General features: G+C 44.7%; 1 protein-coding gene across 2 annotated transcripts; it reads left to right on the top strand.

Annotated features, from left to right (window-relative positions):
- The first annotated feature begins 43527 nt into the window (after nt 1-43527).
- On the top strand, nt 43528-115898 carry LOC147684809 (actin, cytoplasmic 3). 2 transcript variants are annotated; one of them, XM_086940674.1, is made up of 6 exons: nt 43528-43687; nt 59710-59838; nt 88391-88630; nt 89265-89703; nt 93852-94033; nt 115329-115898. In XM_086940674.1, the coding sequence occupies exons 2-6, from the start codon at nt 59716-59718 to the stop codon at nt 115470-115472; spliced, it is 1128 nt and encodes a 375-aa protein (XP_086796800.1). In that variant the 5' UTR covers nt 43528-43687; nt 59710-59715; the 3' UTR covers nt 115473-115898. The 2 variants fall into 2 exon arrangements, with proteins under 2 accessions (XP_086796800.1, XP_086796799.1); XM_086940673.1 differs by having other exon boundaries at nt 43532-43687; nt 59707-59838.
- Nucleotides 115899-144179: the final 28281 nt, after the last annotated feature.

Raw genomic sequence — 144179 nt, forward strand, 5'->3', positions numbered from 1 at the left:
TTGGAACTCACACTAAGGCCATATAAGCTAAGAGAGCCTGTGCGGCTCTGGTGGAATCTTAAGACGTTTTCCCCTAAAGTCTTAAGTGTTTTTAAAATCAAGAAACTATTTTATTCTTTAAATAAATTATGATTATATTTACATATGGCCATATCATCCCATCAATAGCTGCAAAACCCATTGAAAAGCTTTGAAATCCATCAACTGATATTAGTGAGTCTAATACAATAAACTTTCCAACTCCCTTTTATACTTTGCAGAACCTCATATTACAGTTGGCCCATTGCCTGCCTGAATATTTGTAATGAAAGCAGTGACTTTTCGAATAATGAGACCAAAGGGCTTGGAAAAGGTAAAGCTGCGAGTTGTTTACTGTGGCACTATTCAAGATATAGGAAGTAGATGGCATTTGATTATGCTACAGCATGCTATTGCAATCTATTTGTGTACTTGTCTCTGGAAGTGTAGGTGCTAGGCAATTCTGATATCGCTTGTGCCTAATTGTGTTACAGTTCTAGCTAAGAAACTTTATATTAAAGATGTATCTTTTGCCATATGTTATACCTTGAAACATGCAACACACTAACTCCCAAAGATACGCCTTAACTTCTTGACCACAGCTACCACTCCAGATTCAGGGAACCAAAGCAAATTTTGTCTAATCCCATAGTCCTACTACTGATTACACAAGACCAGTAGCTGCAAGTAATTTTATATCTGACCAGGGGATTGGAGAAGAAGCAAGCAACACCAAACGTACCCAGTGCAAACCAAAAGAACTTAATTCGTCAAACATTCTGGTCCATCACTTTTTACTCACTGTGCCACTGCAGGCAAGTACCAGCCATAGGCGTCCTAATCTTCGTTCTGTTCTAGTAAGAACATTACATTTGGAACTTCTAGGCCGTGTCTTTTATGGATGAGTTCACGAGAAACCCCAAACTAATTTCAGTCTTACTGGCCTTATTTTTGAAGTACGACTTGAGTCAAATTGCACAGTAAACGGCAGAAGCCATGTCTGGGCAAACCACGTGCAAAAGGGCATCTTAGTGAGAAAAACCAAAATGTTATTCACACTAACAGGGTATGTGGTCAAGATGAACTGCTGCGGTTGTAGCAGTACCAAGGTGGATTTGCCTATGGGGGGCCTCTGTGGCAAAACTGTGAGTAAAAATGATGGACTGGAATGTGGCTCACAAGAATTACCAGTGGCTGTAGTTAATGCTGGCCTTTCACACCCCACAAATTTTCCTGGAACAATCGCAACCTACGTTAGAACCTCGGGGTTGGCTTCAGGAGGGAAGACAATCTCACAGCACCCAGCGCTAGCTCATACTCAAAAACATTGCCAAAGATGTCAGAATCTGTGCACACACACCATGAACACAGACTAAGAGGGACACATGCAAATTTCTACCCAGGCTGCAAAACATCCCCAATTGGTCAGATCAACTGCCTACATCACTTTTTACCACCTTTAAAAAATGAATGTAGGCGATTGCTAGTCCACAGCAATATTAATCATTTCGATCTGTTGCTCTTGGACTCTGTGAGGATCCGTATATAGTGTAAAATATTTATGAACGTTCTTAATCAGGAAGCCAATGGATTGGAAAATAATCTTGACAGTTTTGAAAAGTACCATTTGGCTGGGAAATGTTGTCAAAAGAATTGTGAAGCGCTTGGAGCAGAAGGTCGAAACTGACCCGGGCAGGGTAGGGATCGCCTGACCCAGTGACAGAACAGAGTCACACAGGGAAACAATCACCCTGACACATACCAGATCCATTCATGGGCAAGCACCAAAAAGAGCGATACAGCAGATCCAAGCCCTCCAGGAATGATCTTCCCTAAATACAGAGGAACACTTCATGTAGATGGAAATAAAAGGACTGCATGGTGGAAGGGAAGAGTTCTTTGTCAATTTGCGAAGTGGTTTGGGACCCTCTGGGGTTTTGTGAAGGCCACACAATGACGAGATTAGCTAAAGGATGGCGATAGTCCAGTTCTATAGGGGCAAGCAGGAGTGTGCACCCAAAGTCAACCACTAGGCCTACAGTTCTCGGTCCAACAGCGCCAGGGAGTAGCCAGAAATATAAAATACCGCCCACTTTGACTCAAATATAGTAATACATGTTAACGTAAAATGAGTGACACCAACTCTTCCTATGAAGTGCCACGGAAATTGTACCCTTGGAGAAAATGTGTACAAATTGGTGCAAAATGATGCATCTTACAGAAAGATTTTAAAGGAATTTGGCCAAAAACCACATATTAACCAGTACTGTCATATTTCTCATTTATCCATTCCATCTTCTTTCTTTTCTTTCCTTACATTATCTTTCCTTTGTTTTTATGCCTATTTCATTCTTTCCATCTTTATTTTCTTTTGTCTATTCTTCTGTCATCCCATTTGACCTTTTTCTATTTTTTCATCCTTCTCAATATCCCTTTATTCTTATCATGCTCATTTTGTTCCTTCACACCTTCTTTGCATCTTTTGTTTTTGTATTCCTTCCACATTAATTACACTTTTTATCTCTTTTCTTCAGGTGTCCATTCTTTTGTCTTACATTTCTTTTCTATTTCAATATATTTTACTGTCTTCCTTCTATCTCGACTTCCGTTTTCTTATTTATTTCGTTGTATCTTCCTTTTCTTCTTTCCACCCTTCATTTTTTCATTTTTTTGCCCTTTTTATTCCTTTTTCTTCTTTTACATCTTTTTTCTTACGTCCCATGTACTTTTGCACTCTTTCCTGCATAATTGTTTTGCTTTCCTTTGTTCAATATTTGCATTTTACTTTCTTCCCTTTGTGCGGTCTCACTTTATTTGCCTCTATCTTATGTTTTCTTTGCCAGTTTAATATTTTTCTTTCTCTCTGTCACCCTTTCTTCTTCTGACTTATGTTGACCTGTGAGCCCGAGATAAAACTCAAGAAGGGTCATAAAACAATGGGATCTGCTTCTGCAGGACTCCTGCTTAAGCTTATAACTACACCCTTGCAACAGCGTTTCTTCATTCGTCTTCCCTTTCTGTCCGTGGAATGAATTCAACGTCTCTGGATGCCACCTAAATACTTAAGTTAGGGGCATTTACAAGGGAGTGACAGGTAGTGGGCAATGGGCCAATTACCTAGGGTGTCTACACCCTCTATCATGCCCAACTCCTGGTGGGGAGGGACATAGCCCTAGTCCTGATTGAAGAAGTCTCACCATCTTCAAGATGGTGGCTACTGAAGAATGGTTGTTCTTTACCTTGCCTCCAGCACCTGAGAGGTGGAGTTGGCAGAGAGAGCACACCTATTCTTTCTTCGTTTTTTTGCCTACCTTCCATCCAAAAGAGGGTGCGGACAGGAGGGGGCCTTACTCCTTTTAACAGGAGAGGCTGGAGGAGAGAGGGTGTCACATTTCAAAGGCGGCAAGGCCTTTGAAGCTTCCCGCCACAGATGGCTCTTCATGCCTGGGGGAAAGTGTGAACACCTCTACCCAGGGCAGGCTTTGTTCTCGACCTCTGAGCACGCTGGTGCTCAACCCGAGGTCAGAACTCTGTCTGGTGGTGACAGGCTGGCTTGGACCAGTTGGTGGCCACTCTAAGGGTTGGTGGTTTTCAGGGGACCCCTCTAGGAGTCCTCTGTGTGCAATTATTAAGAAATCTGACACTGAAAGTCCAGGTTTATTAAGACGAGATGTTTGGTACCAAATATCCCATAGTACAATTAAGCCATCACGGAGCTGGAGAACTCTTAACCCCTTCGGGGCTGATGACGAGCTGGGCTCGTCATCGCGTAGCCTCCTCGCACGCTGATGCCGAGCCCAGCTCGTCATGTAAAGTGCACTTCATAAAATCTCAGCGTGCGAGCAAAATAACGCTAGAACGCATGAGGTTAAAGATGAGTGTCCACCCCATATACTCCTTATGGCTTCCCAGTTCACTTACAATATCCAAGAATCCACATGGCTATTGTAGGGGCACATCTGCTCAAGCAGATATGTCCTCACATGTGATATAGGGCTATAAGGCTTGCCAGAGGGGTGTCTTACCTATATCACATGCAGTAATTGTGGGCATGGCATGAGTGCTAGATCGACTCTTCGGTTTTATCTGTACCGAGGCAAGCAGTCTGCGATGGCAGAGTACATGGCCATGGTAAGGAGACAGTAGGGTGGCATAATTCATTATGCCCTAGGTCCCAGGGGTACCATTTATTAGGGACTTACACAGGGTACTGAAGGGGTGCCAATGGGAAACAAAATGTAGTTTAGGGCAAGAGCTTCTGGCACAGGGGACCTAGTTGGCAGGGACCCTGTGCACTTCCACTCAAAATGACCTAATTTTTCGGGCAGAGAGTGGGGGCTAACCATGTCCAAAAGAGGCACTTCCCTACATTAATGATGTTGGCAGGACAGCACATTCACAGGTAAAGGAGTAGAAGTGAGGAGTGGCCTCGCGCCAGCACGTGGCGCAGTCGTCCCACAAGGTTAAAGTTTCCCAGGTAGCATCAATGCTGTAAATATAGTCCATTCACCAAGGGGTACTGCAGCAATAAAGGAGATAAGCTGGGGGCCTAAAGGCCGTGCCATAAATGGGGAGCTAATAAAATTGTCATGTTTCTTTAGATTACGACTTCACTGAGACTCATTCCAGGGAATCGGGAACCAGCTCATGTCTCATAACTCCAGAAGCCCCAGCTGACGGCTTGTCACTCTGAGCTCCATCACCAGAAGTGGGCAGTGTCACCCCAGTGCCTGCATCTATCGTCAAACCTCGGCGACCCAACCCAGAGGTAAGCATACTTCCATTGTGCGGTGTTTAGACTTTCTTGGGACATGGTCTATACAGGATATATGACGTTACCACGCATACATTTACAACGCATTTTTTACAACGCAAATACTATTACAACGCATGTTTTTACAACGAATACTATTACAACGCAATATAGCACTATTAATAGAAAAATACTATTACAACAAAAATGTTTACAACGCATACCATTACAACGCAAATAAAATATATATATATTTTTTTTGTACTCTAAATCCTGGAACGGGATGTGAGGAAAATAGGGGTTTTGGGTGGGGAAGTGTATTAAAAAATGTAAAGATAAACTAAAACGTAATAAACAAAAATGCTATCAATTTTATAAATTAATACTCGAGTAATAAAAAAATTCCTCATATTTTCCATATTGTAGAAAATATTACAAACACAACGATTTAACAAACAAATATACTAAACATATATAGGAATGACAGAAAATTATTAATTTATACCCCAAAAAAATCATACATACACGTACTCACAAACAGTCGCCATTTACAATAAGTAACTCATACGTTAGTCCTACTACTATTTCTATGAAATAATACCACAACACTACTTTCAAAATGGATGCCAAAACGGCACGAATAACGCACATTACATATCTTTTAACTAAGTTTTAAAATATATGTTTACACAGAAATAAAACATATATAAAACTACCATACCAACGCTATGTTTTTTTTAAAAAAAAACAGAGACAGTAACCCAAACTTATAAATACGAGACAGACACCATTTTTAAAACAGTTGATTCTCAACTACCAGAGTAACCAGACGCCAAACCTGACCCTCTGACCTCTTCACCTTTTCGAAATCCTTATCGAATCTCTGGAGAATTATTTTTCGGTTTACAAGTGAGTTACTGAAATACTTTTCGAAAAAATAATCTTAATCATTATTTACGCTGCATCTAATATGTTGAAGTTTATTATTTAATGACAATTATAACCCACACACATATTAGTACAATTAATTAAACATATATACATGTTTACGGAACCCGACATTTTTTAAACCGAGAAATACATATAATAAAATGCGTGTAATATTTTCTAATGAAAACAAAAGAATAAAAATAATATTTTTTTCTAACATGTCAACTTGTTCATTTTTTTATCAGTCGAACTTCTCAAAACAACGCTGCAAAAGACCAGTATCCAAAAATTGTACTTTATAACACAGTCAACACTGCTGTTCATAAATAATTTGAAGGTACCTTTAAGTTTTATATTGGACAATTCTAAACACACGAAAAGTGAATAAATTTATTAATAAACATATTTTTTTCCTATTAAACAGAAAACATATTTTAATTTTTTTTAATAATTTCAACTTCGAAAATTGAAACGTCTACAAATTAAATAGGTAATTATATAATTATTTAAGAAAGTGCTGTAAGAAAATTACAGAATAATTTACTGGACAGAATTTCTAAACAAGTTTCCAAATGTGGCAGCAATGTATTAAGTGTAGGATGTTAAAACAGAATTATTTTCAATTCACATTGCCATTTCCTGTATCTTTCTTTAAAAAAATCTTAGTAATCTCCAAATCATGTTTAACACAAAATCCTTAGAACCAACACAACTACAAATCACATTTTTAATTTCCTTCCTTCAGAAACTCAAATCAATCTTTGAGGAAGACCAAGCAAAGACCAGCAATAAAAAGAAAATCAGAAATCTAAACATCAATCTTAAAGGTAAATAAAGAACATTGCACGAAAAACACATTTTTAAAAGTGCTTCATAAATTGCTTGCAGTAGGAAAAATGCTATATAGTGTGCGGGTATCAAATACTATTTTAACTCCAGTTAAGTGCAACAGTAGGGAAAGTGCTGGATAATGTTGGGGTATCAATTAGTATTGTAACTCAAAGTAATTACTGCACTAGGGAAAGTGCTGGATAGAGTTCGGGTATCAATTACTATTCTAAATCCAGGTAAGTGCTGCACTAGAGAAAGTGCAGGATAGTGTGGGGATATCATTAACTATTGTAAATCCAGGTAAGTGCTGCACTAGGGAAAATGCTGGATAGTGTAGGGGTATCAATTACTATTCTAACTCCAGGTAAGTGCAGCAGTAGGGAAAGTCCTGGATAGTGTAGGAATATCAACTACTATTCTAACAGCTGGAAAGTGTTGCAGTAAGGAAAGTGATAAAAACAAAATGAATAATTTTCAATTCACAATCCAACTACATTGAAACGAAAACAAAGTAATCATTTAAATTTCATATTTCATTCCTTTAGAAACTCAAGACAATCTTTTAAAAAATCTAACCAAACACCAACGATCTAAAGAGGACCAGAAATCAAAGCAACAATCTTAAAGGTAAATAAATAACATTGCACGAAAAACACATTTTTTTAAGTGCTTGATAAATTGCTTGCAGTAGGAAAACTGCTGGATAGTGTGGGGGTATCAAATAATATTTTAACTCCAGTAAAGAGCAACAGTAGGGAAAGTGCTGGATAAAGTTGGGGAATCAATTACTATTGTAACTCAAGATAATTACTGCACTAGGAAAAGTGCTGGATAGTGTTGGGGTATCAATTACTATTCTAAATCCAGGTAAGTGCTGCACTAAGGAAAGTGCTGGATAGTGTGGGGATATCAATAACTATTCTAAATCCAGGTAAGTGCTACACTAGGGAAAGTGATGGATAATGTAGGGGTATCAATTACTATTCTAACTCCAGGTAAGTGCTGTAGAAGGGAAAGTGCAGGATAGTGTAGAGATATCAATTACTATTCTAAACCCAGGTTAGTGCTGTAGTAGGGAAAAGTGCTGGATAGTGTTCGAATATCAATTACAATTGTAACTGCTGTAAAGTGTTGCAGTAAGGAAAGTGATAAAAACAAAAAGAATAATTTTCATTTCAAAATTCAACTAGATTGAAACGAAAACAAAATAATCATTCAAATTTCATATTTCAATCCTTTAGAAACTCAAAACAGACTATGAAGAAGACTAACCAAAACACCAACGATCTAAAGAAGACCAGAAATCCAAACAACAATCTAAAAGGTAAATAAATAACATTGCACGAAAAAAAACATTTTTAAAAGTGATAAATAAAATGCTTGCAGTAGGAAAAGTGCTGGATAGTGTGCGGGTATCAAATACTATTTTAACTCCAGTTAAGTGCAACAGTAGGGAAAGTGCTGGATAATATTGGGGTATCAATTAGTATTGTAACTCAAAGTAATTACTGCACTAGGGAAAGTGCTGGATAGAGTTCGGGTATCAATTACTATTCTAAATCCAGGTAAGTGCTGCACTAGAGAAAGTGCAGGATAGTGTGGGGATATCAATAACTATTGTAAATCCAGGTAAGTGCTGCACTAGGGAAATGCTGGATAGTGTAGGGGTATCAATTACTATTCTAACTCCAGGTAAGTGCTGCAGTAGGGAAAGTGCTGGATAGTGTAGGAATATCAATTACTATTCTAACTCCAAGTAAGTGCTGTAGTAGGGAAAAGTGGTGGATAGTGCTCGAATATCAATTACAATTGTAACTGCTGGAAAGTGTAGTAGTAAGGAAAGTGATAAAAACAAAATAAATAATTTTCAATTCACAATCCAACTAGATTTAAATGAAAACAAAATAATCATTCAAATTTCATATTTCAATCCTTTAGAAACTCAAATCAAACTTTGAAGAAGACTAACCAAAACACCAACGACCTAAAGAAGACCAGAAATCAAAACAACAATATTTAAGGTAAATAAATAACATTGCACGAAAAGTGCTGGATTGTGTAGAGGTATCAAATACTATTTTAACTCCAGTTAAGTGCTACAGTAAGGAAAGTGCTAGATAGTGTAGGGGTATCAATTACTATTCTAACTCCAGGTAATGGCTACACTAGGGAAAGTACTGGATAGTGTGCAGGTATCAATTACTATTCTAACTCCAGGTAACTGCTGAAGTAGGGAAAGTGCTGGATAGTGACGAGGTATCACATAATATTTTAACTCCAGTTACTTGCTACAATAGGGAAAGTGCTGGATAATGTTGGGGTATCAATCAGTATTGTAACTCAAGGTAATTACTGCAATAGGGAAAGTGCTGGATAATGTAGGGGTATCAATTACTATTCTAACTCCAGGTAAGTGCTGCACTAGGGAAAGTGCTGGATAGTGTAGAGATATCAATTTCTATTCAAACTCCAGGTAAGTGCTGTAGTAGAGAAAGTGCTGGATAGTATTGGGGTATCAATTACTATTCTAACTCCAGGTGTCGTAATTTGACGATGGCCGGGTTAGCGCTTAGCTTTGCTACACGTTATTCCCCTTAACTTGGCCATATTAGAAAACGCCATTTTGTATGGTATGGCGGCCATTTTGGGGAATGAGCGGCCTCGTGGTCACCATGCCCTTTAGTCCGTTGTCCGTACCACTGACCACTCGACTTTGCCCAGCAACAAGCTAGTTTTAGCAACGGTCAAGCCTGTACATGCGCAGTTCCAACTGACCAGTCACCCCTCAGGAATGTGCCGCCAAATTGACCAGTGGGGTCGTAACCCCTCCCATGAGTTGGCTGTGCTCCAAAAATGACCATATATGTACATAAACTTTGTAACCTTGTACCGCCTATCTTTTTATTACCTGTAAACTGTATAAAAGAACGAATCACACTAACGTTCGGTGTGATACTTCTTGCATTGCCGAAGGGTGCTGTAGGAATGTACCACCACCCCATGGGGTCTTAATAAACTTGTCCTTTGTACTTTTCAGTTTCCGTGCCAACAGTTCTTTCAGTGTAAGTGGGTTATCTACGGAGCATGTAGGCCTTGGGAACCCGATACCACAAATTGGCGACCACGAAGGGACTCATCGGCGACTCGGATGCCCGAAGGAGAGGTCGTGACGAAGGTTTGGAAACTCGCCATGGACGCGTACGCTGCCACCGAGTGACCCGAGTCTTGGCACCCACGGTGTTTCTTCCCTTCCTTCCGATCTGACCTTCCAGGTGGCGCCGGTCTCCGACTGAGTTCTTGATCGTCTGCGTTGCTGGATAAGTGCCATTTGGCTGATTCGATTAAAGACCTTGGCAGTTGGAACCTGGATATTTGATTTGGGTAAAATGTGTGATCGGTAAGGTAGTCTACGGACGCTTACTGAAGTTCTATGATTGTGTCTATGACTTGAGTTAGCTAACATTTGTGACTTTGTGACCTTTGAATCATATGTGTAGTGCACTCCACATAGGCAGGCATGTAGAGATGTTTCTCTAATTTTGTTTTTTTCCTCTGAGCGGCACATTTTGTGTGAAGTACTGTAAGTGCCAGTTTATACGGTATCACGCTTTCGTGATACTTTTTGAACATGCCTGTTTTAAGCACACTCCGAGGGATGTGCTGTCTTGGAAATGGTACCTCAATTAGGTTAGCGGAATCACAGCCGGCTCCTCCAGAAGGAACTCCAAATCGTGAAATGTACATAAAATTTGGCCTTCCCCCTATAATGTATAGCAAATTATGGCATAAATATACCAAAACCGATCCTGAATTGCAATGGCCACTACATGGGTCGTTTGATTTACGAAAGGTTCAGTTTGTGGAGCAATGTTTGTTTCAGCGCCGGTCTAGACAGAATATGTTTGATTGTGTACGAATGTGGGAGAAAGCGGTGCGTGAACATATGAAACGTGAAGTTGCCTTGGCGGACAAAGAGCAGCGCAAGGCTGCTCGAGATAAGGCTTTACAGCTTGAGGAAAAGGAGGCGCAGGAAAAGAAAGAGAGGGAGGAACGGGAACGGAATTTGCAAACGACCGGTCAATTTCCTATTCGGCGACCACTTTATCCTGTCCTTACTAATGAAATTGATGATTTTTCATTACTAGATCGATTACCGCCTCCGTACGTTCCTCCTACGGCTCCGACTGCAGACTCTGATGATGAAGGACAAGATAAGTCGGGAAAAGGGGACAAGTCCAGTGTCAGGTTATCTGCGGAAAAAACAGCGGATCTGCGTAGTTGGGCCCGTAAATTGAATACAAATTTTGTAACTGTGGCTGACGTTATTGTCGAGAGGGGTAAATGGACAGAACGAGAATTGATGTATTTTCTGACTACTTTGGCTAATGAAATTGTCACTACATTTCGTAAATATTCGGATACGTTAGAACCTAAGGCTGTGTCGGTTTATCGTGAGAATCTAGATAAAGGTCTATTTGTTCTTGCAGATGTTGATACACTTTTCAAGCAACTGGTCCAGCTGCGGGATGAGACGTCCAGATTGCGGGACGAGCGGAAAAAGAATAAGGAGTCCGGGCCGGGGTCTACTGAGCAGTCTAAGGAGTGTTCTCTCCGGGGTTCAGATAAGAATTCTAACGTGCATGTTATGCCTATGCGTGAAGCTGCACCTTTGTATGTTCCCCCTAAGGGAGATGGTACAGATGAGGATAAAATGTCGAAGGATGCGAAGGGGTACTTTATATATAATTGGGTGTATACGCCTTGGAATAGAGCAGATGTTATGGCGCTTAAAAATTCTTTGCCTGATCTTCGGAAAAATCCGGCCGCATTTTATGAAGGGGTGGAAGGGGCTATTTCGTCCTGTGTTATGACTCTTGTTGATATAGATCTGTTTTTTGGGTTAATTCTTCCACCTGATATGTGGAGATTGATTCGTAAAAATAATGATGAAACAATACTCGGGGGAACATGGAAAGAAATAAGCCAAGCTGATTTAGACAGGGAACCTGCATGTAAGCCATGTGACTTGATTCTAGACCTCCCGGCGGCTATTTTGATTAAATTAAAAACGCTCGTTCCGTCTAAAAAGATCGATTGGACCATGCTGGCTTCGTGCAAACAAAAGTCAGATGAAACGGTTTCAGATTTCTTTACAAGCTTTGAGGAGGCGTTTCACGATTACAGTGGTCAATCGTTAACAGAAGATACGGGTAGGCATTTGTTTGTAGATAAGTATGTGGCTAATCTCCTACAAGAGATTGCAAAACGATTAAAATCGAGTGAAAGTTCCTGGGCCACGGCGACCCCTGCGTCTTTGTTAACTATGGCTCAGTATTATGAGCGGCAGGAATTGGAGGCTAAAGAAAGTGTTGATAAGAAAGCGAAGGAATTAAAAACGAAGGTGATGTTGGCACAGGTTCGTGGAACGCAATCTAGAGGGAATGATAGAGGTAGACGAGGTGGGAGTAATACGTCGTATGGTCGTACGGATATAGCGGAGGATCAATGTGCTTACTGTAAGGAGTTTGGACATTGGGCTGAAGATTGCCCGGTACTTTGTGAGCAACGTAGTCAGCGTGGTCGAGGAGGTGGAAGGTCGAGGGGAAGTTACTCGGGAGCGAGAGGCAGTGGAGGTGATCGTAGCAGGTTTGAGGAGAGGGGCCGTGGCCAGGATGAGCGTAATGCATTTGATAGACGGAACCAGTATCAGATATCGGAGGGTGAGAATGTGGAGCATCAGGATTATGTACATGCATAGGATTGCGTAGGATGGGGTACGGAATCAGTTGAAGTGCCAGTAGATCAGAGTGGTCCATATGTATCAGCGGGCATTTTGGGTTCTACTGATCAGTTTTTAGTCGACACAGGAGCTACTCGTAGCGCTTTGTCAAAAAACTTGGTTCCGAGGGCTCCCCTGTCTGGCGAAATGATAACATGTGTAGGGTTCGATGGCACACCCTCTCCCAGCCCATTATCAAAACCTCTTGCACTTTGTCTTGATACATTTTTCAGTTTTGGCCAATTTTTGTTGTCGCCCTATACACCAGATAACATCTTGGGCATTGATTTGCTTAAATATTTTCGAGCAACGATACGTTGCGCTCCCGAGGGAGTGCGGGTTATTTTGAATGACAATTATCCCGATACGGACAGGTTTTGTACTGTACAAGAAATTGCAGCATTAGCTTCTCTCCCGCACACGTTATGGGCGACCTCCGACACGGATGTGGGACAGATGCTTATTCCACCAATTCGAATTACTGTAAAGGAGGGAGTACTTTTGCCACGTGTACCACAGTATAAGATCTCTAGAGAAGGTGAAATTGCCCTGACGCACATTGTCCAAGATTTGAGTAGTGGAAGAGGTTCCTTACAATGTTTGCAACAGCCCTATTCTTCCGATTCTTAAGAAGGATACTGACAACAAGGTCTATCGATTTATTATTGATCTGAGAGAAATTAACAAAATTGTCATCCCCCAATACCCGGTGGTGTCTGACATCACGACATTGCTCACATTGGTTCCCCCAACGGCAACGACCTTTAGTGTCATTGACCTTAAAAATGCGTTCTTTTCGATCCCCATCCACCCTGATAGCAGATATTTGTTTGGCTTTACGTTAAATAATAAATCGTATAGATTTTGTCGTGTTCCTCAAGGTTATACTGAGAGTCCTAGTATCTACAGCAAGGCTTTAAAAAGACAGCTCGATTCTTTTGAATTGCAATCCGGAGTTGCCCTTATTCAGTATGTCGATGACCTTTTGTTAGCTGCAGACTCTTATGCACAATGCGAGGAGAGTACACTTGCGTTGCTTTCCTTTTTGGCACAGAACAATCATAAGGTTTCGAAGAAAAAGCTCCAATACTGTAGACCCAAGGTGACCTACCTCGGTCATCTTTTGTCTAAGGAGGGGCATGCATTAACATCGGATCGAATTCAGGCGATTCTAGATACACCAGTCCCCCGCACTCAGAGAGATGTACGCGCCTTTATAGGATTAACGTCCTTTTGTAGACAGTGGATTATGGGGTTTTCGCACATTATAAAACCTTTGTTAGCGTTACTGTCCAAAACTACACCAATGCCCCTTGAATGGACAGATGAATCTCAAAATGCTTTTGATCAACTGAGACAAGCCCTTTGCTCTGCACCCGTGTTAGGTACACCAGATTATACAAAGATTTTCACATTGTACGTGCACGAGAAAGATGGGTGCGCGTTATCAGTGTTAGTGCAAGCACACGGGGATAAGCAGAGGCCATGCGCGTATTTCTCAGCTATTCTTGACCCTGTAGCACGAGGATTACCTGGGTGTTTTCGAGCAGTTGCAGCAACAGCAGTAGCTATACGACAGAGTGAGGGAATAGTATTATCACATAAATTGCTAGTGTTAGTTCCCCACACAGTAGATGCCCTGTTGAATCAAACGAAGACACAGTATCTTACGAGTGCACGTCTGACAGGATAGGAGCTTACACTTTTGGCGCCACATATCACACTGAAAAGATGCGCTACCCTGAACCCTGCCACTTTATTGCCCTATCCGGTCGAGGAGGGTCAGGAAGAAAAACATCATGACTGTGTTTTCCTGACTGAGGAACAGACAAAGGGTTGTGTCGACTTACAGGATATGCCACTTCCAGATGTGGATGGGGAACTGTGGTTTGATGGATCGTGTTTGAAGCTGCCAGATGGTACGACTTCCGCAGCATATGCGATCACGACACTTAAGACAGTGGTAGAAACAGCACGGATACCACAGAAATCGGCTCAGGCAGCAGAGCTGATAGCTTTGACAAGAGCCTGCGAATTGAGTGCTGGCCTATGTGTGAACATATACACAGACAGTCGGTACGCCTTCGGAGTAGCACATGACTTCGGGCTGCTCTGGAGAGAACGTGGGTTTCTAACTTCTCATGGAGTACACATTATGCACGGAGAACTGGTGCGTGATCTCCTAAACGTGTTGCTTTGCCCAAAGAAAGTAGCGATAATTAAATGTAGTGCCCATAAAAAGATTACTGATAAAGTGGGTCAAGGAAATGCTTTTGCAGACAGCATAGCGAGACAAACAGCTATGTCCCGAACTGACTCCCCCATGTACGTAACAAAATCACAAGCTGAGCGATGGTATGATGCTAGAGCAGAGATACTAGATATCCAAAAATCAGCGACTGAAGCAGAACTTGCGGCATGGGCAGCAGATGGGGTACTAGATGATGAGGGTTGTTGGAGAAGCAAAGACTTGGAGAAATGGAAAATGCCTGCAGCTTACTTGCAGGCGATGGTTCAAATGACACACTGATTAGCACATGTGGGAGCTCTTGCGATCACTCGATTGTTATCACGAGTTTGGGAGCATCCCGAGATTGCCAATACTGCCAAGAGAGTAGTGCAGACCTGTCTGATATGTTTACAACACAATCCTGCGAAAGGGACCCATACTCCGAAAGGAGGGTTCGTTCCACCTTCTGCACCATTTGAGGTACTCCAAATGGACTACATCCAGCTTGAGCGCTGCAATAACCTTAAGTATGTCCTAGTGGCGGTGTGCACCTTTAGCAAATGGGTTGAGGCCTTCCCCACGAAGGATAATACAGCTTTGACAACAGCTAAGGTGTTGCTCAAGGAGTACTTCCCTCGCTTTGGAGTTTGCAAATTTTTGTGGAGCGATAATGGGCCTCATTTTGTTGGGAAAATTGTGGAGTATGTGCTGAAGGGGTTAGGGATCCAGCAGAAGTTTCATGCTGTGTTCCACCCTCAGTCAGCAGGTCTTGTCGAGCGGTACAATGCTACGTTGAAGCTGAAACTGGCTAAGATTGTGGCGTCCACGTCATTGAAGTGGCCGGATGCCTTGCCGCTAGCATTACTCTCTCTCAGATAAGTGCCCCACTCTCGAACAGGCCTCACACCGTATGAAGTGGTGTTTGGAAGGCCTATGAACATGGGGGAGTGCCTAAGCCGCGATTGATTCATGATGTGCCTTGTATAATGATGAATGATTATTTGGCACGATTAACAAATGATTTGCTTTCTATTCATCAACAGGTTCGAGAAGCGCTCCCTGACAATTCTACTGGAGAGGCTCACAATCTTCGTCCTGGGGATTTTGTTATGGTCAGATCGTTCGAGAGGGCGAATAGCTTGGAACCGAGGTGGCGTGGCCCCGAGCAGGTCCTCCTGGCTACCCGAACAGCTGTACGAGTGACCAACAGAAAGCGGTGGGTGCATTCAACTCACTGCCGTCGGGTTTCTCCGGATTTGGTGAATCCTGCCGTGCTGACCGACTACAAGGAGATTCTGGATAAAGAAAAGAGCCCAGCTGTGACATCGGCCGAAGTCGAGGGAGCCTTCCCGGACCACACTGTTTCTGGACGACAGCGTTACGATCTGCGGCCACGATAAGCAGAAGATTGTTTTTTTGGTTTTCGAGACTGGTTGGTTACCGCTCTGGGGTTTGTGAAACGGAAGCCGTGAATCTCAAGGGGGGGGGGATCAGTTCTGCCAAGCGTAGCGACACCCGTCTTGACCCCGGAGAAGAAAACAACGGCTACCTCGGAGCTCAGCACCGTATTTTTATTTTTTAGATATATATATTAGAGACATTGTGAACTTTTTGAACTATGGCGTCTACTACATCACAAGACAAAAGAATTCTTGGTGCCATTTTGTTTATTTTGACAATCGTGGTGATAGCAGTGATAGCCTGGGTAGTAGAACTTGTGGTGCCTGTACGTGAACATTTGCTGCCGACTATCCCGGCTCCATCTGAACATTTCCACTTCACTTTGCCTTACCATGAAGAACGGCACCGACAGACTTATTTGAACAATAGCTTTATTCAGATTCTGCATCATACTCATAACATGACAAATACTTCCAATTGTTGGGTGTGTGGGATGTTGCCTGGTCATCAGAAGAAAGGGGGCACTCCACTTATCCCGCTCCCATTTTCACATAATGGTTCCTGTAACGCCTGGTATACTCTTCTTTTCACCTTACGATGGCCAACGAAAGGGGGGGTGCTCTTCCGTTTGAACAAAGTTTGCTACCATGACCGAGATGGGTATCCACGAGCTGAGGGTACTCGATTTGAATGGGAAGAGTACCGCCCCGATAATGTGTCTGCACCTCGTGTTTACAGCAATCAAAGGAACATTAATATGTCCAGTACACATGTTATTAATGTCATCACTACTAAGGCAGACCTTTGCATTCGTAATAAAGGCACAATCCCGGTGGGGAAAAGTGAATGTAACACTACACTTACATTTGACAGTCCAAACGGTATATTATTTGTGGCATCCCGAAATACGTATTTTATTTGTGGCAATAAAGGTTACCATCAACTCCCTTTAGGATGGTTAGGCACATGCTATGTATCGTTTGTGTTGCCCCCTGTATTCATTCCCCCCACCAATGTACCATAATGACTATATTCTCTATCATGATTTTGTACTAAATCGTGTTAAACGTGCCGTGGTCTTGGATGACATCGATCAGACTGATACTGCCTTACAGCAATATGTGGACTTTAATTTGGGATTGTTTTCCTTTGTGGGGGCTGCATTGAATAGCCAGAAAATACGACGGCTGACCCGTGTTGTTGATGCGGTAGCCAATAATACTGCTATTGCATTGGGGAACATAACAGAAGAACTCCAAATTTCTAGGATTGTTACACTCCAAAATCGTATGGTTCTAGATGTGGTTCTAGCTGACCGTGGGGGGGGCATGTAGAATTATCGGAAGTAGTTGCTGAGTGTATGTGCCAGATAATTCGCCTTCTGTTTATGATGCCATTTCAAAATTGCACAAAATAGCCGCTGAAATACACCCGGACAATGGAACTTGGACTTTTTCAGGGTGGTTCTGGTCGATGCTTACCACTTGGGGTTGGAAACTGCTGACGATTTTTTGTATCATTGTTGGGATACTGTTCTTTGTATGTTTATGTATACAATGTGGCCCAGCTTTATGTTCCATGTGTTTATCGGCTTGCATACCATCAAGACGAGCTCTTGCTCAAAACAAAATAATGCTTCATAAAGAAGTAGCTCAAATAATGCTAATTGATATTGAAGATGAACATCCCGATTACGTCCATTATGAGGTAGCTTCAGCTAAACGCTAAAAGGGTCGTCTGTCGTAATTGGACGATGGCCGGGTTAGCGCTTAGCTTTGCTACACGTTATTCCCCTTAACTTGGCCATATTAGAAAACGCCATTTTGTATGGTACGGCGGCCGTTTTGGGGAATGAGCGGCCTCGTGGTCACCATGCCCTTTAGTCCGTTGTCCGTACCACTGACCACTCGACTTTGCCCAGCAACAAGCTATTTTTAGCAACGGTCAAGCCTGTACATGCGCAGTTCCAACTGACCAGTCACCCCTCAGGAATGTGCCGCCAAATTGACCAGTGGGGTTGTAACCCCTCCCATGAGTTGGCTGTGCTCCAAAAATGACCATATATGTACATAAACTTTGTAACCTTGTACCGCCTATCTTTTTATTACCTGTAAACTGTATAAAAGAACGAATCACACCAACGTTCGGTGTGATACTTCTTGCATTGCCGAAGGGTGCTGTAGGAATGTACCACCACCCCATGGGGTCTTAATAAACTTGTCCTTTGTACTTTTCAGTTTCCGTGCCAACAGTTCTTTCAGTGTAAGTGGGTTATCTACGGAGCATGTAGGCCTTGGGAACCCGATACCACACAGGTAAGTGCTATAGTGGGAAAATGCTGGATAGTGTAAGGTATCAATTACTAATCTAACTCCAAATAAGTGCTACAGTAGGGCAAGTTGTGAATAGTGTGAGGGTATTAATGACTATTCTAACTCCAGGAAAGTGCTGCAGTAGGGAAAGTGCTGGATAATGTAGGGGTATCAATTACTATTCTAACTCCAGGAAAGTGCTGCAGTAGGGAAAGTGCTGGATAATGTAGGGGTATCAATTACTATTCTAATTCCAGATAAGTGCTGCAGTAGGGAAAGTGCTGGATAGTGCAAGGGTATCAATTACTATTCTAGCTCTAAATAAGTGCTGCAGTAGGGAAAGTGCTGGATAGTGTGGGGATATTAATGAGTATTCCAAATCCAAGAAAGTGCTGCAGTAAGGAAAGTGCTGGATAATGTAGGGGTATCAATTACTATTCTCACTCCAGGTAAGTGCTGCAGTAGGAAAAATGCTGGATAGTGTAAGGTATCAATTACTAATCTAACTCCAAAAAAGTGTTACAGTAGGGAAAATTGTGAATAGTGTGAGGGTATTAATGAATATTCTAACTCCATGAAAGTGCTGCAGTAGAGAAAGTGTTAGATACTGTAGGAGTATCAATTACCATTCTAACTCCATGAAAGTGCTGCAGTAGGGAAAGTGCTGGACAATGTGGAGGTATCAATAACTATTCTAACTCCTAGTAAGTGCTGCAGCAGGGAAAGTGCTGGATAGTGTAGGGGTATCAATTACTATTCTAACTCCATCAAAGTGCTGCAGTAGGGAAAGTGCTGGATAGTGTGGGGGTATTAATGACTATTCTAACTCCTGGTAAGTGCTCCAGTACGGAAAGTGCTGGATAGTGTAAGGGTATCAATTACTATTGTAACTCCAAATAAGTGCTGCAGTAGGGAAAGTGCTGGATAGTGTGGGGATATTAAATGTCAAATGTAAATGTCAAGGTATTTGTAGAGCGCACTGTCACCAAGCGGTTTCCTGGTGCTATTACTCATACCGCTGAGGAACCCATCCTGGCTTTCTCTGTGAAGTGTCCACTCCTGGGCACCCCCAGGGTGAAGCCAGGCATCCTAGCGCTGTTGGGGCCGATATGGAGGTTAAGCAAGCTATTGCCCAGAGTTGCAGCGTGGGGCCCATGATTAGAGTAGGCACCGAGGCGAGAATTGTCAGGTCCGAGGAAATTTAGCCCAAGACCCGCTGAGGCGGGAATTGAACCCTGGTCCCGGGCCAGACCTCTGCATCAAGGTCTGTCGCTCTAACCATTGAGCCACACTCCTCCACATATTAATGACTATTGTAACACCTGGTAAGTGCTGCAGTAGAGAAAGTGCTGGATAGTGTAAGGGTATCAATTACTATTCTAACTCAAAATAAGTGCTGCAGTAGGGAAAGTGCTGGATAGTGTGAGGGTCTTAAAGACTATTCAAACTCCTGGTAAGTGCTGCAGTAGTGAAAGGGCTGGATAATGTGGAGGTTTCAATTACTAATCTAAATCCTATAAAATCTTGCAGTCAAAAAACTGTTTATTTGGGTTAAAAAATTTAAACTTAAAACATGCACAAACTTAATAACCTAATTTTTTTCTTTGCAGAAAATGTCTACTCATCCAACTGCGAAATACATTAACTCCAGAAAAGGAAACCGACTATTAAATCATGCAGGTTACATTTATTGTAAGGAAAGGATAAGTTTTCCTAGGAATCATTGGAGGTGCGTGCAATACTTTTCAACCCGTTGCAGCGGCAGAGCGGTTATGGTTTAGGATATCATTGTAAAAACAACTGACCATAACCACTCTGCCTCTGCAATGGAGGTTGATGTCAGAGAAACGGTAAACGAAATGAAAGTACTTGCAAGCACCTCCAATGATTCTACAGGATCCATTTTAAGAGAGGTTGCTCAGCATGTCCCTAGTCATGTAGCTAGTAATATGCCTACCATCCATAATTTGCGAAGAATTATTCAACGTCAAAATCAGGCAAGTAATACACAAACAAATACACCTCATACCTTTTCTGACATAGTTATACCTCACGAACTTACTATTTCTTTTGCTGATGAACCTTTCCTTCTGCATGATAATGAAAACCCTCAAAAACGTATATTAACTTTAGTACACCCCGCAACCTTTTAAAACTTGAAAGTAGTGAAATTTGGATGATGGATGGGACGTTTAAAAGTACGCCCCATCCATTCACCCAAATTCATACTATACATGCTAAAATTAACAATAGTGTGATCCCCCTAGTATATAGTTTGCTGCCGGATAAGACTTCTGCAACGTACACTGAACTTTTGTCAGTTATAAAATCAAAAACAAACCAAAACCCTGGGAAAATCATTATTGATTTTGAATTGAGCATGATCAATGTGATCACCAAAACGTACACGGATACCCAAATTCAGGGGTGTTTCTTCCATTTTTCCCAGGCATTCTGGCGTAAGTTACAAAAAACACCCCTAGTTACAGAATACTCCTCAGACAGCAAACCTCAAGTTGAATTAAAAAAACTGACAGCTCTTTGTTTTGTCCCTCCCGAAAGTGTAGACGAGTACTATACTGCCATTACAGAATCAGATTATTACATTGCAAATGAGAAAAAAATTGGCACCCATTCTAAATTATATGGAAGACACATGGATTGGACACCTAAGCAGATCGGGTCGCAGGAGGAAGCCACGTTTCCATGTGGAGTGGTGGAACTGTTATTCGAGTTGCTTACAGGGAGAGGCTAAAACAAATAATGCCATTGAGGGATGGCATAATTCCTTCAACCATATAATTGGAAAACCCCACCCTAATTTCTACTCTTTTTTGGAAACTTTGAAGAAGGAGCAAAGTTTCCAAGAAATGAGAATTTCCCAAACTCTAACAGGTAGTCTAAACTTACGAATTACTCAAAGAACAAAGGAAATGTCGGAGAGACTACTGGCACTATTACAACAGTTTACGTTGTGTGTGGCTCTAGATTACCTGGAAAATCTTGCTAACATTCTTAGTTTTTAATTATCTCCTACACATTACTTTCCTGCTTTGCTCCAAATTGTAATCCTCTCTAAATTTAATTGGCTATTACATTTTTCTAAATTTTAAATTATCCAAAAAATACAGTCGGGTCTCCTTACCTTAAGTTGTCTTAATTTTTTTTTTCTCCTTTATGCAACTTAAAAAAACCCTTAGTTGCAAATCAATCCAAAAATCCAAATAAACCAAGAAATGTCTTCTTTCCATTAAGTAAGAAAAAGAATCTTGTATTTTTCAAAAAAAATTCCAATTTATGAAACATTTAAAAATGCATTTTTGAAAAATAGTAAAACTCTGCTGTTCTTCTCTTTTCACAACAATTGTTAAAAATTAGCTTCTTCAAATGAGTAAGCAAGAATTGTAAAAACAAGTTCTAATCAGAATTTTTTTTTCTAAATTTATTTTCTTTTCAAAAACAAAAAAGCAATCCATCATTTTTCAAATTGGATTTTTAAAAATTCAACCATCTCCATTGACATATTCTAGAATGCCACAACATATTTTGTATTGCAAAATTTTAAAGAAATCCATCATTTTTCAGATTGGATTTTTAAAAATTCAACCATCTCCATTGGCATATTCTAGAAAGTCACAACATATTTTGTATTCCAAAATGTAAAAGAAATCCATAATTTTTCAGATTGGATTTTTTTCAATTCACTCATCTTCATTAGCATATTCTCGAAAGCCACAACATATTTTTTAAACCAAAAAAAAATGTAATACATTTATTTTTACAAAAAATATTTCTAAGCATTTTCATACTCCAAATGTACAAGTTCATTTTTCTCTAAGCACTCCATGTGTAATTAAAAATGTATTTGTTTCTTCTATGAATCTTTTCTCAAAATTCAACGTAATTAAAGAACTGTAATGTAAACAATCTTTACTTCAAGTAATAAAATTTTCAATCTGTACTCTCCTTATACTCTAAAACTTTTTTCAAACAAACACAAAAAGAATAACTCTCCAAAATATGTCCGAAGAAATCCGAAAAGATTTTTTAATGTAACCTAAAATCAAAGAAACCGACAAATCCCTTTCATACTACGTAATCTATGTGTTCTGTGTTCAACAACACAAATCCGAAAAAAAACAATCCATAACCAAAAACAATGAAATATACAACTGTTTACTTCCAAAGAAGCTTTTTTCTGCAATTATATAACCACATTTTTCACTTTCTTTTCTGAACCAAAAGCAATCGATAAAATCAAAAATGCATTTTTAAACATTGCATCCGAAGCGATAACATAAGTCATAAACATAAATAACTTTTCACCATTTTTGAAATAAACACAACTTTTTCAAAACAAGATAAACTTATCGAACTTTTTTTCCCACAGACCCGACATAGGCATACTCTAGATATACGACTAGCGACATGCTTTTTTACGTACATAACATCATTTTCTAATATAGCAACCTCTTCTTATCCTTTCCTTACAATAAATGTATACCTTTAAAAAAATATTTCTATAAAATAAAGTTTAAAATGTTTCCTACCTGGACGCAGATCAGCTTCCAGTTGCTTCCTCCTTCGATACTCTTCAAAATGGACGCTTACGCTCACGTTTACGTCGTTACCTAATGGAATGCTGCAACAATTAAAAAGGGACTACTTTATTTAATAATAATCAAAAATAGTTTTTGAATATTTACACAATGTTTTCCTTATGATAAAAAATTTGAAAAATATGTAATAAAGTAATAAATCGTACAAATTACCTACTATTTTACTATGAATTTTATTTTAATAAATAAATTATAAAAAAGTTATCGTCTTTATTGTGTTCAATTATATATGCATTAATTTATTTTAATAATCTATAATGTCTTAATTGACTTATTTATCTCCTTACTTGTTTTCTGTTTTCTTCGCCCTTCTTTTTATCTTCTTTCTTCTTCTTTTCAACATTCATTTTCTGTTCCGCGGGACTCATCAAATAACCTGAAAATAAAAGAAGGACAATATTACCCATTGAAATCAATGTAAAACCATGGGAACCAAAACTTTCATGAATTTTATCTCTTACATTCTTTTAGATAAAAAAGTAATTTTATTTTTTTAATACTTAAAATAGACATTTACATTATTATAATATTTTTTTATTTTTTAAGACCAAAAATGTCTTTATATTTATTTTTTAATAAATAAAATGTAATAAAAATGTAAGCTATATTTTATTAAAATACATAAATTCCATAAAGGTATAACTGTAATAATTTTAGGAACATTACTAATTAGTAATTAGAATAATAAATACTCTAGTATAAAACAAGATACTCAATTTTTTTTATTTAAAAAAAAGTATTTTAAAATCATCATTATTTATTATAAAATATCACTTTTTTAATAACAGATTGCTTAGCATAACTTAATTTTTCACATTTTATAAAAATATTTTTTTTCATATAATAAAAAAACCATCCTAAAATATGTCATTATTATCTTTAAAAAATATAATTTTATGCAATATTAATGTACAAAAACAGTTAAAATTTATTTTATACTTTAACAAATATTATTTTAGACTTCTAAAAATACTCAAGTAATAATCTACTAAAAATATAATACATTATAATTAAGATAATAAAACTTAAATACTCTAGTAATAATAATATATTAATATAACTAAAAAAATACTCTAGTAATAATAATTCAAAATAAAATGTAATAAAAATTACTTACAAATAAAACTCTAAATACTTTATTAATAATAATAATAATAATACTCTAAATTCCAAAAAAATGCGTTGTAAAGGTACCTGCGTTGTAAAGGTACTTGTGTTGTAGTAGTATACGTTGTAAATGTATGCGCGGTAAAAGTATTTGCGTTGTAAAAGATGCGTGGTCATGGTATTGCGTGGTAAAAAATGCGTTGTAACAGTTGTATACCACATATTTTATTTTCACCATTCCTACTGACCTAACATTATAATCAACCAGTCGCATTATTGTCATGGATAACAAGAGCTCTTCCAACAGACAAAATACCTTGTGCATAGATGAACATTATGCATTTGCATGTTTGGCATATCCATGTATTATGCAATGTCTATCTAGGAAGAACCTTTAATCCTACATTCCAAGATGGCTGATTAAACTTGTCATTTTAATGGGCTAATAATTACCTCATACGGAGCAAATGAAAACTTCCCATGACTCCGTCTATACGTATTGATGCCGCAAAAGCGGCTGTCTTACTGTAGGAGGAGAGAGGAATGGTAACTAAATAAGTTATCTCAAAAGTTCTCAACAACACATACCCTCTTCGACGTTGAATTTCTACTACATACCTTTCTGTAGGGAGTGGTCCTGACTCAACGTTTCTTTTAAAGCCACTCTAGCTTCAGTCTAGCGACAGTCACAAAAAATCTTCATATATTCTATAAATGTAATAATGAGATCATGATATTTCAAATGCATAGATTAGCATAATCCATCTCTCATTTCGAGAAGAGTATACGTTTAAATATATCCATTGCTAATTTATTTATATCACGGTACAGGGAAAGGCTCTGATCGTAGACGTACTACAGGTCTCATTATGTATCATAAGTAACCCCTTGTACCTCTAATGTGACCTTGGGAAACTCACTCATATAATATTTGCGACTTTCTATGGGGCTTCTGCGTATGTCCATCTAATGGTACACGTCAGTCTCGTTAGATATAAAATTCCACTTTAAGGTGCAGGACTGTCACCTAAATGAAGGTGACTCCAGTATTATATATTCAATGGCATATTTCAATCCCGAAGCCATATTGCTTGGCTTTGTCCTTGCAACATTTCACTACTCACGCATAGGGGCATATCCCTCTAGAATACACAACATTTAGACAGTCAGGGTATCAGACATTGGCAAATAACCCAAAACAATATGTATACACAGGCATACCTTTTATATAGCGCAAAAACTTTCAGGTGCTTTAAAGTCTGGTTTCTGTGATATCGGGCTACTTAATAATCCTTCTGTCACAGCCGACACTGTTCTAAAACTAAACGAAATAAAATTGGCTTACAAATTTCGCCAGGTTCCATTGTACTATTTGTCAAGACACGCAATTGCAGTTTCGTCACACGTCTTACCTAAAAGTTCTTAATGCGGGCTCTGCAGTCAAGCACACATCCCAAGGAGTTCCATCAAACCTCCCAGATTCTGCATCCCTGCTTTTATACTTTCTGTAGCAGTTATGAGCCCGTTCGCACACTATGACATCCGGTTGCGCGCTACCTCCACTTCCGTTTTCTCCAAAGACTAGAGCGCTCAGTTACAATAGTAATAGAAGGCGTTTTAGACAAAAGACTACGCATTAGCCACTGTGTTTATATATGACAAGACTGTTGGTGGCTTATATTCTGTAGCGTAAGCACCTACATATATTATTAAAAATGTTAACACGCCATAGTCTCTAAATATAGGAATCTTCTTATTAGAATATACAAGTACTTGTGATGTTCCACGAAGGGACATGAAAGCTTCTATAGTGTTTGAAAAATGATCACATTATACATAGTTGTTCACATTATATAAAGTTGTTCCAGATTGTACATTCCAATAATTTATTACTAAAGATCCCTACATCGGTCTCAACAGGCATTCCCACTCCTCCTTTGAGTTCAGCCCATCCCTGACCGTGTTCAAAAAGGAAATGTACCATTGCTCACGCATTTTCCTCTTGGAGAGCATGTTACCTCCTCTTTTCCCTATTTTTATTTTCTCCAGAATAAACCAAGTGAAATCGCTATCACTATGGCCAGCCTCCATGAAATGTGTCACTAATGGTGCTGTAATCTTTTTGGTCCTAATCGCAGACCTATGATCTTGTAACCCTACACATAACTCCCTGCCTGTCTCTCCAACATATCCAAGACAGCAGGGGCACTTAAGGAAGTAAATGACATTCTTACTTTTGCAGTTGGTCATAGTCTTGGATTTCATTATTTTACCATTATGAGTTATTTCTGTTGTCTGTAAGCATTGCGGACAAACATTGCAGGAACTACATTTAAAATTTCCCATCGCCATTGTATTTGTCATGGTTCTCTGGACTACTTGAATCTCTTCCCTATACGCATGTACCAAAAGGTCACGTAGGTTTTTATTCTTTTTGAAAGCAAATAAAGGTTTCTCCAAGGCAAGATTCTCATCATGATTAACAATATGCCAGTTTCTGTTTACTACATTTTTTATTTGATTACTAATAGTAGAAAATTTGCTTATAAAACAATTTTATTCAGGGGTTCCTTTTCTTTTTCAGATTTGTTGATTAGGGCTTCCCGGTCATAAAACCTGGCTCTTTTTAAAGATTGCGTCAAGAGTTTTTTAGGGTATCCCCTATCTCTAAATTTTTTCTTGAGAATCTCAGAATGTTTATAGAAATCCTCCAACTCTGAGCAATTCCTCCTAAGTCCCAGAAATGGGCTAAAAGGTATGCCTTCTCCCTGCGACTTAGGGTGAAAGCTAGAGAAATGGAGCAATGTGTTCTTAGCAGAGGGCTTGGTGAACAACTCCACCTCCAAATGCCCACTCACTTCCTTAATTGTGATGTCCAAAAAGTCCACCTTCACAGTACTCCAATATGATGTAAATTTGAGATTGGGGTCACCCAGATTAACCGTGGGACACCTTTTTGTTCCACATCGCAGCACTGCTTTCTTTGATTGCATTTGCCGCAATATATTTCATTTTTCACTGTTTTTTCTTAGCGCTCTTGCTTTTAATCCTCAATCTTTTCCACAATCATCCTTCTTTCCAACCTCAAGCCAGGAAACGCAATTTTCCAAAATTTTTCTCATGTTAATGTTGGGCCATCCGAACCTCTTGACAAAAACACGTACTGATGCCAAAATCCATTTAAAAAGCAGTTTATTTAAACCCAATGCATTTCAGGCCTCTTGGGGCCTTTCGTCAGGGGTAATGTCATGTAATCATGATTTATCATTGTTCACAGAAAAATATTCCAGTGTTTAAGTTCGTTTAGATTTATGGTGCACTATGGGAATGTGAGTAATCAGTTGGGAATGGGCGAGGTTTAGCATTTCACAGGTGATAATTAGAGTTGCACTAAGTGGGGAATTCAAGGAGAGAGGAGTGAAAGCCACGCTTTTAAACCGAGAGGATGCAAGAGAGATTATTTTGTTCTGAGCTGGAGTGAGCACGCTGTTTTATTAACAGCAGGTAAGCCAGGAAATGTTTAAAAAGGGCTTTATAACGGGAACCAGTGAAAAAGTTATATTTAAAGATGGACAGTTAATGATTAAGAGAGCAAACAATTGGTCCCATAAAACACAGGGAGTGCAACTCATGAAGGCAGCAGTGTATTAACTCGGGTTTATGTAAGAATGAATTCTTGTGTGTAACTTGTTTGATGCTTATTTTTAACACAATTACATAATGTTAATCTGGATAATAATCATTGAAGTACATGATATTGTGGTTTTAAACGGGTGGATGGAATCTTAATGGATTTATTTTGTACTTTCAGTTACCCCTGACGAAAGGCCCCAAGAGGCCTGAAATGCATTGGGTTTAAATAAACTGCTTTTTAAATGGATTTTGGCATCAGTACGTGTTTTTGTCAAGAGGTTCGGATGGCCCAACATTAACATGAGAAAAATTTTGGAAAATTGCGTTTCCTGGCTTGAGGTTGGAAAGAAGGATGATTGTGGAAAAGATTGAGGATTAAAAGCAAGAGCGCTAAGAAAAAACAGTGAAAAATGAAATATATTGCGGCAAATGCAATCAAAGAAAGCAGTGCTGCGATGTGGAACAAAAAGGTGTCCCACAGTTATGGTGTTCAGATTATTACGTGCAGTATGGGCTGAGCACGTTACGTGTGCACGCGATGGATTAAAAGGACTGCGTCAATTAAAAATGGATAATTAAAACTAAGTAAACATTGGAGTGCTGCCCCTTCATGTATGTGATGTCACCCAGATTAAGCCATAGTAAAAATTATTCTAGTAACTCAAGAGACCCCTCCCAAATAAAGAAAATATCATTGATGTAGCGGTACCAGCCCGCTACATTTTCGAAAAAAGGGGCAGCCTCATTGTATATATGTTTGCCTTCAAATCGGCCAACATAAAGACAAGCCAGACTGGGGGCACAAGTGGCACCCATACTGGTCCCCTTCAGCTGTTTAAAATATTCATCCTTAAACAGGAAGATGTTGTTAATCAGAATCATTTTTACACACCTAACAATAAAATCCTTATTAGCCCCTCCAAGGTCCTGAGTCTCCAAGATATCTCTAATAACACAAACCGTGTCTTCCTGGGGAATGTTTGTATAGAGAGACTTTATTTTAGATATGGAGTAACCAGACAATGAGTCTCTCCCCTAAACTCCTTGCCTTCAATCAGGGAAATCATATGTGAGGAGTCCCTAACATAGGACTTCATGTTACACACAAGGGGTTTTAAGAATTGTCAACATATTTGCTCATAGGTTCAAGAAGCGAATCGATACTGCTTACAATAGGGCGCATAGGGTGATCGTTATACTGTGCCCTGAGCCCGGTATTATCAACTATATTCAGGGTCTGGAAGCGGTTGCTGGCGCACAAGCACCATGGACTCCAGACACAGGGCCCTAGAACTTCTATTCTGTTTCTGACGGCACTGAGACATCTTCAGAGGATGAAGGGGGCCTTGACTCTAGCGAAGGCGATAGTGAAGATTTTGCTAAAGACAATAGCAAGGGCACGGGCACGGTACAACGTTCTAAGAAGGCGAAAAACAGAGGGAAAAGACGGAGCCAACTGAAACGGGACTATTAAGACTCACAGATGTCCTACGCCTTGGATGAAGACGACGACACGCATCTAGCTAACTGGGACAAGATAAAGGGCTCGCCAACTATTACTGAACCCTCTGAGCCCTCATTGGCATCAACCCTAGCCTCAATCAAAGAGTTTCAAGAAGAGGTATGGGCGGATAACCGCGCGGCAAAGGGCGCTGCCAGAAAAGTGCAAGGAGGCCTTAGACGGCTAAACAAAACATGCACGGACAGCAGCGATCGTGTCTCCATGATTGAAGGGCGCACAGAATGTTTAGAAACTGAGGTCCCCGTGGTTAAAAAACAGAGTGAAGCCAACACTGCTTGCTTGGTTGACGTCATGGCAAAAGTTGAGGAGCAAGAAAATCGCCAGCGCCGGAACAACCTACGCCTGCTTGGCATCCCGGAGGGCAAAGAGCCCAGAAGGTTTATCGTCAAGCTCTTACAAGACTCTTTCCTGGAACATTCGAACTGGGACTGGGACCGAGAAGTGCAAAGGGCCCACCGCTCTCCCTTCAACATCAGAAGACAACGTGACGGCAACAGAAGCACAGAAAGCGGGCACCCAAGGGTGTTCCTAGTTTACTTTGGAAACTTTCTTCTGAGATAGCTCATTTATGACCAAGCCCGTCCTAACTCTAAAAAAGGGGCTAATGGCATTAGCTTTTTCGCAAAACCCGACTTCTGCCACCAGACTATTGAGCGAAGATGGCGTTTAAGGCAGCTGATCTCACCATTTCAGCAGTTGGGAGCAGAAGCTTACCGTATGAATCCTGCCAGGTTCAAAGTCATTTTTAATGGAGGCTCCAAGATATTTCTGTCAGAAATCAAAGCTGGGGAGTACCTAGTAGAAATTAAATCTAAACAGGGGCCCAGATAAGGATACCCAAAGGGGTAAAGGAGCACGAACACAGACTCAAACTTCTTTCTACTCTGCTAAAACTGTAATGCTTGGTATTTGGAGTGCTTTATCTATGCTTGCACACTTGTTTTTTTCTGCACTTGTAATCAATCTAGGGCCTCCCGCGTAGGTTGATACTCAGCTAACTATAAGCTATCTTAATTCTTCGTAAAATTCAAACCTTAGAAAATCAGGGGTAACCTAGACGCACTAGACTTTAAACTTACTTTGGTGTGGTGGGCGGCTGAACTTCACTTATGACAACCATCATTCAGGTAATACCTGATTGCTCTGTGAAAAGGGGGGTGGGGGGACGCAGGGGGGCGCTCGAAGGGAGGACAGCAGATATCAGGGACACTTTTACTCGTACAGTCATTTACTTACTCATACACATACACAAAAGGCAGAGTGTGCATCAGTTTAATGAGAAGGGAGAGGAAGAAGGGGAAGGGAGATCAACTGATGCAAGAGACTTTCAGACACGTTTTTCGCTTAAAATATATCAATGGCTAAAAAGGGAGTTCTTAGGTTTATTTCGGATAATATTTGTGGGCTGAACGACGATGGGAAAAGACAAAAAGTAGCACAAGGATTACGGTCACTAGGTGGGGACATTATATGTCTCCAAGAAACTCACTTGAAAGGCTCACAGAAACAACTCTTGAATACACTGGGGTATAAAATCATAGGAGCCACTACACAAGGAGCAAGGACAAAGGGGGTAGCAATCCTGGTGGAAAGAAGATTGCCTATTAAAAATCCAAAAGTTAAATCTGACGCACTTGGCAGATGGGTGATCGCGGAATGCCACAGGCCCCCCCTTCACTATATGTTCCATCTATGGCAGCAACGTAGATGACCCTAGTATCATCAACCAGATCTCCGGGGAGCTAGCCCACTGGCCCATCCCTATAATCTTGTGTGGAGATCTTAACATTAACTTGCCACATGATCAAGAAATAGGGAGTAAATTAAACTACAAAGGTAGAAAACCCCTGGTTTATATCGCACTAACCAACTTAGCACAGGCACACGGGCTCTGCGACGTATGGGCCAAACTCAACTCTACACAGCCCGGGTACACATATTACTTATTCCCACACCGAACGCTTGCCAGGTTAGAGTATTTCTTGACTTCCTCTTCCCTAGTAGACAAATGTGCAATTGGTTTAGCTCCACGCTTCATGTCAGACCATAATCCACTCATCCTGACCATTGGGGGGCTTGAGAACTGGAAAGATATCCCCAGGTGGAGCTTTGAGAAAGCGCTTCTACAGGACGCTAGCTACCGGATCCATATGCAAACTTGGATTCAGGAATTTCTTGAGATAAACCTTGGGTCAGCCTCTGACATGGTAGTATGGGACACACTAAAGCTGGTATTCGGGAGGAGACGCTGAGATTTTCAATCAGGAAAAACAAAATAGAAAAACAGCTAATAATTAATCTGCAAGCGAAACTAACAAACGCAGAAACCATGTTAATACAAAGGGTTCAAAGTGGAATGGAGATGGAGAATATTCAAGCTGAAGTAGCATTTAGCAAGGCAGAAATAGGCGCAGTTTTCGCAGAAAAAACAGCAGCCAAATGGGAGGTTGCACGCGAAACACTATATGAGTGTAGCGACAGTATTGGCCACCACCTTGCAGTCAGAATTAGGCACAAAACTGTAGCCAGCGAAACACGTACAAAATCGGCCTACCCTCAGTGACAGAAACTAGTGATCCCAACAAAATTCAAGAGGGCTTTCAAGACTTCTACGCAGCGCTCTACTTGGGAGTACATAATCAGCTAGCCGACCAGGTAGAGCTCGAAATAACTAGCTACTTGCAAGATATAGAACACAGGCAGCTCGATCCAGGCGACTGCGCTCAGCTGGAGACTACTCCAACGTGGGATGATATTTTACTGGCCCTAACCAGTCTACCTGATGGCAAAGCGGCTGGTATAGATGGTATCCCTGTCGAGTTCTATAAAGTCTTTGCACCCCAAATTAAACACATTTTTCTTAAGTTGATCACCACAATATTCAACGGAGGACCACCCCCTGCTTCCTGGTCTAGTACAAAAATATCCATATTCCCTAAGAAAGATAAACCACCGACAGAGATGGCATCATACAGGCCTATCACCCTAATAAACTGTGACTCTAAGGTGTACTCCAAACTACTGGCAATCAGATTATCTTTAATAATAGAATCCCTGGTCTCAGAATGGCAACATGGATTTATTCCAAAGAAGGATACTACTGAGCATATACGGAGGGCTATCACTCTGTTTGATGCCGCACAGGTGTCAGCAGACCCGATGTCCTTGATTTTGCTAGATGCCGAGAAGGCCTTCGATCGGGTCTCCTGGCAGTTCCTGTGGAGTATCATGAAGAGAATGGGATTTGGTCTGAAATTTACACAGGCAGTTCAAGCTTTATATCACCACCCAACAGCCTGCGTAGTGATAAACGGGAGGCTCACTAACGACTTTAGCATATCACAGGGTATCAGGCAAGGCTGCCCCTGCTCCCCCTTACTTTTTGCTATCTATATAGACCCCCTAATTAGGAAATTGAAAAAAATCTGGTAATTTTAGCAATGAGAACACAGGGATTAAACACCAAGATTTTGGCATGGCCAGACGATCTGGCCATTACTGATCCCGACCCTGAAACCGCCATCATAGCACTAGAGTCAGAAGCACAGCTGTTCTGAAAAATCTCAGGATATGCATTAAACAGCTCCAAAACTCAGATAATAACCAATAGCAAAGTCCACTGGAATAACAGCAGGGTAGTTTCAAAAGCTAAGTATCTGGGGGTGATAACGGCAAATCTTGATAACATAGTAACAGAGAACTTAGGCTCTTTGGCCTCTGAAACAAAAAAATCCCTTACAACAATTGACAACATTCATCTGACACTTGTGGGAAGATGTAACGTGATCAAGATGACGCATTTCTCAAAACTGCTCTATTACTTTCACTCTATTCCACTTGAATTTAACAAAGCACAGCTATTAAAATTTCTGCAAATTTTCACGCAGTTCATTTGGGCCTACAAGCAGCCTAGACGGGCCCTTAGACAACTGACACTCCCTAAAGAACGGGGGGATGGACCTGCCAAATATAGTACTTTACTACTGGGCATCAGTTTTGCAATATAGTACCGACTTAACTATGGTACGCCCTTATACCTCTCCAACCGATTTGCCATCTCCATTCCTGTTACTATTGGGAGAAGAGGCACGCGGCTGTTTCTTCAGACAGATATCCTACGGATACAACAAACACGTCTGGTTTAAGACGCTGATGAACTCCTTTAAGGTATTTTGTAATATACGTAGGATATATGGTCTTGGATGGTTTAATCACTACACTCGCCTCAGTCTAAACGGTGATCTGCCTGGAATTTTTGACCGAAGTTACTTAGAGTGGTACAAATCTGACATTTTAAAACTAGGGGATTTAATCGCAAATGGGAGAGTAAACACTTTTGCAAATTTACAAAGCAAATATGGTTTAAAACAACAAGACGCCTTTAAATACTCAGCAATTTATAACTTTCTTTCATGGAAGGTGGGGGGACTGGCCGGCTTCTCAGAGGTCAAATTTATCAACATGCTACAAACCGCTGTTGTGCCACAAATAGGATCTATCTATGCAGCTTTAAACATTAACACACCGGACGACCTCCCTAGAATAGCTGACAAGTGGCAATCAAAGCTGGAGGTGCCACGTAGCCTGTTTTTTAAATCGCTAGAACTCTCTCAAAATGATTTATTATCAGCTTAATTACAGCTGCAACATTTTAAAACCATCTTCTTTTTGTACTTAACTCCTGGCAGAATCGCCAAGTGGGGCACAGGTGAGGGGACTACTTGTTCACGGTGCTCAGAGCTTGGTGCCGTCTCTATTCACATGTTTGCCACCTGCCAAAAACTAGCCCCTATTCTGTCTAGAGTACAGGAATTCCTGAGAAAAGCTATCTCTCAGAACTTTATACTGACCCCACAACAATCATGCTTGGGACGTGTGAAACACCTAGCCGGACTAAAGGAGGGGCACTGGAGTTTGTAGCCATTACGGTCTGGAAGATCTGTAAAGCTTCAGGATGGAAAGAAGTAGACCCCCCATCATTTTCTCAATGGCTAGTCAGGCTAATGGCGACGTAGTATCTTGAAAAATCTCTATATGCCCAAAAAGGTCGCAAAGGGAAGAAAAAGGGTCTGGACATATGGGGACCCTTCACCACCTGGCTTGAGCGTTCTGAATAACTTGCCTATCCAATTCCTTTTTTCCCTCATCTATCTTTTATCTCTCCTAATCTCTTTCTTTACTCCTTTTCTTTATTTAGTCTCAGTTTATTTTCTCTCTCGTTCTATTTGTCTCTTCTTCCTCATATCCTTATACTTTTTTAGATGTTTCTTGTAAAATACTTTTGATGTCCATGACTAACTCTGTAAACTTGTTTTCGTTTTGTTTAAAAAGGGGTGGGGGGAGACACCACAATGTTAAAACGCTGTATATTTTGCAATTTTGAAAAAAAACAATTTTTTAAAGGAAGAAAAAAAATGAACCGTGTAGCATGAAGACTTATTAGCCTAAAAGGTTGTCACAGGAGCTGAGTGAAGAGACTGTAGGTACCTACTGAATGAGGTACTGATTCAAATTGGGGGGTGTTGAGCGTACCTCCAAGACGAGGTTCAAGCATTTTTGCTGTGCGGCCCGAAAGTACTGCCGTCAGGGGTTAAGGGGGTTAATTGTGCTCACTGGTGAGAGAAAACACAAGCCACATAGTTCTGGCATAAATATGCCTACGAGTTTCCTTCCCACCACGAGCATGTAACTCCATTACACACGTATTTCCAGTGACTGCACAGAGCAAACGCACAGTTTGAACTCACTCCCCACTAATCCATTTTAGTCTCACACATTTAGTGTATCAACCATTGTATACATCTGCATATGCACTAGTCATCGTTTTGATTCAGTCAATCACTTCTCCACAGATAATCTGACCATTGTGCCCGAAGGATGCGGTCTGAGGTTTCCAGCCCTACACACAAGGGTGAGTATATGTGCTCTCCGCCTGTTAGGTGCAATCCTAGTGCCCCTACAGTCTCTCTGACACACAGCCTCTTATTTTAAATTCCAGACTGTCATACGACCATATCAAATCTACTTACACCACACTTCTGTCTTGAGGAAGACCTGCCGTGACCACCCACTGGGGCACCTAAAGGTCGAAACATCGACGCTTGTCACAGGTCCAGTACCACGAGGATTCCACAATAGGAAGAATAGGAATCTTTGGATAAAAATCAGTATCTGGCTAATTGAAACACTTGTATATATGTGTATATATGAAAATGTTTCCACTGTATATATTTTTCACCACTTGATCAACATGCACAGATGTCACTTAATTGCACTTTGAATTGAACCCGAGTCTGTCTAAGCAATATATGCATCATTTGAATGAATTAATTCTGATATAAATACGCAGTACAATCTTTTGAGCTCACGTCCTATTCATTCAGTGCTAGGCTATAGAGCTGTGATTGTCAGAGCGTTTTCCTCCTTGATTGCATTAAGAGCATCACCAAATTACTTTTGTCCTACCCGACAGAACCATTGTTTATTTAACCATTAACTACCCAGGTTCTGAGGGACACAGGGTTACCCCTTTTTCTTAAATTGTCAAATTAAACTGAGACATGACTGAGGTAATAGGGTGATAGGAAACAATCCAGCACCCTGGGACCAATTCCTCTGGCCATCTTACTTTGGAGAACGCCCCACCTCCACCAAGTTCAAAGTAAAGAATCTAGGTGTTATCCTAGACAAAGACCTGCAATGACCGCTCAAGCAAACAAGCATTTACAATGCAACGGTTTCGCCTTTGGAAAAGTTTGAGCTATTGGCATTGTGAATGACAAACGTTTTATTTATGTGTTGGTTTTGAAAACAGATAAATAAATGGCATTGTCATTTACAATGGCAATAGCTTCACTGGCGCTCTCCGGAGCAATGCAGGCCCCACGTTCAGCCCTCTATGTGAGCAAGGACAGGCTCAGGGGCCCCTCACCACAGTTCTTGGGGGGCTATGTCTCCTTTGCCCTTTCTTTCCTCTCACGTCTTCTCTTCACCTCATACCCCGCCCCCACTTCCAGGCTCCTATCTTCTCTGTTTTGCTGCTTTCTCTTTCGACCCATCTCTTCTTTATTCTCACCCCTGTATCTCTGCCATATGCGCCTCCCTCCTTAACCATATCTCCTGACTCGTCTCTATTTCGTGTTATTTCTCTTTCCATCCCTTCGCTCACACACCCCTCTTTCCTCTAGCCCCCTCAACTCTCGCATGTATATGTATCTGCATTAAAATTCCATCCCCTATCTTCTCAGCCCACTCACATCTCAGCCTATTTCCATCACCTAGTTGATTGTCACCTCCTTTCATGGCTCCCCCTTTCAACCTCTGCGCCTCTCTCCATCTCAGCTTCTCTATCAGACCATTTCCATGAGCCCGTGGATCATTCCTGGTGGGTACCGTGTGTGTGGCGGAGAGAGGGGGGTGTGTTATTGCAAGTCGGCAAATAGGCCAGAACTTTTTTTAGGAGGGGACTCAGTTCAACTAATGGAGGTGCCGCTATGAATTCAAACTATGGGGCGGAGCAATCCCTAGAGCCAACACCAGAAAACAGAGTGATAATTCAGCATTTTAAACACACTGAATGCAGCTGATAACATTACAGCAAACATGTTTTGAGGGAGTTGACCAGGTTTATAGGCTACTGACCCACATCTTTAAAAAGGGCAAAGCGTGAACTGACAAGTAAACAGTAGCTTCTGCAGATGTCAATTCAAAGCACATGAGGCTGGTGATATTGCTGCCCACTGGAACAGCTAGAACTAACGGGTATACGGGCTCCCATACCAATCTTATTCACTGCTACCAGCTGCTGCGCTCAAATCACTCCAGTTTCATTTGATTGGATATTAGATAAAACCTTCACACAATAATTTGCTGTTTAATATACATTTTGTTATCCCTGTGCAAGACTTGAACATTGCATTTTCCCTTCAAAACATCACTAGCCGTGAAAAAGATCCTTGGAATGAAACGGGTGTTGGCTGTAGTAGGTGTCATTCATTTGGCTTCAACAAATATCAAAGTGCCCAAGTCACATCATTGTCATACGAGTGACTGAAGAACAGGATGCACATTAGTGTTTATATTGATCACAGCAATATTATAAAATTGTGTTGCTCCATCAAATGAGATTACTGAAAACTGAAACTGTACAACAATTTGATGTTTTTGTCAGTAAACAAAAACTGCACCTATTTCTACAGCTTGGAGTTCTCCTGACCAACCTTGTTCCGAAATCCTTTAGAAACGGTTTTCGCAAAGCTATTTCGAGATTCCTCGAACCCTAAGCTGCACTTCGTGGATTGATAGCACCCCCTTTTCCTATGTTCCTAGCTAGCTGTGGCATACACCCTCAACGGCCCCCACCCCTGTACAGCACCACTTTGCATTGCCACTAGATTTGCGTTATCTAACCGCACCCGCAGACACCGTGCTTGCTTCAGACGTTAATGCCTCGTGGCCATAACACTTCACTGCAGAGCAGTAATGGACGCCAGCTTGTAAAATACAATGGATGGAACATTATTATTACTAATTGCCGCTCGCGTGGCGGGCACACGGACAGCGGGAGGGGGGCCGGGCGGGCACACGGACAGCGGGGGGGGGGGGGGTGGAGAAGCACACGGACAGGGTGGGGTGGGCGGGAACGGTCAGCGGGGGGGAGCAAGCCAATGGAACAGAGGGCGGGACTAAGCCCTACACTGTAGGGATATAAGATTTCTCCTGGGCGGAGCTAGGAGCTCCGACACCAGGCGAAACCTAAAAAGGTGTCCAGCACTTGCTTCAGCATCTGAGGTCTTTTCGGAAGACACTCAAATGGCTCCCTTTGGTGTGTCAGGGAACAGGGGCTTAGTACTCTCCTGACGGGACTATGGCAACTCACTGTACCTGGGCAGCCGTCCGTATATGTTAAGAGGAAGCTACAGGTTGCCCAGAACGCCGCATCTAGAATATTGACGTCACAGTCTAAAACTCAATCTGCACAAGCAGGCCTGGTGCAACTTCCTTGATTGCCAATAAATGATGAGAGAGTAAAATTTAAGTCTCCCTGTATTGCTCAGAGGTTAAGAATTCTCAGGAGCCACATATCCTCCAACATCTTGTTATGCCCTACGTTACTTTTAGAGATCTGAGATCAAATAATCTCTCTCTGCTACCTGTGCCCAGAGTTAGGAGAGCTAGAGGAGGAGGGGGTTGGTACTTCTCCTACCTCATCTCAAAACTCAGGAAAACTCTCCTCATTCACTTAAGGACAAACCAAAATGTACTCAGCTTTAGGAAACAGTTTAAAACTTACCTTTTCACCCAAGCACAGTAAATCATTCAAGGTCTCTCACTTGTTTTCCGCTAGCAACGGGAAGCCCATATATGGGTAGCTGTCAACAAATATTCCTCAATAAAATGTTAAGAATGCTTCTCAAACCAAGTTTGATTTCTGAAGAGGTTTTATTCTTACTTCAATGTACAGAACACACCAGCTGGAGCGGAGAGAACGCGTAGCAGCCAGCCCGGATATAAGTCGTCAACTCTCATCTGTCAACTGTCAAACCGTTATCATCAGCTGACATTCTAGAATGCCAGCGGATGTCAATGCCAGGTGAGTGCCAGGGCATGGGACGCGCGAGGAGGGGCACAGGAGCCTAGAGGGGACACAATAAAGGCTAGCTAGAGAAGTTCAACACGAAAATAATTGTGTTTTAATAAAATCTAACCTTTCTGTCACCAAGGCTAGGAACATCTGCATCACAGTTTTTATAAGACCTCTAAAGCAAATCGAGCAGAACTGATTCTTTCCAAAAGACTTCAGAAGACGTTACTGTTACATTGGTAATCTTTCCCTTTGCGTTTGTCCCCTGCATGCCCCCGTCCCTGCTGCGCGACTCCCCGCATTTGCATGCATTACGTCAGATGGCATTGTCCTATGTTAGCGGACAGTTGAGTTGACAGTTGATTAGGACAGTTACAGCTGTCCATTATTGCGAGTTCGTGACCAGAGCGCTGCCTCTCTTACCGGTGTGGCATTAATTACCAGGAATAAACTTATGTTAAAAAGCTAATGGTCTGAACCTTACTTAACAAATTTGGCAACGAGCGACGACACACTGAAGAACCCACGACAAGGAAAAAATCGAAATTTAAAAAGAAGGCGGCACGAGGGCATCGTAAAGTGTATGGGAATACATGAATAATTTATGAGTCAAGGATACAGCGCAATCTCCGTGAGTCTATGAGAATAAAGATTGAACTTTGGGAGATCGTGAGGAAATTAAATAATAAAAGAATAAAAGAAGACCTGAAGTTGACGATCCATGGAATCTGCCCAAGGTTTATGAGGTGAGCCTTGGATGCTGGGAGGAGGAGTGAGCGGAAGAGGGAGCAAAGTTAATTCCCCGATACCGTGCTTTGAAATTGATTTGAGGCGGCGCGGGAAAGCGTGTGAGGCGATATTCTCCTCAGAACTACAGGGTACATCCAGGAGCAAACGTGACGACGTAACTGCTGTCAAGGGGCCATTTTGAGTGAGGAAGTCACCGCGTTAGTCGTCTAAGTGAGGCAAATGAAATGCGAGTGTTAATATTGTAAGAAAGGAAATAACCTAAAAGCACCAGAAGAATTTATTAAGAAGTAAAAGGATAAATAAATAATTAACAAGTGAGCAGAGGTAACAGGGAGAATAAAAGACAAAGAACATATGAAACAATAAATTGAATGTTAAACTTTATTGAAAAGGAAATAGAACAGAAATTTAAAAAAATAAAAAGGAAATACATGAAAATAAGCACTTAAAAAAATATTGAAAGGGAAGATACTGATATATAATAAAAATGGCAACAGGCAACATATACAATCTACCACCCCCACAATCATTTCTAAAAGGAATAGGAGAACCGGAAATAACGTGAGAGGTGTGGAGAGAATTCTTCAATAACTATATAACGACTTTTGACAAGCCTGAAGAAACTTTACCGGCTGAGGAAAAGAAAAATATAATGCTACACTGTTTAAGGGCTGGTGGTCTGAAGGTGTACAACAACATCATAAAAAAAACACGAGGAGTAGATGAAGGAGATGTGTTTACTAATGCCATGGAAGACAGACAATTATTACAAGCCAACTGTATGTGTAGCAGTTAACAGGTACAAATTTTATAGGCGTAAACAGGGAAAGGATGAAAGCATAGAGGACTATGTCTCTGCTTTAAAAAAATTAGCACTGACATGCAAATTCGAAAACATGCATGACGACTTGATAAGAGACCAAATTGTAATGTGTGCGGCTAATCCCGACATACAGGACGCATTATGGGCCAGAGGAGAGAAACTACTCCAGGAAGTAATTGAAATAGTAAAGAAAAAAGAATTAACTGGTCGGTGTGCAAAAGCAGTGTTAAAAGAGGATAAGAACAAACAGGAAGAAGCTGGATTGGTAGCTAAAATAAGCTGCGGAGAAAAGAAGCAAACAATAAGGAAAAATAGAATGGAGGAAGAAAATGAAACAAAAAGTGAAACTAGAAATTACAAGGATCTAAAATGTTTCCGATGTGGAAGCAACAAACACTTGGCAGATAATTGGGAATGTCCCGCAAGGAACAGTAAGTGTACCCAATGTGGACTGATAGGTCATTTTAAAAAAGTGTGCTACAGGAGAGTTAAGGGGAAAGTGAGGTATGTAGAAGAGAGTGAGGAAGAAGAATCTGAATCATCGGATGAGTCGGAATACAACCTATGTGTGCTCATCATAACAGATGGAGATACCAAAGAGGAGGAGGAGGATGAATGTAAAAAAAAAACCTGAGTGTGTCATCACCATAGGAGGAGTTGACATTGATATAGTCGCTGATTCAGGGTCACATTGTACAATTGTTAACAAGAATATATGAAAGAGTAAATTAGCAGAAAAACTAGGAGACGAGTTAAAGGAAACCGACATAACCCTAAAAACATACACAGGTGAAATCATTGACTTGGTTGGATGCAGAGAGATGGAATTGGGTTTCAAGGAGAGAAGTACCAGGAGTAAGGTATACATTTCAGAAAAAGGTCCTTCTGTACTGGGATGGAAAGAGCAGGGAAAATTAGGAATAACATTAAATCCCAACATTTCAGAATCAGTGAGTTGGTTGGCTCAAAACGATAGTACACAATATACCCATTTTGAGTTGTTAAGTGGGAGAACAGTACAATCTAAGGACAATGTTGGATAGAAAAGGGCTGCAAGGAGAGCTGAATGGACAAGGGAAGCAGAAATGGAAAACATCGAACTAAAACAAAGTACTTACATGGCAAAAAAATTATGGAAAACATATAAGCAAAGAATTCGAGATCAAAAAAAGTGAAGGAGAAAGAGTGGAAAAGAGTATTTGTCAAAAAGGGACAATGTATGGTAACACAACCCCTGGGGATAGAAGAGGAATTTTGTAATTCTGCCCGCCTCAGAGATGGGAAAGTGTGGCATGCAACTGCACTAGCTGAGTGCAAGCCTAAGGCAAGGGAAAATTATGCTGGTGACACTGACCTGGATGGGGAAGATGGTACGAGTCTGGATGAACTAGAGTGCAACAACAAAGAAGATTACTATGACTGGTTGTATTATGAGGAGTCAGAGAATGAGGGTGGGGAGACACAAAAACACTTACAACATCTACACCCCAAAGTAGATTTAGGGAAGAACAGGATGCATATTGGGTCCAGGAGAGAATACGAGTTCAGGGGAACAGAGGACTCTGCCGAATCCTCCTGTGGAATTCAATCGTCCACGTTGGAGGAAGGACAGGTCTTAGAGGAAGCTTTTACGGAAGGAGTTGACCTTGTTGAAAGGAACACTACCAGTGGCTCTGGTACAGAGTACAACAAGAGGACCGACGTTGGACCAAACACAGATGATGACGATGGGGAGGAAACCAGTTGCATGAGTAGGCATAGACGCAGTGTGGTCTGGTCCAGGAAGTATCCTAAGGAAGAGGATTATCAGGCTGGTGACACTGACCTGGATGGAGATGAATGTACGAGTAAGGGAAGACTCGAGCACAACAACAAAAAGGATTACTATGACTGGTTGTACTAGGAGGAGTCAGAAAACGAGGGTGAGGAGACACAAAAACACTTACAACGTCCACACCCTGAAGTAGACTTAGGAGCAAACTGGATGCATATTGAGTCTATTGGAGAGCACGAGTTCAGCGGATCAGAGGACTCTGCTGAATCCTCCTGTGAAATTAATTTGTCCACGTTGGAGGATGGACGGGACTTAGTGAAAGCCATTACGGAAGAAATGGACCCTGTTGACAGCAACACCACCAGTGATTCTGGAAAAGAGAACAACGAGAGGTCCGATGTTGGACTAAACACAGATGATGATAACGGGGAAGAAACCAGTTACCCGTGTTGACATGGACGCCTTGTGGTCAGGCCCATGAAGTTCAAGGATTTCGTGTGTGACTAACAGTTACATGTTTTTCTCTTCTTTCTTTTTTCCTTCCCTCTGGAAGGAGATGTGTTACGTTGGTAATCTTTCCCTTTGCGTTTGTCCCCTGCATGCCCCCATCCCTGCCTCGCGACTCCCCGCATTTGCATGCATTATGTCAGATGGCATTGTCCTATGCCAGCTGACAGTTGAGTTGACAGTTGATTAGGACAGTTGCAGCTGTCCATTATTGTGAGCTGGTGACATGAGCGCTGCCTCTCTTACCGGTGTGTGGTTAATTACCAGGAATAAAGTTACGTTAAAAAGCTAATGGTCTGAACCTTACTTCACAGTTACACAAACAGGCGTTCCTGTGTAAGTTGCTAGCTCTTTCAGAACCCCAAAACACGCCCGCGTGGTTGGTATTTCACTCTGAGAAAGCAGTCATCCCTGGTTTTCAATTGAACAGAAGTCAGCTACATCAAGCATTACTTATGGAAAAGTGTTTGCCAAAATCCTCATGCCCAATTAAAAACCCGTAAAGCTGGCCTACCGTTATTCGCACATCAAACGATGCTCTTAGTTCTTATCAACTTTACCTGGTTATTCTAAACCCATTTTGTGAAGATTGGTTTACATCGTTCTACTAGGACAAATGCGACCATTGAATGCGCGCGAGGAGGCGCGACACCGTTACAAACAGCTCTGCAGGTCTGAGATCATCAGGAAATGCGCGTTCACGAATCAATTGTTAAAGAAATACTCGCACGCTAAAGCTGGCTCAAGCCACGGGAGCGACAACACGGCCGCCACATTAAGTTCAGGCATAATGTTAGCAATATTCATCGTTGGTTGAAGAAAAAGACTGCTTATTTTATGCCTGTTCCTAAGATGGACGTGACTCCGAAACTACGGCCGTGCCCACGTGCTCAACTTGTCTTACGTCAAAGCATCCTCCGCACTCTGTATGGCTACGCGTGCACGCTCCGTAATCAGTCAGGCGTGCGAGAAAACGATAAAACACCGACGCACGCGCATTCGTACCCTTCCTGTAGCTCTGACGTTCTTTTCCAAAGGTAACTGTTGCAAGCAGCATCCTTTGCCCCTAGCTCCCACCTTTTGTGTCATTCAGCCTTGGTAGCGCAAAATTAACGGTAAGTCGACATTAAGTACTCTTGTCAACTTATTAGTGGTTGTTCTTTCTAAGTATTTGTGTATTTATTCGATGAGTCAGCATCACGTATTCAGCACTGAAAGATATGCTCACAGCCAGTATCGTTTAGCAGCCCTGCCCTTTGTATGTTATTAAAAAACTGTAAATCACAATTGCTTCACGTTTACACTGTTGAATGACCTGCTTCAGGATTGTGTTTAGAAAATATATTAATTTTTAGGGTATCCGTTATTGAAATGCAACTTGGCATCATTTGAAGCAAAAGTGATCTTTATCAAAAATCGATTTGTGTTTTGAGGAAGGTTATTTTTTTTTAATTCCCCAAGGACAATCACCGCGTTAAAAATATACGTCAGTTTGCATCTAGCAAAGTACGTATTTATCACCTGTGATACTCTTACTTTACAAATGTTCACTTTAGAGACGTGTTTTCGTTATTATAGAGAAGGTGATGCTTGTCGGAGACCGCTCCTTACTGTATTCATAACTGGGCTAAAAAGCCGCACATTTCGCTGTCCTTTTCGACTGTGCCCTTGTTAAATAATCTAATGCATTGTGCTCGGTTAAGTAAGGGTCGACCTTTGTGCTGGGTGCACATTTCATCAATATTTGCTTAAAATTGGGCTCGAAAGCTTTCAAGTTTAAAGTCCCTCAAATAAGTTGTGCAATATGCAGGGCCTTCTCTTCCTTTCAGTGTAGTGTTTAGTATCGTTGTATCTACATTGTCCTTCTTTTAATTTTCCCTTCCTGTCTTATCCAAGTATATTTTAAGGGTGTCCGAAGTTGTGAAGTGTCTGGCTTGTGAGTTAAGCACTCTTTTGAAAATCCCCCATGCTTGTTTGGCACACAACTAACCATTGAGCTTCGGCGATGCTTACTCTGGGGCCCCGCGGCTGCTTAGAAAATTAAATAATACTAATAAAGTGTGTATAAATAAAGAAGTAACATGTCAAATTGAAAGATTGAAAACTTTCTATAAATGTGACAATTTAAAATTAGAGTTGAGAAATTAAGTTGGTATCCTCAGATTGATTGGGGGACTGTGCATGAAACAGACAGAATATAGTAACTAATAATGGACCGCCTCAATTGAATTAAGAAAAGCACCCTTCCCATGTAAATTGTAATTCTTTGTTTGGGAATTAAATAAGGTTCAGTCGCTTGTATATTTCTTTGAATGTTTGGTTTCGTATTGTTTTGCAGTTTTATTAATCGAAATTGCTTAGGGCGTGGTCCCTAGATTCCAACAATGACTGAGTGGGGTCCCCTGATTCTACTAATGATTAAGAGGGAATTTAAGACCAACATTGGCAATACCAATAGGTCTGCCTAAGTGAGATCTATTTATTGACTTTGTCAGTGTGTTTTAGTTGTATTGTACAGCATCATAGCAACAACAAAAAAGCAGTTTGTGGTCAGCGCAAGCAAGTTTCCTGTAGAAATGTAATTTAATTCTATCCTCATGTGATCAGCAGGTGGTAAGCTATGTGAAGGTCAATCCAGAATAGTCTTTGTGGATCCGTATAGTAAATGGGCCAGTTTTGTCTAAGATTTTAAATTTGCAGCATTTTGTAATGGCGCTAAATGGAAAGTTTTGAAGACACTGTTTAAACAATACCTTTTTTCTTATTATTGGTCATGTCGCTATTTTTGCCAATTAGCTGTTAATTTAATGCTAATCTTCATCAACTTTTGGAGGAAAGGCAGATTTGTTTTGCTTTTTTTATAGTGCTGTCTTACAACAGCATCTTTCTATGTAGCCCTATGTAATAAAGATATAGTTGCTAAAGAATGGAAATCACATTTCAAAAAGTCCTGTTAAGCAAGCATGAATATCCGATCTTATCTGTGAAACGAGCTACATTCTATCACACCTTCCATTGAAAATTTAATCTTGAATACATTTGCGACCAAAAACACAATCCAGTGCCCTTTGTGGGGCACTGGCTTTTAATTTCCTCTTTATTTTGCCCTTTTCTCACTAGTAAAGTGTGCTAGAAGCTTCTTATTACAATCATCCTAGTTTTATCCCCACTTTAAAGCCTTGGTTTGGTGGCTCATTATGCATAAAAAGGGAATTACCCAGGATCACGCATTCTTATCTAAAAGAACCATGACACCCCTACTCCACGGGAAGAGCAGTCTGCATTCCTCTTTCCTAAAAACGCTCACTTTGAAGTCAGCCGAAAAGTAAACGCCACTCTCCATTGAAGACTCAGCCAGACTCCCATCTTTGAATGCACAGGAAACGTGATGAGAGAGGAACAATATTTATAGGCCCGTTTACAGAAAGGGAGCTCCTCAGAAGGATACTGGTAAATACGGTTTTGGTATTCGGAGTGAAAAGGTAAACCTGGAGAGCCCAAACCAGCAAATGGAAAACAAGAACATGTTGGTTGCAAAGACAATGTAAAGCAGCAGGCTGAATGCATTCCCAGGCTGTCTGGTAGACTACAACCTTAAAAAAACGAGGCAAGTCTCTAGCAGAAAATAAATACTTTTCTGAAAATTTCAGGGGTATTTCATGGATAAATTAGGAAGAGTAGTTATTAGAGCTCCTAGCAGCTAGCTCTTGTTCTTCCAGTGAGTCCCCAGGCCCTACCTCCATGATTGCTCTGGCCCATTCATACCTTTGCAGGCTACTGTGCCACCCACACAGCCATGTGATGTGCTCTGTTTGCACCACCTCTCCCCAACATTGCTAACAGTCAGGCTGTCCTCATCACTTCACAGCAGGATCCTCAAATATCATGGACAATCAATGCCCAACACTATTTCAATTAATCTTTTATTTAAAGGTGTACCCTTATGGATGTGGCGGGGCTAGTAAAGGACTGCCTAGCCTCCCTGTGTATTTCTCTGGCATTGTTTTGTATAGGAACTGGAGATGTCTCAGATTGGAAAAGGGGTAGATTTCCCAGGTAAGGGCAACGTTGTGAGGAGTTTGCTCACAGTAGCTGGGGAAAGGCCAAGAGCTTCAGTACTGTTCTGGATTTTGAACTGGATTCCAGAGCCCATCCACATTAAGGGTACGTCACGTGGTGGGTAATACCATTAATTAAATACCTGACTTTATGAGCCCCTTCCAGACAGTTTGACCTCCCCGTAGGAAAGTAGGATCTGCTTATTATGGTTACCCCCACGTTTTGCTTGATATGACTGTTTTTGACTAGTCTGACTGGGATCCTGCTAATCGGGACCCCATTCTATCTGCTTTATCCCTAAACTGTTATGTAGTGAAGTAAACGCCAGAATGGATACTGGGGAACCCTGGTCAGTCCCAACTATGATACCCAGGGCATAGGTACCCCAGAAGCCCCCCATGAGCTGAAGCATGTTTTATGCCACCCATGAGGTACCATGCAAAATGGAACTACAGGTGTGCCACTGCAGCCTGTGTAGGTTGGTGCTTGCACCACTTAGAGTAAACCTATATCTTAAGGGATACGGCACTTAAAACCTATAAGTCACCCCTGTAGCAGGCCTTTACAATCCTTAGGGCAGGGTGCTTGGTTCTAAGTGAGAGGGTGCCCCTGCATGAGCAGGACACCCCTGCAGCCTACGGAGTCCATGCTCCCAGGTTGTCTGTGTAGCAGCCATATACTAATCTAGAGAGGCATTACATGACCGCACAATGACAATCTTGAAAACTACTGCAACAAAATTGATCGTGTTTGGTGTCAAACATGTTGGAATCATAACCCTACACCGGTAACCACTGTGGGAGGCATGATTCCACCTACTGGGTACGCCCTCTGAGGGGCTCTGTGTTCCCGGTACCAGCCTTCTAGTCCCGGACAGAACTTTTTTTGCTGCTGACCAGAAACACGTTTCTGCCCTCCTGCTGCTGAGCCAAGCTCGAGCAGAGGAAGGTGGAACAATATGCATCCTGGTTACAGGGAGGTGTGACCACTTCCCAGACAGGATTTGGTGTTTGGTGTATTGGGGCTGGGTGGGTGCGCTTGCCATCATCTGGAAGTCTGCATGAGGGGAACATTTGGTGTCCCTGTGCGTAGTCCAGTTCAAACTAGTCCTGGGAGCCATTGGCTCCTGCTTTGGCGCGCAACTGGAAAAAGGCCAAAAGGGCCTGGGAGTAGCCCCCCCCTGTCCAAACCCTCCCCTGGGAGGGTTCCCTTGAATCATACCAACCCTTTCTTAGGGTACTTAAGGGCTTACCTGGTTGTAGGACTTCAGATTCCTCGTGAACAAGATACAGAACTGAAACTACTGAACTTCGACTGTCTGGGCACTCTGGACTTCATTTGGGCCTGACTTCATCTCCCTCTGTCTGCTGCATTGTCTGTGCCTGTGCACCATACAGGATCCATGCAGGACCTGTGGTGCATCCAAGACACCTGAAGATAATCTCCCTTGGAGTGAAGGAGTAGCTCCCCTGCATTCGCAGGCACCCCAACACTGCTGACCGGTCTGCTGATCCAGAGCTCCTACGGTCTCCGAAGGGTTTTGTAACACAAGAGGTTGGTTTCTACATCCCTTGAGACCTGCGCTGACCTCTCAGAGTTTGAGGCCACTATCCCTTGTGGGGGCTGCAATACCTGAACCCCTGTGCACTGCGTACTTGTGCAAGTGCAAATGTTTGTTGGTAATTATGCAACAAGTGTATTGGGCTCCAAGTAGCCCCAACCTCTGGCAACTTCTCCTACAAAGATTGCCCTCATCGCACTGTGAGCTCCATGGCCTGTCATTTTGTAAAGCTGCACGAGGTCCTCCTGCTACTCCAGTGCTTTGTCTTTGGGCTTCTCCTGTTGCTCCAGGCTTGCCCTGAGTCCCCTGACTGTGGTGAGTCTCCTGGACCCTGCAGGTCCTTTTCATTTTAAATCTTGACCTCTTTCATGAGTTCCTTTTACCAAGGCTTGTTGGAGCTCCTGCCGGACACAGACTCCTCAGCACTAGACATCCCTCATAGAACAGCTCGTAACCAGCTCCTGGTTGTCCTCAGCATCGCCTGATCCCCACGGCTGCAGAGTCCAGATCACCGTCCACTATCTTAAAGCACCAGACATCGGTGGGCATTTGTCTACCAAGCCCCTGGTCACTCCTAAGTGACCCAGACTCTGTCCCCTCTGCTTTCAGGTACTCTTTATCCAGAATCCGCTTTTGGATTCCCACACACTTTCTTCTCTTCAAGCTGCTGCACTTTCCTGATGTCCTCCAATGGGTTCGACTGTGATTTCGGATACCACTTCACACCTATGCACCCGTCGTTCCTGGGATAGGTAACTTGGGTACTTCGGTATCCACAGGTGGTGTGGCGCTCCATCCTGCTGTCTTCCTACGCCGACTCCGCCCCCCTCCTGCCCATTGGCCGCCCACGCTCCCGCCACCCAGCTGACCCGCCCTACCGGCTCCTTACTTCTGACGCCCCCAGAGCAACTGCGCCACCGACTGAGCGCCGCCGACTGAGCGCCAAAGGTAAGCCTGTCTGTGCCCATCCGCGCCTGGACCGCACCCAGTGCCAGGACCCCTGGTTCCCGCAGACCCCAACCCACCCACCGAACCTACGACGCCACCGAACTCTACGCACTCAACGCCGGTCGAATCCCGGGCTGCTACCGGGCCACCCCGAGACGCACCCACGGACCCTTCTGCTGCCATTCCTGCAAGTTCACCTGCATCCGGACCTGCACTACACCTGCATCGATCAAGCCACAGCAGCAACCACCTCAAGTGCATCCTGCTCAACACCCGCTCCATCCACAGACACGCCGTCGAGCTCTGGAACCTGCTCGACACCACAGCCCCAGACGTCGCCTTCCTCACGGAAACCTGGATGAATGCTTCCTCAGCGCTCGCCATCGCCATCCCAGACGGCTACAAGATCATCTGTAGGGACCGCGTCAACCAGACAGGAGGAGGCATCGCCATCATCCACAGGAACACCATCCGCATCACGACCAACTCCGACGACACCCTCGCACCTGCCGAACACCTGCACTTCCAGATCCACATCAACCCCAAGACCACCCTCATCTACAGACCCCTGGGACCATGCACACAATTCAGCAAAGACATCGCCAAGTTCATCAGCCCACACGCCCTCCTCTCCGCTGACTACATCCTCCTCGGGGACCTCAACTTCCACCTGGAGAACAACGACCGCAACACCACCACCCTGCTGGACAACCTTGCCAACCTCGGTCTCAAGCAGCTGGTGACCACCCCCACCCAATACGCCGGACACACACTCGACCCCGTGTTCTCATCCAGCAAGGAATCACCTTCAGCCACGCCACCGGACTCCACTGGACGGACCACAGCTGCGTCCACTTCAGCTTCAGAAGGACCACGATCCACCACCACCAGCAACAGGTTGCATGCAGAAGCTGGAACAAGATCACAGCCGACCAGCTTGCGACCTCCCTGAGCGTGAACCCTCCCATAGCACAACGAACCCAAGGCAGGCGGCCACCAACCTCGCAAAGTGGATCAGCGACTGCGCAGACTACCTCGCACCTCCTGAAGACCCCGCCTAGGAGACCCGGCAGCAAGAAAGCCCCATGGTTCACTGACTAACTCAAGAGCTCTAAGAAGAACTGCCGAGACCTCGAGAGCCTGGCGCAGAGACCCAACACCGAACAACATGGCTGCCTCAAGCTCGCCACCCGAAAACACCACCAACTGATCCACGCCACCAAGAAGTCTGCATTCAAGGAACGACTGGACAACAACGCACACAACAGCAAGGAACTCTTCAACATTGTCAAAGAGCTCTCCAATGCCGGAAACAACATCACCCCTTCACAAGACCTCTGCAACTCCCTGGCCTCCTACTTCCACAACAAGATCGCGGACATACACAACAGCTTCAGCACCCAACCGACGCACGCCACGACTGAACCACCACCGCCCCCCACCACCACCCTCCGCGCCTGGACCCCGATCAACACCGAAGACACCATCCGCACGATGAACTCGATCCACTCCGGATCGCCGACCGACCCCTGCCCTCACCACGTCTTCAACAAGGCCGACGCTGTCATCGCACCCCACCTGTGGGACCTCATCAACACCTCCTTCGACACCGCTACCTTCCCGGATAGCTGGAAGCACGCCGAACTCAGCGCCCTAAAGAACTACCGCCCCATCTCGCTGCTCCCGTTTCCTGCAAAAGTCATCGCAAAGACCGTCAACAAGCAGCTGGCCGCCTTCCTCGAGACTAACGGATCCCTCGACCTCTGTCTGGTTTCCGGGCCAACCACAGCAGAGACCGCCCTGATCGCAGCCACCAATGACATCCGAGCCCTGCTCGACAATGGAGAAGCAGCGGCCCTCATCCTCCTAGACCTCTCCGCGGCCTTCGACACTGTCTGCCACCACACCCTAGTGCGGCGCCTCAGCAACGTCGGAATCCAGGAGAAGGCACTGGAATGGATCATCACGTTCCTCGCCGGAAGGACACAGAGTCCGCCTCCCCCGTTCAGATCAGAAGCCACCGAAGTCATCTGCGGCGTTCCACAAGGCTCCTCGCTCAGCCCAACCCTCTTCAACGTCTACATGAGCCCCCTCACAGCCATTGCACGCCAACACAACCTCAACATTATCTCCTACGCTGACGACACCCAGCTGATCCTCTCCCTCACCAACGACCCCGCAACCGCCGGAGCCAACCTACACGAAGGGATGACAGAAGTAGCCAAGTGGATGATGAACAGCCGCCTGAAACTGAACTCAGTCAAGACGGAAGTCCTCATCCTAGGATCCTCACCCTCCGCCTGGGACGACTCCTGGTGGCCCCCCGCCCTAGGCAGCGCACCCAAACCAACAGACCACGCACGCAACCTGGGCTTCATCCTGGACTCCTCCCTCTCGATGACCAGACAAGTCAACGCCGTCTCCTCATTGTGCTTCAACATCCTGCGCATGCTACGTAAGATCTTCCGGTGGATCCCCACCGAGACCAGAAAGACGATCACCCAGGCCCTCGTCACCAGCCGACTGGACTACGGCAACTCCCTCTACGCCGGAACCACCACTAAACTCCAGAAGAGACTCCAGCGGATCCAGAACGCCTCAGCACGACTCATCCTGGACATCCCCCGTCGCAGCCACATCTCCAGACACCTAAGAGATCTGCACTGGCTCCCGGTCAACAAGAGAATCACCTTCCGTCTCCTCACCCACGCACACAAAGCCCTGCACAACCAAGGACCTACATACCTCAACAGCCGCCTCAACTTCTACGCTCTCACACGCCAGCTCCGATCGACCAGCCACACCCTCGCCGCCGTCCCCCTGGTCCAAAGAGCCACCACAGGAGGGTCCTGCTCCTACCTGGCCGCCAAGACTTGGAACTCCCTCCCGACCCACCTCCGCCTGACCCAGGACCACCTTGCCTTCAGGAAACTGCTCAAGACCTGGCTGTTCGAGCAGTAGCGGACCCCCCCTCCCCTAGCGCCTTGAGACCCTCCGGGTGAGTAGTGCGCTATATAAATGCCTCGATTGATTGATCTTCCACAGTGTTTCTTCGAGGTCCACTGGGAAGGGTCCCTAATCGTTAAAAATCCAACGTAACTTGCTAATAGACTTGTATGGAGCATGCACTTGTGTTCACACACTGCACACACACTCCGTGGGGTTCCTTGGGGTCCCAGCAATTCTACATCCTCTCGACATCATCCTGACTCAAGTCTTAGTTCTTATACCACTTATTTAGTATACGGTTTGCCACCACCTGGCCCACTGTTAGTGTTATTTACTGTGATTTCTTTGCTACAGTATTTTGTGTATCTGTGTGGGAGATACTGCAACAAGTTAGAGAATATATTCTAATAAATACATATTTTTATGAATACCTTGTGTGGTTCCCTTTCATTTAATCTATTCTATAAGATTGCATTCTGGTAAAAAAAAAGTTGCTTTGCACTCCAAGACTAAGCCTGAAGGCTGCTCTCCACAGTCACCATTTACATTATTCTGTGGTTGTCTTAGACCTCTCAAATCACCATTAGGGTTGTCTGGACTGCTGCAAGGTGCCCACTTTAATTAGTGGACTTCCTATACCAGGTCAGCTTCTCGCACTCCGGAATTGTCTATGCTTGGAAAAATAAACCAGGACCTGGACCTGCTATGTGCCTTATTGGCGTATGTCTTAAGGTATCTGATATCAAATCTTTCCAGGGTGAGTTGGAAGAGCTTTCAAAAACTGGGTAACTTCAAAACCGTTAGGAGGGAGTCCAGTTGAGTACTTGGCCCTGAATAGCAACTTTGCTGAATGTGCCCTTTTGGGGGTGGGGGTGGGGAAATCTAATATGGACCCATTGAGAAGCGCTTGTGATCTCCAATTGGTGGACAGTGATAGAAGACCTAAGATATACTGATGTCTGTGAGGCTTACAGCTGCAAGCAGTTTCCCTACATTTTTGGTTTTCTTTCTGTATACTCATGCTGAAGGGGCATCGACTTAGTGCTTGCCTCTAAACACGGAAGCACAACTCTTGAGTCAACTGGCCTCTTGGGATGAACATCCTGTTGGCAGCACACCTAGATATGTGGTGTGGTACTAGACATCTTATATGCCTGGGAGACATTGTCAAAGGATGCAATCTCTTCCTCATGAATGTCTTTTGCACCAGAACCCAGGCAGGTAGACTGAGGACAAACCAAGGACTACAGACAGCAACACATTGCTACTGTGCCCTCACTGGCCCCTCCAGGTGGTGTCTGCTTCACTTTCCTGGGATATACTAGAATTTTAGTTAGAAGAAGCATTTGGGGTGGGAGGGGCATGACCGACTCCAAAGCCAGTGAGGTTAGCGGTGGCTGAGTGCTGGGGAAATCAGTTTACCGTCCTACAGGTCTTACAGAGACAAAAGTGTAGGAAGATCTTAAGATGTGGATGGTCCCTCCTTTTTAGGTCTAGCGCCTAGCGTTGCAGTGCGCAGCACGAGACCTCGTATAGGGGGTTTTGAAAGCGAACTACACGCTTGTACGTGTGCTTAAGCTATCGGCGGCTGCGATTGGCTTTTGCTTGCTCCTTTTATTAAAAAAATAAAATAACATTTTGAAAGCCAGCACGCAAATGGGCAAAGGTGGGCGCATGTCCTGCCTTTGCTCCTCCCAGTCCCGTTGGTGTCTGTTAAGCACATCAGCGCGGCACAGACAACAGGCTCCCTCATCCCCGCTCATCAGTGGTGCACGCACACCACTGATTTCGATTCCGTGCTCATTTTTTTCTCAGTGAGACGCCTGACACTCTCCGCAGGACTCCTGACCTCATCCGCGCGGCTAAAGTCCCCCTGGTTCTTAGTTATGCTGCTTCCATTCCTGTTGAATATTAGCTGCTGCTGCTTTGTGACTTGGCACGCATCATGTGGCCCGGGTCTTCCTGATTTGATGCGTACTAGTCTCTGATAGAGTGCCTACTTAAGCAGTGCTCGTCAGTCGTCATTACGCCTATTATCTTCTCACCGCGCCCCCACCACCGCCCACCACACACATACTAGGTTTCTTTTAAGGTCAGCATTTGCCGTTGTGCAACAAAAGGATGTGCGCAAGTGATGCATTTAACTCCCACAGCTTGCTTTGCGCCTGGTACACCCCACGCCCTGGGTAAGCATGTCTTTCTAGTCTGTGGACTCTGCTCATAAGTCATACCCCGTTTCAGTGATTGTGCCCTCCCCTGACTTCTCTCTCGTTGTCACCCAGCCTGCTCCTCTTTACATCGATCTGTTGTAAATTAATCTAGGACCCTAGTGTATATTTTCCCAATTCATCCCCTTATATAGGTATACATTTTCCAATCCATATATAGGCATAGAAGTCATTACCATATTTAGACAGCCTATGCAGCCCAAATACGGCATGGCTACTTCCACTAAGTTCCAAGAATCAACAGCGATTTTCTTAGAAAAACCCGCCTTCAGCAGCCAGGGACCTCCCCTTTCCTGAATACTAATTTATCTAGAAAATCGTGGAGTTTTCGGAGAACTGAGTCTTTGACGTTATAAGTCCAATCACACGTCAAACTCTGCACCTTCAAAGTATAAATATGCCTAGATTTGCCCAGTCAAACACACAGTGGTTTGGAGCAGATCGACTATCTACTTGCCCAACGCCCTGCAGCCGCAAGGGCTGAAGGAAACAGACTCTCCAGCAGACTCACTGAGAGACTGTCTTTTCTCCTGCAGAGAGATCCAGCTCCAGTGTTTCCAAGCTACCCTTGCGGGTTGCTGGGAAATCGAGTCCTAAGAGAGATACAAGACCTCCTTCATTTTAAACCAAGGTACGTAGCTGATTAGACCCTTAGAGAATTCTTGGATTGATTCTTGGCAGAAAAATACTAAACTTAAGCTACTCCTCACTTACTCCTTCCCTCGTACTAGACTTAGGTTAGGTACACCGGGGTAGGCATATTTTAGAAGCACCAGTTGAGTACTTTTAGTCCTTATATTATCACTGTATTTATTTTATAAGTTTTAGGCAATTTATGGCAGACCATATCCTGCTTTTACAGTACTACTTTATAATACTTTTCGTATTATATGCCCTGTACTTTATAACCAGTATTACGATTGTAGCAGTACATTTCTTATGCTTGAGAAGCAAGACTGTTCAATAAATACTTTTTATTGAAAACGCCTGTCTCTCTATTTTCTCAGCACCTCTGGTGAAACGAAGCATGCACGATTGACTGAGTAAAATAGCTATCTATTGTTTCCGCGAGTCTAGAGATTGACTTCTTCTTCTTGGGAAACAAAGTTGTCATGTTTATGCGGTTGTCAGAAACTAATCCATTCTTGTGAATTCAAGACTTTCTAGTGACCTCTGAGCTAGCTGGCACTCACAATTAAGTTTAATATATATGATAGAGACCTAGTCTACCTCGGTCCTACGTCTAAACTATAGTATGTTATTCCAATGCGCAGAGCCTATTTAGAATATAGGAACTACACTACAGATCCACACGTGACCTCTTGCAGGCTCTTGCTGACAGCCAACTTTAATAGCAAAACTGACTCACACCCCGTCACTTTGACATTCTTCTTACCCATAACTTATTTTCCTCAGCACTCCACACTGCCACATGACCCCAGGCAGCAGGGCCCGCGTCCCAGTGTACACTGAGTGAGATCTGTTTTGACTTTATGCGTAGCGTGTGTTGTCCATTCTTACCTTCATCTCGACCGCCAAATTTCCTCTGTTGCAACTCTACTCTGTATGTTTATGTATTTTTTTCACCTGGTCATTTGTACCCTACGTTACTTATACTTTTTTTTTAAAGTGCTGCATGAGTTATTCAGATCATATATCTCTTTTGCATCTCAATTAAAAACTAGCATTGGCATAGCCAATAGGTCTCGCCTGTGGGAGCTTGTAAGTAAAACAAGCATTTTACAATGCAATAGGTCTCGCATTACTGAATGTTTGAGCTATTGATGTTGCATTATTAGCACTGCCAAGAGCTCAAACTTTAACAATGCGAGACCTAGTGCATTGCAAATGCTTGTTCTGAATGCTGTTTAGTGTAAGGAATTGGTCCCCTGGGTACGATTCTGGGTTAGTCCACCAGTTGAATACTGAAGGCACAGAGCCGTTCAATGCCCACTGTATCTGAGTTTATGCCAAGCTCAGACTGTATTGCACAGTTGCTTTTAGGCGGGTATCCCAGCCAGAGAACAGATTGTGTTGCAGTGGTAGGGCTGGGCCGTATCTGCCTCAACTGCAGCTGAAATGGGGTGGGATGACACCAAAGGAGTGCTTGCACACCTAGATAAATGCAGCTTGAGATCCAGAGCCATCCTGCTCCCCTGCTGAAACAGTAGTGTGAGCATCTCCCAGCACAGTCTGGGTGGTTTTGCAGTCCATGCCAATTTCAGCTTGCAGGATGTAATCTATAGAAAAGTACCTAGTCAAGGAGATGAGAATATCGAAAAACTGGAATAAGAAAGCAGGGCAGTATAATTCTCGCCACCGCATCCTGGCCCAGTGGGGACAATGCCAGTTTGATTAATTTTGCAGCTGATCTTTTAACATAGTAATAGCTGCATCAGGTTAATTACATCCAGCAGGTGTCCAGATACCTGCTCACCCTATCCCAAGGTATCTTAATGTGCATCACTTGGTGGGTGGGTGGGGGGGGGGGGGGGGGGTTGGGGGGGGGGTTAGTTAAGTGTGTGCTGCTGTGGAGAGGAAAGATAGTTGATTTTTGCCCAGTTGATGGTGATGTCAGAAAATCAACCGTACCTTAAGTCTCATATGGCAGATGAGGGATTCACTGGTTCATGTATGTGTGATGTCGTCTGCATGGTGATACTATGTCCACTGAACCAAGAAGTTTAGTTCTTGTTCAAGCCTCGCTGCCTGCGGATGGGCAAAGAGAATGGTGTATAGTGGGCAGCGCTATTAGAGTCCCAGAGTGTTCGGTATAGGGGTAGCTATTTGCCCCTTCATTCTGATAAACTGTTAGATGACTATACATGAGCTTCACCCACTCTGTTCATTTTGGCATCCAGAAGAGGTAATGCCAATTAGTGAATTAAGTTTGGGTGGTGTTCAAAGTTGAACTGTTGAAAAACACATTTCTCCAGTTCTGTTGTCCACATGCCTAAAGTCTGGTGATGTGGCTTACATCACAGCGCCTCTCTAGAGGGGCAGAATGTAAATTGAAGGGAATCAGAAATTCAGTTGATTCTTTTATTCACTCTAATTGCTGAGCATGCTTAATGATTACATTGAAGTGGGGGGCTTACGGGTTATTATATTTGTTCTGCATGTGAGTTGTATGGAGGAAGTTCTTTCTGAGGTTTTCCCTTTTAGTAATTATTCGTTTTAGTCTGCTGTTAAACTGCAGAAGAGTTTCTTGATGGACAACACCAACTCTTCCCTGCCACTGCTTGCTCCAGTTTGTAGGCTGACTGATCTAAATCTACATCCAGCCTGCATGCTTGATACCCGACAATCTGGTTCTTACAATTTTGCCTGCTGTGCACAGGGGCTGTTATGATGATTTTTTTTTTGTTTTCCTCTTTCTAAAAAAAGTAGGCTTGATAAAGACCAAAATCGCAGTAAAGCGCGCCCACCATCGGTTGGGGCTTAATATACAAAGTTTAAACAGTGTGGCAGCCCTTATATTTTAAAAAGGTTTGGCCTTGCAAAGAAATTAAACCATATTGATGATTCCCCACCCCCGCAACCTTTTTCACACTTAGTTTATATGAGTAGTAAAAGCAAGGGGATGAGGGATTTTCAGGTGGCTTTGCTATCAACAGGTAGGAATCGAGATCAAACGTCTGCCTTTGTATTTTTTAAGTTTGGTTTACTATTGAACAGTTTTCAACAAGGTTTCCACCTGGGACATCACTGCTGAAAGTTATCTGTTGCGAAGCATTACTTTTGCCTATCGAAATTTGTAAACTCCACAAGATGATATAACTTTAGTGACTCTGGGAAAGCAAGAACGTTTGTTTCGTAAAGGAATGCCAGAGTTTGATGCCGAAACTAACGTTTTTTTTCTCACATCTTAGTGCATCAGAAAATCTCCTGATCATGCATTTGGATATTGTCCTGCTCACTTTCAGAATGTACAAGTATTTCTGATTTTGGCCTATTCGTTCTGAGTTGGCATTGGGACATACACGTGGAAGGGATATGAGATGGCAGTGTTTCTTTGTGTCTGCTCCCTGAACTCAGTGGAGATGAGTGACGTGAGGTCCAACGGGAATGCCCATTGTGGCACATGGGTTATATTGCTAAAGCATATGGACACATTTCAGTGTTCCATTTTATTCATTTTAGGCCTCGGCAATGAGAAAGCAACTTCTGAAATACTGGATGCAGGCTTCAATTGTTCAATGAATATATGTGGTGTGGTGTCATTGGCATCAATTGAGACTCCCCAGTCAGCAACCACATCACCCAGTACCTCACTTAATAGTGAAGATTTCCAGTGTGTCCTACTACAGCACAGGACAGTCTAGACCCAGAGGACATTTGCATGAACTAGAGGATACAAACCAACTTTTCTTGAGGTACTGAGTAACCATAGAAAACTAAAATGACTCTAGATCTTCTCTCTTAACGCGTAGATTAATGGAAATAGACAAAACTGACCCATGGGCAACTATCCAATGCAATTGAGAACCAATAGATCAAGCCAGTCGATATTACTAACTTCAGCCCAGATAATTGGTCATCTGAAGAGTAGTAATTTCTGTGATTTGTTTGCAAAAATTTTAAAGCAATTTGACCCTAAAATGGGAAATATCAACCTTTCCAATTCTCTTGCCTGGGAAAGGCAGTCATGAAGACAGGCTGTCTATGAAAACTTTGAGTTGAAATGATTCCGGTCTTGAATTGAGTGGGAAACACTTCCCGTGCTAACTAAATATGGCTGTGAGCAATCTGGATAGTTCTAAAAAACTGAGTCAAGACTTTCCAATTTAAAGTTGTCTTTATAGTAAGTGCAAAAGCCAGTAGTACACCATGTAAAAACCTGTTCAAATTTTTTTTTTCTGTTTTCTAAGTTGACAATTTGTTAAAAAAAAAAAACTTGCATGGTATTAAATTGTATGCTAGCGGAGGTGCCAAAGTGAGCTTGCAATAAGTTTTTGTAAAAGATTTCAATTTGTTTGAAATGCATTGAACTCGAATGATCATGAATGCCCAAGCGTACCACTGAAAGGTGGCATTGGTAATTCTAGTACTTTTTAAGTGTCTAGTCTGTCCAACTTGTAGCTGAAAAGAAAAACTTTGAGCATGGTCTGTCTGGTCAAGTAAACTAGGATCCTGTAAGGCTTGCGAGACAACCACTTGTGAGCCAACATATTACCCTTATTTTTTGGAAGGTAAGGAGAGGCATCTCGCAGAATTATTGTAAATGGACAATATTTAATAGGGAGGTGGGAGGTATGATTAAAATGCCACAGTAGAATATCTATATTATGAGCTGTAAGCCAGTTGTTGTGTTGCACACAGATTGTATTTCCTGATATATGAACCTGATTGAAATTCGTAACTGCCCATATTGTGATTCCTGTTTCAGTAGACCATCATGGAAGAAGAGATTGCAGCCCTGGTTGTTGACAATGGATCTGGTATGTGCAAGGCTGGCTTCGCAGGGGATGATGCACCTCGTGCTGTCTTTCCATCAATTGTGGGCCGCCCAAGACATCAGGCAAGTGCTTCTGGGACATAATTACCTTATGCTTTGCTGACTCTGTGGAACCAGACTGCTTGCTGGAAAGGACCCTTTTAGCTTTGTACTCAGAGTCGAATCCCCCCCAGTGGTGTTCTAATCATATTTCCTAGGTTTTGTCAAGCTAAACTCCTCCTAAAAACACGTACTTTTCAAAATATTCGTAGTAATTGAGTGGCTACCCAGCTACTAATGGGCCATATATATTTAAATATCAGCATCCCCCAATAGTATACAGTGACACCATCCAGTCCAGTTGCCAAAGCTCTAGGTATCCCATGACTTAACACTTCCCCATGGATTGTTGGTAGCTTTTCTTACTACTATCCACAAAGCCAAGAAACTTAAGACCTTTGTCCACTACATTCCTTTACTACACCATAGGCTATTTTATTGAAAGGGCTCGGGGGTGCAATGGGCATGTGCACCCACGTTGTGCGCCCCTGGAGCACTTTGGTATTACAGAAAGGGCCTACAGAAAGAATCTATTTGCCTCTGTGGCGTATTCTCGATGCAGGCACACAGCCAAAGAAGCTTTCAGGAAACTCACTGATGGCAGACTTTTTTTTTTTTTTGTGGGTGGGCGCTAGGGAGAAGTCCTGTTGATGTTGTCCCCCCCCCCCCCCCCCCCCCCGCCCCCTCCACTCCCCATCCTCTTGCAGGCAGGTGCAGTCACTCACTTATCTGCCTGCAAAGGGATCGTTTTCCTCTTTAAAAGTGCAGACTGGTTGCTAACTGCACAGTTAAACCTGAAGCAGCTGCTTCAAAGCCACTCTGTTTTTCACTTAAATGAGCTGGCTGCGGGTAGAGTGAGTTAGTGGCTGCCCTGGAGGCAGCGCATTCAATGTAATGGGGTGCACGTTCCTAATTTTGACCCAGCGCACCTGTTTTAAGGAGAGCCGTGGCACAAACCTGGAAAGTGTGCCTGAGGTGTAATAGGGCCCCAAGACTTGATTGTTCTTTGAATTAAGAAAGGTGAATCGGACATTCTGGTGTCATTTGAAATTTTGCATTGGTAAAGCACTGACCACCTTATAAGTTTGCCTTGGTGGGCATGACTGTTACCAGTTAGATGGGCATGACTGGGAAACCTCAAGTATATCCCTTGTATACTTCTCCCTTTAACTCCTATACTGTTTACCTTGCCATTGAGCAGTTATTTTCCTGCTCCTCCTAATTGCAACAAAACACTATTGGCCACCTGGCTTCACTTCACGTTCCATAGGGCCATCGAAGTGGGCCAGTGTGGGCATAGTCAGAGGCATTATGCCTTAGTTCCCCAGCCTAGCCTGTTTATTAATGAGGCAGCTAATACCACTAGATGGTGCAGGTTGCTCCATTGTCTGTGTGTGCTCTTCCTTGGAAAGAAATTATTTTTGAACTTGGAAACACTTGCTCGTCCGGTGTTGTGCTGTTCTGAAGTTGGCGACCTGGTTTGCAATCAACCTGACCTGCAATCAACCCTCTCCTTGATGCCTAGTCCAGCTTCTACTGAAAGCTGAATCAACAATGCACATGTGGGTGACCAGTTTGGTTGCAACAATGCAGGAAGAATTATCCGTTTCCAAACTATGGTCAACTTGAGTCGCATGACACTTAATAGCAAGGTGTCTATGAGGAAACACTCTTTAAAACCTACGATATCTTGCCTGCTCCCCACACTACCATGTCCACCACTGGATTGCTCGCTTCCTCCTTGCCAGTGGCCTCTCCTTACCACATGGTGATGTGATCGGGTTGACCAAGTTTGTTGTTTGTGCCAAAATATCTGCATTGAAATGCCCTGGTACATCAACGAGCCAGAGTGGGGGAAGCTTCCTGTTTCATTACCCTCTGGATGTATGCAAATTGTTAAACTTTGGGTCACAATCAGTGTTTCCACCCCTCCTCACCCCCAACAAGCTCTAATGAAAGACCTCGCATGAAATAAAAGGCTAGGTTTTTGCAACCTTAACGGGTCTCAGCGTGCGGAATCGTGGTAGACTACTTGCTTTACCGTGCAGACCATGCTTCCAAACCTAGACCTACCTCAATTCATCAAAATGCTAGGCATAGCTGAAGTGTACCAGCTTACTTTTACTCCAGATGCACAGGATTGATTATTTGTCCCACTTTTTGCTTTGTAGCACCCTCTTCTGATTTGCTCCTCTGGGGCTAGGTATAGGCAAAAAATTGAAGTACATGCAATTTTGTTTTTTTGTTTTTTTTGTTTTTAATTTTTTTATTATTGCCGCCCTTTTATACGACTAGGTCAAAAAAAACCATTAGCAGATGGTTGTTAACCTTCAACATAAGCTTTGAATGATTGTAAGGATGTTTGATTGTCATATGGCTTGAGTGGAAAGTGATCTGGCTTTGTGTGCAAGTCCAGTGTCTAGCACAATGAAATTGTGCTGCAGGAAAGGGCCAAATTATATGGCCGGGTCGACTAATGCGACATGAAAAGCCAAATTACGCAGCGTAATGCGTCACATTTTGTGATGGTATTACTTTATTGTTCTGACATTTTTACACCTGTTAAAACTATCTGGGCAAAGGTTACACTTCATAAGTACCAGTTACACCAAAGTATAGTACAACAGAAAGGTGATCAGTCAACCTTTACAAAGGGCATTCTACTGTGTGGCAAAGCAGGTCACTGCATTGTTAGTAACTTTTGAGTTGGAAATCTTTTTTTATTTTTTTTTTTTGATCTGAAAATTATGCAGCAGATGTATTTTGGCAAACCCATAATTATGGGGAAAACTCTGCAGTCTCATAATTCCAGTGACTCTAACCATAGTGCAGCTCTTACCCAGTAATGCAGATTTATTTAAGAGCTTTATATAGCGCTGGCCAGACCTGAAGGTATTGGAGTGCTTTACATCATTCTCACTCTTATGATACATAGACCTACTAGTATGCACAATGGCTCCAGACTTATCATAATATTGTCGTAGAACACACCATGTCACTCACAGGGTATGTTATCACAGCATGTACATGGCCTTGTCATCAGAGAGCCCAGCGACTCGTGACTGGAATGGCCTGGGCGTGTGGGGGCAGGATATAGGAGATAGTGAGGTAGAGATCTTAATTTCAAAGTGTCTTGTGAGCTGTTGTGGGCCTGCTTCGATGGTTGGGTTGGAGCTATCCATACGGGAGAGATCGGTTGAAGAGTTCTTTGAGCTGCCTTTTGAATTGTAGGTAGGAGTGGATGGTCTTGATGTGGGCTGGTATGAAGTTACAGATTTTGGGAGCATTTCATGTGAAGGATCGGGGTGCGTTTTTTTGTTTTTTTTGTTTGAGAGTTCTCGGGAGGGATCAGGAGTATAGTGTTGGTATTCCTTAGGCTTCTTGTCTGACCGGCCTTCTGTAGTTTGGCGGCCAGGTAGGCAGGTTTGCCTGTGTGCAGCGCTTTGTGCGCGAGGCAGGCGTTTCTGAAGTTGGCCCGTATTTCAATTGGGAGCCATTTGAGCTCTGAGCGCAGGGGAGATGTGTTCATATTTCTTTACTCCGGTGACCATTTTGGCTGCTGTGTTTAGAGTTTATCTGAGGGGAGCTAGGTGAGATTTAGCTGATCCTGTGAGGGTTGCAATCCTGTAGTCCAGTCTGGACAGCACCAGGGATTGAGTAGCTTGTTTGAGGTCATTCTGAGGGATGAAGGGTTTTATTTTGAGTAGTTTCAGGTGGTGTTCTTGATAGTTTGTGTCTAATTTGGGGTCCAGGGTGAAATTTGGTGTCCAGGTGATTCCTAGCAATTTTGCAGAGTCTGCTAAGGTAAGGTTGTAGTTAAGCGCCTTGATTGCTTTTAGCCATTCTGAGTTTTTTTCTTCTCATTGGAGTTCTGATGGATACATCTGCCAGTGGATTCCTCACCTTGTAAATATATCCCACCACCAGCAACATTCGGAAACCTTTGTAGCTCTCCACGCAGATGGACATGCACTACGTCACAAAGGCACGACTCAGCTCGCAACCTCGATGACGTCACTAGATCCATATAGAGCCTCGTCGGCAGTTTCCTTTTTTCAGTGCCGTCGATGCCAAAAGTTTTTGGGACTCTCCGTAGCTTGTGAATGTGTTTTCCAGGTTGGATCCTGTTCTATCTTTTACTTCTTTTGAGGATGTCAAATCCGGATTCAAGCCATGCAGGGAGTGCGGAGGACACATGTCCATTACGGATCCTCACGACGATTGCGTATGGTGCCTATCATCGGATCATGACGTCGGAGAGTGTCCTTCCTGCAGGAAAATAAACCCGAAGGCTCTGAAAGAGGGAAGCCAAGCTGTTTATGGCGAAGATGCATAAAGAAAAGAGGTCGGAAGAGATAGAAGACCAGGTCCAGCTCGGGCTTGAAGTCTACATCTGGTCATGCTTCTAAATCGAAGAAGCATAAGAAAAGAGGCATGGTTCTCGAGGCCGTTCGGATGAAGAGGAAGCTCAGTCATTGGCTTCGAAGGCTCATCGACATCGGAAGGACTATGTTTCTCCTTCTCCTTCCCTGGTGAGTGGGTCTACTACTATGGCTTCACCAGTGCAGAATCCTTAATCGCCGGAGCATTCTCTGGCTCCGGTAGAAGAGGTGCAAGTACCTGGGAGGCCATCGACTCCGGTGGATCCACCGTTGGCACCGGAAGGCCCAAGTCCGGTGACGCCCAGCCTGAGCACATACCAGTGAGTACCCTCCTTTTCCTGGTCCAGGACAAGACCAGATGCATTATCTTAATGCGATGTATTGGGTCTTTGCGAGGGCAATGTACCCCTCTGGTGCACCTTCGGGTCCCATGGCATTCAATTTGGGAGTACCTCAAGCATATGCTCCAGCTCCCTTCATGCCATTTATGCCTACGGTTCCATCTTGGCATTTCCTGTAGCTGAGAACGCTGACTTCTATTTCTCCGGCACAGTCAGCTCTACCTCGGTTGACTTCAAAAGTGCCTCTGGATCCCGGTTCGACGCAGACGCTGACTCCGTTGGCACCGTGTACGACTCCGTTGGCACCGTGTACGACTCCGTTGGCACCGTGTACGACTCCGTTGGCCCCGAAGATAAGATCCAGACGGGAGGCATGAAGTGCTGGAGGAGCAGCATTATAGGGAGGATGAGCTGGAAGGAGGACTTCATGAGTCAGGACTTTTTTGAAGACCTAAGAGGCAAGTTGTTTGAAACTTTCACCAGAATGGCAACTCTCTCCTCCTGAGGTTCCTTCCAAAGATGTGGTTCCTTACCACTCTGTTATTCGTAAGGCTGCTGATCTTTTGGATTTGCAACTCCCGACTACAGAATTTAAATCTAATATTCTGAGAAGTGTGCTTCATTCTCCTGCAGTAGTAGAACCTTTACTTCCATTTAATGAAGCCATCACTAATCCCATTATGGAAGTTTGGTAAAAGCCCATTTCGGCTCCTGCAATTTCGAGGTCAGTTGCCAGAAGGTATAAGACTGCTCCGGGAGATCTGGAGTTTTTATCTGCTCTTCCTGCACCTGAGATTGGTTATTCAAGCCGGCTGCTCAAAGAAGTCCACTGGAGCTTTCCACAGAGTCCGGGAGACAGAGATTGGATCAGTCTGCAAATAAGGTATTTTCATCTGCTTCCATGGCACTTAAGTCCACCAATGCTACTTGCCTTTTGGGCAGGTACATTCATGCCTTAATGGATTCTGTTAAGCAGCTGGCTCCAAAGTTATCTGAGGAGGACACAAAGAACTTTGAGGTGCTGTTTGACACACAGGCGGCTGCAAGACAGGTGATTCAGAGTGGCCTTGATACAGCGGACTCTGTAGCAAGGATAATGGGATCTTCCGTTGCATCTAGGAGTGCCTGGCTTAAATCTTCGGCATTTTCTCAAGATGTCCGAGCAACTCTTTTGGACCTTCCCTTTGACGGTTCAGGACTCTTTGGAAAAAAGGCAGATGCAGCTTTGGAGAGTTAAGGAAAGCAAGGCTACAGCCAAGTCCCTGGGTCTTCAGACACAGCCTAGGGGTTCCTCTTAAAGAAAGTACAGAGGCTTTGGGAGGTCATCCTTTCGGACCTACAGCCTCAGCAGCAGCAGAACACCCTATATAAGTCCTATAGGGGCAGGAACAGAGGTCGCCCACGAGGTAGTCAACCCTCCTCTTCCTCTTACTACCCCCCCTCTTGCCACAGCAAAGCAGCCCTAGATCCACCATTCTGGATCATGCTGGTCCTGTCAGGGGTTGGCTTACTAATTTTCTGCAAGATTGGGAATCTGTCACTACAGACCTTTTGGGTTTTCAATCTTGTGGAGAATGGGTATGCCCTTCCCTTTCGGGAATTCCCTCAATTACCCTCCTTGTCAAGGGTTTTGCTTGGAGGACCATCTTCTCCTTCAGGAGTAAGTCCTAACCTTGTTGAAAAAAGGTACGATAGAGGTGGTTCCAGAGTAGGAAAGGGGTCAGGGATGCTACTCCGGGTATTTCCTGATACCCAAGAAGGATGGCAGGTTACGTCCAATCCTGGATCTCAGGATCTTAACTTTTTCTGAAGCAAGAGAAGTTCAAGATGCTCGCCCTAGCGCAGGTTCTTCAAGCGCTGCAGTAAGAGGACTGGATGGTGTCTATCGACTTGCAGGATGTGTATTTTCATATCCCGATCCTGTAGTCACACAGGAAGAATTTCTGTTTCATGGTGGGGTCGCAACATTATCAGTTTGTGGTCCTTCCATTTGGACTTACTACTGCACCTAGAGTCTTCACCAAGGTGATGGCAGTGGTGGCAGCCCATCTCAGAAGATCAGGGATTCCAGTTTTTCCCTATCTGGACTACTGGCTGATCAAGGCTGAGTCGCCAGTGTAGGGTTGTCATCTGCGAGTAACAACCCAGCTGTTGTACAGATTGGGTTTTTCGATAATTGTGCCCAAGTCTCACCTGGTGCCCTCTCAGCGCAACCTGTTTATAGGAGCGGTACTGGACACTACTGTCTGTAGAGCATTCTTTCCACTTCAAAGGATTCTCGACATTCAGTAAATGATTCCCTTGTTTTACAATGGAGCGGTCGTTCCAGTCCTGAAGGTCCTACGCCTGCTCGGTCTGTTTGCTTCCTGCATTCTGTTAATCAATCATGCACATGAGGGAGCTCCAGTGGTGCCTCCGCAGGCAGTGGTATCAACACAACGAAGCTATCGGGGAGTCGATCAGGATCTCCAGAGAAGCTGCTGCGGATCTTTCTTGGTGGAGGGCAATCTGTCTCGGAAAACCCTTCCATCTCCCTCAATCAGTGGCCACAGTGATAACTGATGCATCCACTCTAGGGTGGGGTGCTCATTTGGGGGATCTGGAGATCGAGAGTCTTTGGTCTCCAGAGGAAAGGTTGCTTCACATCAACCTTCTAGAGTTACGGGCGATAAGTTTGGTGCTCAAGGCCTTCTTCTTCCCTTCGCAGTCAGTCGGTGCAAGTGCTGACAGACAACACTACCGAGATGTGGTATGTCCACAAGCAAGGAGGAGTGGGGTCACAATGTCTCTGCAGAGGGCCTCTGCATCTCTGGTCCTGGGTTCAGGATCATCTGATTTGTCTGATGGTAAATCATCTGCCCGGAATTCTGAACGTTCGTGCAGACAGTCTTGTCGGCAGTTCTCTGCAGACCATGAGTGGAGGCTTCATCTGGAGGTGGTTCGTCACTTCTTCTGGACATGGGGAATTCCTCCGGTGGACCTGTTTGCAACTCACGAACGCTCACTGCCCGTCATTCTGCAGTCTCCAGTATCCGATGCAGGTAGCGTTGGGGGACGCGTTTCAGTTGAGTTGGGGCTCACCTCCTTTACGCGTTTCCTCCCATACCCTTGATTCCTCGGGTTCTGAGGAAGATTTGCCAAGGCCGGGCTCAAGTCCTATTGATCGCCCCAGATTGGCCAGAAGGGTGTGGTGCACAGATCTTCTCCTCCTCTCCTCGTGCCTGCCGCTCCGTCTCCCTCTCAGGGCAGACCTCCTCTCGCAGGGGCAGGTTCTACACCCCCGCCTCCAGAGCTTACACCTTTGTGCCTGGAGATTGAACGGGCCATCTGAATTCTTTCTCTCTCCCGCCTGACGTGGTGGATGTTATTCTTTCAGCCAGGCGTCTTTCCACTAAGTCATTTATTTTTATAGGTGGTCCAAATTTGTTTCCTGGTGTGGAGAGCAATCTACTGCCCCTTAAGGGCCTGTTTATCCAACATACTTCAGTTTGCTCTTTCTTTAGCTCAGCAGGGCTGTGCAGTGGCTACTGTAAAGGGCTATTTGTCTGCTTTGTCGGCATTCCTTTGTTTGCTGGATCAACCGTCTTTGTTTAAATCTCCTATTGTGTTATAGTTCATTAAGGGCCTTACCAACAAATTTCCGCCCACTCCATTTATTGTGCCTCAGTGGGACTTAAATCTTATCTTAATCTACTTGATGGGTTCACACTTTGAGCCCTTGCACAAGTGTCCCTTGAGACTATTGTCTTTTTAAAACGTTTTTCCTAGTTGCTATTACCTCTGCAAGGAGGGTAAGTGAGCTTAAAGCTCTGAGTTTGCAACCCCCATTCTTGACCATTCATGATGAAAGGATGGTGCTCAGGACCAGGGCTGCTTTTCTGCCTAAGGTGGTAACTCCTTTCCATCTGGGGCAGTCAATTACCCTTCCTTCTATCCTCACCCTTCCAAGGAGGAGGAGCTGTTTCACCGCTTGGACCCAAAGAGGGCGGTGAGCTTCTTTCTACCTTGATAGAACTAAAGACTATCGTATGGATGACCAGCTATTCGTGGGCTTTGCTGGCTGCAGAAAAGTTAGTGGTGCACAAGCGCACACTTTCCAGATGGATTGTTTTGTGCATCAAGAGTTGTTACCTTCTGGAGGTTTCTTACCGGCCAAAGAGTATCAGGGCAAAGTCTTCTACATCTTCCTTATCTAGAGGTGTTCCTGTCGGACATTTGTAGAGCAGGAACTTGGGCCTCCCTCCACACCTTTGCAAATCATTACTGCTTAGATTCCGAGGTGAGGATGGATGGCCATTTAGCGCATTCTGTCCTTGAGGATTTATTGGTAAAGGGGAGTGGGGACTGCTGTGGGATTCTATTCACAAGGTGAGGAATCTACTGACAGATGTATCCATCAGCAGAAAGTTACTTATCTTTGGTAACGCTTTTTCTGGTGGATACAGTACCTGCCTGTGGATTCCTTACTGACCCATCTGCCTCCCCGTTGTCCACTCTTCTATACCTGCAATCTCGTTGTTTTATGGTTATTTCTTTCAATGGAAATGTTTAATTGTTCAATGCAAAAAGCAAGATTTCACACTGTTGGTTTGAGTACTGTGTATACTGTACCTATTTATGTCAGTCCAGCCATGTGCCTCGGGGCACGGGAAAAAGGGCGGAACTGAGAGTTGTATCTTGGTAATTTTGTCATTGAAGAAATTGGCAAAGTATTCACACAGGTCTTTGGAGGCCACAACTTGAGTCGAAGGGGGCTTGGAAGTTTGTCTGAGATTGAAAAGCTGTCTACTTTTTGCATTGCAGAGGGCATTGCAAAAGGACGCTTTGTCATTCATTATTTTTGTATTTTCTTCGTACTGATTGGAGTCTCGCTCGTAGGATTGAGCATGGATTTTTTTTGCCAGTCTTTCTGCTGCTCTTAGTTCTCCTCTTGAGGAAGTTGATGTCTGGATGGTGTGCTTCTGAATCTCTTCAGTTTCAGGGGTGCTATTTGGTCCATAAGGGAAGTCATAGTAAACTTGTAGTGGGAGGGGAGTTCATTTGAGAGCTCATCAGAGTTGTTTGGGAGGAGAGAGCTTACCCTAGCTTCCGGGTCTAGAAGGGGAATCCGACTTGGATTTCCTGCCCAGCGTGGGGGGACGGGGGGGGGGGAAATAGGATCCTTTGTGCGAGGCTGGGATAGGATCCTTTGTGCGAGGCTGGGATAGGATTCTTTGGTTCATGTGAAACCAAATGATCTGGTGGTCAGACCAGTCCACAGGCAGGGTGTGGTCGATGGAATGTCTGAGTGATAATGGCACCAAGGATTGAACACCTGTTTTGTGTTTTCTCTGGGCAGTGTTGGTGAGGTTTTAGTTGCTTAGATTGTTTAGGGTTTTGATTAACGTGTTTTCCTCATTCCAGTAAAGATTGAGGTCACCTAGGATAATGATATTAGTCATGGAGTGAGCCTTGAGTAATCAGGTCGAAGAGGGGATCACCGAAGGAGGAGGTGTTTCCTGGTGGGTGGTATGAGTTGGCAGAGTAGCCATCTTAATAGTGGCAGTAAGACATTAAAAGAAGTTATACTTGAGGTCTGTTTCCGTCACGGAAATGTTCTTGTGTATGATTGCCATACCCCCTCCTAGTTGGATTTTTGTCTTGGTGGATGATTGTGAAGCCGGGGGCACAAGCATGTCCATGCTTGGGGGGGAGAGAACTTGTTTAGTCAGGTTTTGGTGATAAGCGTAATATCCATCGTGGGTTAGAATAGTGTTTGCCAGTTCTGTTGCATGTTCGGTGGCTGACCTGCAGTTTATGAGCATGCAGTTGGTGTTGGATCCTTCATTCTTGAGGTCATTCGTAAGCGGGGCCTTGGGTATATTGGTGAGGAAGGTTGGGGGTCCAATGGGTCTGGGGGAGAGCAGTCTCTTCTGAATCCTGTGTCAACCTGGATCTTGGAGCTAGAGGAGACAGAAGTGTATGTGTCCTACAAAGCAGCCAGATCCATCTCTTCACTTGCAGACATTGTGGCTCTGGTTCTTTTCAGTCTGTTGCAAGTTCGGGAGGGGGATTGTGGACCATCTTTGGGCCTTGTGGGGTCTCGAGTGATTAGAGTTGGTGACGGAGGGGGTCAGATAAGAGTGTTGGATGGGTTTTCGGGGTGCAGTGAGGTTCAGTTGGTTTTCTGAGAGGCCCAGTATTACTGTTTCAATCTGACTTTCCAGCAGGGCAAGCCTCTGGGTCGTCACTCAGGTTGAGTGCGAGGGGGCGTTCCTGGAGGTCGATGAGGTTCTTGTTCTATTGGGTCTGTCCAGTTCCATGTGGGGTTTGTGGTCGAGCTGAGCTGTTGAGTCTTGGGAGGCCTTGTGCTTTGTGTCGGTAGCTGTGGCTGTCTGGTAAGGGTGAAGGCTGGGCTCTTGGAGTTAAAGAAGTTCTCTATTGGTAGTCCTGTGGTGTGTAAGGTCTCGGCGTAGTTCAAGCTGCCCTCTCGTGTCGGTGGGGGGAGGGATTTAGGAGTCTGTAGCTGCGATCTAGGTTCGTTGAGGGAGGTGTTTTAGGGAAGGAGGGTGTTGCTGTTCGATAGGGGTTGTAGAGCCTCATTTGTGACTAATCTGATTCCAATTGGAAGAGGGAACTGGGTTGGACGCTATCGTGGAGGGGTAGATGGAGGGGGAGGATGGTGACAGGTGGGGGAGGTTGCCTTTCTTGGCAAAGGTTTCATGTTTACCTATTGTGCTCTGTGAGGGGCGGTCTATCATAGGATAGGGAATCAGGCGGGCGGGAACTGTGTAGATGCGCTGGGGCATTGCGACCGAGGAAGTCTAAGGCTTCCAGGTTGCTATTGGTTTGGATCAAGACTGTGCTGTTGATGTAGATGGTCACATACTGTTTGCTGTTACGTTTAAGGTGGTATGGGAGTGTGATCGTTAGTTTGCAGCTGTGAGGAGTGGTGGTAGTTTTCAATATGATCAGATGTGTTTTGGGGATGTTCCATTTAGCATGTCTTATAGTGTGGAAAATGAGGTCCATTTAACCTGGTTTTTGGTGGAGCAGTGATTAGTTTCTGGGTGCTGTCTAATCACTCTGCGTTTGAGATTTTTTTTTGCTTTAGGTGGGAGGTGGGGAGGGTGATGGAGAAGGAGTTCGGGCTGTGTGGTGTCTGTCAGTTGGATGTGGAGGGGGCAGAGTTGGAGGTGACCTTTTTAACCTGGTTGGGGGTGTGTAAAGCTCCTCAGTGCTGTGATCAGTCCCTTTGGAGAAGGTTCAAATTTGCTGGGGTTTAGGGTAAGTGGCCTTCTCCGTGTTTGAGTAGGATTAGGGGAAGGATTAATTGTTCTTTCAAATCAGAAGAGCTTAACCTTGGTCCTTCAGCGCAGGGATACTATGATCCTTAGGTGAAGTCTGGTAGGCGACAGCAGTTACTAGAGGGGGAAAGGGTTGGTGTGGCTTGTCTATTTTCCTCTCATTAGTGGTTAAGGTGTAGTTGCGTGTGGAGGGTGACTATTGTGGCTGGCTTTCCCTAGCTGCTGTATGCCTTCGTCTTGGGACGGATAGTTGTATATTGTGTCTGAGACCGGGAAGATTACAGAAACTATGATTTAAGGGCGGGCCGTCCATCTTTGGGACCGGCATCTGGTAGTGACGAAGAGATTAAGCTATGCCTCGGTTTCTACGCGCAGCAGGTCCCCTCAGGGGCTTTAAGTGTTAAAAAAAAACCTGGGGTGCTCTGAAAGGGGCGTGGCACATTTCTTAAAGGGGTATGGCTTATCAGAGTAGGGACGTGGTCTGAATCAAGATAACTAGCATTGTGTGCTTAAGAAAATCATGAAGTCTCATGTTATGTTAAAAAATTTGTACCGCGCACGTACACCGAGACGGTTTCTTGGCGCTCATAACAAACATAGCTAGCCAGGGCAGAAGAGTTACTCAAAAGCCACCTTGAAAAGGTGTGTTTTTAGGGTTTTGCGGAACAACTCATATGAGGTAAACTGGCGAAAGGAAGAAGGGGGGGGGAGTTCCAGTAGGAGGGGCCTAGGAAAGAAAAGCATAATCCTCCATGTTTTTTTACGGCGGAATGATGGAGTGCAAAGAAGATTATTGGCAGAGGACCGTAAGTTGCGGGTTGGAGAATAACGCTTAAGTTTGGAAGAAATGAACTCAGGGGCCTGGTTATGCAAAGATTTGAATAGGGTACAGCCTAGCTTAAAGGAACATCGTTTAGCCACTGGGAGCCAATGAAGGTTCCTCAGGATGGGGGAGACGTGCTGGTGTTTAGGTTGGTGGTACACCAGGCGCGCTGCCTGGTTCTGGATCAGCTGAAGTTTATGAAGCTGATAGACAGGAATCCCCACATACAAGATGTTGGCTAAGTCAACTCTGGAGATGACCAAAGCCAGTATTGCTAGAGTGAGTGCCTCTCTGGTTAGAAATCTACAGATCTTGCGAATCCTGCATAGCTGGAAAAAGCAGGATGATGTTACCGCTGAGATCTGAGGTTTCATGGAAAGATCCTCCGAGATGATCATTCCTAGGCTTTTCACAGAGCTGTCCGGGCAAGGGGGGAGACCTAAAGAGGGGGGCCAATAGTTATCATCCCAAGGATTGGACGGACCACCCACCAGGACAAGTTCCGTTTTAGACAGATTCAGCTTGAGCTGGCTGTGTGCCATCCAGTCCGAGATGAGTAACATGGTTGTTTGGAAGTTGAGGCGAGAGGAAGGTGTAGTGTCCAAAGGAAAAATCAGTTGTAAATCATCGGCATAATTGTATATTGTAGCAGAGGAATGGCGAAGAGAGGCCATGAGTGGTTGCATGTAAAGATTGAAAAGGAGGGGAGAAAGAGCAGATCCCTGGGGAACACCACAAGTGAGAGGGAGAGAAGAAGCAGAGAAGGTGGAGAGGTGGACTGCCTGGGAGCGGTCCTGCAAGAAGGATCGAACCCAGTCAAGGGCCATGCCCCGAATGCCGGCGTTTCTGACACGGTCGATCAAAATAGTGTGATCGACCGTGTCAAAAGCCGCCGACAGGTCTAACAGTACAAGGGCTTGGGGGATATTGTTGTCGGCTCCAGTTCGAAGGGTGTCCATCACAGCTGCAATCACCATCTCTGTATCATCCAGCAAAGGATAATAAAATAGGCAAAAAAGTATATTTAGTATAAACCATAAAATACCAAACACTATGTAAAATGTATTTACATTACTTGGAAATCTATTGCAGGATTTCCCAAAACCCTTGAAGATATTCACTGTCTATTTTGCTGGGGTTTCTCAACAATTTTGCACGGCAGACCTACCTTTTGCCAGCCAACTCTTTACATACAACTTTGTGTCAAATGTTTCAATGGAAGACCATTGAGCAAGAAGAAATGGTCTCTACAAGAGAGGCCCTTGTGGACTAGCCATTGCGCTGAAACCTCTCTTGCAATCCACATTACTTGCTGGCAGGGTTTCCATGCAAACTACTTTTTTAATGCTGCAGGGGTTTTCTTTCCACCAACATCTTAGAAAAGTCCAAGTATGGATTGTATCTCTTGCTGGCAGCTGAAACTCTGAACACAGTTTCTGGATCTCTGTTTCACCATAAAGAATGCATTCATCACCAGAAGGCAAGTTGCCTGCATCTAGCACACTGAAGCTGGCTATAAGTTCTTTCTCAGAATCCGGGGAACATAGTTTATTGATATTGACAGACGGACTTTGGTAAAACTGATTTGGATAAAGGGCACATAGTTACTTCTACTATGGAAAAGAGGAACATTCTTGAATTTTCCCTAATCAACTCCTCTCTGAGCTGCAGAAGCAAACTCCCCTGCTGAGTCCTTAATTTCTCTAAATACACGTACTTGACTAGCCAAGTCTGTGGGCATTAACAATTGTAATGTCCCTCCTCTGTAAGGAGTGATAAGTCTGAGTTCTTGAAGTGCATCACACATTACCCCCAAATCTCTGATAAAAATAGGATGTAAGCTTCTTCAAGAGACCTTCATACTTACTCCGGTCTCTTATGGGTCTGGATGGGTCTTTAGAAGCATTCTCAAAATGTTTGCACAGGGCAAGGAAGCAGTGCCAAACAGCTTTCACAGATCTGTAACTGGATGCTACCCATCTAGTATCAGGCATTTTCCCTATTTTCTGAAGCTGTACACATAGCTCACTGGCGGCCAGATTTAGCTCCCTGGTTTTTTGGTGACCTGCTGTATGTAGCATACAATGAGTCCATGAAAATCTTGAAGTAATTGACCCGGCTACCTCATCAACTGTATATGCCACAGCAAGTTCTAGTCTGTGAGCCAAATGGGGCAATGCCAGTACAATATTTGGCAATTCTGATTTCAGCAATGCTATTACTCCGCCTTTTTTACCACACATTACTGCCGCTCCATCTGCACATACTGCAATCAAGATATCTTGTAGCAGACTTTTTGTGAGTCCAACTTTTTCGTAGTAGCTTAGGAGAGCTTTATTTACGCCAATGGCATTTGTTTCTGCCAGCACCAGCAGGCCGAAATAGATGGTCACTGGGTACTTTCATTTCCAAAAATGCCACAGAGGTAGATGGGTAGATGATGGTAGAAGCATTGCTAATAGAAGTGCTTACATCAATTAATACTGTGATCTTTGGTTTGTGTTGTCTGATATAACAGGCCATCAGCGCTCACCTTATGCTTAATCTTCTTCCTGAGCGGTTTCTGCCTGGAAGCTTTTCCTTCACCAGAAGGACCAACCTCTCCATCTGCCCACTCTTTACTTATGGGCATGCCCGCAGTGGTGTTGTGCACTGAAAGACCTGTTCTTTATGAAACGCCATACTGGTTTCAGCAGTGAGTGGTATAACAGTGACCCTAGGGCGTGCCAGGAATCTGACTGAAGGACCAGGCACACTGCTGCAAACACACTTCTAAGACCCACCAAACAAAGTAGGCAAGAAGCAGCACTACAAAGGGGCATGGCAGGAGAGATGCTAACGGTGACCCAAGAAATAGAGATGGTGACGCTGAGCAACTGCGAGGGCTGCCTACCAGATGTGAACTGAATTATAAACTGGAAAGCAATGGCAGCTATTGGGATCAAGTCCAGAAGAAGTCTTGAATATGAATCTCCCCCAGTGGTGTAACAAAGGCCCCCCGCAGCCATCACGATGCAGGGCTCCCCAAGCTCCTGAGTGGTCAGAGGGGGCCCTCCAGTTACTTTGCAGGGGGGCCCCCTTAAGTTTTGTTACGCCATTGACACGTAAGTAGCAACAGGGCGACCTATAAAGAGAAGGCAGGCCCGCCGGTAGCACGTATGATCATAATCCAACCCCCCCCCCCCCCCCCCCCCCCCCGGGCAAACTCCGGTTACCTTAGGATGTGAAGGGGGCTCTGCGGTCCGCACTGATCTCCAGTGAGGCTGCTTTCGCCGGTAGGACGCGCCTAGGCCGCAGGTTCCGGCAGCTCATTTCCTCTGAGTGCAAGGGAACCCTGGTTTCTAGGAGACTCCTCGCACCTCTCCAGACGCAACGTAGCTCCGCCTGACGAACCCCTGCGTTGCTGGGGGAAATTCTTGTTGCTGTGACCAATCCGAGCGCTGCTCAGAAATGACAATCCCGGGCCTGTGGTGGGGAATACTGGCATGGTTTCAAGGCTCCTTCTCAGAGCTGCAAACCTGGCCTCTGGCACACAACACAGCTCGAGGGGCGGCAGCGGAGTCCATATGCACACGGCGCTCGGGGGCCAAGCAGGCGCTCCAAAGTTCCTCAACGGTGCGTTAATCCGCACACAGAGGGACTCTATCCTGGGGCAGATCACGTTTGAGGGAGAGCAGCCCTTACGCCCCAGCTGTGTGCACACAGACAGATTTCACAGGGGGGCAGCTTCATGAAGGCACAGCGCAGAGACCCACACAGCAGCTGGAAGCGTGGGTGCTGGAGAACATTTGTATCTGAGTTCCCAGCTCTTCTTAGGCCCTTGGAGAGAGGCAGGCTTCAGAGGGGCAAAGCACACAGCACAGCTCCTCTTCAAGTTAGGGGGACACAGCACACACAGTCCCTTCCTCGGCAATCACAGCAACTGTAGGTCAGCTCCCAGACACTCAGCACAGATTCTTTCTTTATCACGAAGTTTCCCAATCTATTTTTACTGGGGCTCCAGTCCTACTTTTATACCCCAAAAGTCTTTGTTTTTGAGCGAGGGGTCCTGGACCCAATCTAAACTAGTTCTGGGTGCACTCTGCCAGTACACCTCTTCTTCCTTTGTGAGTGTGGGCCAGGGCCATCAGACGCACCGCAAGAGGTGGAGCCAGCATTGTGGCAGGCAGGCAGGCACATCTCTATTAAGACCCAGGCGCTATTCCTCCCACCAATCTACATGCAGAAGGGTCTAGTCAGTCTTGTGCTGACTCAGCCAGCCTCCTGGAGCCATCCCCAGCCCTTGTCACTCACAAACTAGACAGTCAAAACACAACCGGGCAGAGGCACACAAAGGTTGAACAGGAAAATAGCCATTTTCTAAAAGTGCTATTTCCAAACTTAGAATTTAAAAACCATTTTCATTTAGGGATGTTTTATTAAATTCGGAGTTCAGGGATACCAGAATCCATATGTCTATCTTGCCATTATCGGAATATATGCAGGTAAACATGTCACACAGCGTTCCCCCTGTTATCCTATGGGCAAGATAGGCTTTCAATAGTGAAAAACGAAATTGGCAGTATTTCACTATCAAGACTTGTTACCCACACTAGTAACATTAAACTAAAAACCGGGACGTCTGCTCCCCCCTACCTTTGAGGCCCGAAAATAGAGCCCCCTAGAGCCCCCTTTCGAGGCCCCCCCAAAAAACTAGGGGGCTCAGCCCCCCACTTAAAGCCCTGGGTCCCCTTCTAGAATTGTCTGTTTTTGGGGGGGGGTTTGGGGAGCACATAGAGTGGTGGGAGTTTAGGGGGTTAACTTGTCAGGGGGAGTCCAGTGATTTTGTGAAATTCCGGAGATAAGGGGCAGGCAGCCGCCAGCTAGGGGACAGGCCCCCTGTGTTGGAGGTGAGATGTGGTATGCTGTGCCTCCTATTCTTGGGGCCAGCGTGTTCGGGATAAATAGGTTGTCCGGTTCGGGGGAGGAATCTCTTCAAGGTGTTGGTGCGAGTTGCGGGGTTAATCTGTGGATGGGAGCTTCGTTATCTATTTTCTGCCTTCATCTTGGCCTCCGGCAGGAGGAGGCGTGCCTTGTGTCCCTTGGTCCTAGCGTGCCTTGTGTCCCTTGGTCCTAGCGTGCCTTGTGTCCCTTGGTCCTAGCGTGCCTTGTGTCCCTTGGTCCTAGCGTGCCTTGTGTCCCTTGGTCCTAGCAAAGTGGTGATGGGAGTTTAGGCAGTTCATTTGTCTGGGGGAGTCCGGTGATTTTATGAAGTACCGGAAATAAGGGGTGGGTGGCTGCCATCTTGGGGACAAGCCGCAGGTATTGGTGGTGATATGGGGTATGCGGTGCCTCCCGTTTTTGAGGCCAGTGTATTTGGGATAGATCGGTTGACCGGTTTGAGGAAGGATCCTCGTCCGTGTTGGTGTGAGTTACTTGGGTTGATCTGTCGGTGGGAACCAGGTTATCTATTTGCTGCCATCATCTTGGAGTCAGGCAGGAGGTGGTGTGCCGTATGTCCCTTGGTCCTGGGATTTCACGCTGATAATGCTACTTTGCCCTGTTCCGTATTCCGTTTGTTAATTGTCTGATTTAGGGAGAAGCCGCGTCACGTTGATGGTGCGAGATACAAGGGTTGATCCTGGTTAATTATTTGCTGTCAACATCTTAGGGTCAGGCAGGAGGTGGTGTGCCTTAACCCCTCCCAATCCTGGGATTTCGTGCCGACTATGCTTTTTGATTTTGCGTCTGCTTAAGCTCCTACGCATGGTTACGAGTTCCGGTGAGTAAACCCTTTGTTGATCATTTCTCAGATACTCATCGGAGTTGGTTTCTGTTGGGGTCGGGCGTTAGTTCTGCGACCAGTTTCAGTGTCTGCCGCTTATTCCTGCTCGTCTTTTGGGGCTTTAATTTATATTCTTTCAGTGTCTTGTTCACAGCTTTAGTTATCAGTGTTTCACACTTATCAGCATTTCTGACTCCTTGTGGGTCCAAGTTTGAGTGACCAGGATTAATAGTTGTGGAGCCTGTCGAGTCTACTGGCTACCTGATCTTCACCAGGACAGGGACATCTTGTCTCTTGTCTTGTATAGCACACATGACTCTTGAAACTGTTTGTAACGAGTGGCTTCAGGTATACATGCCTAGCATACTTCTGCTACGAGTTTTTCTCTGCTAGTTATGAAATATGGCGTGACTCCTCAGTTTGGTGTACTTTGCACTTTGGCACGGAGTCAATTGTTTTACACCATCTGGTTTCTTTGTAAATAGTCGGATCGGAGTTTGTGCTCAGAGCATGATTAAAGGTCCCATTTGATTTCTATGATCCAATTGCTTCAGATTTGAGTAAAACTAAGTCATTTTGTCTCCCTGATGCATGAACACCACCTGCAGTGCCGGGAGGAGTCTCCAGAATGTATTGTCAGAACGCTGCATGTGTGATGGGAACAAAAACCCTTTCAGAACTGCCCACATTGAAATCTGTTTGCACACCTCCATGAGGTGTGCAACCTATGCCGGACTCCAGACCACTACAACACCTCCTATGCATCACCTTCAGATCCAAAAGAAAACCTGAATATTGAAGGAAATGATGCTGGTTCCAACAGCGGCAATAAGTCCCTTGCTCACTTTTCCACTGTATTTTAGTCAGCCTGGCTGAGGGATATAACTCCCAAACCTGTCCCAGGATGCTTGTTTCTGGTCCAGGGGAGACCTGACTTGTCATTTTGGTCTGGACTGTTCCCATAAGATACAGGGTTAAGACTGATTTGCGTATGGCTGCATCTGAACTGGGGTATTTAAGTGAGCTAAAGAACTGATTGCTTCAACCCAGATCTGTGACTGGGGGTGAGTATCTGACAAGTTTCAGCGCTCCGTCCACCATCTCCTTATGTCGGCACAACAGCAGCTATACCAGCAGGGCTCCTTGGAGCCCCTACGTATTGTCTGGGAAGAAGATCCCCTCTGCACTGTAGAGCATGAAGATGCCAGCCTGTCTGGTATCCCGTTTGCACAACCAGCACCCAGCCTTGTATTTATTTAAGTCCAACTATGAGGGAATGACTAACATCAAGCTTGTGCCGAAGAACAGCCCACGAACAAACCACAGCAATGGTAGTGCATATGCCTTCAAGGGTGGACGCCAAACGAAGTCCTACACTGCTCCCAAGGGTGTCTAGCATCAACCCCGGAGTACAGATGCAAGGAGAAGGCAATACAAGAGCCCTTGCCTCCTTCGGGCTCTGGTCAGGACTGGCACAAACCTCTGGACTGAGCAAGCCTCCAATAAAGGGAATAAACCTTTGATCCAGAGTGGCTGCAAGGGCACCCAGCACCATCAGTTTTGTCCAAAGCAAGCACCAAACAAACATCCTGTGCTCAAGACACCATTGATGCAAGTCTTGCCTCAACGCTGAAGGCAAAGTCAACTTCGAGACCCCCATTAACACCTGAATAGGCTCCGGTCCTTGAAACGCCAACTAAACTGGATTCCAGGTAGCCGGGCCTGTTCCACCTCCACCGGCTGGTGGGCCAGACTGTTGGGTACCTTGTTTCAGACACCACTTCTGGCGGACACTGTTTCACAGCCTATTCGAAGCATGTGCATCTATAGCCACACATTCTTCTTATGTAATTATTACTTACTCTATGAACTTTTGTTCATAACATGTAGTGCTGGAGATTCACATGTGCTGGCTCCAGTCTTACCCAGAAGCCTGTCTTTTGCAGATTTTATCTTATTTCAATACACATTGTGCTATCAGCTAGACGCATCATAGGTAGGTTGAGGCTACAGCATACTTGCCCACTGAGCAGAAACAATCTAGTATATAATCGGTGGTCATTTGCAGTGTACACTACGAAAATGAGTCTCTCCATCGCGTGACTTGAGGCTTCTTCAAAGGAAAAGTTATTGGAAAATATCAAAGCCCAACACTAGATGGCAAGAGTATGCTGAGCTTGACTCCACAGCGCTGCAAACCACAAAGATGCTTACAGGGTAAGTAGGATTTTCTTTACTTTCTGATTTGCTGCTTTGACCCTTAATAATAGGGTCAGGAAGGCAGCGGCAGGGGTATATAAAGGGAAGCCAGTGGTATCAATCACTCAAACAAGCCATTTTAGAATAAAGGACATTGAGTAAAAAACATCTGGAACTTGCCTTCCCCTTTAACTTTCATGTAAGTGGAGGAGAAAATAAAAATGCGTACTCCACATCTGAACCTGTTGTGTATGCACCTACCTACGCCTAATTGAAATCTATGCAGCAGTACAAGCAGTTTAATTAAATCCTCCCACTAACCATTGTAGTGTGCTTCTGTAGTAATCTCTGTACTGTTAAACGTGGAAAATTGTTTGATGCCAGTTGTATGGATGTGGTCTGTGCTGACTAGAAATCCCAAAAGCGCCATGAAAGCGCAGCAAAGTCATTTGTTAATGTAAGGAACAGTGCTTAAGCGGAATAATCGGTTTACATGCTGTACGTTTACTGTGCTGTTCAGTGGTTTAGTCTAGATTTGTTCTACACTGTCCAAATTTCAGAGCATAGTGTAAACCTACCTACCTGACATCAGATTCTTCTATCCATAATAACTGATATTTCAGTGCTGTGTTAAATTGTCTGTTTTGAAGCCATATGTTCCAGTTCCACTAATTTAGACTGTCAATCAGGTAGAAGGTGTGGAACCTAGGAACTGTAAAATGTAAAATTGTGATAGTGCCTTGGTAATTATGGTTATGATGGCATTTTCATTAAAAAGGAATTAAAAATAACTTTAATGGAACGTTTTGTGTATCCAGATGTCCCAAAGTTCATCCATTTTGGGTTCCACAATGCAAGGTTCATGCTGGGTTCAGAACAGGGGAGATCAAAAACAATGTACCTTTTACAGTTTTAATTCCCCTAGAAATCCTGCTCTTTTGAGGCTATAAAAAAACTGAGCAGAATTGCACCAAACTTCGGTGCTCAAGGACATGCCCTTGCTTAGTTTGGTGTAAATCCATTAAGTAGTGTAGCGAAATTAGCGGTTGAATTGTCTGGGCATTCTGAAGTAAAATGTAAAACAATATGGACCGTTAATTTGTTGTAGTCTGTGAACCTTATTATAATCAGTGGATCCAAAACTTAAAAAAATCTATTGCCTGATAGAAAAAGGGCGCTTTCTCTTGTGTTCCACTTCAGTTGTGCAAACCTAGAATGAACTGATTGTCTGTCTGCAACTTGTTGAAAGATGTTACAGCTGCCATTACAGAATGTGGGGACTCGAAGGACCGCATGCAGGCGTTGAAAGCAGGGCCTGGAGTGTAGCCATCCTCCGTGGTCCGCAAGTGTCTGTCTGCAGCGGGGGTGGTGCTTGTTGTGGGTTGCACACCGGAAACTTTGTTGTATATGATTTTTATAAGACTATTTTGCTGAAAAAAACCTTCTCAAATACACTTGGAAAAAAGTAGCAGTTAAAGTGTATTTACGGAGGCAATTACAACTGAAAATAACGGACTCGAGTTATAGTTGAGAATGGATTCCATAACTTGCACACAACAAATGCAATATTTGTATCCTAAAAATATTTATCACAATAAGTAAGAACACCTGAAAGCGCTACGTAATTAATAGACCTAAATCTAATAAATCCTACATTTGTAGTCTTTCAGAGTTAACAAGCTCATGAAATTACAATTGCTGCAAGACTAGTGCATACTACAAATGTTCAAGATGTATAGATAAGTATACTGTAGCCAAGGGTTAGTACATCATTAGCATTGAGGCTATCACACAGGTAGGTCCTCCGCCTCATCTGGGCTCTTTCACAGTGTTCAGGGTAATGTATTATTTCTAATTTGAATTGCATGATTTACAAAGTCACTAGCATTATATTTGGTGTGGGAGTAATTTGCAATCTTATTTGGTCCGTTTTTTGTTGCACGATAAATGTGTTAAACATGCCTTTTGGTGGACCCACTTTCTTTTGCAAGTAGATTAAGGTCCCAATAAACTCAATGGGCACGGATTTGCCAAAATAATGGTTCATTCACAGGTTAGATCAACTTCTTGATGAAGAACCCAGTGGAGCATATACAGTTATAGGGATTCACAAACGCTAACATGGCAACCTGTGACATCAGAGGAACACTTCTGCTATAATTGGTAGTAGTCTAGTTCCGTAGGCTGGAGATGGAACTTAAATAATACATGTGGGCGTACCTCACAAGACTAAACTAGATATCACCCCCCCCCCACCACCACCACCACACCTGTCTATTTCGTTCTTTGAAGGTTTGCTCCAGGCCATTTTGAGTGACTAATGTGCTTATGGTACATTATATTGGTCTAGAGGGGACCTTCTCATGCTTCAGTTGCCCTACCACTGCTGGACACAGGTAGCTTAAGACCAGACCGCACCACATGTCCAGTAGAGGAGCACAACCAGGTTAGTTGACCGGAAATGTGCCAGAGAGGGTTGTATGGTTGGCGAAGTCTTTGAAATAGACAGTATTGACCTGGTAGCCAGTGGGTGGACTTTATAAAGAGAAGGGTGCTGCAGAGGGGACCCCTGACCCTACTCGCAGGCCAGGTTGCTCCCCTCCTGCCGCACAGTTCCATCGGTTGTGCATGTTCCTTCACCGACGCGAGTTCTACCCTGCTGTGCCCCCGAGCGTGATGTTTGACTGACTGTTTTTCGGTACTGTTATTTTGCTGCCTGGTTCTCTACCGTTTCCATTGTTGCCTTTGTTTCCCACTGCTGTGTGCTTAATTGTATTTAATTTTTTATAAAGTTCTTTGCCTTGCCGGTTTTCCCCCCACCTCCCCCCTTCTCTTCTGTACCCTCGCCCGATTCCTGCCGCTGCTCCCCTGCAGCCCCACCCCCTCGCCGCCCCGCTCCTGCCTCCCAGCTGATCCTCCCCTTCCCTACCCGCCTTAAATGGCAGCGGCTGGCGCGCCAGAGGCAAGCCTGTCTGCGCCTGGACCGCATCCAGCACCAGAACCCCTGGACCTCGCAATCGCCATGATTCCAGATTCTGATACGATTCTAACACCCTCCACGCTGAACACCGGCCAAGACCACCGCTGCTTCCAGGCCGCCCCGAAACGCACCCACGGACCCTTCACCTGCAACTTCACCTGCAACTTCACCTGCGACAGAACCACCAAACCTCCTACGACCGGATCCAACCACCTTCGCTGTTTACTCCAACACCCGCTCTGCACGCAAACACGCCATCTAGCTCTGGGACCTGCTCGACACCTCTGCCCCAGACGTTGCCTTCCTGACCGAGACCTGGTGGAATGACTCCTCGGCACCCATAGTCATCCCAGACAGCTACAAGATCACCCGCAGGGGTCGCACCAACGAAATTGGAGGAGGCTTAGCCATCATCCACAACTCAACCCACGCAGATGACACCCTCAACACCGTCGAACACCTGTCCTTCCGGATCCACACCAACACCACCCTCAGAGGAACACTTATCTAAAGACAACCCGGCTCTGTTCAGCGACTCATCGCCGACCTCACCAGCACACACGCGCCTCCACGGACTACATCCTCCTCGGGGACCTGAACTTCCACCTCGAACAACGACGACACCAACTCCGCCACCCTGATTGACAACCTCATAAGCATGGGCGGAAAATCCGTTTCGCTCGCGGATTCTCGGTAAATTCGCAATCCGCGAGATTCGCGAATCTCCCGCAAAATCCGCGAGCAGCGGATTTTGCTCGCACTGTTCGCGTGAGTTCGCGGCTTCCCAGTACAACTTCGCGCCCCGCGAATAAGTGCAAAATTGCAGAAATACGATCTTAGCAAAACTGAAACTACTTACCAGGTTCAAAAGTTCAGGCTCATCATTAGTAGCCATTTCCTGTAGTGCTTCCTGAGGGGCCCCTCCAGAGTTCAGTTGCCAGTTGCAACTATTATGTGACCCTGCTCTGAACCTCAGAATAGTTACACATATGCCACAAAGGTCCTGAATTACAGCTAAGGGAGACAAGCAGGAGCCAGGCTGGAAGTTCAAATCCATTAATCAGCCCCTAATTCATTATTGTCAGTTGGGGCAGGGCAGGTGTTGTAACTAATTTTGCAACAATGAAAGCACTTAGCAAGTGCAAAAGATCACTAATCAGGAAGCACTAAGGAAGCAGGTGCCAGCTAAAAAAATATTCTGTGACACATTAATCAGCCCCAAATTAATTCAGGTCACTTGAGGCAGGGAAGGTGTGCTTGCGTTGCCACAATAATGTACACTGACTGGACAACCAGAGGGTGCTGTGATGAAACAGAGGGTGACATGGGTGGGCCAGAGGGTGGCATGAGTAGTCAGAGTGGCAGTGATGAAGAAGAGTGTCCCAAACAGGCTGGACACGTAGAAACAACAAGATCGCGAAACTTGCGACCCGACAGGTAAGTTCGCAATTTGCTACATTGTACAAAACCCTCGCGAACTGGCAGAAACCCGCGCAAACACAAAAAAAAAAATTCGCGAGAATTCGCGGATTGCGAGTTCGCAAATCCGCAAAATTCGCGAACGCGAGATTCGCAAAATTCGCCCATGCTTACAACCTCGACTCAACAAACTCACCCACACCACTGTCACACGCTTGACCCACTCTTCTCCACAAGCACCCACTTTCTCTTCAACCACACCACTGAACTCCATTGGACCGACTACCGCTGCATCCATTTCACCTTGTAGAAACCAACCACGCACCACTGCACCCAATAACGCCCCGCCACTGTTGGAGTAAAGTCACCGAAGACCAGCTGACCTCCACCCTCCCCCAGAGCCCACCCACCGACCCAGACGTCCGCAACCCCACAGTGGATCGACGACTGCGCCAACACCCTCGCCCCACTCAAACCCGCCAACACCCTCGCCCGGCTCAAGAAACCCAACAGCCACACCAGCAAGAAAGCCACCTGGTTCACCGAAGAGCTCCAGACCTCCAAACGTACATGCCGGAAACTGGAGAAGAAATGGCTCCACGATCGTACACAATCCTACACCGGACAGCCACGCAGCCCACAAGGATGCCACACGCAAGCATCACCAACTCATCAGAACAGCCAAGAGATCGTCCTTCAAAACCCGCCTGGACAACGCACACGACAGCAAAGAGCTATTCAGCATTGTGAAGGAACTCCAGCGCCAACACAAACGACATCCTGGCTTCGCAAGACCTGTGCTACTCACTGGCCACCTTCCATCGCAAGATAGCTGATATCCACAACAGCTTCAACACCTCGACAGCCCTGACTACGGCAGACTCCATCCCCCCTGCGAACACCACCTGCACCAACCGCCTGACCTTTTGGTCCTACTTCCACGACGACGAGACACGCAAAGTCATGAACTCCATCCAATCGATATCGCCATCAGACCCCTGCCTACACCACATATTCAAGAAAGCAAACGCAGCCATCGCACCCCAACTACGGAAGGTCATCAACATCTCGACCGCGACATTCCCAGAGAGCTGGAAGCACGCCGAAATCCACCCCCTCAAGAAGCCCAAGGCGGACCCAAAGGACCTCAAGAACTTCCAGCCCATCTCCCTGCTCACTTTCCCAGCGAAGGTCATCGAGAATCTCCAACATGCAACTGGCCCGCCACCTCAAGGACCACATCTTAGAACTGTCCCAATCCGGATTCAGACGAAACCACAGTACCAAGACAGCCCTTATCACCGCCACAGACTAAATCAGGTGCCAACTAGACAATGGCGAAACTTCAAACCTCATCCTCCTGGACCTGTCAGCCGCCTTCGACAGTCTGCCACCGCACACTTAGGACATGCCTCCAAGAAGCCGGAATCCAGGAGAAGGCCCTGGACTGGACCACATCCTTTACCACCGGTAGAACCCAGAGTCTGCCTCCCACCCTTCCGATCCAAAGCCACCGACCTAATCTGCAGCGTAATCCAGGGCTCATCCCTCAGCCCAACACTGTTCAACGTCTACATGGCCCCCCTCGCACAAGTGGCCCGCCAGCACGACCTGAACATAATCTCCTACACAGACGACACCCAGCTCATCCTCTCCCTCACAAAGGACCCACACACCGCCAAAACAAACTCCACAAGGGAATGAAGGCAGTTGCCGAGTAGATGAGAAGCAGCCGTCAAACTGAACGCTGACAAGACTGAGGTCCTCACCCTCTGCCCCACCCCCTCTGCCTGGGACTGCTTCTGGTGGCCGACCACACTAGAAACAGCACTAACACCCACGGACCACGCACCCAACATAGGATTCATCCTAGACTCTTCCCTCCATCTCGAAGCAGGTCAATGCCGTCTCCTCCTGCTACAACACCCTCCTCATGCTCCACAGAATCTACAAGTGGATATCGACCGGAACCAGAAGAACGGTGACCCAAGCCCTAGCCAACAGCAGGCTGGAGTACGGCAACACACTCTACGCAGGAATCCTGGCCAAACACCTACAAAGACTGCAGGAATCCTGGCCAAACACCTACGACTGCAACGCATCCAAAACACCTCCGCCTGCCTGATCCTCAACATCCCCTGCCGCAGCCACATCACCCCCCACCAAGACACCTGCACTGGCTCCCCATCAACAAAAGGATCACCTTCAAGCTACTCTCCCACGCACACAAAGCACTCCAACACTGGACCGGCCTACCTGAACAGCAGACTCCGCTTCTACACCCCCACCTGCCAGCTCCGCCCTGCCAACCTTGCCCTCACCGCCGTCCCTTTGCATCCAACGAACGACCTCTGGTGGCAGATCCATCTCCTCCTTCCTCGCCGCCAAGACCTGGAACACCCTCACGACCCATCTGCAGCAGACCCAAGACCTGCTCACCTTCAGAAGACTCGAGACCTGGCTCTTTGAGCAGTAGCAGCACCCCCCTCCCCTCAGCGCTTTGAGACCCTCACGGGTAAGTATTGTGCTTTACAAGTGACCGATTGTGATTGTAGTGAGTGTACATTAATCTGCTCTCCTCTGAGGGTGAAGCAACAGTATAATGTTAAACGCAACCATACTTGCATCATCCATATCCAGTGACATATAAAGAATCTGCACACAGATCAAGGAGGTGAGGTATTGTGACCGGACAGTCTAGTCTGTCCTAATTCCTTACCGTGTGAGGTAGAATCCAACATTTTCTCAACAGATGATCCTTCAGTTCTATGCCCATTTAATAGATGGGTCGAAAAAAATGAAAATCTGTAACTAATCTCAGTCTGAAAGTACTATTCCATGCATTAATTCTGACTACAATAAAGTACTTTCTTTGTGGTGCAGGTTTATCTAGTCATGAAGTGTGGATAATCCGTGGAAGAATGAGCCATTCTACACCTTTATTTGCCCCTGTTGTGCTCTTTTGAACTATATGTATGCTGCAGCATTTTGCTACACAATGGAACAGTCTTGATTTGTCTTCTGCACTTAATAGTGTTTCTTCAATAGGCATGGAGAACAGTGATATCCTCAGCTCCCTCGACTTACTTTATTAAGCGTGATGTTCCTATCTGAAAGGATCTGCTCTAACTACAGTGTTGTCTGAAAATATACTGAAGTGGTTTGAGGAAGCCCGGTGATGGTGGTTTTAAGTGCCTGTATTGCTTGCTACCTGAGGTGTACCATTTACCTGTAATTCCTTTTTCAGCTTGACTTTATATTTACTAATCTGATACCCTATCTGCCTTGTCCAGCCTCTCTTAATATCCATTGGAACGTAAACCAACTATGGAATTTTCCTTTGGCAATTCATAGCTTTTACAATGACCTTATGTTTTCAAAGGGTGTCATGGTTGGCATGGGCCAAAAAGACAGCTACGTTGGTGATGAAGCTCAGAGCAAGCGTGGTATCCTGACACTGAAGTACCCTATTGAACACGGTATAGTCACCAATTGGGATGATATGGAGAAGATCTGGCACCACACCTTCTACAACGAGCTCCGTGTTGCCCCTGAGGAACATCCTGTACTTTTAACAGAGGCTCCACTGAACCCTAAGGCCAACAGAGAAAAGATGACTCAGGTGGGTAAACCTATGTTTTCCCCTGACAATTAAAGGAACTTCCACAGAAATGAAGATCTCTTCACTATCTAGGTTTGCCTAATCTGTTTTTCCACTCCAGGTTCTATGCTGTTTGGACTCTTTTTAATCTTACTTAAATCCAGTGTTACGAGAGCGAATTAGAAATTGAACATCTACTCTCCAAGGAGACCCAAAAATTGAAAACTGGTTCCCAAAAGGAAGGGTGCATATTTGAGATGTGGTGAATCTGTTTGATCTCATAACGTTAGTTTGTGTAGTTCCCTTTTTGCGACTGCCTTGCACAGTTCTATAGCGCCATCTTCCAGCGACCTGAAGTGCTTGCTTGGAAAGTACCTATATATATCTGTATGTGGAATGATCTGTTTGAATTACCCAGCAGTATAAAGCTACCTTTTGCATGCTGGATTCATTAGAATGTTAAGACTCTGGAACAGGTTTTTAATGCAGTAAAATGCTGAACTTGACAATTTTCAAATATCAAAGTTTCAGATATGCTATGGAAAATGCACAATATCCAGTTTTGTATGGAATTACTACCATGGAGTCGAAGTACCTTCTGAGTGGGACAGGTTGTGTAAAGTTCTCAATATTAATTGAATTCTTTTACCTCTAGATCATGTTTGAGACCTTCAACACCCCGGCCATGTATGTGGCAATCCAGGCTGTGCTGTCCCTGTATGCCTCTGGTCGTACCACAGGTATTGTGATGGATTCCGGTGATGGTGTCACCCATACAGTGCCCATCTATGAAGGTTATGCCCTGCCTCATGCCATCCTGCGTCTTGACTTGGCTGGTCGTGACCTGACGGACTACCTCATGAAGATCCTGACCGAGAGAGGCTACAGCTTCACAACCACAGCTGAAAGGGAAATTGTGCGTGACATCAAGGAGAAGCTCTGCTATGTCGCCCTGGACTTTGAGCAGGAAATGGCCACTGCTGCTTCTTCATCCTCTCTAGAGAAGAGCTATGAATTGCCAGATGGCCAGGTGATCACCATTGGCAATGAGAGGTTCCGTGCTCCTGAGGCTCTTTTCCAGCCTGCCTTCCTCGGTGAGTAGTCTTGCCCCACTTTTCATCATAAGTCTTTGAAGACAAGCAGGAAATGTATGCATCTGAAGAACAATATTTATAGTATGTACAGGAATACCTTAATTGGAGCACTAGTTGCTGCTCTTTGAATGCAGGTCATTAGGTGGTAAAAATGTGGTCTTGTTGGCGCTTCAAAATGTCCTTAATGTTGATCAGGAACAGTGAGGCACGAGTACACATTTAATGAGGTTTACATTTTGAGGCAGATGTAGAACAAGCCACTTATATGAATTTGAGTGTATACAATATCTGCACTTTTCTAAATGATCGTGTGGTAGTATTGGTTGTTTGCAGGGTTGTTTCTTGTAGAGTGTGATGTTAGACACTTTGTTTAATATAACTTTTGGGTTGGATGTAAGGACCATTTTAAATTTGGGGAGCAGTAGTATTCAAGTTTGGTATCAAATTCTGCTAAAAGGGTTTGTAGTTGTACCCGATTTTTCATAACCGCTTTGGGGATGCTCCTGGGATCTAGAAGGTTGAGGTTGAAGGATGTGTGGACTTTGTGAGTGTCTGGAAAAAAGTGGGTGAAGTGGACTCTGGTACACTAGACCATGCATTCCAAAGCACCAGAATAAGGTTCCTGGAATGGATCTTTCTGTAGTTTTGGAGATGTTTTGTGTTTGTGGGGTGGAGGTTAACAACTATGGGTGTTATATTCAAGGGCATAGAAGTGGGAGGTTCGTGTAACTCAATGGTGCCATTGTGTTTGAGAGATGTGTTGATACTGGATTGTATATGGAGTATGAGGGCAGGGAGTGGCATCGTACTAAAGCATGGTTTGGTTGCTACTTTTTCAGAGGAACTGGTTACAGGGTAAGGCACAGAGCGGGATACCACAAGTCACTGGATGACTCAAGTGCACAAAACCAGGATTCAGAGTTAGCACCTTGTGTTGTAGTGTAGTTCCTATTTTCCCAATAGGCCCTGCGCATTGGAATAACAAACAGTAGTATGGACATAGAAGTGCGGATCTTCCAGGTCTCCACTGACAATGCTAAACTTAATTGGGTTTGTTACCAACTAGCTCTGAGGTCACTGGAAAATTTCTTGACTGAATAGGAAGTGATCAGCTTCCCTGGTACAGACAAGAAGAGATTCAGTTTTCCAACAACCGCATAAACATGACAACTTTGCTCTTAGAATAAGAGTCAATCTCTAGAGTCGTGTGAAACAATAGACAGTTATTTTACTCAATCAGTTTTGTGCAGATTACTTTCACCAAAGTGCAGAGAATAGAGACTGGCGTTTTCAATAAAAGTATTTATTGAACAGTCTTTCTTCTCGTGCAAGAGAATTGAATTGCCACAATTGCAAGACTAGTTATTATAAAAAGTGCGTACAGTAAAATGAGGATTGCGAAATAATACTCAAATTTCAAAGCTTTATTCGACATTTGTCATAAAAGCATCCTTCCTATCCCTATTACAATAAATACTACAGCTAAAAATACTTTCTAAAACACATATTAAACATTGACAGTCGAATGCTATACATGTTAAAAATACAAAAAAAAGTTTTTCCAATGTTCATAAAAGTTATTTTTAAAAAGACCATTCATACAACGGAATGATTAGATAATAGCAGCCATATTTCATGTTATATATTTGACATTAAAGTGCGAGTGCGGATTGCCCATGCCCAAGCAAGAAATTTAACTACAGCAACTACAAATGGTGTAGAACAATCGGATTCTAGTATTCTGAGGGCTATCGATTGACTACGGGTACCAACATTTGAGCACACTGGCTTTAGCCATTTGCGCCTAGGGCTGGCATACAATGGGCAACAGAACAACAAATGGGAAATGTGCACTATTTGATCCTTACAATAATAGCAATGTTCATCCCACTTTGGAGACCAGTGTTTCTTAAAAGCATTCACTGGTAATGTTCCTATACGAAATTGGAAGTATAGTTTCCTGTCATGTGGTTGTTCAATTATATCCCGATATGTTTCGCATGACTGGTACATTTTTATATCAAAAAAGCGAGTAGACCATTTTGATTGGGATCCTTTACAGAACATTGTTAAATACACCATCTCCCAATATAGTTCTTTCAATTTTGCTTTCGAAGGAAAACTAGCCACATCATTAGTGCCCCATAGGTTTTCCAGCTTTAACTTTACAAGAAGTCCCCGTAGTTCTTTTAGCCATTCAATACAATGAAAACTATCATACTTGACAACATCTGCCAGAGCTGCGGCATAATGGCTTAGCTCTGGAGTCACCATCAGGCGTCTCCAATACAAAAGTGGCCGTAGTCTAGCTATGTCCTCAATACTTTTTCTGCCAAGGTCCAGTTTCAGAGGAGTTATGGGTGTACTTTGGGGGACCATTACAAGCCCTCGTAAAAATCTGTTTTCTGCACGTCCCAACTCTCCCAAGTTTGAAAACCCCTAGAATTCGGAGCCATATAAACAGGCGCCCAGTACTTTCATATTATAGATTTCAAGTGCACAGTTTACCGGCTTTGTTAGCGAGGCTCGATGTTTTAAAGCAACTGCGCCTGCGAGCTGGCTAAACTTCAATACTGTCGTGTTAATGTGCGATTTCCACTTCATGTTTCCCTGTAGAATGATGCCTAGGTAAGAAAAAGCATCCACTTTCTTTAGGGGGGTGCCTTTGTATTTTATTACACCTTTGAAAGTGGACTGATAATTTAGTTTTGGTGGTATTCAGTTCAAGGCCCCTACTATCACAAAATTCACCAAAGGCATCAACCACTTTTTGGAGACCGCTCGGCGTGCGTGAAAGTAAAAGCGTGTCGTCCGCAAACATTAGGACGGGGACGTGGGAGCCTGCTATAATTGGAGCGTCACTTGGGGATTTCTTTAGATGGTCAACAATACCATTTATATAGATTGAAAATAGTGTTGGCGCTAGGACGCACCCTTGTCTTACTTCTCGTTCTACTGGGAAGGGGTCTGTTACTTCTCCCTGCTTGCCCCACCTGATTTTAGCAAAATTGTTTTCGTGGAGGCGAACTAGGAGAGCGAGGAGTTCCTGGCTTAATCCTACATCAGCCAAAGTCTGCCACAGTTTTTCTCTAGGGACCAGGTCGAAAGCTGCTTTTAAGTCCACAAAAACGGCATACAATGAACCCTTTTTTAGTGTGACATTTCTCCAATAGATAGTTATGAATTAAAGGACTTGGTCAACACTACTAGTCAGGGGCGAAACCCTGCCTGGTAGGGTGACAGTATGTTCTTTTCGTCAATCCATTGTTGCAACTTGTTCTGGACTAGGCGCCCCATCAGTTTTTGTGCTGTGTCAATGAGACTGATGGGTCTGTAGTTTTTAGCTAGAGTTTTATCGCCTTTTTTAAATATAGGGATGATTTCTGCTCCCTTCCATGAAGCGGGCACTTCCCTCCCATCGCCACTAAATTAGCCAACATTTTAAAGTAAGTACACCAGGAATTCCGGTCCGATAGAAATATGTCCGCCGGGATTCCATCCATGCCTGGAGCTTTTCCACCCGCTATGCAATCCAATGCTTTGCTAACATCCTTTTCATTAAATATTTGGTGTTTGAAGATGGATGGGGGGGGGGGTTGATCAGAAATATAGGCTGGATTTCGGGCATACTGTGGTTTGAAAAACTCAGTCTTTATTTATAGCAACATAATTTTGTGGCTGGGCAGCTATCCCACCCCTCTCCCATTTTACTGTGGCCCAAAATCGCTTGAAATCCTTGGCAGCACAGGCCTCCTTCAATTCATACCAGCATTCCTCATCCCAGCGTTTCCTGGCCTGTTTTTGGGTCTGTCTGTAGTTGTCTCTCGCCCTCCTAATTGCTATGGCATTGCCTGTTCTCAATTCCGTACTCGGGTTGAGTCGTGCCAACCTACAGCTCTTGTCATACCAACCTTGTCTTGGTTGGTTTTTTTTTTGCTTTGTTGGGATCTACTGTTTTAATGAAGAAGCTTTGAATTTTGCAAAGGAGGTTTTCATGGGCCTCCATGTATTCTTGGAAGTTAAGCTTCCCATAATGGGACTTGATGTCGTTTACTTCAAAAGGATTAATTAGCACTGAAAATATAAAGGTTGTAAACTTGTTTTTTTGTTCAGTCTCCTGTACTGATTTTCTTTTTATTTCCCAATAGGTATGGAGAGTAGCGGTATCCATGAAACTACATATAATTCCATTATGAAATGTGATGTTGATATCCGCAAGGACCTGTATGCCAACACAGTGATGTCTGGTGGTACCACTATGTACCCAGGTATTGCAGACCGAATGCAGAAGGAGATCACTGCACTGGCACCTAGCACTATGAAAATTAAGGTAGGATTTACTTGCAAGTGACAGGTCTCTTTCCTTAGTCTGAGATTTATTGGGGTACCCGATGGGACGGCTCTGTGCTTAAGAAGAGCACATATAAAGAGGTATAAACTGGCTGGGGACCTGCCTGCCATGTTGAGCTACAGCAGATATAGCCGATACAATAGTGTGGATATATCTTCAGCAGATTAAATTGGTTTTAAAACTCTGTTTGGAATGCTCTTTCATACTTGTTCCGTCACTTAACGCCTTACTAGAGTCGCCCCACTTACTGTCATACTATTCCTTTTTCTGCTCCAGGTCTACTAATTTACCTCTTGTTTCAACAAAGCTTGCTTTGCACCACCATCTTGCCCCCAACACTTTTTTATGGGCGTGAGTGGTAGGTCATTTGTTTCCTATTGCAATTTCTTAGTCTCTCGATCATGCATTACTAAAACGACCAAGTTTTAACATTTTTCACACCAGACGGACAGCAGGAAATGGAGTAGTGCCGCTCATTGAGAACACCAGTAGAAAATTATGCACAGTAATGTTTTTTCACATAGTTAGCTAGGTCACCGAAGTCTTCTATATCTCATATTGCAGTCATGACACCACCCTTGAATATTCAAGGTACTTTAGTTTTAACCTGCAACTGCACACATTCAAATATGGGACAATGATGCTACTAGAGACGGTTGGAAATACGTTTGTGTGCAGATGGCAGGCAATCATGCCTAACGTACTAGTTTGCCCCAGACAAATGCTTTATTGCATTACTTTGGTTGTAGCAACAGCTCTGGCCTTTGGGGGTACATACATAAAATTGCCTGACCTGGTTCAACTATCTGTTTCAGTTTACCCTGACCACTTCTGCAGGACAATAAGTTATTGGGGGGACCCTGGATTTGCGGATCAAATGTGTTTGAACACCTTTTTGAGAATTATTGTCAATAATAAACTGATGAAGACTCCAACAGAAGATCAGGTTTCACCATTACCATTGTTTCCCACACGCTCAAAGGGTGGATTGACTCCCTCATCCGTGCCAAGCCCGAAGTAGTTGATCTGTAGATCATCAATCAAATCATTTTCTGCAAATCTTTGCACCTTGAAGTGTGAAGGTGTGACACAGAAGAGAATGAAGTGATAAAGACTACATTTTCAGCTGCATTAGATTATTCAAATACAAATTCCAGCCAATTTTGTCTGAACAAGTTCATAAGAATTGCCTTACTTCTTCCCAACCCCCTGTCCCGTCCCCCCCCCCCCCCCCCCCCCATGTGAAAGTCGTACCAAGAGCTATACCTCCCAGAATAGATGTGAGCTACCTGCTCGGTGTTCATTACAATTTCCTTTTTTTTAAAAATGTTTATTTTAAACCAACATTTTCAGATAAATCGTACAAAATACTTTGCTAATCAGATAACCAGTCATGACCACGTAAGCAAAACAAAAACATATATTAACATCCAGTTTTTACTTTTTTTTTTTTCCCTCCCTCCCTCCTCCCCTCCCCCACCACCCAGCCCACTCACTTCCCGGGACCAAAGGGTATTGAATTCCAGACTACTACCTTCTAGTCTATCTACTTGCTGTACATCCTGACTTTGGCAGGGTTGTCTGCTTAACTGTTTACCAAATTAAAATTAAGATATAGGATCATTAATCCATGAAGTAATTGGAGCCCATATGTCTGCCCCTTTTTTGCGGGCTCTAACTCCTTTGCATTTATAAACTTCTTTCTCCCAGCGGTATGTAGCCAGCAGTTTTCCCAGCCAACAGTGAACTGACGGGGGCTCTTTGTCGAACTATACTGTTGCTATAGTAAGCCTGACCCCCCCCCACCTCCCCCCATCAGAATTTAGAGCAGTCTTGTTGGGTGAAGACCACCCCTGATTGCTTACGCCCAGCATTATAACCTGTGGTGACACACAAATAATGGTTAGAGATATTGTGTTAACATAATGACCCACTTTCCCAATTAGACTGATTAGACTGGGGCATGTTGCGAAAATATGCACACTATCGGCGCCTAATTCTCTGCACCGGGAGCAGTTAATACCAGAAGTACCTCCCCACCTATGTATCCTTGCTGGAGTAATGTACAGGTTAAACCAGGTTTTATAGCACTGAATCTGAATATTAGCTGAGATAGCTGCGGTAGAGCTTAATGTTAAAGAATCCTTGCAGGCCCCTTGGTCAGCCTGCACCTTCTCTTGCCAAAGATCCGTATGCTTACACATCATCCTCCTTTAAATTATTAAGTGAGTGTAAAGTTTAGAAATTGAAACCCCTTGTGAACCGAAGACTGCCTCCATTAGTGGAAATTTATGACCCTGGACCGGCTTTCTAAATAGGTAGTCCCTAATTTGTAAGTATTTAAAAAAGTGATTATTCCCCACACCAAATTCGTCTTTAACTAGAGCAAATGGCAGTTATGTTGTCCCTAATTAGATCCCCAATGAGCCTTCTCCCTTTCTCCTTCCAAACTTCCATTTAGCCATCGTGTAAAATTTCTGGTAGCAGTTGGTTGTTATGTAGGGACGTATAGATGTGTATCCTATTTAATTTCTTCCTAATTGAGGTCCAAATTTTAAAAGCACCCAACATTACCTTGAATTTAACTCTTTTGAAGTAGGCAAGATCAATATGCCGTGTCTGACGACTGTGGGCCTCTTCCCCAAGCAGTAATTTGTATATGGAGGGGTAGGATCCAGCTTGGTCTTCAATATCTCCTCTGCCCAGCAGATCGGACAGCTGCTGGAGATTAGCCGCCCAATAAAATATCTGAATATCTGGGACCGACCAGCCCCCCCGATCCTTAGCTAACGTCGTACTTCAATGCCCTCCGTGGATTCTTCCCTGCCCATAGCTTGGTTAAAGGCAGAAAGCCATTTTTTATTAACTTCCAGGGGGATTGATCTAAAAAAATAAAAAAATTCTAGGAAGGAACATCATTTTGATGACGTTGCACCTTCCTAGTAGTGTTAGGTGGAGGTTGCTCATCCTATTGAAATCCGCCTTAGTTTTAAATAGTAGCGGCGCCAAATTGCATTGTACTATCTCATCCACTTTTGCTGTGATTTCCACCCAGAGATATCTAGATTTCTCTGTAACCCTTCTATCTGCCATATTTACCTTGGAATGTTTAATGATCGTAGTTTTCTCCCTGTTCAGGTAATATCCTGACACTACCCCAAATTTTTCAGCCTCTTTTTCTACCACCCTAACTGCCTCCACTGGGTTAGATGTTATGGTGAGATTGTCTGCATAAGCTAAGATCTTTACTTCTCCTCCCATGGTGAGAGCTGCCCGGATGTCGTTGTTCTCCACTATTGTCCTAATAAAAGGGTCTATGTATAAAGCGAATAATTGTGGAGAACAAGGACACCCTTGGCGAGATCCGCAGGTAATCCTAATTAAATCTGATGCAGCGCCCATCATATTGATCCTTGCCTCAGGGTCTTGATACATACACCGTATTGCGTTGATATATCTTTCGCCCACACCCTGCTTTGCCATAGTGGCCCACAAGAAGGGCCAGGATACCCTGTCGAAAGCCTTTTCGGCTTCTAAGAGTATGGCCGCGACAGGGTCCCCTGACTCTCACGCTAGGTCAAATAGCGTGATCAACTTTCTTATGTGGTCAGTAGTCCCTCTTCCAGTTACGAATCCATGCTGAAATGGAGACACTAGTTTGGGTATAACCGCCGAAAGCCTGTTTGTTAAAAATTTTGAGTAGATTTTTAAATCCCTGTTCAGCAGGGTTATTGGTCTGTAGGAACCGAACTAATCAATTGGCTTACCTTTCTTTGGGAAAACTAGAATAGATGCCCCTTTTCAAGATTTTGGCGTAATCTGATCCCGATGTGCACTTTGAAAGACTTCCAGCATCAGCCCCATAATGTTTCTTGAATTTTTTATAAAATTCCCCTGGAATTGAGTCCGGCCCAGTGGCTTTGCCGATTGGGGGTCTGGTCTATCGCTGTTGACAATTCTTCCCAGGTAATCTGGTCCTCTAGTTGATTTCCCTCTTCTGCTGATAATTGATCCAAGGCCACTCCTGTTGGGTATTCCTGAATTTTCTGGCTCCCACCCCTGATATCTTCAGTATACAGTTTCTGATAAAATTTCTGAAATGCCGTAATAATGGCTTTTGGCTTCGTCACCGGCCCAAGGTCAGGATCCCTGATCTCTTATCCTGGCGTGCACTATTCTTTCCCTGGTGCGTGTCGCCAGAAGGTGCCCTGTTTTTTAACCACTCTCGTACACCCGGGATTTCAATGCCTCAAATATCAGCTAAGAAGGCAGCTGGTAAATATGAGTGATAGCAGATTTTGCGATAGTGACTTTTATCTGTGCCGCCTCTGAATCTACCAGCAGATAAGACATCAATTGGGCTTCAGCTGCACCTAATTCTTGATGTAACTAGTGCTACCGTAACTTTCTTCTATAAACCTGGGGATCCATTCGCCAACCTGCCGCATGTAATCGGTCTCACTTAAGTAAGCCCTGTTGAAAGACCACTGTGCCTGAAAGGTAGCTCCATATCTAGCTCAACCACTGGGGGTTATGGTCTGACATAACCTTTGGAAATAGCTTGATTGTACTATTGCAGGCTAATTCCTGAGAAACAAAGAAGTAATCCAGCCTAGTAAAGACTTTGTGGGGTGCGGAAAAGTACGTATATCCTGGATCAGCCCCCCTTTTCAGAGCCCACACATCTTCTAGCCCATGTAGTGCCTGCATCTGAGATGGCGTTAAATACTTTGGGCTTCCTGCCCTGGTAGGGAATCTTCCTTAAGGCGACTTTACAGTTCAGATTTTATATTTAGATCCCCGAATAGGATCAACTGTAGGGTCCAACCTACAAGTTCTGTTTTAAGCCAATCCAGCGGAGCCGGGTCATCCAATACTGACCCGTATACCGAACATAGAGTAAAATTTGTATTTTCAATACACCTCTGAACAATCACCCATCTACCCAGGCTGTCCACCTGATTATCGGGGGAAGCTAAGAAAGCCCCTTGTCAAATTCTTTGCCTGAACAGCCACCCCTTTTGTGCCACATTTTTGGGAAGTATTTGCAACAATATAATACCCAGACAGTTCCAGAAGTCTTTTCCTACTACCCTTAATGTGCATTTATTGAAGGCATAGGATATCGGCTCTCCGCGCTTGCACATCAATGCTGGTCTGCCTCCTTTTCTGGGAATTATTTACACCTCTGATATTTACGGAAGCAATTCTAATTTTCCTCCCCATTTATAGAATACAAAAATAACAGATAGGAACAAATAAATACGGTCAGACAACTGGAGAAAAAAAGAAGCACCGCATTTTATGCACACCCATCTCCCTTGACCTATTACTACTTCACCCGTGGCCCCAGCCACCCCCCCCCTCCCGGACTCTCCCTCCCTTCAATATGTCAAAGGTCCTGAGACCCTTGTGATGCCTCCTGCATGTGTTTGTGCCCCCCGACCCAGATCCCACACCCAAACCATTATGTGAAAACTGCCCAATTAACCAAACAAAAGAAAAAATAGCTAATTTCCTGCTACCCCTATCCTTAAGCTCATTCAAGTATTCCTGCACTTGGATCTCAGAGGTAAACACTCTAACCATGCCTTTTAACCACATGGCTGCTGTGGGGATTTTTCCCCTGTGCTGGGAAACTCTTGATGCCATTATTCATGACGAGCTCAGCTCGTCATCAGCACACGACACCCGTGGGTGATGACGAGCTGAGCTCGTCATCAGCAGCGAAAGGGTTAAGTATCACTTTAAGCCTAGCTGAACTAATCAGAAAAACTTCACACCCTTGCTGCTGGAAGGGGGAGATCAGAGAGCGAAGTCTCCATCTCCGCTCTACCGTGGTGTGGCAGAAGTCTGGGCGGACAAAGAAAGAATGTCCTGCTGCTGCTCTTTTTGCATCGGGCCGGGCTTTTTCAAATATGGCTTGACGCAGCAGGAAGTTACTAAGAAATATTGGTATGGCCTTCGGTTTGTCTTCCTGGCCTGATCTCCTCTTGAGCATTAAAGGAAACCTGTGCACCCTTTGTACTTCTGCATCCCAATCCCAGTGAGACCATTCTGGGAAGGCCTCATGAAAGTCTCAAAACAAAACCTCGATCGTCTCCTTCCTCCTTTTCATCAATCCCTAGCAGCCGTCTGTTGTTCCGCCGCAGTCTGTTTTTGAAGTCCTCTAACTTCCAAAGAACATCCGTTAATCTACGTTCTTGCAAGGTAGTCTGCTTGTTGGAGCTCTCAACAGTTGCCGCCAGCTGGACTATGCGCTCTTACAGTGCCGTCGTTTATCTCTGAGCAAGCCTTATGGACCTTCCTGACCGCCCCCTGAAGTTTTCTGGTGGCGGCGTGGGCCCTTTTGTGCTCCTGTTGGGCTTCTGACTGTAGTTGCTTTAGGGTGGCATAGATTAAATCCATCGAAGCTGGGCTGCCCTTCGCCCCCGACCAAGAGTCTACGCCTTTGATGGTATGCTGCCCAGCTGCTGTCTGGCTCCAATGCTCCCTCCAGGTGTGAGGCGAAATAGTCCCAAACCAGCTGGTTTGACTGGCTAGCATCAGAAGTGAATCCGAGATCTTTCCCAGAGTCTCTGTGGGTTTTCTTCCTACTTCGGGCAGGCAAGCACTTCTATGTGTCAGGCTTAAGAGCAGTGTCGCTACTATCTGAGGAGAGCCCATCAGGACTGCTCTGCCAGCTCTTCTGATGCATCAGATTAATCTGTCATGGAATAAAATTTGTCCACCTCAGGGTTCCCTACGCCTGCTCCTGCCATAGGTACCTGGTCTGTTGCGTCCAGTATGTTTTTAGACTGGGTTTTAGACTGGGTTCTGATATCCAAGCCTCCGATCTTTCCTTCAGCTGCCAACATGTCCACTGCAGTTTCTACTACTACAGAGGGCTTGGGGAAGCCGTAGTAAAAATATTTGCCAGGCCGTCAGCAAGACCATTTATCTCCTCTGCGCTTGACACCAGGCCCCGAGTGGTGGTAGTGGTAGATACAATGTCTTGTGGCCCTTTGCCACCCCCCTTGGCAGCAGCTTTATCCACAATCTTGTCGGCTATTGTTTTCTCAACCCAAAATCTTTTAGCCCAGCATCTTTGTCTTTAAAAATATTGCCATTAGCGTTACTGCTGCTAGTGTTTTTACCTTGGGTAGTTCCTGGGACTGTTTGTAAAGAATTATTGCTGGCACCTCTGTCAGCAAACATCCCCGGCACAGTTGGTGCCTTGCTGTGGGCTCCTTTCTCCCCTTTCCACTCTCTTGGAGTAGTTCTCACCCCCTGTGCACCGTCCCCGGGCAGAGCAGAGTGGGGAGCATCCGCGTTGGAGTCAGGGGCTCTACTCTCGCCGGCACGTCGAGGTGGATGCAGGTAGGGAAGCCTGATTGACACTCGCTCCGCTCGCATCCCTCACCGTCTTTCCCTTCGGAGGCATTCGCGTGAGTTGGGCTCACCGGTGATACAACAGCGTATCTGATTCCCCCTCTGCTCCGTACTGCTGAAAACGGCGGTTGCTGCTTCTCTCCAAGTCGAACGCTTTGATGGCGAGTCCACGCTACCGGGAGAAGGCTGAGCTGCATCCGTCAGAGGCTTAGGTAAGAATTATTCTTAAAGGGTGTACCGATATCCGATAACTCGCAGCATGACTCTCAGCATGACTTGCAGGCAATTTTCAAGTGATTTCCTGCATAATTGGGCAGTAAGCAAGTATTGCAGAGTCACAAAGCGGGCCGTGGTCGGGAGACAGCTAACAGCAAGACTCACACAGCCGCCATCTTGCCCCGAGACACTAATCCCTTTTCATTACAATTTCCAATGTGATGTGGTAAATTCTGCTAGCGCAGCACATTCAGCAGGGGTACACGTCCAGATTCACTGCTTCCAATCCCTCTTGATGCTCAAGCGAATGAAACTTACAAGTAACACTGAAGTACAATAAAAACAAACTATGCAGGATACAGCAACCCAATAATTACCCTTAGAGTAGATTGCCGGGGGCTTGCTCAGAACCACCATTTAATCATTTCTACCATCTCCACCTCTTAAAGAAATACCTGTGGTCTTCTCCCCCCCCCCCCCCCCCCTCAACAAAACTCTTCAATATCTGAATGTGACTACAATACGACTATGTCCGCAAGAAGCTAATTATGTGGGTGTCTGGTTGAAGAGATGGCACGTAGCTCTACAAAAGGTCCCACAACATCACCCCAATTCTCCCTAGCAGTTTCCCCGCCATGGAATTTCTCACATTACTCTTCAGACTTGCGTTGCCCAAGGCCCTGCCCAGTTTGTGATCTAATAGGATCCCTTCAGTACATGGGCACTGTGAAATGTTGTTGTTCTTACCATTTCTTTGTTTATTGCTGATATTACATTTCTTTTAATAAATGTAACAATTAATATGAATATGGCTTCAAAGAGCTACACTGTAGTTTATAAGGAATACTTATTGGAGCTGTTGTATTCAACATTCTGATAGATACATTTGCCAGTGGATTCTTCACCTTGTGAATATCCCCTTGCGTCAGCAACATTCAGAAATTCTTTTTGTAGCTTCGCGCCGGCATGATGACATCAGTTCCCTTTTTTCCGCGTTGACACTAACGGTTTTGGGCAATCTCTGTAGCTGTTGGTAAATTTGTTAATTTTCTTAGTTTACCTGCTTCATTGTATATATAACGGGGAGTGCGGTAAAATGATGTCAATCACGGACCCGCACGAGGATTGTATCTGGTGCCTGAGTTCGGACCATGATGTCGACTGCAGCTCCTCATGTCGAAAGATGAACCCGAAGGCGCTTCGTGAGAGGGAGACCAAGCTTCTGATGAAGTTGAGAGGTAAAAGAGAAGAAGACTTCAAGATCTCGTTCGAGGAGGTCGAGATCAAGATCCCGTACGGCGTCGCCTTCGAAGTCTTCTTCAGATCATGCTTCGAAGAAGAAACATAAGCAGCGAAAGTATGACTCTAGACGTCACTCTGGTAATGATTCGGACTCTAGATCGAAGTCTCCTAAGAGTAAGCATGGAAAGGATGTGGTGTCCATCTCCAGAGGTCTTGGATCCAGAAGGTGAGGCTTCGCCTTTGAAGTCGTGGACTCGGTCACCGACTCCGAATCCATCTCGGGCACCGTCTCGGCTCGAGCGGATGAAGAGGTCCCTTTGAAGGATCAGTACCTGTGGAGGAAGAGGCGAATCCGGAACCTCTAAAGGGTCAGTCTGAGGCATCTTACCCTCCTTTCCCTGCTCCTGGTCAAGACCCTACAGCATTTTTAAATGCTACGTATGGTGTCCATTCCAGAGCGTGGTACCCCTCTGGTGCACCTTCGGGTCCTATGGCATTTAATTTAAGAGTTCCCCACTCCTATGCTCCAGCACCCTTTATGCCTTTTATGCCGGCTCCGACGCCGCCTTGGCATTACTCTGTGCCGCTGAGGTCGTCGACGCCGATGCAGACTTCACCGGCTCAGTCGACCTCGAACAGCGCCCTGGGCCTTAGAATTCAATCTCAATGTAGATACCGGCTCCATCTGAGTCGTTCACAGATCCAATGGCTCTGTAGGTGAAAGAGGTCCAGAAGGGATGCTCAGTGCCTCATAGAGGAGCAAAGATATTGAGGCGGAGACTGAGATGGAAGGTGAGCTTCAGGAGGATTGTTTTGAGGATCTAGGAGAAGCTAGTGGTTTGGAACTTTCTCCTGAATGGGAGCTGCCATCTGTGTCTGATGCTCCTTCAAAGGATGCTAAGCCATACCACATGGTCATGAGGAAGGCTGCTGAACGTTTAAATTTAACTTTGCCTACAGTGGAGTCTATTCTCTAGACTGAGGTTCTCCATTCTCCAAGTTCTGTAATTAAACCGTTGCTTCCCTTTAATGAGGCATTAACTGAGCCTATTTTGGAGGTTTGGAGCAAGCCTCTTACAACACCTGCATTGTCTAAAAGTGTTGCAAGGAGGTATAGAGTTGCACCTGGGGACCCTGAATTTTTAACCTCGCACGCTTCGCTTGAAAGTCTGGTTATTCAGGCAGCCTGCTCAAAAGAGACTGGGTGCATTCCCTTAAGTGCCTGGGGAATAAGGAAGCCAAAAAAACAGGATCAGACTGCGAAGAAGTCCTTTTCTTCAGCAAGTATGGCTTTAAAATCTACAAATGCCACTTGCCTTATGGGGAGATACATTCCTGCCCTGATGGATTTGTTGTCTGTTGGCTCCTAAAATTCCTGATGACGACGGGAAGGATTTTGAAGAGGTGTTGGCTGATGCACAGGCGGCTGCACGCAAAGTGATCCAGAGTGGGCTAGATACTGCAGATTCAGTTGCTCGCATCATGGGAACTGCTGTTGCCTCTAGAAGGGCTGCCTGGCTGAACTCATTGGACTTTTCGGCGGACGTTCAGGCTGCATTATTGGATTTGCCCTTTGACGGTGTTGGGCTCTTTGGTAAAAAAGCTGATGCAGCTTTAGAAAGATTTAAGGACAGTAGGGCTACTGCCAAATTTTTGGGGCTGCAGACCAGAGGTTCATCTACCAAAAGGTATAGAGGTTTTGGACGTTTTTCTTTTCGTCCCTACCGGCAAGGCCAACAGCAGCAAAATATCCTGTATAGGTCTTGCAGGGGTAAGCAAAGAGCTCGTCCTCGGACGTCAAGCCGCCTCCTCCTCTTCCAACCCCACAGCCACAGAAAAGCAGCCCTAGATCCACCTTTCCAGATCATGCGGGTCCTGTAGGGCGTCGGCGACTTTCCAGGCTGGCGGTTTCTACGTGACACGGCGGTTAGCACATATTGGAGCAGCACCATCCTGCTGTCCTCAAGATTCCCTCATTTATAAGTTCGGTAAAATCAGACATCGGAAGACTTTGTTTTGAACCCTACCACCATTGATAATATACGAAATAAGATATACTCTATGTATTCTCTTGAATACACAAGTCACGACAAGTCTGGCCCTTTGCGGAGGTTGATATTCCCTGCATGAATATATATACCTGTTTAAGAAGTTTACAGTAGCTTTGTCTACGCTGATCCAAAAATAACTCTACATCCTCGGCTACCCCTGCCTTACGGTTGTTCAAGATCATCGTTTAAGAAATTAGAATTATGTCAGTATTAACCCAGGTATTAGCCTTTATCAAGTGGCTCTGACTATCCATACATATGAAGTTATCACCAACCTCTATAAAATAGATCAATAATATCAGCAGAGACTCCTGAAGAAGGCTGTTTTCTGCCGAAACGCGCGTCGAGTTTTTAATGATTAAATTGAGTACTTTTTATACCATTGAATTAGATGATTGTATTCTTTGTAATGTATATGATTTATAAGACATGTATTGATTTGTAATATCTATGTCTACTTTTTTATGAATTGCACTTTTTATTCCATCATATAGTTGGGTTTCTATGATTTTTACTCATACTTATTAAATATATGTTTACATACAGTTCATTTTTCGTTCCTTTTTCACACCACTGGTTATGTAAAAATGGGTTATTTTCTTTGCTGATGTCCTAGGATTTTTTACCCACATAGGTGATTACCCTGCCCTAGGAGTCTGTATTGATACCCAGGGGGTCCTTGTTTTTCTCGCATGCATTCCCTTAAGTGCCTGGGGAATAAGGAAGCCAAAAAAACAGGATCAGACTGCGAAGAAGTCCTTTTCTTCAGCAAGTATGGCTTTAAAATCTACAAACGCCACTTGCCTTATGGGGAGATACATTCCTGCCCTGATGGATTTGTTGTCTGTTGGCTCCTAAAATTCCTGATGACGACGGGAAGGATTTTGAAGAGGTGTTGGCTGATGCACAGGCGGCTGCACGCAAAGTGATCCAGAGTGGGCTAGATACTGCAGATTCAGTTGCTCGCATCATGGGAACTGCTGTTGCCTCGAAGGGCTGCCTGGCTGAAGTCATCGGACTTTTCGGCGGACGTTCAGGCTGTATTATTGAATTTGCCTTTTGACGGTGTTGGGCTCTTTGGTAAAAAAGCTGATGCAGCTTTAGAAAGATTTAAGGACAGTAGGGCTACTACCAACTTTTTGGGGCTGCAGACCAGAGGTTCATCTACCAAAAGGTATAGAGGTTTTGGACGTTTTTCTTTTCGTCCCGAACGGCAAGGCCAACAGCAGCAGCAGCAGCAAAATATCCTGTATAGGTCTTGCAGGGGTAAGCAAAGAGCTCGTCCTCTGACGTCAAGCCTCCTCCTCTTCCAACCCCCCCCCCCAGCCACAGAAAAGCAGCCCTAGATCCACCATTCCAGATCATGCGGGTCCTGTAGGGCGTCGGCTTACCTATTTTCTACAGGATTGGAAATCTGTTACATCAGATCTTTGGGTCCTCAATCTCGTAGGAAAGGGGTATGCTCTTCCCTTTTGGGAATTCCCTCTGAATTACCCTCCTTGCCAAGGTTCTTGCACGGAGAAACACTTGTTACTCCTGCAGGAGGAAGTGCAGACACTGTTAAAGGGTGCGATAGAGTTGGTTCCAGAGCAGGAAAGGGGTCAGGGATGCTACTCCTGGTATTTCCTGATACCCAAGAAGGATGGCAGGCTTCGTCCAATCTTGGATCTCAGGATCTTGAACCTTTACCTAAAACAGGAGAAGTTCAAGATGCTCACCCTTGCACAGGTTCTTCAGGCGCTGCAGGAAGAAGACTGGATGGTGTCGATCGATTTGCAGGATGCATATTTTCACATTTCTATCCTGCAGTCACACAGGAAGTATCTCCGTTTTACGGTGGGATCACAGCATTACCAGTTTGTGGTCCTTCCGTTTGGTCTTACTACTGCGCCGGAGTCTTCACCAAGGTGATGGCAGTGGTGGCAGCCATCTCAGATCGGGGATACCGGCATTCCCGTAACTGGATGATTGGCAGATCAAAGCGGAATCTCCAGAGACAGTGCTCCATCTGCAAGACACAACTCAGTAGTTGTAAAGGTTGGGTTTTTCGATGAATGTACCCAAATCTCACCTGGTGCCCTCCCAGCACTACCTGTTCATAGGTGCGGTACTGGATACAACTGTGTCGTGCATTCCCTCCACCTCCAATGGATTCACAACATACAGGAAATGATTCCTTTATTCTTCAATGGAGCGGTTGTTCCAGTCCTGAAGGTCCTTCGCCTGATTGTTCTGATGGCTTCCTGCATTCTGTTGGTCAACCATGCACGCTGGCACATGAGGGCACTCCAGTGGTATCAGCACAACGGAGCTCTCAGGGAGTCTGAGTATCTCCAGAGAAGCTGCAGCGGATCTGACTTGGTGAGTGGAAGGCAACCTGTCTCAAGGAAAACCCTTTCAACTGCCTCCATCGGTGGCCACAGTGATATCTGATGCATCCACTCTAGGGTGGGGTGCTCATCTGGGGGATCTGGAGGTCAAGGGTCTTTCGTCTCCAGAGGAAAGGTTGCTTCACATCAACCTTCTAGAATTGAGGGCGATATGTCTGGAGCTCAAGGCCTTCCTCCCGTCCCTTCACGGTCAGTCGGTTAAAGTCCTGACTGACCACACCACCGCGATGTGGTATGTCAACAAACAGGGAGGAGTAGGGTCACAGTGTCTCTGCAAAGAGGCTCTGCGTCTCTGGTCCTGGGTTCAGGACCATCCTATTTGTCTGAAGGCAAATCATCTGGCCGGGGTTCTGAACGTTCGTGCAGACAGTCTCAGTCAGCAGTTCTCAGCCGACCACGAATGGAGGCTCCATCCAGAGGTGGTTCGTTACGTCTTTCTGATGTGGAGAACTCCTCAGGTGGATCTGTTCGCCACTCTGAAGAATGCTCATTGCCTGTCATTCTGCAGCCTTCCGATGCAGGGAGCGTGGGGGGGGGGGGGGGGGGGGGGGGGGGGGATGCGTTTCAGTTGAGTTGGGACTCACGACTCCTTTATGCGTGTCCCCCACCCGCCCCCCCCCCCCAAATACCCTTGATTCCTCGGGTTCTGAGGAAGATTTACCAAGACTGGGCCCAAGTCATATTGATTGCCCCGTGTTGGCCAAGAAGGGTTTGGTACACAGATATTCTCCACCTCTCCTCGTGCCAGCCGCTCCGTCTCCCTTTCAGAGCAGATCTCCTCTCTCAGATGGAGGGGCAGGTTCTACATCCCCACCTCCAGACCTTACACCTTCATGCCTGGAGATTGAACAGTGCAACCTGAATTCCTTTTCTCTCCCACATGATGTGGTGGATGTCCTCTTATCTGCCAGATGTCCTCTTATCTGCCAGGTGTGACTCCACCAAATATCTATTCGTACAGATACTGTATCTACCAGAAAAAGCATTACCGAAGGTAAGTAACTTGTTCTTCGGTTCTATATGTAGAACCAGGCTTAAAGGCCATTGGCTTTACCAGACAGTAAATCCTTCTGAAGGATAAATATTGCCCTTTCAATGGGTGCATCCTCCAAACCTAGCAACATCGTAGTGTGTAAATAGTAAGTCTTTGGGGAGTGTTGGCCATGCTGGGATTGTTAGTCCAGAAGCTCAGGGTTTCCTGATCTACGACATAGAGGTGCTTGAGAACTCTTCTGAGTCTTTAGAGAGCCCAAGGCAATTTGGGCTATATGGAAGTCTAATGTTGGATGGCATCGAACTTCCATTTTTCCTGGTATTAAGTTTGAGTGAACTTAATGCCAGCAAATCTGAAATTCAGTTAGTTAATAATACAGAACTATGGCCAAACATGCAGTGGACTTTGTCCATGGGATGTCCTCCTACTACAGCCAAGGTGTTAAATTCTTTTGTCTTCCTTGACTTTGAACTATGTCTTCAACCTCGCTAGAATTGATCATTCTAAAATCCTTCACCCTGGCCTGAGTCCAGCTCCATTGGCTCCCTCTGAAGTACGGATTCCCTTAAGACAAACTGCCATATGTATAGTCCTTTATGGCACCACAGAACGCATCTTGGTCACGTTTCACACATTACAACTTTGGGTCAATTGCCAAATGTGGCTTTCAGTTCTGTGCATCACATGCTCCACAACTAGCGACCATTTCCTCTTCTTAGTTTGGAACAGTTTTCCCTTGTATATTAAGATTATTCCATCCTACACATCCGTTACAAACCTTGAAAAAAAGCTTGTTTTATTTCATTTTACTTTATTTCCTCATGTTTTTATCTTGTTTTTCGTCTTAGCGCTAAAATGCTTAGTTCAAACCAGAGCTGGATAAAATCCGAATTGAAACCAAACTCATTTTCAGTAGGCTCTCTTGAGTAACATTTTAACTGGGTCTCTAGGATTCAAGCTTAGGAGTATTCATTCTTGTCAGAAGTCAGGCCACATTTTTTGCGAGTTTTATATAGCGCAAACTTGACCCAAATCTGATATCGGAGCGCTTTACATAGCACCAGTTACATTACATGAGGACACATTAATTTTTGTTAGGCACGGGGAGATTAATTGATTTTCCCAGAATCTCAGGATGTTTTAGCATTACCGAGACTCTAACCCAGTTCCCCAGGTCGAGCGCCCTAGCCGTTAGGCCAACTCCTCTCCTCCTTGTGATTCCCAGTAGTCCTCTCGCCGCATATGGGAAGAAGTTGTTACTTTGCCAAATATTTGAAGTTTAATATGCTTCCATCTGAAGTTCTGTGACCACCTGTTAGAAAGTCTTCCAGTCTACATCAGTGGTGCTCTCAAAGATGGAAAGCTTAATTTCAAGAGTCCCAATGAATTCTCACTTGAACCACATGGCAACAGTCAGGAGCTTAACAAGAAGGGTGCCAGGGGAAGGGGCATTCCGGATGAGCTGGAAAGGTTCACTAGTCTAATGTTCTTTTGCAAGCTAACAATTAAAAAAAATGTTTAGGAGGTGGATCGATCATGTATTTTGTTACATAGGTTATTGTAGAAGGATTTTAACCTTAACCTACTGATCTCTCTAAAAGCTGCTGGCATATAGTTGAATAGCTACTCCATATTCCAGAAGATGAGGTTTTTCATCTGCACTACTGCATCCCTCTCAGACCACCACAATTCTCCCACTAACATTTCAGCAGATGTGCACCACTTGAATATATAGTAATTTGCCTTTCTGAATTATCTGCTTCCTATTTCACGCACTTCTCACCTGATGCCCATTAGCCAGAAAAGATAACTTATCCATGAATTTGCGAAGTCCTTTCTTGTACTTTCATTCTGTTCAATTAAATTGGTAACTCTAAACCTTTTTGATTCTAGCGATGTATTTTTCCAATTATCTCTGACAGTCACTAAAGAACAGTGCCTTTCTCAAACTGTTGTCTCCCCTGACACAAGACATCCAATATGGAGGGAGGCTCCCTATGCTGGTCATTAAGCTTTTTGGTGTTTTTAAGTGTGTTGAATCCTGTGTTCTTCACAATGCACTTGAAGTCTATCCTGGATATGTTTATCAGACTTTAAATCTACTTTTCCAAATTTTACATCTTATGTTGTGCCTTTATTTCTTTTCTGTTCCCATTTTTTTTATATTTGTTTACTGCTTTCCCCAGCTTCTGCTGAAGGCTTCACAGCACGGCCGGTCTTTACCCATCTTTACCATTCAGTCTCCCAGAATATTCCATCTATCCAAGAGACTATCCTCTGTCTCCAACCTCACATCTGTTGAATTATCTGATAATGTCCCCTCATACTGGCTCCTACACTACACTGTGCAGTGAAGAACTGCAGGTCTTCAGCTGCCAATGGTGCCAGAAACTTTTCTACTAGATTACCTTGCAGTCTTGACTCTTCTCGTTAGAGGCATGGGTCATTTAGGCACTACAACCTTATATTTACATATGTACATTCCAATTAATCCTTCATTCTACCAACATTATGGTGACACAACAGGAGACATTGCTATCATTAATTAAAGCAGTGTAACGAGCTTTGGCCCTATCTCTTCCATATTTTGAATTCAACTAATTTGAGCATGCCATAAACGGATTCAACATCTACTTTGTTCTACCTGCACCTCCATCCTCCCCACATGCCACCCTCCCTGTTGACTCTTAATTTGGAAGTGGTTTTATTGAGCTCTCAAATTCATTTACTGCTGTCTGACAAGGTGATCTCAATCTTAATTTGAAAATAAAATCTGATCAGGCCATTTCTGAACTTTCATCCATTTTATCAGCGAATCAGATACATTACACAAAACAGCACACAAAACAGCACACTAAAAAGGTGCCAATCTTGAAAACCTTGCCAAGAAGTATCTTGTCTCGACTCCAAATCCTAGTAAAATGTATTGGTCAAGTCATATAGTGATACAGTTGCAAGTCACTTCTACCGCAGATCATGAAGCGGACTCAAAACAATTCACTTCCAAACAATTAAAAGCCATAACCCTCCTGTCTGCTGCTGATACTCTCCTCCTAACTTCTACTTTGACGGTTGTTAACATTAAAGACTTTTTTCAGTCTAATTCCATAATGATTGTAAAATGATCCTCTAAACTGTCATGAAAGATTCAGAAGAACAGTTGAAATAACCTGTAAATATGAAGCTACAATGCCCCCCTCCCGCTACTGTCTGCAATTGGTACTTCTTACTGCGGATTCCTCACCTTACAATACCCCAAAGTGGATCCTGAAACTTTTCTTCCGCAATGCTTCCTCATGCTGCTTGGCGCTGTGTGCCTCTGCACTGGCTTTATAATACCCCAAAAGTGATAGTCGAGCCGCATAGAAGTGCTACCCATTGCTTGATTACATCCGTTTTCTTCCTGCACTTTCCGGTGTGGATCCAGAGCTCTGCTCCAAATTGTATTGGCCTTCAGATGACTTTTAATCAAAATCCAGTGTGCAAGGGAATTGTTTCCCTTCAAAAATGACAAGCTTTAAATACTGCAGTGACTGTATGCAAGTCTGTGACCGATATCTGTTTTCTACTGTGTCTGAGGCTTGGGCCACGACTCAGTTGTGCAACCAATTTGCCCTCTTGCACCCAAAATGGATCTGGGACCAAAAATTAAAGCCGTTAACCACCAAACATCAAGAGAAGTCCTGGTCCTCATGCAAGTCCCAGACAGACTGTCTTGTGCGAGGCCATTGCTGTGTGTGGTCAACTTTGTGACCAATTCCTCTAAGTCCAAATGAAAGTCCAAATACCAATGTCTATTTAAAAAAGAAAGTTAAGCGGTACTCCACCCCATCAACTCACTCTGTATCCATAGTGAATATGCAAGGGCATCATATCTTTTTCCCTCAAGGCCCCTGGTTGTGACGCATATTAACCCATGATCTGCCCTCTGGAGTTTTCTGGAACTTTGGGGCATTTCCTCCATCATAGTTCATCCTCTCCCTCATTCATGGATCACCCCACCCCCTGATAAGTGATCTATGTAGCTGGTGGTTCAGATCGCTATTTGGGTCCACATACTAAGGTCGAGTAGTGCATCTTCCAACAGTGGAAGGAACCCTGGATAGATCTATTTGCTACTGTTTAACATCGGGTCGAGTCTTGTGGGATTAAGTTTCTGTGCACTCACTAGAAGATAAATTCCATCTGGAATGCAACACTGGACTTCTCTGTGCCTTCCTGTCCCTGCCTTGAGTTCCGAAGATCAGAGGTACCATCCCACTGATATTAGATGGACTCTGGTTTGGGCCAGGAAAAAGCAGTGCCAGGAACCTATTAGCATTTATCTCGCGATCATGCTACCACTTCAGGAGGATCTTCAGTTGCAGCTGCTGGCAAAGCACCGACACCTGAATCTGCATGATCTCAAATGTGTTTAGATTAAGCAACAGCAGTTGACTGTTTGATCTGCTGCCTAAAGTGGTGAATGACTTCCCTGCTTTCTGGTGCCTTTCCACGCCATTTATATATGCTGGGCAGTAGGAAACATTTGTGGTCTGGTGCGATATCTGCAAGACTGACCATTTACAAAAGAAGTTCTACCTTTGGCCCACCAAGGACTTGCAGTGCGCACTACTAAAGGTTACTTGTTGGCCCTTACAGCTTTTTTGACTGCTGAGCCAACCTATCTTCTATGAATCGCCTTTTGTGGTGAGATTCACAAAAGGTTTGGCTGTCCTGTTTCCTTGCAAACCATTCGTGATGCTGGAGTGGGACCTTAACTTGGTCATGGTGTTGTGTATGCCATTCGAAGCAATGTTTAGCTGCGCGGTGCATCTCCTGACTTTGAAGACAGTCTTCCTCATTTTGATACATAAGCTTGTCGCTTAAATGCGCTTTAGGCACTGTCGATGCAACTGCCTTGCACCACCTTTTACTCCAATTGTTGTGGAGGACTCTTGTGCCCTTCTTGTCTAAATTTGTAACAACCTTTCACTTTGGGCAATCCAGAACCCTACCAGCATTATTTGCCCCTCCACTTCCTGAAAGATGAGAGGCTCCATCAGCTTTTAGCTTTTAGCTTTTACTTGCTCGACCAAGGAGCACAGTGTGGACACTCCTGTAGGTTACGTTCACTTGTCCCAGTTATGAGTCCCCTGCATTATGATTTGATAAGCACTGGACAAAAAGCATTCACCGGAAGTCTGAGCTCATTCCACCAGAGCCACAAAACATCCAGTTGCAAGGACTTTGTAGCTTTTTTTTTTGGTTGCTCTTTTGCATGATCGGGAAAGATTCGAAAGTATCTTTGATTTAGAGAACTGGCTATTTCCACCGCCTTTAAAAAGATCACATTTGTGGAAGATGGGTATGAATGACTACCAGCTTCTACTATCACTAGTTAAAGAAATATCACGCCCTGCCATCGGCAAGGACTCCTCCTTGCAAATCTTCTCCCCAAACAGATTTGTTTAAAGATTTTCAACTTGGAGCTCGTTTACTTGATTATTTCAAACCATTCCTACAGTTGGAGCATACCTCGTAGGAGCAGCAACCAGAATGTGGAGGCATGGGACAAAACATGTAATTGACCACCATATTCTTTCAAGTATTTTTTGTTGTTGTGCCTATTACATTAAGTAAACTTAATTTACACAAACCTAGAGAACCATGTACTTTCAGTACACACAACTCTCCCCCTCTACCCAGAGCTACCTCCTCGACTGCCCAGCGCTACCTCCTCGACTGCCTTCCAAAGGAACTTAAGCCATTTCTTCCTGTGAGAAAAGAAAACCAGACGGCTAACATCTGCGACTTCCATGTGCTTGGTGCATGGGGCTAGATGGTCTGTTATGATTTTATACCTAAAATATTCTTTTTTTGGGTCCGTACTATGGTTGCTACCTGGCAGGTTTTATACCAGCATTACCAGTGTTTTAAATGTACATGCTGGTTCAGAAATCAATAACGTTTCCTAAACATGGCATTTTTCCCCCTTTTTTTAGTGCATACTTACACAGTAAACATAAGACACTTGAAATGTGCTATACAGCTGCCTTAATTACTCCTGCCTGTTGATTAAAAGAGGCTATTTTTAAAATGATTGGTGACTAGATCATATAAATGTCTACTTAAGAATCCTGTATGGGCCTTTGCAGAATCTTAAAACATTAACCGATGGCTGGAATTCTTACTTGGGAAAGATGACAACCCTCGTCATGACAGTTTCCCGATATGGAAAACCAATGCAAGATTTAGTAAACATTCATTTGCTGGTAGCATTTACCTGCAACTCTTTAACTTTAGATTGATTGGGATTAAATTGTAGAATGATTTAATGGTCAATAAGCCAGCTGGTAAATAAAATGTATTTATTACCCATATTGTAAGTATTAATAGTCTAAAACAAGACTATTCATTTTAGCAACTGTAATGTTTGCCACAGGTACCTGGCTCCAGTTCACCCTTTGAGTTGTGAACTGAAAGGGTGAAGTGTTGTAAATAAATCTCTTATGGTTAGGATAACTCTGGTATGTGTTTCAGTCGCCACCTATTGCATGTTGTGCTGTTAGTGAAGAGTGTCTCTGGCAGAACAGTGCTAGTCAAGGTAGTAAGTCAACCCACAGGGAAGATGAACAATTTCCTTTGTCCGTCCAGCTCTTGATGCCCCTTGAGAAGCCACTCCAAATCACTTGTTGAACTTTAATACTGGCTCATAATTCATGAATAACCTTTCACGAGATGCCAATGCAAAGCTGCTTCAATTTGCAAATCCCCTCCCTTCTGAGCTTCCATATTGATGTGCCCAAGTTGTTTTTGAACCTAGTTCACTTGTCTCTTACCATGGATGCCCCCCCCCCAGCAGAAAGTAGATCATGTAGCTATTGGAAGGAATCTGTGTGTGTGTATGTATGTATATATGTGTATATATATTTGGGTTTATGTAACTTGCTGTGTAAGCAAATAAAAACTGAATCCAAGCCATGCTCGTCAGTCACATGTATTTTGAGGGTTCCTTCTTCTCTCTGCAGATTATTGCACCACCTGAGCGCAAGTACTCTGTCTGGATCGGCGGCTCCATTCTGGCTTCCCTGTCTACCTTCCAGCAGATGTGGATCAGCAAGCAGGAGTACGATGAATCTGGGCCTTCCATCGTCCACCGCAAATGCTTCTAAACCAATTCTGCTGCATTGCAGAAGAGATCTGATTCCAATAGTGACTGGTGATCTCCTAGAGCTGAAATGTTATGAATGCACCTGCAGTGGGTCCTAACTACCCCATCGTTCCAACTGGAAAGCTTCACAATTAATCAAATTAGCCATTCCATATTGCATCATTCCACATACTTTGCTGTGAAGGTTCTTGAGCTCAAGGCAATTAGTTCGCTTAACCATGAATTAAAAATGCAGCATCTCTCCTTTTAATGTCTCCTCTTTTAAAACACTTTGAATATTGAGCGATTTTAAAATATCACCTACAATTGCTCATATGAAAAGAAGATTTTCTTAGAAGTGCTGTGTCAGTTGTGCAGATGGTGTGGGAGACGAACTGGTACTTCTCTTCGTCCACCTTAAATAAAGAACACCCAAATTGAAATTTAATAGCTGCCTTGATTTCTTCGTGTGTGGGTCATCTTTGTTAATTTTCTAGTAGTTTCTCAGTAGCTATGATTTTCTTGTGGGGGGGGGGGGGGGGGGGGTGAGTGAGTGAGGGTTTTCAGAGTTGGCAGAAGCTGCATTAAAAATCATTAGATCCTACAGCTTGGTGACATCTTTGCTCTGGAATAGTGAATGAGCGTTGGGTAATGGGTTAATGTTTGAAGTTGGTAGTATCGGGTAAGCTGGTTTGTCCTATGGAAGTCTTTTACACTGTATGCCCCTCTTACTATTGTGTACTGTCTCTTTTCTATTTGTATGTATTGGTATTTTTCTAGTGTGCACATGTCTGTGAAGTAACACTGAACAAATTGGTCAGAGCCCCTGGTATTGGTCCGCAAATGCTACTGTTAGGCTGCTGACAGCTGGGTTCTTATCGTGTAGGGAATAATTTTCCTTGAATATGGACATCTTCTGCTACTTTGATTATCTTGAAGGTTGTACTAGTGACGTTATGGTCTTGTGAGACTGATGTATTTAGAATGCTTGTGCTAAGAATTCCAGACCTCCGATGAGGATGGGTTGAGTGTCTACTCGCAGTTAATTGGCTTTGTCACTCTTATTTGCTGCCTCCTAAATGGTCAGAACGTGCTGGCATCTGATAGACTTCCAGCCGCAGATTCCTTACTGTAGAGTATTCCCCAGGTGTCGACTGGATATGGCCAGTCTTAACCAGTATCCCTGCATGCTGGTAGGCGGCGTTGATAATGTCTCGCCTACATTGGCAGATGTCTGTAACAGACCCCCAACTGGTTTGCCCCTGGTGCCAAGCCACAAATCTATGGCCTGCCTCGACTGTGATGATTCCTAAAGTTGTTTGGTAGCACTATCTGAGGCTCTTTGTCATCTGGCACCAGTCAACTCCGTGACACTCCAGGTGCTGTTCATGATAAAGGTCCTGCCCGTCTCCTTGAGCTGTTCGTAATGGTCGTCCTGCTGGAAGTCGCTGGTTAAGTCACACAAAGGCCAAGAGGTCGAAGCGCTCTTCGACTTAGATTTGTAGCATTGTTCCCGACAGTCAGAACGCTTGGCACATCAAAGCTGTGCCCTCCTGTCTGCTGTGGAGCAGAGGCTGGGTCTACTCTGTGATTCCAGAATTTCCCAGAGCCAGATTGAACCCACCTAGCCGAAGGTGTTTTAAGGGGTCATGCATATGTGGGTGGACCAACCTGTCTGGAGTGCCTTCGGGTCCCATGTGTTTGGCAGGTGCCTCCACTGGATTCTCACCAGCGGGTTAGCCCTCTGCAGTGGGGCCAATTGGATACATTCCTAGTTCTGGATCACCTCTATTTGCGAGACCGCGACCTTCCCTGGGGTCTGTTTTCTGGCCCCATCGGTGTCCCAATATGTAGTTGGATTGGTGGTGTACAAGATAGAATCTGGCTGGAATTCGACCTTATAAATCAGACGGTACCTCCCTTCACTGATAGGTCCCATTAGGCATATGAATGGTTGGTAATTAGAATCCTTTACAGCTATCCTGACCATGGAAGAGCCTGAAGAGAACGGGTATGATGAACTCGTGGATACCTGTAGTCTTGACACCGGCTTAGTCTCTCCTAGAGTGGCTGCCTAGGAGAGGGTTCATTTGTGGCAGTCAAGATAAAGTTCTTGGCACACTTGCTTCGTCCAGGAGTTGCAGCCTCAGACACACTTTTTCCCATTAAATGAAGCACTCGCTGATGTCCTAAGGGCATGGGTCAAGCCCTGTACAGGGGCTTCTGTGCAAAGGATTATTGCCTGATTCCATTGCCTTGGTCCTGGGGACCCAGCAATCCTCACCCAGCACCCCTCTCTGGACGTGAAGTCTTGGACAACCAGACTCTCTGAACTCAACCCTGGTGCATTCCCTACTACACCACTGGATAGGGAATCCTAGAGGCTGGACACCTTTGGCAAGATTTTCTCTTCCACCAGCCTTGCACTGCAGTCTGGGAACACTGCATGCCTCTTGAGCTGATATTCACACATAGTTTGGCATTCACTTGTGCAAGTGCTCCCCGTTGTCTTGGAGAAGGCCCGAGCCTTGCTGTTGTCCCATGCTATTGCTGATTGCAGGGAGACCGCAAACACTGCAGACTGAATACAACTGACTCGCTAGGCAGAGTGATTGTTTTGCCAGTGGCATTTGGTTGTCATGCCTGGTTGAGGACTAATGGTGGTTCGGGTGAGGACCAAAAATCCCTTATGGACATGCCCTTTGATGGCACTTGCCAGTTTGGTAATAAGGCAGATGCAGTGCATACGAGCTTTAAGGACCGCAGGGACACAGCCTGATTGCTGCTTCTCTTTGGTCTAACCAGTGCCCTTTGGTGTTTACAAAAGTGGTGGTGATTGGAGCCTATCTGCGGAGGTCTTGGCTTCTGCGTTTCCCCTACATTGGCGACTGCTGAAGGCAGGCATACCAGAGGCAGTCATCAACCCCCTCCATACTGTGGCAGACATCCTTGATTTGTGTGTCGAAGACTCACCTGACTCCCTCTCTGCTACTCCCTTTTATCAGAGCCATTCTGAACAGTGCAGTTTCAGGTCTATCCTCCAGAATGGCAAGTCTTGGATATTCATCATTCCATCAAGGGAAGGCTAGTTCAGGTGTTCATGAACGTTACTGCCAAGTGGTACTGCAACAAACACAGCAGAGTGGGATCGTTTGTGAACCCTGTGCCCGCCTGGTACTCCTGATATTCCTTTGAACGTCATGACATTTTCCTGGTCGATGCCCTGGGTGGATGAACTCCGCACCTTCTAAAGAGGAGGAAAAACTCCAACTGAACCCAAAAATAGTGTAATTCCACATAGATTGCACAAAGGAACAGTGGGTGAATTGTGCTCTGCTTTAATTTCTGCTGCACATGAGCTAATAATCAACCCCTTAAAGGTTTGTAAGCCCGAACTGCCAAGCCAGGTCCTCCCTGGACTGGAAACAAGCATCCTAGGACCGGTTTCAGGCTTTCAGCCCTCATCGGCCAGGATAGCTTGATTCCAGTGGCATGGAGAGCACAGAACTTGTGTCTGAGCATACCCGTCCCCCTCGGACATGACAATTTAGTCCGGTGCAATGGGCACTTTGCCAGTTCAGTCCTCCAGAACTTCTAGTTCAAACCTGTTTGCAGACCATCCACTGGGGAGGTATTGAGTATCTATTGAATGATAAATCTAGCTTAATCTTTTTATTCAGACGAACACATTAATTATTTTTGGTAGTGCCTTATCTGGTAGACTATGTAGCCAACAATTCCTTACTGACCCTTAATCCTTTCTGCTTCTGTGAGGTTTTTTTTTAATATCTATCTAGATGGTAACAGTAGGTCTTTAGTGTCTGCACACTGCTCAATCTTCTTTCTAATGTGGCTCTATGCTCCCGGAGTGGAAGCGTCATTTCTCCAGTATTAGGGGTGTCTTTCATAGATTCACATGCTTGAATATTCCCCGTCGTCGGAGTGGGAGTCCCACGGTAAATAAAATAGCAATAAATGCTAAATATATAATAATATATAATAAATATATATATACATAATAAGGAAAAACCCAAAAAATGCATACAATAACCCTCTGGTACCTAACCAAGAGTTTCCACATAGGAATGCATGGGGAAAAAGAAGTTCCAATGCAGCCTATCCTTGTCATTATGTTAGTCCAAACTGCAGCCAATCAGGCGCCAGCAGCCCTCTAGAACCTTCTCCTCAGAGCTCAAGCCCTCAGATTTTCTACCGCACGTCGTGTGTAAGGGAGTCTCCCTGAGCTCTGCTCAGTTTTCTTTCTTCAAGTGTTCCAGTTTCTTCCAAAATGTCTTCAAGTAAGAAGTCTCTCTTCAGAGCTTGTTCCTCATGTGGAAAGTTGAGATTATTTCATGATGACCCACACAGTAAGTGTATTTACTGCCTTTATCCGGACCATGAAGTGGGTACCTGTAAACTCTGTAGAAAATTCTCAGAGAAAACTCAAAAGGACAGAGAAGGCCGTTTACTTGTCTGGCTTCAGAGGCTTAAAGACAAAGATAATTTAATTTCTGACGCTGAAAGTCTTGGGTCAGGCCGTTCTAAAGCAGCTTCTAAACGTGGTAGTGTGCAGGAGGTGCCTTCGCCATTTCTTAAAAAGAGGAAAGTTTCCCTCACAATGACCCCTGCGGTGTCTTCACCTTTGCCTACCACGTCTGGGCCCACGAGACAAAGCTCTCAGGCTCTTTCTGCTTCAAAGTCCAGTTTTTCTGTGAGGAAAACGGATTTGCCGTCGACGACGGTGGTTTCTACTCCGTCGACGAGAATGGCTGTCTCTGGTTCCAAATCGACGACGACAGTCACAACGACGCTGGCCTCTGGATCGTCGTCGGCCCTAGCGTCGACGTCTTCATCGTCGATGAGAGTGGTTCTCAGCTCTAAGACTGTGTCTTCTGTGATTCCTATTTCATCTTCAACGACGAAAAAAGCTCACTCGTCGACGACCCGGTCGTCGTCGACTAGAGTTGTAAAGGCTTTGACTCTGTCTACGCTCTCGTCGACGAGCGCACCGTCGATGGCTATCCCGTCGACGAGGGGACCTGTTCCGTCGACGACCGCTCCGTCGACGACCGCTCCGTCGACGATCGCTCCGTCGACGATGGCTCCGTCGACGATGGCTCCGTCGACGATGACTCCGTCGACGATGGCTCCGTCGACGATGACTCAGTCGACGAAGGCGTCGACGATGACTCCGTCGACGAAGGCACTGAAAGTGAAGGTTCCGTCGACGATGACTCCATCAATACCAATGAAGACAGCTCCGTCGACGGTCTCCTCGTCGACGATGGCATCCAAGCCGATCCCATCGCAAAAGTCAATTGATGTCATGCCGTCGACGCGTACGCAGGACACAATTTCGACGCCGGCCTCTTCTTTTGCTACAATGCCTCTATTGCCCTTGCAGTCCAGCAAGCCACAGTTCGAGACTCTTACAGAGCAAGAGATGATTAATCCTCCATCTCCGCTGTTTGCGACTGATTCTGATCAAGAGTCTGATGACCAAGCTCACAGTCTTTCCGATCTAAATATTAAGTGCCAAGACTTCAGTAACGACGAGGAAGATGTTTATGGCCAACATCAAACAACTCACACTCAAGTTCCAACTGCGATGTTGCCTATCTCCATGATATCTAACCTCCAAAGTATGTTAGAAGACTACAATCGGCGTTTCCCACCAACGCCACAGGTTACAACGGTCCCATCAGTAATAAATCCAGTTTCTAACCCGGTTCTGGCTCCTCCTCAACCAGTGTCGCCTGTCCCTGGTCACCGAATTACATCAGTTCGTGTTCATACTACCATCTATCCAGAGGATGATGATGACGAGAATCCTCCAGAGCGTGAAGATGGTGAAGTTTCTGAAGTAGATGAGGATGGGGAGGAACATTTGGCGGAGTGGGATGACTATCGTGCTCAAACACCATCTCCTTCTCAGGTGCCTGCAGCGGATTCTCCTCCAGTAGACATCGCAGGCTTCCACCAGTTAATGGATAGGGCAGCACAGCGATTCAAACTGCCACGAGCACACCGAGAGGAAGTTTGCTTCCTATACGATTTCAAAAACCAGCCCTTGAAACAGATCCACACAGTCCCGATTATAGACTTCATCTGGTCTGAAGGGGAGAAAATAATGAAGACGCCAAACTCTCTACCAGCACAGCTGCCAAGATTAGAAAAGAAATACAAAGCTCCTATAGGATCTCCAGCATGCCTTACAGGTCAACCTAAGCCCGACTCTGTTGTCACGCAGGCAGCTCAACGGGGTTCAAAGAATCCGGCGTCTACAATCACTGCTCCTCTGGACCGTGAGGGCCGTCGCCTGGATGCTATTGGGCGAAAATTTTCCTCCATGTCCTCTACAACAGTTCGAGTAGCTAACGCAATGGCCATTCTAGGCCGTTATGACCGTCAGGCTTGGGCTGACATGGCCGCCTACGTAGCGTTACTCCCAGAAACTTCCAAGTCAGAAGTACAGAAGATTCTGCAAGAAGGAGAAAGGACGGCAGAAGAACTTATAGATTGTGCAGTGGATGTAGCCTGCACAGGTTTTCGCCAGCTCGCTGGAGCGGCCGTCCTGCGTCGCCAGGGTTGGTTACGTTCAACTTCGTTTCGGCAGGAAGTTCAAACACGAATCCTAGATATGCCATTTGACGGCGAGTCATTATTTGGAGCGCATATTGATGAGGCGCTACAATCTATTAAAAAGGACACGGACACTGCACGTGCTTTGGGTACCCTTCAGTTTAAGAAGCAGCCCTTTCGGGGTGCTCGAGGACGTGGCACTACGTCCACTTTTCGTGGAGGAAGCAGTCAATACCGGTCCTTCAACCAAGGTAACCAGCGTTACACCGGTAACCGCCAGCAGTCTTCCCGTCAGCAGCCTGCCAGAACTTACAGAGGGAAGTCTAATTTCAGAGGACAATCCAACAAACGTCAATGACTCCTCTGTCGAACGAAGAATTGGAGGTCAAATCTCTCTGTTTGGTTCTCAATGGTCCTCCATTACTACGGACCGTTGGGCACTCGACATTGTGAAGAGAGGCCATGCATTGGAATTTGTCGAGGTACCTCCTCCAACGCCACCCTCCGGACCACCACCTCCGCACCTCAAAGAACTATTTCATCAGGTTCGCCTTCTCCTTCAAAAAGGTGCGGTGGAAGTTGTGCCAAAGTCGCAGAGAGGGAAGGGGTTTTATTCCCGTTTTTTCCTCGTCATCAAAAAGAACGGAGAATGGAGACCGATACTGGACTTGAGAGCACTCAATCATTATCTCAAGGACCAGACCTTCCGTATGCTCACGCTTACAGAGATCTTGCGTTTGCTCTCAGTCGGAGATTTCATGACTACCATCGATCTCCGGGACGCCTACTTCCATGTCCCAATTCTAGCGGCTCATCGCAAATTCCTGCGCTTCAAGGTGGGGCACCTTCATTTCCAATTCAGGGTTCTTCCATTTGGCCTCCGTTCAGCCCCCCGAGTCTTTACAAAAATGTTGGCTCCGGTCATGGCTTTTTTTTCTTCGTCTTCAAGGCATACAGATATTCCCATATCTCGACGACTGCCTCCTGAAATCACAATCCCGCGCACAACTTCTACACCATACAGCAATCTGCCAGACAGTGTTCCGTTCCTTGGGTCTGTCCATCAATCTGGAGAAATCTCAATTGCAGCCAACAACTTGCAAAGATTTCCTAGGAGCAACGCTGGACACCAACCTGGCCAAAGCATTTGTCTCCCAGGAACGTCAACAGAGGATCCTCCGGCTAGTTTCGCTACTTCTCGCAAAGAAGTGCGTTTCAGTCCGCTTGTTGAAGTCTTTTCTAGGGATGGCTTCGTCATGCATCGCTCTTGTCCCTCATTGCCGACTTCGAGCACGACCTATCCAACAGGCTCTGGACAAGCAGTGGCGTCAAGTCACCGGTTCTTTCAACGATCAGGTCTCCATCACCATTCCCATGAAGAAGGCGCTCAGATGGTGGGCACAACCACACCAGCTAGCAGCAGGCACGTCTTTTCTGTCCAACACCCCAGATCTAACACTGACGACGGATGCCTCCCTGGAGGGCTGGGGAGCTCACCTCCAAGACCTGTCCGTGAAAGGGAAATGGACTTTCCATCAAAAGTCCTGGCACATCAACAAGTTGGAGCTTATGGCTATCTTTCTGGCCCTGAAATCATTTCAACCAGTGCTGCAGGGAGAGTCAGTTCTCATACAAACGGACAACACGACCTGCATGCATTATATAAACAAGCAGGGCGGAACGAAGTCTCCGGTGTTATCCCGCCTGGCAGAGGCGATTTGGGACTGGTCCATCAATCATCAAATCCAAATCACTGCAGTACATCTTCCGGGGTTGTCCAACCTCCTAGCGGATTCCCTAAGCAGATCCCGATCATCCAACCACGAGTGGGAACTCCACCAGCCAACACTCGATATGGTCTTTCACCGTTGGGGATTTCCTGCAATCGACCTCTTTGCGACTCCAGAGAACCGCAAATGCCCCGCTTACGCAAGCTGGCATCCCCACAAAGGGTCCCAAGGCAATGCCCTTTTGATGGATTGGTCGAATCTCTTCGCCTACGCTTTTCCTCCGATCCCTCTAGTGCCACGCGTACTTTGGAAGATGCGGAGAGAGCCTTGCCACATCCTTCTGATTGCTCCCAGGTGGCCACGACAGGCGTGGTTCTCAGAGCTGCTACTCCTGTCTCAATGCAAACCCATTCTTCTTCATCCTCGAATGGATCTTCTCTCCATGAACAGGGGTCAAATCTACCATCCGGACCCCTCTTCCCTGAGCTTGTCAGCCTGGAACCTGAGCACTGTGAATTTGCACATCTAAGCATCCCTCAGGACTGTCGTAACATCCTCGCTCAGGCCAGGGCTCCATCAACTATAAAAACCTATAAGTTGAAATGGAAACGCTTTTGCCACTGGTGTGCAGACGCCGGAGTACATCCTTTGCGTGCCACGCCCGCTGAGCTCCTCCCTTTCTTTCTCCATCTGGCTCAGTCGGGTTTGTCACATGCTACTTTAAGAGTTTTTCTGGCGGCAATATCACGTTTCCGCCATGATGGCTCCGCCTCCTTATGCTCATCCAGATTGATACGTCAATTCTTCAAAGGACTTCTTCGGACTTTTCCTCCAGTTCGGCGTCCTCCTCCAGAGTGGCGCCTCAACATTGTTTTGTCCCAATTAATGTCTGCTCCGTTTGAACCAATCCATAGCGCAGACCTCAAGTATGTCACCTGGAAGGTTGCGCTTTTACTTGCTCTGACGTCCTCACGTCGAGTGAGTGATATGCATGCTTTCACGATTAAACAACCATTTCTACAGTTCAAACCGGATTCTGTGCTTTTACGCACTAACCCTACTTTCCTTCCAAAAGTGCCGTCAGACTTCCACATTAATGAACCTGTTATACTGAAGTCTTTCTTTGCCAATCCGCAATCACCTGCGGAACAACGCCTGCACTCTTTGGACATTAAAAGATGTTTAAAGTTTTACATCAGCAGAACAGCCCAGTTCCGAAAATCGGATCAGCTCTTCGTGGCCTATGGCCGTTTTCAAAAAGGGCGACCAGTCACCAAGCCTACAGTAGCCCGCTGGGTGGCTTCGGCGATTGCTTTCTGCCATCAGAAAGCGGGAAAGCCTTTACAGTCTAGAGTAAGAGCCCACTCTACCAGGTCTGTGGCCTCTTCGACTGCACTCTTTGCCGGAGTTCCATTGCATCAGATTTGCAGAGCTGCCACGTGGTCCAGCAGGCACACGTTCACGAAGCACTACAACCTGGGTGCCATGGCTGAAGGGGATACCGCAGTGGGACAAGCTGTGCTCCGTAATCTTTTTCAATAAGGTGAGCCTCTGTTCTACCCTCCTCCTATGGTTTCCAGTCTTATGCATGTCTTCTCTATGTATACATATAGTTTTATAACTTCTATGGCATGGGTTTACACCTGTTGATTCTAACCTTTTGTGTATACATTGCATCCTGGAAACTTTGTGTTCGGATACGGACTGCTTACTATTCTATATTCAAGCATGTGAATCTATGAAAGACACCCCTAATACTGGAGAAGAACAATTGTTACTTACCTGTAAACAGGTGGTTCTCCAGTATTGGTGTCTTTCATAGATTCACATGCGACCCTCCCATCCTCCCCTCAGAGGCTCGCTTCTCCTCATAGACTCTGTGGTCACTCTTGTGCTACGAAAATCTGAGGGCTTGAGCTCTGAGGAGAAGGTTCTAGAGGGCTGCTGGCGCCTGATTGGCTGCAGTTTGGACTAACATAATGACAAGGATAGGCTGCATTGGAACTTCTTTTTCCCCATGCATTCCTATGTGGAAACTCTTGGTTAGGTACCAGAGGGTTATTGTATGCATTTTTTGGGTTTTTCCTTATTATGTATATATATATTTATTATTATATATTTAGCATTTATTGCTATTTTATTTACCGTGGGACTCCCACTCCGACGACGGGGAATATTCAAGCATGTGAATCTATGAAAGACACCAATACTGGAGAACCACCTGTTTACAGGTAAGTAACAATTGTTCTTAAGTAACTGATGTCAGCACATATATAAGCAGTGCACACGTCACTTCTGGCATGGACCATGCAACCTACTGACGTGCAAAGGTACTGCTCAAGGTTTTCCAGATCTAATCTGACTCCTCCGGAATATTCTAAGGTAAGGAATCTGCGGCTCAATCTCTACCAGATAAGACATTACTTAAGGTAAGTAACTTGTTTTTCACTTTCTCATTTATGTGGCGTAGGGACCAAGTACTAATTGCTTCATCTTGATTACTGTTCTGCTGCATGTGCTGTGACTGAGGTGATATATTTTTTTTTTTTTTCCCCTCCGACCCTACTCTGTATTGCTGCTTTCCTGTCCCCCCCGTCCCCCCCCCCCGTTCATGTTGCATCTGGCCTCTCACCACCCCACCCTGCTAATTTCCCTCCAGCCACACCCTCCTGTTTTGTGTTGCCCTCACCCACTAGCCAAAAGGGGGGCATAACATAAAAACGTTGAGGCCAACGCTGGATTTTTTTTTTTGGGTTTTCTTTTAATAAACTGGCCCGTTTTCTCCCTCCTGCATTTTGTTAGGTTTGGTTAGATAGGTGATTTACCTTGAATCGCAAGATGTTGAGCCAATGCCAGGACTCTACTCAATTCCTCAGTTCCAAAGTCAGCAGCTCTGGCCATAAAGCAACACCCACTCCTAGTTTGTCATTGTCAGGGGTTTCTCAAATACTTTCATGCAGACCCTGATTCCACAATCCAATGAGTCCATATATAAAATTCCGCTCTTCTGCTGAATTTCTTGTCCTTTAATTCTGTCATCAAGTGCAAGTTCTTCTTGCTTCATGAAATCACTCCAGTTATAACTTGTGAAGTTTTTACATGTGGAATGAAGAAGGGGGAACAAGTACTCTTGGGACTAACCCAGAACTTGCATCAGGGTGTTCCATCCACTCAAGCGTGTTGGAATGAGTGGATTTTGATTAACATTTAGAACCTACTGATATTAGACTATTAATAGAACATGATCTGGGTTTACCGTTTGGAGTGATATTGAATCTAGAGAGCCCTGATGAAGTATTTTAAGCTAATCTACCCATGACGAAACACAGGTTGGCTACAAGTTATAACTGGAGTGATTCCATGAAGCAAGAAGAACCTGCATTGGATGACAGAATAAAAAAGACCATAGGAATTTCAGCATAAGAACATAATTTGATATATTGACTCTTATTTGATTGTGAAACAATGTGTTGCTCGGGCTGCATGAATCTTTTTGGGCAGTGGACTTAGCCCACACCATACTGTCTGTGAGGGTTTGGTGGCTACCCCTTTTCCCCTTGGAGTACCGTGAGAATAGGTTTACTATATCGACAGGTTTGTGCAACAGATACCCTTGCCACGCATTTTGTTTATCTAATACTGATCTAATTAAAATAAAATGTATGGGCACATTTGAAAAGTTCGTTTTCAGTCGATTGTTTAATCGAGCTCTCACATTTGGGTTCAGGGCAGGGCTAAAAAAAGAAGGGGGTTAGCGCTGGATCCTTGTTCCGACAGCTGTTTCTGGGCCAGATCTGGGATTTAGCTGTTTTAGGGAAATATGTTGCATATGAGCTATTGTAGTTTTCGGACACAAGGGCACAATTCAGAGGAGCTTGCTCATTGTCTGCTTTACGTTTGGTGCAGCACCCTGCAGGTGACTAGCAGCCTTTCTTATTTTCTCTTTCAGCTGTGCACAAAGGCCTGATATAAAGGGCCCTTTTGTTCCAGTATCTTCCGGGCTGAAAGTCATCTGGAGCCTAACACCTAGATGCCAATGAAATGGCAGGAAACAAAGTATCTTTTTAGAAGTACTTTAGAGAAACTATGACCTGGAGACAGGATTTTGACTTTGTTAAACCCCTCTATAAGAATGAAAGATTGCGCTGGATGTTGAGAAAGTACATATTTTTTGTATTCATTTGTGATGCTACTTCTGTTGGTTTCGGATATCTGAGCACTTGAAATCCGACACAATAAATCATACAAGTGTGCACGGGAAATGTTACTTAAGATAATGCGGGTTAGAAGGTGTAGCCATCACTTATCGATCGCTGTAGACCGGTTAAGAGTGAATGGTCGAGAAACACAGTCCGAACATAAAATGTAATGCAGTGATTGTCCGTACTAACCCGGATTTAATTCGCAGAAGAACCGATGTTGCATTCTTAGATTAGCAATATAAAAGAAGATAATATTATGGGCTTAACCCCATGTTTTACAGTTTGCATGCAGCTCATTGACAGTAAATAGAACACAGTGCTATATTAGATTGCAATTTATGAACTGGAATTAACACTATGATCTAGTGTCAAAAGCAGTAGAGAGCTTAACTGTTTACATAAAATACAAGTCTGACATCTGCATGTTAAACGATGTGCTTTGCAGTAGGCACAGTAACAATCTAGGCTACTTTAAGAACCAAAACGGTGATTGGACAAACCACAGAACTGCATTAACCACCAAAGGTACCTTACCGTTAATTTAATCTGTCACCTAAAAATGGGCAGGCACAAATCTCTTCAGCAGTTGTATACATCCTGTAAAATATTATTTTTAACCGCTCCTTGGTGACCCATCAAGTAAACGAGAACACATTTGCTGTCGAATTTGGCCTTGTTGCCAATTTCTTGGCAGATTCTTTAAAACAAACAAATATATAAATTGTCTTTCTCTGCTTTTCCAGGACCGCTCCTTGTTCTGCCACACCTCGATCCCCAATTTATGGGTTCCTGGCGTGCAGACAGGGGCTCTCGGGGAGCTTGTTTACACATGTAGGTAGGTGTCCAACTAAAACACTACATTAACTGAACTTCAGGATTTATTGAAAGTGGACTTGAAAAATTAATTTAAAAAATGTGCATGATCATCTAACAGCAATGAGAAGAGCGCCATCTACTGGCAAAAGACCAGCATAAAATACTACTGCTTCAGCAATGTGAGAAATGCCGAAGAGGGCCTCAGGACCTCGGCCTTAACCCCCTTGGCACTGATTCGTGAATTAGTTAGCTGGCAAGATGGATTGCAAAGTGTGGGAAGTGTTTGGGGTTTCTTAAGTATGGATGCTGTGAACTGAGTAGTGCTTATTCCGTTGGAAAGTCATCTTGCTTGACAGGTCTGTTGGGCTTTTTAAAACACTTGAGGCCCACTTCAAAAAGGCCTCTCATATGTTATTCCCAGCGATTTCGCTGAGTCAACGATAAGAGGTTGGCAGTTAAGTGCTATATATGGCTTCCTACCACATCTCTTCCATCTCCAAGCTCTTTAAGGAGCAGATGTTACTATTACCCACTCTTGGTGCTCAGTTTAGAAACCTTCAAAAGGATGTACGTCTGAGTCTGCCTAGGTGGGACTCAAACCCGCGAGCAGCCGATCACTGCTTTGTTGCAGCAGCGAACGTTCAGCTCATCGGTGCAAACTGGTGTTCCAAGATGGGTTATGTGAACAGTAATAAATATCAGAGTATAAACATACCTTTTTCTTGTGACTCTCAATCGTTAGATTTTTTTTCCCTCTGCCCCTAAGTGAATAAATGCCATTTAACAAACGTGTACATGCGGTTCTATGCACTGGTATCAGCATAATTTGCCCTGTTTAGTACCAAGGCTGCAGCAATGCTACAATTAAGGGGGCACATTTACTAATTTGCAGCTCAGTTTGGCAACCAACGTAGCAGCGCTGCGTTGCGCTAGGGGAACAGAGCATTTCTGAGTTCTACCTCATAAGATGAGGCACTACCGCTCCCTTCCCCAGCACTGACGCACAATTAGGCTGCCTAGTGCAAAGGTGTGTGCGATGTCTAGCATAGGTTTTGTACTATTCCAGTACAAAATACTATGGCTAGAGAAAAGCTACCCCCCACCCCCATATTGGATATGTACTGTGCAGAGAAGCACCCATGCAAAGTTTGAAAAGTTAGGAAAAATTAAAATATTGCCCCAATAATTGAACATCTGCCTTGAGTGGGAGTTATTTATTGGTGCAACGCTTTGTGTACCATTGTTGGTAGATGGGTCTTTGTGTCAAAAAAACAGCTGTGGGGGATGCTTGCAAAATGGCCAGCTGCCAGACCAATTGCCAGCATGCATCCTTTAGTGCTCCATTGGGGAATCTTCGTGGTTGCATCATGTACTTTGCTCAAAACAGACCACTTCCAATAGAGCTTTCTTTAATGTGACACCCATTGTTGTGCTGTCTCATCTCACTCCTGTGGTATGGCCCAGCTGAGCATCTCTTAGCTGCTAGAGCCTTAGGGGACCTCGAGTATGATCACAGGTGTGGACAAAACCTAGGAAAGAAATGAAAAATTAATTATAGGAAAAGCCTGTTTGTATCCATGATTTACAGATAAATGTTCTAAACACCTGCACAGCTTTGCAGCAACAGTTCACATACAAGTACAGGTAGCAATGCTTGTTGTAAAAAGAATGAATGGTGTAGCCCACTACTCAGTCCAGTACAGACGTTGGGCCTGATTAATAAAAAGGGTTTAACCCAATCTTTGTCTACAGGGAAATGTGTTGATACATAATGTTCTGTGTTATCTACCAATTTACTTTACAATTTCTGGCTCTACTATATGACAATTGCATCATATATTTAACTAACATTTATATAACTATTCTTTATATAACTGTCTTCTTTTAGTATATCCCAATATATGAAAGCTTCTGTTTGTAGCCACACAGCCTGTCTCACTTACCATTAATACGAATCTACAGTTGTTTGACCATTTAGCACATTACAAGAAGAGTGTACATTAACAGACTGTCGTGCTTCATAGTCCTAGCGAAAAAAAGCCTTGGAAAAGTCTGAATATACTAAAGGGCGAAACACGTTTCTTTAAGAACAAGATATAAAGAAATCTCTTAGAAGTGAAAATCAAGAATAAACAACATCAAGACAATTTGTCCATCTATCCTATTGATCCGTCATATCCCAGGCAAATGTTGGTTGAAACGTGGGCAGGGTTTGCTCTTTTGTCCCCCAACCAGTCAGGCCTCAATCACAGAGGGCCTTGTTAGGTCTCGGCGAGCGTAGGCTGTGCACATGCGAAGTCTCTGAGATTTAATATCTCTGAGTAGTGAGGTTAACCCTTGCCCCCAGTGGCGGCTGGTGACATTTGAACCTGGTGGGGCAGAAAATGATTTCCGCACTGTAGCTCGCGAGCGTGGCATGCCTGAACACCCCCCCGGCCAACCCCCTGTGATGACAGTTTAATGGGCAACCGTATTCTCCTGCTGTGTGGGGATATTTGCCAGTGTTTTACAATCGCCAGAGCTGTCAGGAAAAAAGCTTAAGTGGAACTTTTTAGTTGGGGAAATGACCCCATCTATCTGATGGGAAAGTGAGATTGCCAAGCTTTTACTTGAGCCAGCCCTCCCAGTGACTGGAGGTGGTACCCAGGCTCCCACAATGAACACTTTCGGAAGCTAGCCACATCTTTACTTCAGAAAGGTTACCGAGCAATATATGTTAACCGCATCGCTGCGGCGGCTTTTCCCGCTGTGCGCGGCAGATTTGAAATTACCGCGTTACGTGACGAGCTGGCCTTGTCATCCACGCACGACAGGTAAGCGCGATGACGAGCCCAGCTCGTCAATAGCCTCGAAGGGGTTAAGTTCTTGGCCTCCGCCATGTTTACACGAGTCACATAATAATCAAAGATATGTTGTGCTACCTGAAGGCTATTAATGATTCATTAGAACAGTGAAATGCGCTTTACTTAAATGCAACTAGAGCACTGTTCAGTGATGCTTCCATTTTTTAAATATTTTACAAAGTGTGTTGCAAGAAGATACTGTTGTACATACTGAACCCATGGCAGTCTCAGCAAGGCCTGAATCTGCTGCTAAAACTGGTTGCAATACCTGGCTTTCTTATTAATTAAAATCCCAATTAATCAGCCTCTCAAAGCTCTGGAATAAGATGTGAAGCATTTAAATTCATGCAAGATTGAATAAGGTAGGTCTTTCATTTCGAATCTCCCAAGTAAATTGCATTCAAGAAAAGAAAGAGCTGACACATGGAAACAGTTTATCCCTGAGAAGATATTGTGCAAGGTTACCACGACCTCACTTTGTGAAACATGAATGATGAAGCAGAGGGTGTGTTTAGCAATAGGGCAGGATTTGCACGAGATGCGCATACTGGGCATGGTTTCCATGGAAAATAAAGCAATGTCCTGGGATTATAATAGGATAATGTGGGCAAGAAACTTGACCAGCAGGCCAACAGATGTGAGTTCTCCACTTTTATAACAGGACTGAGTGCATTCATGGAGGAATATGAATGAATGAATGGATGGATTGGTGAAAGGTCTTGCATAGTGCATCACTGAAAAAGGTAACTGAATCAATATCTCAGAATAGATCACATTTTCTTAAACTGAAGATCATTTAGGAGTGTATGTTTACAGGAAGCAGTTGTCAACTGAAGGTAAAGCTCCTTTCATTTGGATTTACAGAAACTTGTTAAAATGGTACTATTTAGATTCTCTGGAGAACTTCTGGAAACACAATTTTGTATTTTTTCACAGTGAAACCTATGGATCCATTTAGGGCTGCAGCCTAGCCTCGAGGCGCACACACTTTGATCTCCAGAAATGTGACTCTTCTGCTGACTCCGCATTTCATCCACCCAATGCTAATAATACGAGTGCTACTGAGCAGGGTGATGGTACCGCACATTATCTGAGAACTTACATAATTTAAATTTGTGATGTACGTCTCATAAATCATTATTTAATACTAGGATGCATGTGACATTAATATGGACATAGAGGGGCAAACTTCAAGCGCTGGCTCGAGCATCCCGTGGGGCCGACGGTAGATTAGCCTTGTGCGGAGTTACCGTCTCCATAACAGAGAGTGGGAGGAGGGTGCTGGGCAGTACAGAGAGGAGAGCAGGACCAGGGGAGAGGGAGGCTGGGAGCAGAGAGAGAGGAGACGGACAGCAGGGACAGGGGAGCGCTGAGAGCGGAGATCGAGAGAGACACAGAGCAGATGGGACGGGTATAGGCAAGTAGGAATTAAGTTTAAAAAAAAGGGGAAATGATTCACACGGTACCTTCCATAGCCGAACAGTCCAAGAGGAGTACAAGCAAAGACCCCTATCTAAACAAGTGTTACCTGTGGGGGGGTTATGGGTAAAACTTAACGGGTGGTGGGAGTTTGAAAAACAATGCACAAGGAAAAGGGCGGTAATCGCCATCACGGCTCACCTCACCTCAGTTCTCGATGTCCAGTTACAGTACAGTAACGCCAGTTATGGTAGTAGTCCAGGCCAGCTCCACGACGAGGCAGGATTCAGAAGAGTTACCACCACGACCACCATCAGGACAGGAGCACGAACACGGAACACCACGTTTGAAGCGGGCAGCACTGTTTGTGGCAGTGGCTGCGGGTGCGGGCCGGGGTGAGAGTGACTGAGGAGCTGACGTCATGCCAGACGTCATCAGACAGGCAGGTCGGACTGACTCCAGCTCAGGATTGGCTGGAGCCGCCAAATTCCCTGCCCCATTAGGAGGCCGGGGGCTGCGGCGCATGTTCCCGCCGGGCAGGAAAATGGCCTGTCCGAAAGAGGACAGGTGCCCTTACGTGTCTGCACAGCCCCACCCCCCTTTTCCCGATGGTTTTTGGTCCGGCCCGGGGACCGGCTGGCCAGAAACTACATGTTGAATGTGTGATTCTAGGCACACAGTGGCGGTCCCGGGATGGCGGCGGTGCGCATTGGGAGGGCAACGCCCAAACGCCCCAATGGACGCACCGCCGCTGTTTGCCCCTCTTCTCCATTGGCTGGACTCTTAAACGGTGGCCATCCATTGGAGAAGAGGGCTCAGTGATGTTCTCTTTTCTCACTAAGCCCCGTCTTTTTCGGGTTGGGGGGCATGTTTTTGACATTCTTTCTCTCTAGTGACGTTCTCGTTCAAACCCCCCCATATCGCAAAAGGACACGGGAGCACTGCCGCACAAAGGGACGTGGACAGCTGCCACGGTGCAGGAGACCTGGGAAGCAGTAGCAGGTCATGCGGGCCACAGCTGGCGAAGCGCAGAGGGCCCCAGCTTGTTCGTAGGCCCTGTCAGCACCTTCGGCTTGATCTGCGACGTGGCTAGCCTGGGTCTTTCCCCGAAGCCCAGTTAGTCTGGGTTTACGGTGGGGAGGGGCCTCACGTTTCCGTCTGGGAGAGCGCCCACCTCTAACTAACATCTAGGAGTTGTGTGGGCCAAAATGGCGGCGGGGGCCTATGGCGCATCGGCACCCCCGCTCTACCCGCCTGTCCCTCCTGGGAGTTGGAGGTGGTGCGGGGAGCTGGATCCCGAAGAGATCCAGAACCGGCTGCAGGAAACACGCTGGGAGCTGTGCACCCATAGAAAGATCCTGATCAGGACTTTACCACAGTACTGCAGTAGCCAGGAATGTGTTGTAGTCGATAGATGTAGTCCGTGCCAGGTCTGCACAAGAGGAGTGGGTTAAACCAACGGTGCCAGGCATTACTTGCAAATCCAGGTGGTAGTGGGGGTACTCTATCGCAAGGTGAATCGAGAGAACATTAAGTACTACCATGTGCCTACAAGGGAGGGGGGAGGGGGGAGATTTTTACCTGCAATATAAAGTGGTTGTTAACTGGGATACCGGATGTTTACAGGAGTAGACCACTACTTTTATAAGAAGAGGAGTCTGGGAATTACTCTTAGAGATTTGCACTTCTATTGTATTGGAGACCTGCAGGGATACTGCTTGTAGGTCAGGATATTTGAACTCCGGAAGCACTACCTATGCAACAACACAATTAATGAGGCTATTCCGTTTGACTGGATATCCACAGGTTAACTGCAATGCTGGGCACCAAGGAAGTTGCATTGCTTGCAGTGCAATGCAACCACTTTAAGTCAAATAGGGGACTACTATATCACTTGTATCTTAGTGGAACTACCAGCACCACGGTATGCGTGTAGGGGATGATACTTGAGAACGTTACCCCGTGGGCCTTCTGCAGGATTTCTCCCTGCAGCACTAAATACACAGAATACACTTGCTGTAGTACTGAGTAAAGCTCGGCAAGCATATCGGCAGTAGGTATTCTTTGGTATCTACCGGAATACCATCTTTAACCAGGGGTACTCACGCTGGTACTGTCTGCAGCAACCAGTGCTTGAAACTAAAGTATAGATTAACTAATGGGTTAAGTCTGTCTAAATATGTGGAAATTTATGGATTTCTTTCCAGTTCTCTGTGGAAAAGGAAGCGCATACTCAAACTAACAAATAAAAGAAAAATACATTTTGTTAAACTAGTGCCAAATTTAATGAGCAAGCTACTTCAAATTACACAAGAATTTATTTTCAGAAGTCATGAAGGTTTCTAAACTGTAACTTAAATATGTAGGGTCTTTGTGCCAATCTTGTATATCTCTTTTCGACTCCAAGTTATGATACTTATGTCAAGGTCTTTGCCACTCTCATGCATCTTTCCTTAGCACAGCGCTCAGTAGCCATTATGTCTTAATGCAGGGTAACAACCTCCACACACACACCTTGCCTCAACCTCCACCCACACCTTGCCTTTGATTTGCATGTTTGGATACCTGACATTCCACACGTTTAATGCATTAAATTATAGGATTTGCAAATATGATTTTTGGGCAGATTGGCTCTTTGTAAAAACATATAATAAAAATGTGTGCTACTCGGCTGAGCCCGCAACTCAGCTGACCTGCTTTTGAAATTGGTGAGTGTAGGTCAAGTCAGTGCCTATGGTCTTACTACTGTAGCTTAATAGCTACCATTGCTGCTTCACCTTCTTGGAACCCGGGCAATCCCTTGTCCTAAAAGACGGTACTGCACACATCATACTCACTGACATAAAATGAAGGGGAAATAAACATCTGTAAATAATTTACAAAATTGCAAACTGTGTGGGGGGGTGGCTCTGTGTGTGTGTGGGGAGGGGGGGCTCTGTGTGTGTGTGTGTGTGTGGGGGGGTTGTGTGTGTGGGGGGCACTCTGTGTGGGGGGAACTGTGTGTGTGTGGGGGGAAGTGTGTGTGTGTGGGGGGGGAACTGTGTGTGTGTGGGGGGGACTGTGTGTGTGTGGGGGGGAACTGTGTGTGTGTGTGGGGGGGAACTGTGTGTGTGTGGGGGGGCCTTTGTGTGTGTGGGGGGGGGCTCTGTGTGAGTGTGTGTTGGGGGCCTCTGTGTGTGTGTGGGGGCCTCTGTGTGTGTGTGGGGGGGCCTCTGTGTGTGTGTGTGTGGGGGGGGGCTCTCTGTGTGTGTGGGGGGCCTGTGTGTGTGGGGGCCTCTGTGTGTGTGTGTGTGTGTGGGGGGCCTGTGTGTGTGGGGGGGGGGGGGCTCTGTGTGTGGGGGGGGCGCCTCTGTGTGTGTGTGTGGGGGGGGGGGAACTCTGTGTGTGTGGGGGGAACTCTGTGTTTTCGGGGGGGCTGTGTGTGGGGGGGCTGTGTGTGTAGGGGGCCTCTGTGTGTGTGGGGGGGCCTCTGTGTGTGTGGGGGGGGCCTCTGTGTGTGGGGGGGCCTCTGTGTGTGTGTGTGGGGGGGCCTGTGTGTGTGTGTGGGGGGAGCCTGTGTGTGTGTGTGTGTGGGGGGAGCCTGTGTGTGGGGGGGCTGTGTGTGTGTGTGGGGGGGGCCTGTGTGTGTGGGGGGCCTCTGTGTGTGTGTGGGGGGCCTCTGTGTGTGTGTGGGGGCCTGTGTGTGTGTGGGGGGGGGGCCTCGGTGTGGGGCCTCTGTGTTTGTGTGTGTGGGCGCTGTGTGTGGGGGGGGGGGGGCGCTGTGTGGGCGGCGTGTGTGTGTTTTTGAAACTTAAATAACTTGTTATTTGCAATGTCAATAGCTCAAACTCTCAAATACGCGACCTATTGCATTGCAAATTCAGTAGGTCTCACATTTACGAGAGATTAAGCTATTGGCATTGTAAATGGCAATGCCTTAAATGTATCTGTTTTCAAAACTAACACATAAATAAAAATATTGTCATTTACAATGCCAATAGCTCTAACTTTTGCAAAGGCGAGACAGTTGCATTGTAAATGCTTGTTTTTTTTATGTTCGTGTCACAGCCTGTTTTTCAAAGGCTGGAGACCAAAACAATTCTTGTGTATCCCATGTCTGGCTGCTGATCACTCAGCTTTGTTCAACCAGCTTCTGCCTCTCAGGTTGCTGTGGCTACAGGGACTGCATAAAACTGGAATTTTGGTGTTAGATGTGTACACTCCCTGTGCACACTCCCAGGTCTCAGAACCAAAGTTTACTGTGATTGAAGACTTTAGCCATCTTGAAAATGACTAAAGAGGGTATGCTAGCCCTGGCATCCTTTACCATTTTGTTACAGCGATCCCAATGGTCATTCCCACTCACCAGGCATGAATGTGGCTCTCCAGTGACCCACTTGAGAACATTCATGTACTTGTGGAAGATCAGAACAGGACTGAACCTGCAGTCCGTGACCTGAGAAGAGCCTGGAAGACTAGACCTGCTTGTACCCAGAACAGAGAAGTGGGCTCTAAGGGTCATAAGGCTGACCTCTTGTTCAAGCTGAGGGCTACAAGAGGCCTTTTCCTACCACTTCCCAAGTGACCAGTGGTAACTGGATCTGGACTGAGCCCAGCTGTTTGGCTATTCCTAACACCCTATGAGTTGCTAAGTGCCTCCCCTGAGGTACTGGAGGGCTTTAGAAGTGTATTCCTGTGGTTGACTGGGACTTAAAGGACTGAAGTCAGGAGGTATCATCTTTGACTAGCATGAACCCGGGTTAGTGTGTGACCTGCACTCCATTCAAATTATGTCAAATTGTGCTTCGGTCCTTCTACTGCGACCATTGACTATCATTTGCACTTTTTGCTTCTTGGTGTTATCTATACTCAAGCCTTTAAAAAATTCATATCTAACGTTCCCCTTGTTGGAGTTTTGTCACTTTGATGACATTTGTTTATTGATTATTTTATTTTTCTAATTTGGTTTGGGATTTTTATTGTTTTGCATTTCAATGTTATTACTGTTTTGGTACTGTATAGATACTTTACAGATTGTCCTAAGTTAAGCCTGTTTGCTCTGTGCCATAGCTACTGGAGTTTGAGCTCAGGATAATGTAGTAACTTTGAGGGTTCCCAAAGGTTAAGGGTTGTGTGATTTCATGAGGTGGGTAGTCACCCGTCCTCAATAATCCAATTTTTACATACAGTTTATATCCGCTATAAATGACAATAGTTACTAAAACCAAATGCAATTATACTTGATTTATTGACATAGGATGGCTAAAGGTCTCCATGTGTAGGTTCTGGTATACCTTCTTTGTAGCTTATATTAGAGCTCTCAAAGTACTTAGTAGTCAATGTTTCGAGGCATTATGTGGCTGATGTCAATTTGGCACTGATTTTGCAATGAAATTAAAGAAAATGGTAACATTAAATTAACTTGAATACCTTCCAATATGCCCTATATAATAACAATAAGGAGCCTATAACAGACTAAATTCATCCCTGAAGTAGTAAGAACATTGGATAATATATGCTTCAACAGTATCTAGCAGTATATGGATTATTAAAACATTGAATACAATTGAGTGATCCATGCTTCGATGGGCCGTAAAGGCCCGCAGAGCAACATTCCAATGTTGCTTTTGTTCACAGCTATTGCTGAAAACAAAGGCCTATCGGAGCTCGAGGGGTTTTAAACCCCCCCCCCCCCCCCCCCGGGCTCCGAGATGCCTTTTGTTTTATTTGTTAGAACATTCTGACCTCTAGTGGCAGAATGTTCTAACAGCCTTATAGCCCTTCGTAGCTGGGCTATACTGGCTATTAAAGTCCCGCTCCCTTGTTAAAGTCCCTCGCCCAACACTGGAGAGGGTCTTTAATAGCCGGTATAGCCCGCTACGGCGGGCTATAAGGCTATAAAATAGGTGAGCAATTAATATCACCAGAATACAAGGGGGCTTCTTTACAAGCCCCTTGAGCCACTGGTGCTTCACGTTTCGCCTGTGTGGCTTTACGTGTGCCTGTAAATATCGCACCTTTTCATGCAATACTTAGCGTGTTAGAGGTGTGACATGGGTGTTACTTTAATGTTTGAGCAGGCTTTTAATAGCTGGTAAAGCCTGATATGGCGTGCTATAAGGCCATATTAAAATACTGGAATTTTGAGAGTTCCATTGAAGACAATGGAGCAGCAGAGGCCAATAGTATAGGCTCGCTGCTATCAACACTACAGTGCCCTAATACCCAGCCTCTCTTTCCCCTGCAAGTTCTATGGATTGGGCAGGGCAAAGCTAAAGCCAGAGCCTGTACAGAGCCATCCTCCTGTAGCTTAGTGCCACTGGATTCTTGGCAGGAGGGAGGGGGAAAGCTGCTCAGCTCCTGTGTCTTTCTGGCTCAGCTGAAAGATTAAAAACAGTGTAGCTGAGCCCAGAGAGGACCAAGAGCTGACTTCAACCTTCTTTCACAACTACTGCTGTGAATGTTCAATAGCTTACAGCTGTGGCCCTGTGCACAGCTGTTATATGTTGAATACCCAGAGCAACAGTTGTGAAACAAAGGCCTCCGATATGGGGGGCTTCCAACCCCCTTAGGCTCCGAGGGGCTTTCTTTCTTTAATTAGGACATTCTGCTTTCATGGGGTGGAATGTTTGAATAACCTTATACTACATTGTAATGGACTTGTTCTCTCTAGACTGGATTATTGCAATTCTCGTCTGACTGGCCTACCCAAATCCCACCTCTCCTCCATTCAGCAGCTCGCTTTATTTCAGGGTCCAAACTAAGGGGCCGATTATGATTGCGGAATTTACGCATCCTCCGGGCCGGCGGAAGCCACCGCCGGCCCAGAGGATGCGGAAAAACCGCAGCGGACCCACCAAAGACCCACCGCCACATTAGGATGGCTGGTGGGTCCTGGTTTCCGTCCGCAGCGTTTCCGCCGCGGTTGGCTTACAACCACGGCGGAAAAGCTCTAATATGGTGGCGGTGTCTCTCAGACACCGTCCACCATATTAGGAAGGGCTTCCAAAGATGCTTTTCCGCGGCGGGTTTTCCGCCGAGGAAAAGCATGTGCATCTTCACTGCGGCACGGGCCCCCTAGGTGAAGGGGGGGGTGGGGGGTGCACATGGGGGAACCTATGGTACCCCCCTGCATTTGTATACAGAAATCGGCAGGCACCGCGCCATGCCTGCCGCTTTCTGCACACAAATGCATTGTATGCATTTTTAACATTGCGGCGGGTGCAGCTTGAAGCTGCACCCGCCGCAATGTTAAAGATATAGGATGTGACCGCCACCCTGGCGGTCACATCCTAATCAGCACAGAGGGAACGCCGCTGCCCATGCGGACGTTCCCTCATACTCTGGGGTTGCGGACGGACTCAAGTCCGTCCCCGATCCTAATGACCCCCTAAGTGACCACATCACGCCTATCCTGTCTTCTCTTCGATGGCTTCCCAGCGAGGCAAGATCTATTTACAAAACTGCCTGCATCACCCACAAAACCTTGCACACTTCCTCCCCTCGTTACCTGGCAAATAAAGTGAAAATGCCTGGAGGCTCTCGACCTTCTCGGAATATGGAAAAGTTTCTGCTTGAGCCCCCTCTCCTTCAAATGGGATAGATCGATGGCTCAATCGTTTTCCGGTAATGCGGTGAGAATCTGAAACTCGCTTCCTCCATTGCTCCGTGCCACAACCTCTACCCGGATCTTCAAAGCTGACCTCCAATCTCTTCCAAAGACACTTTCAGAACTAATACTGCCATTCTCAGACCCCTCTAGGAAGTTCGTTTATCATTGTAAATTTATAATATTTTCTTGTACATTCCTCATCCTTGTTTGCTGTGTTTGATATAGTGTTCTTGCCTTCTATGGTTTTACCATCCTTCATCTAGTCTCCTGTTTTATTTTTGTAATGTTCTATTTTGTAACCTTTCTCTCATGTAACGTAAGTGGTTCTATTGTACAGTGCTCTGACACCTTCGGGAAAAGTCTGCGCTATATGAAAATGCATTATATAAAGTGACAGTGGCATTAATGGCTGGTATAGACATTCTGCTCCAAGACTCCGCATTTTTTCTTTTGGGACATCACAAAACTAGACAAATATTCTATTGGCATTATGGCCATTCTGCAACTGACTATACTGGTCATTAAAGACCTTCTCCATAGTGACAGGCCATCCACCTATGGCTCAGGTGTGTAACTGTTGAAGGAAGGCCTTAAATAACCATTACAGCTCTCAGAAATGGGCTGTAATGCTACTCCTTATTAAACACCAGTGGCTCAGTCATTACTGAAAAGTAAAACCACAGTCTGGCATGATAGGGCAGTCAATAATAAAGCATAATAGGCCCAGTCTGTAATGAATAACAGACAAAGGCAGCAACACACATCAATAAAAGGCCAGTAAGTAATTAATACAAAAGGTCCAATCTGCATGAACATCTGAGTCCCAGCACACCACAGGCTAGTCGGTAATAAACAAAAGAAAAACCAAAGGAGAGTTATAATGGTCTCTGTAACGAGACTGGATTCACAGAAACGTTTCAGGTAGGATTATTTGCATGGGAGATTAGAAAGTTTCTTCATCACGCCTGGGTAAACCATCTCTGTGGAATCTGGACCACAACACTGCTCCAGATTCCACTAGAGAACAAGACAACACACATCCCCCTTCGTTAATAATATAAATACAAACATTATTAAGAAAACATTTGCAACAAAAGACCATAATAATATTGAGAAAATATCAGAAGATTTCACTTATCCAAGCAATAATCTTTAGACCAAGATAGGCGTTGTTGCAGTCTCTGCCCTTGATGACTTTGCAAGTTTTCAGAATGCTGACAGAACTGTTTCTGCCAATTTACCTTAACCGTTGACATCTTGGGATCCTGCACAACCTTGGAACACACATTATCCTGGACAGGCTATAACCTCTGAGGAACTTTCACAACTTTGGAAAAACTGCGAACATTCTCATCAGTAAGTTCCCCAACCTGCCTACCAACCCTAACAACTCTCATACGAGATGAAAACCTAGATTCATCCGATTTCACCAATCTCCCCTTCCTCACACGCACCCAATCAATGACCTTTAAAGGGAACACTACAGGCTTAACCAGATGATCACAACCAGTATTGTATTTACTATACTTTTTACACACCAAATGTCTCATCCAACCTGGACTCATACTGCACAAACCCTTCCTACCCCTCATTTTTCAAAAGGAGACAAATCACCATCATTCCTAGGAGTGTTTCTATATCCCCAAAGTATTAATGGTGTGATGACAATTCCTACTGTTACTAATCGCTAGCTGTAAACACCTTGATCCACCTTTCCACAATACCATTACTTTGGGGATAATAGACCGAAGAGCTCTATGTGCAATCATATGACTTTTGAGAAAATCCTTCATCTCAATAGATGTCAATTGCACGCCATTGTCAGTAAGCAACAATTCAGGAAAACCTTCCCTTTCAAAAACTGTATTACCACTCTTGAAGTGACATGAGAAACCAATTGAACATCAGGCCACTGTGATAATTGATCAACAAGGATGATAGCATACAAAGGATTCCCAAACCTGTGACGGTCTAGAAACCAGAAAACGTTCATACACAACAGTTTTTTTGGGATTTTACACTGACGCAACACTACACACAACATCTACCTTTGCGTTCCATACATCTATCCATTGCAGGCCACCAGAACTCACTCCTGATTCTCCTCTTCATACTTGGATTACCTTCATGAGCCATGTCTAAAACAACTTGCTGAAGTTCAACTGGTGCAACAAGTTGCAGACCTCATTAAGACATCATCCTGCAAAGATAAATTGTGAGCTACTTGAAAGAAAGGTAAAAGATTCTGCGAACATCATTTTTCCTAGGCCATGGGGATTTGACAAAACTTGTAACCTCTTTGAGACCCACATCCTTATCACAAGCAAGTCTCCACTGATCCTCCTTGATACAACCCTTAGATACTACATACACGGAAACAACCCTTGCTAAATACACATCATCCTCAACCACATTATCATCTTTCACTGGTAATCTTGATAAACAGTCGGCTAATACGTTCTTTATACCAGGAATGTACTCCACCTTGAAATGAAAATCTTGTAATTTGTATTGCCATCTTGCAATTCTAGGGGGTAGCCTTTCCACAACCTTTGGCTGTAAACAAATCCACAAGAGGACTATGGTCGGTCCTCCCTCTGAAAACAGTGCCATAAACAATTTTCCAAAAATACTCAATTCCCCAATAACATGCAAGAGTTTCTTTTTCCAGGGTAGAATATTTGCATTCAGCACCTCTTAATGGCCAGGACGCAAAAGCAATTGCGACCAAATGACCTTTCTGGTTTTGCATTAGGACAGCACCTATTCCAACATTGCTGGCATCAGAGACTATAACCGAATCACAAGTAGTGTCAAAAGTAGCCAAAGCAGGTGCAGATGATATACATTTCTTTAAATGTTTGAATTCACTGGTACAATTGACATCCCATAAAAATGATTGGTTCTTTTTCATCAACATTTCTCATATGTACTGTTTTGTCAGAAATACAGGCATACATTTAGTGTAGTATTCTGCTGCAAAACCAAGAAAAGATCTAAGTTGGTCTTTGTTTTGAGGCTCTGGAGCCTCCTCAATGGCCTTGATCAAATTATTTTTAGGAGAAATGCCATCCTTGCTGATGGTGTAACCCAAATAATCCACAGACTTTACTCCAAACTTACATTTCTCCTTTGTCCAGGTCAAACCATTATCTTGCAAAATACAGAACTTTGTGCAATGTTTCAGTATGCTTTTGTGAATTGCATACAAAAACTAGAATACAATCTTGAAAATAAAGCACATTATTCTTGTCTTTAAATAATTTGTGCATTACCCTTTAAAAAAACAGAAGATGCAGAGAATAAGCCTAATGGCATCCTTTTTTACCTAAATGCACCTTCTGAGGTGAGATGTTAGCTTTCTTCATGTAAGGCAATTTGATGATATGCATTTAACAAATCTAGAGTCAAAAATACTGAAGCCCCTTTAGGTTTGGTGAACACCTCCCCAGTATTCAGCAGTGGATGTCTGTCAACTCACACATTGTCGTTAAGATCTCTCAAATCCATACACAACCTAACTTTTCCGTTGGGTTTGTGTGCGAC

Source organism: Lissotriton vulgaris, chromosome 10 (assembly GCF_964263255.1).
Source record: "Lissotriton vulgaris chromosome 10, aLisVul1.2, whole genome shotgun sequence".
Taxonomy (NCBI): domain Eukaryota; kingdom Metazoa; phylum Chordata; class Amphibia; order Caudata; family Salamandridae; genus Lissotriton; species Lissotriton vulgaris.

Excerpts from the sequence above, each read along its gene's own strand:
- LOC147684809 (XM_086940674.1), top strand. The coding sequence starts at position 59,716 with ATGGAAGAAGAGATTGCAGCCCTGGTTGTTGACAATGGATCTGGTATG. Across the intron at positions 59,839-88,390 it reads TGGGCCGCCCAAGACATCAG|GGTGTCATGGTTGGCATGGG; the intron begins GCAAGTGCTTCT and ends ATGTTTTCAAAG. Across the intron at positions 88,631-89,264 it reads ACAGAGAAAAGATGACTCAG|ATCATGTTTGAGACCTTCAA; the intron begins GTGGGTAAACCT and ends TTTTACCTCTAG.